This window comes from Periplaneta americana, chromosome 17, assembly GCF_040183065.1.
Source record: "Periplaneta americana isolate PAMFEO1 chromosome 17, P.americana_PAMFEO1_priV1, whole genome shotgun sequence".
Taxonomy (NCBI): domain Eukaryota; kingdom Metazoa; phylum Arthropoda; class Insecta; order Blattodea; family Blattidae; genus Periplaneta; species Periplaneta americana.
In genome coordinates this window covers 95,684,444-95,828,622 of record NC_091133.1, presented here as the reverse complement: position 1 = coordinate 95,828,622, position 144,179 = coordinate 95,684,444, and the positions used below count along the sequence as shown (strand labels likewise).

At 36.2% G+C, this 144,179-nt stretch overlaps 4 protein-coding genes and 1 long non-coding RNA gene across 6 annotated transcripts in view; 1 reads left to right on the top strand and 4 right to left on the bottom strand.

Moving 5' to 3' along the window:
- Window positions 1-15,297, bottom strand: part of LOC138692805 (uncharacterized) — an 839,199-nt gene extending 823,902 nt beyond the window's left edge. The window contains exon 1 of the long non-coding RNA XR_011330136.1: window positions 15,197-15,297. This is a non-coding gene — a long non-coding RNA (uncharacterized lncRNA). The remainder of the gene's footprint in view (window positions 1-15,196) is intronic.
- A 4,644-nt stretch (window positions 15,298-19,941) lies between these two features.
- Window positions 19,942-22,510, bottom strand: LOC138692552 (uncharacterized). The gene is made up of 2 exons (XM_069815500.1): window positions 22,401-22,510; window positions 19,942-21,824 (listed from the first exon to the last, which is right to left on the bottom strand). The coding sequence occupies exons 1-2, from the start codon at window positions 22,414-22,416 to the stop codon at window positions 20,161-20,163; spliced, it is 1,680 nt and encodes a 559-aa protein (XP_069671601.1). The 5' UTR covers window positions 22,417-22,510; the 3' UTR covers window positions 19,942-20,160.
- Window positions 22,511-29,444: 6,934 nt separating this feature from the next.
- Window positions 29,445-101,619, bottom strand: l(2)k09022 (HEAT repeat containing 1 homolog l(2)k09022). Of its 2 annotated transcripts, none has more exons than XM_069816278.1 (26): window positions 101,531-101,619; window positions 100,733-100,892; window positions 97,887-98,103; window positions 94,025-94,275; window positions 89,482-89,726; window positions 86,438-86,748; window positions 83,204-83,621; window positions 81,124-81,433; window positions 76,489-76,748; window positions 72,903-73,202; window positions 66,786-67,123; window positions 63,886-64,072; window positions 62,060-62,308; window positions 61,749-61,975; window positions 58,436-58,579; window positions 57,097-57,325; window positions 55,298-55,426; window positions 52,939-53,254; window positions 50,835-51,166; window positions 47,846-48,142; window positions 45,217-45,395; window positions 42,834-43,016; window positions 40,743-41,135; window positions 37,592-37,850; window positions 35,441-35,599; window positions 29,445-29,771 (listed from the first exon to the last, which is right to left on the bottom strand). In XM_069816278.1, exons 2-26 carry the CDS (start codon window positions 100,872-100,874, stop codon window positions 29,574-29,576), a joined length of 6,273 nt encoding a protein of 2,090 aa, XP_069672379.1. In that variant the 5' UTR covers window positions 100,875-100,892; window positions 101,531-101,619; the 3' UTR covers window positions 29,445-29,573. The 2 variants fall into 2 exon arrangements, with proteins under 2 accessions (XP_069672379.1, XP_069672380.1); XM_069816279.1 differs by lacking the exon at window positions 101,531-101,619 and adding an exon at window positions 101,226-101,328.
- A 5,638-nt stretch (window positions 101,620-107,257) lies between these two features.
- LOC138693194 (pleckstrin homology domain-containing family A member 3-like) lies at window positions 107,258-130,264 on the bottom strand. Its single transcript, XM_069816932.1, has 7 exons — window positions 130,112-130,264; window positions 129,912-130,028; window positions 126,355-126,507; window positions 114,846-114,967; window positions 111,320-111,484; window positions 110,240-110,286; window positions 107,258-107,796 (listed from the first exon to the last, which is right to left on the bottom strand). Exons 1-7 carry the CDS (start codon window positions 130,149-130,151, stop codon window positions 107,787-107,789), a joined length of 654 nt encoding a protein of 217 aa, XP_069673033.1. The 5' UTR covers window positions 130,152-130,264; the 3' UTR covers window positions 107,258-107,786.
- A 9,925-nt stretch (window positions 130,265-140,189) lies between these two features.
- The window catches only part of cold (coiled), a 5,607-nt gene continuing 1,617 nt past the window's right edge, over window positions 140,190-144,179 (top strand). The window contains exons 1-3 of the mRNA XM_069816018.1: window positions 140,190-140,353; window positions 142,107-142,226; window positions 142,489-142,667. Coding sequence (XP_069672119.1) covers window positions 140,290-140,353; window positions 142,107-142,226; window positions 142,489-142,667 — 363 coding nt within the window. The 5' untranslated portion in view covers window positions 140,190-140,289. The remainder of the gene's footprint in view (window positions 140,354-142,106; window positions 142,227-142,488; window positions 142,668-144,179) is intronic.

Below are 144,179 nucleotides of genomic sequence, written 5' to 3'. Positions count from 1 at the left end.
AATCCATAATGGTTTCCTCTTTCTCTAAGTAACACTCTCAGAGTAACGAAATCTACATCGACAGAAGACATATCCTTCTACCCCTCCTTCAATATAATCCCTGTGCTTGGTGCTGCGACACGTTCGAATAAAATAACAGTGCTATCTTTATTATAGAGGGATCTGCCGTCTAGTACCGACCTTGTAATAAAATGAAGCCGACACAATATGAAATTTAACTTGTTTGTCAAAAATTGGATGACTGTGAAAAAATTATATTTTATGCTCGACCATGCCGAAATGTAGTAATTATACACCTGGTAGCAGTCCTTTAATGCATGTCATTAAAGTACACCTACTCATTAAAGTACAGGTGTTCAGCCAATGACAACTCAGCTTACAGGTATTCAGCCAATGACAAGTCAGCTTTGTACCGTTATAAAACCGCAAGTATCGATTATTCTCGGATATGCAATCGAAAGAGAATTAGCGAAAAGTCATGGAGGCTGGAAATCCAATACTGTCGCAGAAGGTTATGTTCTGTTACCATAATAATTAGCGTTAAATGTAAATAATATTCAAATAAATTCAATTTGTCATCTCGTTTTTCAATGTCGAATTCAATAATCAAGGTTATTTCAAGTTTATCGGCATTACATCAAGGTCATTGACATTATTGTTCCTCGGAAAAAATCAATACTTTCGCGTCTGCGCACATCTCACAATTCACGACCTAAAACAAGGTCACTTCCGATCTTGTCAGATACAAATAAAATGTATAGTCTACATCTGAATAATTTCAAGTTAGAAATATGGTCGACCATAAAAAGTCGTATGAAACTTGCCTATAATGGTAATTAAGACGCTCGTATGAATATTATGAAACTCGCTTGCGCTCGTTTCATAAATATCCATACTTGCGTCTTAATTACTATCATTATAGGCTCGTTGCATAATGTACTATTAAAGATTTTATGAGGATATTAATAAATATACGGTACCGTAACATAATAGTAGTAGTAGTAGTAGTAGTAGTAGTAGTAGTAGTAGTAGTAGTAGTAGTAGTAGTAGTAGTAGTAGTAGTAGTAACAGTAACAATAATAATAATAGTAATAATAATAATAATAATAATAATAATAATAATGCACAAAATTTAAAATACCGCTAATGTAAATTGTAAACAATTTTAATAATAACCCTCCCTTTCCTATAAAGTTGCTAGTTTTGAAGAGCTCCATCAAATGGTACCCTATTTGACCCCGACTCCCATTTGAAATGTTAAAGTTATACGCCACTAACCCTACTTCCTGTTAAGACTGATTGATGAAATCAGGCTCAAGTGAACGTTCACATGTGGTGTACTTACAAATATTTTTGTCTCGAAAATTTTCATGCACTAGTTTCCGAAATAAATGACTTACGGGTGGTCCGAATTACCCATTGTTTTCGTACGTTTTCTCATTCAAAGAGTAGGAATAATTAAAAACTTTTTCCGTGAAAGTTCTTTGTTTTGAAGAGCTCTATCAAATGGTACCCTATTTGACCTCGACTCCCATTTGAAATTTTAAAGTGATACGTCACTGATCCTACTTCCTGTTAGAGCTGATTGATGAAATCAAGCTCAAGTGAAAGTTCACATGTGGTTTAGTTATAAATATTTTTGTCTCGCAAATTTTAATGCACTAGTTTCCTAGTAAACGACAGTTACGGGCGGTCTGAATCACCCTGTTTACTTCATTATAGGGATTTAAGAGTTACAGTTCCACGAAACGAATTAACTCAAATTCGAAAAATATTCTTCTAGATAAATTAAAATAGCCTATGTAGCCGGGTGCAAACAACGTATATACGAACGAAAATCTTTCAAGTTGATTTGACCGATATCATAACACTTCACACTTCATATCATGTAAAATTCAAAGCACCGTAATCAGATTTCTGTATTAATTCTGTCCCTAAAGCGAGTGATATGATTCTGGATGGTATTAAATCGTAGTATGATGTTATAATTTGAAGAGTCCAACTGCAAGAATGATGGATGTCATTTGGAATACATTTTGCAGGAGAAGCGATTGAAAGTTTGAAATGCTTAGCGCTCAAAGCTTAACTGTGATTTTCCGATCATTACTGGACAATGACTATCAGTGTTAATGCCATGTAACTCTATGTACATTCTATATGTCTTAAGCTATGCATTGACAGTCTTGGTTCATTTCCGACAAGAAAGTGACATCCATCATTTGTGGACTCTTCATTTTGTGCCGTTTTAGTTTCGGCACACTGTGTTTCTTCCTTTCCTTTTCTTTTTTCTTCTTTATTCTTGTTATATTCTTTTTATTATTAGTTACCCTTACTTTTCATAGGTGGCTTCCTTCTCCTCCATTTTTAGTCTTTCTTTCTCCTATAGATAGCTTGTTTTATTTCCGCCATTCTTGGTCTCATTTTTCTCACGTATAAGGAGCGAATTAAAGTTATCACGTGGCAGGGGCTTTGATTTTCATTGGCCATTTTTGCTTTTATTATTTCTTTAGCGTCGGTTTTCCTGGGGGAGAATTTCGACACGTTCAGTTTGGGGGAGACTCTTGTGGAGTAAGGCTGGACGACAGCTGTGGAGAGCTGTGGGTTGGTGTAACGGGTATCCGTGATTGAATCACGGATAACCCAGTTCGGGAGGGACGTGGACTGCTGTAGTCTGGGATCGAACGGGGTTTGTGACTTACTACAGGCAGAAACGTAGCCGAGCTGCGGTGAAGTATGCTGTGTGATTATGGAGGCGTGAGTGTTGAAGAGAGACCATTGTTGAGTGGGTTTCAAGACTGGCCTACCAGGAATCATAACAGGTTTTTATAAGTCAGTAAGGTTAAGTTTATTATGATTAGTAGAAAGATTTTGATTTCATATGGAGTATGAGATTATTTATGAATAAGCTGGCATTCGTCAAGGGATTTTACATTGGTTGTATTTGGTTGTGTATTAGTGCCTTTCGGCCATATCAGACAAGTTGGAACTTGTCTAGCAAGCTACTTATAATTACAATCTGTGAGTACAGATGGTGTTACTAGTTTGTGTAATGGTGAATGCCAGTTCAGTGACCTTTAGTGGCAAGCCAGTGTCGATGAGTTGGTGAATTATCAGTGATTGTATTTTTACTGGAGACCTTGGTTCATTTCCATTTTTCTATAGTGTTATTAATACATGTGAACAGAGAGAGTTGATTATTTATATGGAGTCTTTTCTTTGTACCACCTCACCAAAGAGACAGTCGACCCTATCATACCTTTCGACGGCAGGGTAATACTTAATTGTTTAAGTATTGTTTACTTATCATTTTTACCAACTATACAAAGTAGAAAGAGGCCTACCGTTCCAATTTATTAAAGGACCACCTCTGTGATATAGGGGTCAGCATGCTGGTCTCTTACGCACAGGGCTCGGGTTCGATTCCCGGTCGGGTTGCATTTCCTGGTTGAGGTTTCACAGGGTTTTCCCTAAACCGTAAGGTAAATGTCAGGAAATTCGGGCCACAACATCCCTGAATATCACCGGCCTCATTCATCACCGAAATCATATTCATAAAAAAAATCACTAACACATATACAGTCGCCATCTTATTCACAACAGTAGAACCAGTGTTCAATAATAGTACACATTACACAAGCCTTCGGAGATTAACTCGCGATATAACCAAAGATGTTAAACCGAGTATAAATAACAGCGAGAAAAAAAATTATTAAAGGTACGAAGATTCGAATTGGCAACGCATTAATCTGCAGGGAATTGTTGGAGCAAGCTTATAATTATGATTCCTATGACAACGTGAGGTAACCCACAATGAAAGATCAGAAAATAGTCGCATGCATTCTTTATCTGTAATCCTTGTAAACCCAGCACAAACTCGATGCGTACCTACCTCACCTAACTATAAAAAAGCAATAAGCAGATTAAATAGCGGCGTGCGATAATTCTACAACACTGTATTATAGTTTTCGAACGTTATCATCTAGGGAGATTTTACCAATGATGCACGTGTAATCCTTAATTTAGAAAATAATATGGAGAAAAGGACACAACTCTGATATTCCTCTGCTGAAATTTTAATCATTTTCATATTTCAATTTTTTTAATCATCAATTTTAGACGATTTCTAAACTCTAGCTTCACACAAACTATAATTTTAAAATCTCTCCATTTTTACTTTATCTTTAATGTCGTTACAATTTCGATTTTTATAGCTTTATTTTGCGGTCTCGTAATTTTGCAGTGATTATTTTCTACACTGTGATTCATCCGCAATACTCGTACGATTCATTTTTATGCTCGTAAATTCCTTCCAGCTACTTTCGTGGATGCGTTTGAAGGAAAGAACAACAACACAGTCACTGTCTCTTCTGTTTTGAAAATCATGCATATTTCTACTCAGAATTATAAATGCATCTAATATTGCGCTTTCAACTTCTTGGAAACCGGCATCAAGCACTTCTTTCTACCTCTCATCACAGAACTTCTTTATACTCATCTCCTACACTATATAAATACCTCATCCCTGGGATTCTAACCTAATGACGTCAAGAATTGCCGGATATTATCACAATTCAAATTTGATCAGAAATACCATCACGGCGCCGAACCCGGGCCGCCTGGATTGAGGATCAGCGCGTCAGCACAGACGCCGCTACTATTAAGTTACCCTCAGCATCAGTCTTGCCAGAAATAATAATTGAATGTCTGAGAACAGTGGGTCGCGCATCATGCTTTGAAAACAGAAGACCGCAATGCGTTGGTAATGTGGGCTAAATGTCATGTGCCGTACTAAAAGGGACGCACAAAGGAATTCTATAGTTTTAGCTACCGCTAGCATATTGTTACATCCACAATATAACAGCCACCACCATTATCTCTACGTGGTACATTCTTTATGAATGCAGAATTGTAGGTAATACGTTGATAAAAGAGTAATTAAAGTTGCTAAAACGATTCTCATGTCCGCAGAACTGCGTGTTCTTCCTTCTATTTTTCCATGCATCTACTTACTCCGTGCTTCAGTACGTGTCACCTCACATCAGATCGTCGTACTCGTAATTACTTCAAGCGGGTTGTCCTCTGCGATCTTGATGTTACCATGCTGGTGATGGGGGTTCAAACCAGGCACAAAACGATTGAAGTAAAGTATGGAAGCCCGTGTACGGCATGTAAAGGAATCGTGAAAGTGTTTCAGGAAAAAAATATCTGGAGTTGACAGAGAGGTAAAATAAAATGCTACTACCACTCCATTACTAGAGTAGTAGTAGTAGTAGTAGTAGTAGTAGTAGTAGTAGTAGTAGTAGTAGTAGTAGTAGTAGCAGCAGCAGTAGCACTAGCAGTATTAGCAGTATCGTAGTAGTAGTGGTGGTAGTAATAGTAGTAGTAGCAGTAGTAGTAGCAGTATAGTAGTAGTGATAGTAGTACTAGCAGTAATAGCAGTAGCAGCAGTATGGTAGCAGTAGTAGTAGTAGTAGTAGTAGTAGTAGTAGTAGTAGTAGCAGCAGCAGCAGTAGCACTAGCAGTATTAGCAGTATCGTAGTAGTAGTGGTGGTAGTAATAGTAGTAGTAGCAGTAGTAGTAGCAGTATAGTAGTAGTGATAGTAGTACTAGCAGTAATAGCAGTAGCAGCAGTATGGTAGTAGTAGTAGTAGTAGTAGTAGTAGTAGTAGTAGTAGTAGCAGCAGCAGTAGCACTAGCAGTATTAGCAGTATCGTAGTAGTAGTAGTGGTGGTAGTAATAGTAGTAGTAGCAGTAGTAGTAGCAGTATAGTAGTAGTGATAGTAGTAATAGCAGTAGCAGCAGTATGGTAGCAGTAGTAGTAGTAGTAGTAGTAGTAGTAGCAGCAGCAGCAATAGCAGTGGTAGCAGTAGTAGTAGTAACAGTAGTAGTAGTAGTAGTAGTAGTAGTAGTAGTAGTGCCAGTATAGTAGTATTGGTAGTAGTAGTACTAGCAGTATAGCAGTAGTGGTGGTAGTATGGTGGTAGTAGTAGTAGTAGCACTAGCAGTAGTAGTGGTAGTAGTAGTAATAGCAGTAGCAGCAGTATGGTAGCAGTAGCAGTAGTAGTAGTAGTAATAGCAGCAGTATAGTAGTAGTGGTAGTAGTACTAGCAATTATAGAAGTAGCAGCAGTATGGTACCAGTAGTAGTAGCAGTAGTAGTAGTAGTAGTAGTAGTAGTAGTAATAGTAGTAGTAGTAATAGTAGTGATAACAATAATAGTAACAGTAGTAGCAGTACTAGTAAAAGTAGCAGTAGTAATAGCGGTAGTAGTAATAATATTAGCAGCAGTAGTGATCGCAGTAGTAGTAACAGTAGTGATAATAATAGTAACAGTAGTAGCAGTACTAGTAGTAAAAGTAGCAGTAGTAATAGCGGTAGTAGTAGTAGTAGTAGTAGTAGAAGTATTAGTAGTAGTAATCTAATATGGTCTTCTCTTCGCAGACGACCAGAGAGTTGTAGCTAGATCAGAAGATAACTAGAGAAATCAATAAAATGGCTAAATTAAACAATAGGCCTATCTATCACCATAAAATTAAAATACCTAAAAGCAAAACAAATGTCATGGCATTTAAAGGGGAAGAGCTGGTTAGAAGCAAACAGTAATCGATAATGAAACTTTAGAACAAGTAAATACTTTTAAATATTTGGAATGTAATAAGCCTATCAATTGAATATGAGAAAGATGCAACAGAAAAACATCAACATTTGTAAGGGTAACAGGTTTTATTAACAACAGTTTTAAACCATCGTCAGTATAAAAAGTACAAGAAATAGATTATGTAATATTTTGGCTGAAGCGAAATATACGATTTATGCCGAAAATTGTTGGTTGTGGGTTAATGTACGGGATAGAAATGAAAACAATTGTGGAAAAATTAAAAATGATCTCGATTTTATAACATATTACAGAAAATTGCAGATCAACGTGAATTAGTTATATTGAAACAATGCCCAATTTTGGGCTACCAAAACTCAAAACATTATTATATTACAGGAAAGGGCAAGTCTGGCAGACCAAATAAGAGATGGCACGAGATTAGACGCAAACAGGACGCATTTGACAGTATACTGAGCAAAAAATCACTTTCGTACGTTACTCTCACTCTTCGTCAATAATCTATAGTAGGCTACAGTTTCTACTTCGCATCAAACAGCTCCTGTTGTAGTTACAGTATGTGTCGCACTTTTTATTCCCTAGAGATTTGGTGACGCACGCAGAATGCATTTCACAGTATAATACGCAAAAAAAAAAAAAAAAAAAAAAAAAAAAATCACTTTCATATGAATTTATTTTATCCCAATTCGCTTTTGTTGACACTATAGGTCATAAACGGAAGTGGACGATAATTGAATTCTTACCCACTAGAGCGCATTGCTAACCATCGCAGTCAAATCAATTTATACTTAGGTCTACATACAAATTATACTGTATATGACTTCCAATTCTTCCTTTAAGGTAGGTTTAGTGTAATTTATTATTGGTTTCTTAAAGTTGCTTTTGTTTGTTAGTTTCAGTTCCTTTAAGCTACTTATTTTTAGTTTTTTTATGCTAGTTTTGATTAGATTATCTCTTTAGGATATCAACAAGCCTAAGAAACTGAAACTGAATTAAGCTAATCAAAACTACCCTAGAGAAACTAAACAAAGTTGAGCAGATCAAAGTTAAATTAATAAAAAATTTAACAAATTAAAATTAACTGATAAAAATTGATAGTCAAAATTGAGGCGACAGAAATAAAAATTTAGTCGTAAAGAAAAATATATTTAAATGAAAAAATCAAAACTTAACGGTAAAAATAAAAAATAGTCAAATAAATCGAGATCATACCGATGAAATCGAGACCAGGCTGAGAAATTCAAGACCAGATCGAACATATCGAATCCAGGCCGAACGAATCAAAACTAAGTTGAAAAAATCATATCTACGCTGAATAAATGTGAAATATGCTGAATAAATCTGAAATATGTTGGAAAAGTCAAAGCTATACTGAACAACTCAAAGCTGTACTCAACAAGCCAAAGCTATGCTAAACAAATCAGGACTGAATGGAACAAGTCAGGAGTAAACTGAACAGTCAGAACTAAAAGAGATAAGTCAGGACTAAACGAAACAAAGTCAGGACTAAACGAAACAAAGTCAGGACTAAACTGAACAAGTCAGGACTAAAGTGAACTATGCACGTCTCTGGTACGTTCAACCAGAGGTCTCGGGATCGATACCCGGCCCAGGAAAAATTTTTCCCTTGAAATTATTAAGCTGAACAAGTCAGGGCTATACTGAACAAATCAGAGTTATACTGAACAAATCAGAACTATACTGAACAAATCACAACTGTACTGAACAGATCAGAACTATACTAAACAGATCAGAACTATACTGAACAGATCAGAACTATACTGAACAGATCAGAACTGTACTGAACAGATCAGAACTATACTGAACAAATCAGAACTATACTGAACAAATCAGAACTATAATAAGAAATTCGGAACTATACTCAACAAACCAGAACTTACACGAACAAATCCGATTTTACTAACTTAAGGAAACCGAAATTAATGTAAGAAGTCCAAAACTAGTCTAAAGAAAGTGAAACTGGATAAAATCAAATCTAATCCAAACAGACCAAAACCAACCATAACTGTGAAACTAACCAAGACTAACCTAAAACGTAGAATGTGTTATGGACACAGTCTACGTATATTATTTGCAAATTAAATAAATCTTATTTTGCACGCAGTGGTTTCACAACATTGGCAGTACACTATGAATGAATGAATCCTCAAAGTTTTGCCCTTTGTCTGTCGCATAAAATTTTTTCACATTAAAAACGAATTAAAAATTATAACTAAAAATGGTTGAAAAGTACGTACTTAAAAAAAGATCACTCTTCCGTCCGTTGGGAAGCTGGTGACAATTCATTACCGTATGAAGTGCTACTTGGGCTTTGTATGACGCACATATTTATTGGCATCAACAAAATGTCGAAACACGTACGTTACTAATGCAGGAGTAGTAAAATAATTTGGGGATCAAAAACAAAAACGTGACCTAACAATGAATACCAGTTCACTATATCGACAGTTAATACAGCAAATAGGGATTATAAAGAATGGACACTTCGCGTCGGTACCTTTGATGTAGCTGGACTGATTTCAATGACCTTCAAGCCAGCTAGAGCGTGAGATTCTGCTTTCTCCCTAGAGTTGGCGCTGACATCACACCAGCTAGCAGTCGACACAGCGGAAATATAACACATATAATTAATACATCTAGGTACATTATGTACTCTAATAAAATTAATTTGATCCATAAAATAATAAATCCGTCATTAACTGTAATGTCTAGACTCTAGAGTTCCTTTATAATGAGAGTTGAGACGTTGACCCCAACAACAATTAAAATATGCAATGATTTGATAGCACTGAAAATGGAAAAGCAAAACTCTTATGAGAAGTAAAACCATATACCTATAGTATATTATATACAAATATTAAACGAATTTGATACTTAATTTTATAATGTATTATATTATTTTATAATATAATTTATTATATCTGAAATATAAAAAATTATTATTGCAACTAGTTCGTCACTGAGAAATAAGGAAAAGCTGTTAACTTGAATTTATTTGAAGCAAAGCGTTACTGGATTATGGAATAAGGTAGGCGATATTTGAATCCTGTGTCTCAACTCTATTCTCAATTATTATCTTAGCCTATGCTCGATTACACTAACCTCTAGCGCTTGAAAGTAGAACTAAACGCTGGCGCACAGAGAAACAAAACACAGGAAAATTCGCTCAGTGTCCATTCTTTATAATCCCTATTCGCTGGTTAATAGTTATTTATGTAACTAGAACGTGAAACGATCTTTAGCGGGCGATTACTGATGTTCATGGACGAAGCATAAGCCAAGTCCGTAATACATACGAGGCAGCTGAAGATTTCGAGTAGGCCTACTTGTTATATCCAATATTTTTGGTCTCAGTCCGTCAAGTGGTTTCTAAAACTAGTATATTAAACCAAGCTCCTCCATCTAAGACAACGAGCCGAAGTTGTAACTTTTTTGTTTCCGTAGGCGTAGCCCTAATGCGCCATGGAAGGCCAACTACATAGCACCGCAGGATGATGATGATGATGATGATGATGATGATGATGATGATGATGATGATGATGATGATGATGATGATGATGATGATGGTATGCAATTCCGGTATGGAAAATTGGAGTACTCCGCGAAAACCTATAACCAAGTACCATCTTTCTCCACTACAAATTCTACTTGGACCCCTCGGAATTCGAACTCAACTTACTAGCGTGGAAAGCTGACGGTTTAGCCATTCAGCTAACAGTGCTATTACAGCTAAATACTCATATTGCGGCGACAGACTAAAATGAAACATGCTTCTAATGTTATAGCTACCATGTTGTTTTAATAAAATACCTCGAGAGGCTTTTACTGTGAACTTTTTAAGGTTTAAAACTGCAGTGTTTCGTTGGTTAATTAATAATCAATTTTGTAATATGATTGACTTTCTAGATTCTAATGTTGATACTAGTTTTTAATTTGTGCATTTTGTTTTTACTCTGTCCATATGCATTATACTTACTGCTCTTGGCAATAAATAATCATTTAATCGATAGTTCTAGAGATTTCTGTTTTGTGTGTGTGTATGCGCGCGCATATGGTGGGTTTATTTTTTAATGACGGTATTGTACAGTTCAGAAAAATAACCCGCAAAATGTAGGCGGAGAGGAGAGAAAAGCACGCCTATTATTATGTAAAGCACTTTATTGTTCATTTTAGAAAAAATCACCCACATAATATGAGGGGAGGAGAAGCTTTATGTCAAAAGGGCAGGCAATTTTAGATGCAATAAAATTTGCATATGTTACTCCATCATAAAAATACAAGGTTTAGGTCATTTTATGCCTATATCCTACAAAATACCCATATTTTGCTACACTGTGTGCTAAATGGAGAAGAAAAAAAAAAGCTTTAAGATATTAAATTCTAATAACAAGGAATAAAATAGGTCAAACATGAGAATCTGGGATTAGCTTACAAATCACAGGTTAAATAGCTCAATGTCACTACGAAGTGTTTGTTATACTACCTTTTAACCTGGAAGAAATCCCCATCCTCTTTGCCAACATAAATCCGTATGACACAGATCAAAAAAGATTGTTTATAACATTTCGTCCATGGGTTACACTTCGGTGACTAACAGTAACCAAAGAAGCGAACTAATATAATACATTTAAGTTCCATTTTTTATTATTTTGGTCCACAGTAAATACTAATCTTTACTCCATTTCACTGTATTTTGGTCCAGGGAAAATAGCAGTCTTTTAGGAAAACAGTGGACATTCATTCATTGATTAATAATACCATTTTTGGTCCAGGGAAAATACTCGTCTTTAACGCAAAAATGGCCCATCAATCACCTCCGAATGTACACATTGAAAATCGCATGATTAAAGTAAACCAAGTTTTAAGGATCTAGGACATAGCTAAAAAGAAAAAGTGAATTTCAATAATCTGACAAAGATAGTACCATATACAGACTTCGTGATATTTTTTTAATATGTTCATGTGTCTCAATGTTTAATTTAGTAGATTTTATTCGTTTTTTTAACTAAATTTACTTCTGTAAAACTTTCCAATTATGGGTTTTAAACTTTCAATTTTGATAGCTTCCTTTGCAAGAATATTTTTAACGCAAAACGAAAACGGTATCTTGCTTTTGAAACAATTTCGTACATGGGTACTACAGCTTTATATTTATTACTAATTTACCACATTATCACAGCGTAATAACCTCACCTAGCAACTTACACACTTTCGGTTGATACTATGTCCCATTTGACTAGTTTACGTTGATCAAATCATTCCGGAAAGTAGAACTTTACGATACTACTTTACTCTAAAGGACTCTTAATTCCCAAAGCCTTCAAATTCAAATTTCATAAGCCAACAAAAATCCACATTGAAAAAATCTCGATATTATTTTTCGTTTTCCATGCACAGAGTCTTCCATACTCTTTTCCATACCTCCCACTTGATTTCTTTGGGATTAGCTTAATTTCCCCAGAGCTTCATTACACTTATTTATAATTTCTCTTATATTCAATAAACAATTTCAACTGTCTCCCAAACAGTGTCAACCGTCTCCCAAATAGTGTCAACCCTCTCCCAAACAGTGTCAAACGCCTCCCAAGTAGTGTCAACCATCTCCCAAATAGTGTCAACAGTCTCCCAAATAGTGTCAACCGTCTCCCAAACAGTGTCAACCGTCTCCCAAATAGTGTCAACCCTCTCCCAAACAGTGTCAACTCTCTCCCAAACAGTGTCAACCGTCTCCCAAACAGTATCAACCGTCTCCAAAACAATGTCAACTCACTCCCAAACGGTGTCAACTGTCTCCCAAACAGTGTCAACTGTCTTCCAAAAGATGTCAATCCTCTCCCAAACAGTGTCAACCCTCTCCCAAACAGTGTCAACCCTCTCCCAAACAGTGTCAACCATCTCCCAAACAGTGTCAACCCTCTCCCAAACAGTGTCAACCCTCTCCCAAACAGTGTCAACCCTCTCCTAAACAGTGTCAACCCTCTCCCAAACAGTGTCAACCCTCTCTCAAACAGTGTCAACCGTCTTCTAAACGGTGTCAACCATCTCCCAAACGGTGTCAACCGTCTCCCAAACAGTATCAACCGTCTCCCAATGTCAACCGTCTCCAAAACAGTGTCAACCGTCTCCCAAACAGTGTCAACCGTCTCCCAAACAGTGTCAACCGTCTCCCAAACAGTATCAACAGTCTCCCAAACAGTGTAAACCGTTTCTCAAACAGTATCAACCGTCTCCCAAACAGTGTAAACCGTTTCTGAAACAGTATCAACCGTCTCCCAGTGTCAACTAACTCCCAAACAGTTTTAACAGTCTCCCAAAAAGTGGTAACCGTCTCCTGAACAGTATCAACCGTCTCCCAGTGTCAACTGTCTCCAAAACAGTGCCAACCGTCTCCCAAAGAGTGTCAACCCTCTCCCAAACAGTTTTAACCGTCTCCTAAACAGTATCAACCGTCTCCCAGTGTCAACTGTCTCCCAAACAGTGTAAACTGTCTCCAAAACAGTGGCAACCGTCTCTCAAAGAGTGTCAACCCTCTCCCAAATAGTGTCAACCGTCTCCCAAACAGTGTCAACCGTCTCCCAGTGTCAACCATCTCCCAAACAGTGTCAACCGTCTCTCAAACGGTGTCAACCGTCTCCCAAACAATGTCAACAGTCTCGCAAACAGTGTCAACCCTCTCCAAAACAGTGTAAACTGTCTCGAAAACAGTGCAACCGTCTCCCAAAGAGTGTCAACCCTCTCCCAAACAGTGCAACCGTCTCCCAAAGAGTGTCAACCCTCTCCCAAATAGTGTCAACCCTCTCCCAAACAGTGTCAAACGCCTCCCAAGTAGTGTCAACCATCTCCCAAATAGTGTCAACAGTCTCCCAAATAGTGTCAACCGTCTCCCAAACAGTGTCAACCGTCTCCCAAATAGTGTCAACCCTCTCCCAAACAGTGTCAACTCTCTCCCAAACAGTGTCAACCGTCTCCCAAACAGTATCAACCGTCTCCAAAACAATGTCAACTCACTCCCAAACGGTGTCAACAGTCTCCCAAACAGTGTCAACCGTCTCCCAAACAGTGTCAACCGTCTCCCAAACAGTGTCAACCGTCTCCCAAACAGTGTCAACCGTCTCCCAAACAGTGTCAACCATCTTCCAAACGGTGTCAACCATCTTCCAAACGGTGTCAACCATCTCCCAAACAGTGTCAACCGTCTCCCAAACGGTGTCAACAGTCCTTCAAACACTGTCAACCGTCTCCCAAACAGTGTCAACAGTCTCCCAAACAGTGTCAACAGTCTCCCAAACAGTGTCAACCGTCTCCCAAACAGTGTCAACAGTCTCCCAAACAGTGTCAACAGTCTCCCAAACAGTGTCAACCGTCTCTCAAACAGTGTCAACCGTCTCCCAAACTGTCAACCGTCCCCCAGTGTCAACCGTCTCTCAGTATCAACCCTCTCCAAACCAACGCCAACTGTCTCCCAAACGTCAACTGTCTCCCAAATAGTGCCAACTGTCTCGCAAACGAAGTAAACCGTCTTCCAGACTCAATTCTCCGAGTCAACTGTCTCTCAAACACTGCCAACTATCTCCCAAACAACGTCAAATGTCTCCCAAACAACGTCAACTCTCCCAAATTACGTCAACTGCCTCATAAACAACGTCAACTCTCTCTCAACGTCAAATGTGTCATGTCAAATGTCTTCAGTGCAAAGTCAACAACTGTCTCTAAAACAACACTCACAACCTTCTAGACAATTAACAGAACCAATGTTTTCCATCCAACCACAGTTCCAGTCACTATCTTATGTTTAAATATGTTCTTAGATCCATGTCTTCAAAATTAATTAGATAATTGTTTTAATAAGGAATAGGTAAGTGCAGCATATTATGAAACAAAATATTGTACATAACAAACTATTATATCGCTTTTACTGCACTTTCACAGGTCACTCGTACGGTAAAGTATAATTTTCTGTTGTAGTTACGTAAATAAATATTATGAATGAAAATGTTGATCGCAAGATTCGATTGTTTTCGAAATCGGTTGTACTCTAAGACTTCAATTGAAGACATGCAATATAAAACAATATATTTGTCAGCGTAATCAACTGTAAGACAATGAAATGCTTCTAAAGGGAAAGGTTTATAACACAAAATTTGAGACACATTGACATGTGAATTTTTTTTTATATATGTAGGTTTTGTTTGGTAAATCTCCCTCGTCATTGTTTTAACATGTCTGTTATGTAATTTCAGAAAAATGAGCGTAGACAATATGAAGTACTCGATAGCATTTTTTGAACTCCATGAGAAGAACGCCATAAAACTTAAAATTTGAGAGCGTAAAAAAAAAATCTAAAAAATTGTCTTCAGTAGGCCTACATAATTTCAACACAAAGTTAAACCCATGTGATTTTGTATAGATGGCTCACATATTTTCAGTATTTTCTGGTAAGGTGCACTCGCAACTGTCACAAGTCTGGGAAAAGTAGCATAATGGGAGGGTCTCTGAAAGCATATTTTTGTTGTCAGCTGATCTTTAACTTCTATGTAAATAAAAGTGTGTAGAATAATACCTGAGAAGTCGACTACTTTACGGAGCCATGCACATAGCACTGATCACGTAACGCGGCGATGTCTACAGCTAACACCACCCGTCGCACACGCGGTTAAGGGCGCGGGACAACTGGCTCAGCTCTGATTCAGAACTCCGCGACTCTGTGCCGCGCGCATGCGCTTGGACGGACACTTGTCAGATCCCGTAACCTGCCGATCTTGTTTCACGGTCCATCGTGTCATCTTCGGGTTTACAACCTTCCACAATTCCCTCTCTATTACATTGTTTCATGCCTGTCATACCAAGGACTGATACAGAAATTTCTCATTACAAGTTTTATGAGTTTCAAAACTTACTATGGACCGTATTCTGTCCCAGGATGTATGGAGATAAAGTTAGTTGTGCATAGATTATATTGGCGTCATGTTGGCACGTGGCACAGATACTATACCTGATTTGGTTTATCTTGTCTCAGTAGCAATAAAACCAAGCCCCTTCAAATGAGGGTGAAGATTATATGAGGGTTGTAAATTTTCAGAATTCCTTTCAAAACCTTGTTATTGTACAGGCTACGGGAACTCAGTTTCTTGAAAGACAAACTCAGTGATGGAACTACACAGTACGAAGATAGATATTTTGTTATTTTATTTTGTGCTACAGAATGTATCAACTAGTCCCTTCCGTCACTGGATGGATGGACGGCATCGCTCCACTCCCCCCCCATCGCCATAACAACACAGACGAAGTAAGACATAATATGTCCTTTCTCTCTCTTTTCACAGTGAGACAAGATATACATTATTTTATTTCAAGGAATGCAGTTCGGTGGCTCCTTTGAACACCCACTTACAGATTTATGACTTTCTACACAAACAACTCTGTCAATTCCATCCTGTCCCCTCGTCCCAACATTACACAGTTGCCACAATCCTGGTGACCCTCGAAATTATGCAGTGAAACTGACGGGATTCTTGGAATTCGGAAAAGATGCGACAACTCTGCCTCCTCGTGGATTTGACGGGAACCTGTCAATCCTTCTGAACGAAGGTTGTGATTGGTTACTAACAGGAGAAGACAAGATTTCCGTCACAGTAAGGAAGACATTTATTTATGACAACCAATTAGTAGGCGACAGTACAAGGTCTGTCGGCAAAGTCTTTTCTATGAAACTGCACTCCATAAAATAAAATAAGGTATACATCACACAGGCTTTACCCAAAGAGTTTAGTTTGTATTACAAACTCTTTGGCTTTACCAGGGACCATTTGCATCTTGTTTGCGCTACAGTTTAGTAATGGTCAATATTCGAAAGTACTATCGATAGTCACGACTTCAACTATCGATAATCAAATTGTTTCCAGATCTATCAATAGTATCGAAAAATGGGAAGATTATTCATAATGTATAAGGGTTTCAAACTGATCTGGGCAACACGATTTTTTTTTCAGCGATTCAATCAGACATTACAAATCTATGCAACGATTCATTCACGGTTTGTTCAGAACTCATCCCAGTCTATGTTCCAAGTATTCTTTTGAATCATAAACGAACTACTTACACTATTCTTCATTTTGCAATCATGGGTAGAATAAAGGCGTTCTACATATCTCGCATACAGGTAGATGGCAGATTAGGCCCGGGAAGGATACAGTCTCTCTATAATGAGAGTCGAGACATTGGATAGTCTCTTTCTGATTGGCAAGAACCAGTTTTCATGACCTCCATTAATCTAAAAAAATTATGGAAGATACAGGTGCTCAACTTAATATTCGGTCAGGCTTTATATTGAATATTTAAAAACTTTAATAAACTATATGAAGCGAAATAAATACATTAATGCGTATAAAACAAAAATATTTGTACTTCATACAAAGTAAACAATATAATACATTTTTCCAAATTGACCCTGACATTACAAAAATCAAACTATTTATTCTGTTATCAACATAAACAAAAATATCACAGTCAATTTAATATTCGGTCAAAAGTTAGGATATCAAAAATATACTTCTTCATAACAACAGCAACAGAAAATTAATCATTTGTTGGGTACCCGTTCTGCTGGATAACATACTGCAATCGTCTGGGCATACTGGCAACGATCCTGCTTGTATATGTTCCATCAATACGACTCCATTCCTCTTCCAGTCGTCTTTTTAACTCTTCTTTTTAAGAAACTGGCATTTTCCTCAGTCTTCTGTTCAGTTCATTCTATAGATTTTCTATGGAGTTGCTGCCGGGAGATTGCAGAAACGTAATGATAACTTTTGTACAGTTATACAGTAACCAATTGCGCACAATATGCGACTTATTTTTGGGGTCGTTGTCTTGGTAAAATTTGAATGTATTAAATATTCCCAACTTTTCAGCACTCTTGTGTAAATTTTCTTTCAGAATTTGGAGATGCTATTTCTTGTTCATGTTACCGTCAATGAAGACGAGCTCCCCTACTCCAAACCATAACCTTTCCACCACTATGCTTCACAGCTGGTTGCAAGTTGTCGATTTTCATGTCTTCTTTCACCTTACGCCACACCATCACCCGACCAGCCTGACTAAAAACGCTAAATGGACTTTCGTCTACGAAAATAACGTCATTCCACCATGCTTCATCCTTGTCAATATTGTTGTTTGCAAACTCAAGTCTTTTCTTTGTGTTAACTTCAGATACCAGAGTTTTTTTCTTAGTCATTCTTCCATGGTAACCTCTCTTCCTTAACATTTTTCTAATTGTTTTATGGTGCACAGTCTTTGAAGGTTCTTTTGCAGGTCTTTTGCTGGTTCTGGATCACTTATTCGAGGGATCTTATTAACTTTCCTGATGATCGAACGTACATCTCTGTCTGTTAACGTCCTTGGTTGCCCTCTCTGCAGCACATATTCAATCCTGTCTTCATTGTCATATTTCTAATTATGTTCCCGACTGTACTCCTTCTCATATTCAACATTTCGGCGATCTCTCTACGTGTACGTCCCTTCGCATGGTGGAAAATAACAAGCTGTCGTTTTTCAAAACTAATATTCTTGCCTTTGCGGCCCATTATTACAATGATCTTGCAAAATCGGACTACAGGTCTGCAAGTGTTAACAGTATGAAGACAACTGAGACATACCACTCCCACCCTTCACCGTGCAGTGCATGCAGACGACATAGTAAACACAGTGAAAAAGGGACCGTACCACACTGACCGAATATTAAAGTGTATACAATTTTTTGCTTTTTATATTCAAAAGTACAAATTATATGATATATATTAATTCTGAATCAATAAATGTTTGCTCAATATTCTTCTATCGTTTGCTTGAATTTATTAATTATACTTTTTTAAGTTTTTTGCACTTACTACCTGACTCAAGTTCGAAAATAATGAAATTTAAAGTCTGGCCGAATATTAAGGTGAGTACCTGTAGTTATTCTCAATTATAATTTATAAACTCAACTTTACTACAAAGTATATTTGTTACATTAAATCCCTATTTAACCACTACGCAAATTTCAGGTACGCATTCGTTATTTTTCATATTTAGCTAAGCAAATTCAGTATTTTGTTTCCACTTATCGGTTCCTTTTATCATACACCATTCACCCACAACTAAGTAATTTGGTATCTGTATTCGGATCTTCAGTTCCCTCGGAAAGAATGTTATCCAAAACTGGAAACTTAGTCAATGAAAGGCGAAACCGTCTACTCTACATTCCAACAAAGTGGAAATGCTTATTTTAATGGGAAACTTATCCTTGGAGCAATGGCTACATGTTTTAAAAAACATATAATGATGGCTAATATTGGAAATTTAAGGACAGATTATGATATTGTGTGTTTAATATGTAATTCAGATTAAATTCAATATAATTATATTATTAAATTAATAGTTTAGTACGTGTTTCGATATCAATTCAGAAATAAATTCAGTTTATAACAATTAACAAATATGTTTGTAATGACCGTCGGTAATACGAGTATCTATAGTTTTGTTTATAATTATCGATAGTACTACCAATACTATCCCATGTTCTTCTTGTCTTCTCCTTGTACTCATGGTCTTTCCTCTGTCCTTGTCTTCCCCATTTTCTCCTTATCTTCCCCTTGTTTCCTTTGTCATTGCACTGTTCTCCTTATATTCCCCTTGTTCTCCTATTGCATTGCCCTTGTTCTCCCCTTACATTTCCTTGTTCTCCTTACCTTCCCCTTGTTCTCGTCTTTCCCATCTTCTGCTTGTCTTTCTCTTCGTTTTTTGTTCTCCTTCCCTTATTCGCCTTGCATTCCCCTTGTACTCCTGGGCTTCCCCTTGTTCTCGCATCTTCCACACGCAGTTCTACGTATAGTAAAGCTAAGCAACTGTCTACTTGTTTACTCATCAAGCTGTCACTGTCACAACCAGTTGTTAAAAAAAAACAATCCAGTATAATAAATATTCTTAGATTAAATCTGTAATGCTTGGGAAAAGTGGCATAAGTCAGTTTCCACAAACATTTTTTGATAATTTATTAACAACTTACGGAACATCTGCTCGCTTGAGAAAAGAGACGTAAGTATTTCTCCCATTACAATAATTCATACAGAAGAAAATCAAATCGACATAAACCAGTGTGAAGACAGTTTTTTTTTTCCTTCTCCTGTAAAATTAACATTTTTTACTTGTGCCACTTTTCCCGAGCACTACAGAAATGTAGGCTATACTGTACAATTTGAGGTTTGAAGTCCATGAAAATTACCTTTTTTTGGTTAGAACTAAATTGAATGTCCATAAATAAAAGTAAAATTAAAACTCAAATACTTCAAAATTTATTAAGTCACTGATATGCTAACAATACTCTCAGCAGTCACAGTCCAACTGGAGTGTTCCTTCGCGCGTGAATGCAGGACTTTTGTGTTCTTACAGCGATGTTATAACGCTTTCGATCCGGATGAAGTGAAAGCCCCCTCTGTCTTTTTTTCCCCCCCATCAGATTTTCGATCTCTTCGAAAGCTTCCTCTCTAGTTACTTCTGATCGTCAACTCCACTCGGCGTCTCTTTCTTCTTCTTGGCACAGCACGGGAACATCCTGGCAAAGAGTCCAGGCTTTTTCTCGACGGACTTCGTGCAAACCTCGTCCTGGTGACTTTCTTCTACTACCATTTCTTCTTCAGAACTCGAGAGGTAAGCTTCTGGAGGCGCCTCTTCTATCACTGTATGAAATGCGTCCATATTATGTACACACAATTCTCCCAAATCTGACATAATATCATCTCCAGTCTTGATTTCTCTGCAATCGCTAGTGTCTATATATAGCATCGACAACGGCTTCAAGGTGCTGCTAACAGAGGAAGTCTTGTCTTGATCAGTCTTCCGCGGTTCTGCCTCCGCTGAGGCTGACATTGGCGTTTTTTGCTTGTGAATCAGTGCCCCCATAACAACAGGTGCCGGTTGATTAAAATGAAACCGTCCTGTAGGATTCCGATTGAGTATACAAGGATCGCCTATATAATGTTTCCTCTTCGTTAGAGGACATGTTGGCATCTCCGCACTGGTAATACTTCCCGGTGAATACGTACTTCGTCGCGAGATATTTTCCTTCACAGGGACGTCTTTTAAAGATAATTTTTCACTACTTGTAGTGATGAAGCTTGGACCCGATGCAGTAGCTTCAGAAACTGTTCTATCAATCTCATCTATAGAAGCGGAAGGTTTCATATCTGGTTTTAAATCTGAGAAACTCACCCGCGAAGTGCGTCTTGTTGACGAGGACTCTTTAATGAACGACTTTTCCGTTTTGGATGCGGCACTGGTAAATGGAGACTGAGTATTGCTAGTAGATGTATAGACCAGCTGTACCTTTGAGGGTTCATATGTCATTAAGTTTACAATACTTTCCTTTTCTTCATCTTGTTCAGGAAATGATAGTGTAATCTTGGAGCTTCGTGAAGGTGGAGGAGCTGAAGGGAAAGACGGCAAGCTCGAAATAGTGGAGGACTTCATAAAGGATTTAATTTTGGGTACTGTAGAAGGAATTTTTAAAGGAGCAGTTTGCAGCATCCTGCAGACAAAGCTACCCTGAGAACAGCCGATCATTTGTAAGAGGGGAATTCTTTCGATTTTGCTGCGAACTTCAGGCAAAGGCGCATAAAATTGTTCTGGTTCGTTAAGTCTCATTCCTCGACGACTGCGACGAAGCAAAGGGTGAATATCGTCTTCAGATGTATATTCAGGTTTTAGAGATTTCATCGAGCTTTTCTTGGGAGAAATGGAAGCATCAGGTGTCGTTTCGTCACGCATTGTAACCTCTTCCTCGCCTTCTGGTTCCTTTGATGACTTCAATGGCAAACACATTTTCAGTGAGGGTTCCTCCGTGGGCTTCGGACAGATGTCATATCCTACACGATCGATGACCAGGAAGCTACCCTGAACGTCTTCCTCTTGCAGCTGGTGTTTATCCTGTCGTATCTGGATTTCTTTCATCTGCTTCTGCCTCTTACGACACTCCTTCGCATGCTTCTCCAGCACTTCCACCTCCAGGTGACAGCCGTTGTGTATCCGGGGCTGTGGAACCGCAATATTCTCTCCCTCCACCATGCCTAACTGAGTCTCTGAGGAACTCTGCGTCACCTCCTCGTCGCAAGAGGTCCGCTCCCGTCCAGAAAGAGACACAGTTTCCACTGCCACATCTGCCGAACAAATTTATGTTTACACAACAAGTCATATAATTAATTCAAGCAGAATTGCTGGTTAACTTCTGGCGTTGGACCTCGGACTCATTTCGCCATCATTAATTCACATATCATCATCATTCATACCATAGTCCGGGTTAATTTTACGGTGCGGCGTGCTGTATTTGTACAAGAGCGCGGCTATCATTCATAGAGTGAGAGTGGTAATCACAATAAGCCTCAGGCTGCAGGGCAAGCCTTCGGGTCCTTCCTCCATACAAGAGAATAAAAAACAAATCTTAACATAGACCTACGTGCATTGAAACAAATACACATCTCGCTATCTATGAACACCTAATAAAAAGATAAAAGAACGAGCCTGGACTACGATTCTTATTTATGTTATAGTACTAGATACATAAATTGTTATTTCGGTAAATAAAAAAACACAGTTTTCACAAAAATGTCACGTACACCCATATTTACTACAAATCTTCAATTTGTTTTGAACGTTGCGGTCTATGAACATAATGCAAGCATAAAAAATAAATGTATATTTAATAGATTAAAAATTAGATAAAAAGAATATGTTACCATTATCTCTATCCATTGCAATGTTGACTGCCTCATATAGAATAGTTGTTTAAAAGAGTCCAAGAGAAAGACATGACAGGAGGGCCGAGGGCGCGCCTCCCTCCGGTTGAATAGAGCAAAATCCTCGCATCATCCTTCTCCCGTTGCTGTGCAAACGATGAGATTGTTGTTTTATTGTAATAAAATGCATCCATGGAAACACAATGAACATTCGATCAGAATTACAATCGTTTTCGTCTCTTAGAGGTGAAATTCGAGACTTCAACAATGATTTTGATTTAGGCTACGGTATTATTGAAAGTTATGGGCTAGGACAGTGGCGTCAACTTTTGAAAATGGATGGGCTCGAACATTTGAGTTAAAAGTTAAAATCAATAAATCTCATAAATAATAGTGATAACACTAGGTACTTACTTACTTACTTACAAATGGCTTTTAAGGAACCCGAAGGTTCATTGCCGCCCTCACATAAGCCCGCCATCGGTCCCTATCCTGTGCAAGATTAATCCAATCTCTATCATCATATCCCACCTCCCTCAAATCCATCTTAATATTATCCTCCCATCTACGTCTCGGCCTCCCTAAAGGTCTTTTTCCCTCCGGTCTCCCAACTAACACTCTATATGCATTTCTGGATTCGCCCATACGTGCTACATGCCCTGCCCATCTCAAACGTCTGGATTTAATGTTCCTAATTATGTCAGGTGAAGAATACAATGCGTGCAGTTCTGCGTTGTGTAACTTTCTCCATTCTCCTGTAATTTCATCCCGCTTAGCCCCAAATATTTTCCTAAGCACCTTATTCTCAAACACCCTTAACCTATGTTCCTCTCTCAGAGTGAGAGTCCAAGTTTCACAATAATAATAATAATAATAATAATAATAATAATAATAATAATAATAATAATAATAATAATAACACAATAATAATAACAACACAATAATTTGAGTGGATTCTGGCCCCACGGGCCCATATAAGTCGGCGCCACTGGACTTGGAGATAACAGGTAAACTTGAATCTGTGATCTCTATGTTCAGTACATTGCAGTGTTCGCTTCTAATTGGATACGCTCAGGCCCCAATTTACGCATGGACCAAATGGACCCGGGACGATGGCAAATTCGTAGGGGCGGTAAAATTTTATGATAAACAAATCGAGCTGAAAATAAATCGTCTTGATTATAAATCTTGATTAGGATACTTAAACATTTTGTTTCACTTAAGGACATAAGTTAGTTATTATTATATTCTTAAGTTCGATATTTTACTTCGCAGATACCTGCTTTAGATAGTTATATATTGTATTAAATTGTCGTTACATGCCATTCTTTTGTTAAATATCTAAGATTTGCGTAAGTTGGTTGGGGGCGCAACATTTTTTTTCGGTCCCATGGGATTGCAATACAATATGGTGCTGGATACACTAACAGACGGCTCCTTCGTGTGTCGCAGCTTTCATAGCCGCACGGTATAAGAAAACGAAGAATAACGGTATAACTATTGGTGCAAAGATAATTCGTTTAACATGTTTCAAGATTTATTAGTCTTGAACAAATACCTTAATGAATCACGGTAAAACTAACGCACAGTTAGTTTTGATTATTTCGGAAGTGAAAATCCGCCATTACACTATTATAATAAGATCAATACTAACATCATCACAAAACAAAAAATCATCAGCCTTTGTCCAGCGTATATGCAAGGCATAACAAAAGTCTAAACTAACCTAACCTGTCACAGATTCATATATGCAAAGCATAGCGTGAGTGTACACTAGCGTGAAACTTTCGTAATGTCACAATAGTTATGTTGGTATGACAGAGCTCTAAACATCGGATAGTACGAAGAACTAACTCAGCACTAGTTTAGCCAACTACATACCGGTCAGCGTATAATAAAAAGAACATGTTGTAAATAATAAAAAAAAAATGTTTGCCTTACGGAATAATTTAACCATTTTTTTTTTATTTTCAAATTCTCCCAACATTTTCAGTAAAACTATAATAATCAAGTAGCCTATTGCATCATAAGTGATTTCTGCCGTCCAACATGAGTATTAATAATAGCACCATTAACAACCATAAATAAACAAACAACAAACTCTGTAACAGAGTCAGTTTACGGTATTACCACAGTCTAGTATATGCAGTCACGAAGCTTGAGTTGTGAGGGTGTTAGGAACAAAAGACTGTGCCGGTACTATTTCGAACTGTCTGTAATGAGGCGATATTAGCGATCCTAGTGGATAGCAACTATCTATGAATGTATATTTACTGCGTATTGAGCTTCGTGACTGTATATACTAGACTGTGGTATTACAAAGTTACACTCAAATAGGCATACCTTTCACAAGTGACGACTCCATATTATAACCTCTGCACTTTACACAATACGGAACATAAGATTCCCGGATTTCTGTAGCCAATGAACTGTTCTCACATCACACGAACCACTCACTATTCTTTGCAGGCAATAAACCGTTAATAACGCACCACACTCTTGGTCGCTTACCGCCCGAAGTAACTTAACAAAGTTCATTGATTAATAATACAATACCGTATATTTATCTCTGGCGTCTATGTTATATACTACCCATCCCCCTGCGAGTTTAACATGACGGGTACCGGTACCGCCACCATATGATTCGACAGAACAGGTACTGCCACCATATGACTAGACAGGACAGGTACTGCCACCATATGACTCATACTTCAAAACACATGTTCCGTCTACCGCCACCATATGACTCATACTTAAAACACGTGTTCCGTCTACCGCCACCATAATGACTCATACTTAAAACACATGTTCCGTCACAAATTACGCAACAACGTTTGTGAATTATTCTTTTAAATTGAACTAAATATGATAAGGCAGAAAACATATTTGTTTTGATACTTTGTCAATAAATTGCTCAAAAAAGCAACATATTATAACGTTACTCAAGTGCAATCAAGAAGTTAGAAGACGGAACAACACATTCCGGAAAACTACCCACCTTTTATTTGATACCTAATAGCCCACAAACCAATGAACTACAGAAACTACAATAAACCTGGGCAATAACAGTACTGTAGGTGCTTTTCACAAAATTGCCTTTCTGCATCCGAATTGTTCGCAATTTAATATTGGCTCAAAAAATGACAAACAAAACAACGCAGTCTGAAGAATTACATAGTGTAGGCCTATATTCCTTTCTGTTCGGTTATTTAACGATTGTATATTGTAAGATGAAAAAAAAAATGTTATGTTTTATTTAACGACGCTCGCAACTGCAGAGGTTATATCAGCGTCGCCAGTGTGCCGGAATTTTGTCTCACAGGAGTTCTTTTACATCCCAATAAATCTACTGACATGAGCCAGTCGCATTTAAGCACACTTAAATGCCATCGACCTGGCCCAGGATCGAACCCGCAATCTCGGGCATAGAAGGCTAGCACTATACCAACTGCACCAATGTAAGATGAATGTTAGTATTTTGTTGCAGGGAAAACCTCAGAGGATCATTCTCGATTAATAAACATAAAAAATAAAATCAACTATTCTGTTTTCTAGCGTTGGTATAATTGGTAATAATGAAATGGCATTCAGCGTGATATTTAACGAATTGCCTGACATTCCGCATAAATTTGGGCAAAACTTCGAAAAAGAACCCAACAAAGCCATCAGCCCATGCAAAATTCGAACCCACACTCAAGCGTAGCCTTGAAACAAGGGTCAAGAACCACTAATCCTTACTGGTAGTGTTGTTCCTTGAAAGAGTATGTTAAACATATTAAAGTATTTAAGTACGAATTCTAATAGCAGTAGGCTATATCTGCGTCAATCAGCAGTCAGTTATGTAAATGTGACACAGCATACTCAACGGACTAACCAGTGACGAAACAGTTTTAGTCTTGTATTTGTCATTATAAATTTTACTGGAAGGAACATATACGTAGATAGTATGGAGGCAGCTCGGATGGTGAGAAAACCCAAAGAAAACAAACTCTCTAGGTGGGAAGACGAAGACCTCCTAAAATATGGGCAGACTGGATGCACAACTTCTGAGAAAGGCACTTGATAGGGAAAACAAACAGGAGTAAAGCCTACATTAGAAGATGAAAAAATAAATATTTGAATTTTAATTTGTTTTATTTTGTCAGAGATGATGTTTTATTCGTGTTATAAATTCTTCTAACTATTCGAATATTAAGCAAAATGCTGAATATTTCAGTTTTCAGTAAAAAGAAAAGTGAAAATATTTCGCACAAAAGAAACAAAATTTCCTTCAATTCACCGTCATTCATCATGGGCAAATGTTATTCATTTAACTAAGGGACCTGTTATCACACAAAAAAGTTGTTATTTTCTAATGCCAGGCGTTTGACAATAAAGTCATTTGACCTCTTGCACTCCAATACTTTTCAAAGATATTATCATGGCCAGCCACTGAAGCACAGATTTTGAGGTGTTCCGAATCCATCTCTTGGTCTGAGTCACACAATGGGCAGATAGGGGACTATATTCCAAACCACACAAAAAAGTAACGTGATTACTTTTTTTTGTGTGGTTTGGAATATATCAGTCCCACACAAAAAAGTAACGTGATTAATAGAAAGAACAGCAATCAAGATGGATCATGTCTTATTTCTTGGAAACGAAGTTCTGAAGAATAGTGCATTATTATTTCAAATTTCAGAACTAGAATGAACAAAATAATTAAAGGCAATTAAAGTCATTTATAATAATATTCATCCCATGCCGTAGCACTGTGGTTTAAGGCAACATGCCTGGACTTACACTACAGAATTAGTACTGGCTCATACTTAGTACTCAATAAATGATATATTAACTGCTTATATATATATATATATAGTCGCGATACTGTTATTCCCGGCGTGACTCCTCCTCTTTGCTTACGTCTTAGGAAGTCAAGGCTCTATAAAGTCTAGGTAGGTAGTATCGTTCGCAATTTTTGTTCTTTCGTTGCCGAGCTACCATACGAGGAATCTATTTGCCACACCGTTAAACATTATCATGTCGTAGCTCCTATGATAATAAATCAAACGCACTGTAATTCAGCAAATAATTGAGTGGCAAATAACGTCTTTGTGTGCTTTCTGCGAATGCCAACGAAAGAGCCAAAATGGCGGGCAATTAGATTAAGTATTTATCGAGCCTTAAGAAATGAATAACGTCTTCATAAGCGAATCACAAGACGCACACGTTTAAATGTAGCCGACCTGCAACGCGATTGGCTGCCGGAAATTAGAGCGATGGGACTATAATATCACAGTCTACTATATACAGTCGCGAAGCTTGAGGTGATTTTTTGCAAATCTCGTGATAAAGCGCTCCAAGCGGTTAGCAACTAGAAACAATAGACTGTCCACGGTCGACTTTGGACTGTGTCATATTTCCATCGAGTGCTAGCTCGTTGCGTATTTCACATTGATGCTTGTGAAATGTTTGTTATTGGTTGTAATGAAAATGTTAATGGCTAAATTACAATAATTGGAATAATAATATTTTACTAGAGACGTAGAAAAATTAAGTTTGTTTTAATGAAATTTATTGATCACGTTTTATTTTCAATTCTGGTGGGATTATTATTGCTTAGGCCTACTTTTTTTTTTCAAAGGATATGTTTTTAATTATAGCTGTTAATTTTGTTGTTATTTTTATTTGTTACTTTACTAGAGACGTAGAAAAAATCTATTACAATAAAATTTATTGATCACGTTTTATTTCCAATTCTGGTGTGATTATTATTGCTTAACCTCATCCCACTGTTAACTACGTAAGCCTACACTACAAGTACCGGTACACGTAAGTTACTCCATTAATTCATATTCCCATTATTATTGTTGTAAAGGGGAATGCAAATTAATATTTATTGGTTTCATAGTTAATTATCGCTATAATCTTGAGTGAGTGAAGCGATTATAGTAAATTTCAGTTCGTTTTGCACAAACAAAAATAATATTAACCTATTTCTTGCAGGTATCTTCGAGTTTATGGTGGAATTTAATATACTTCATTAAAATAATAAATTAACTTTATGCATTTAATATTTCAATAATGGAAGGAAGGTGTTAATTTTTCCAAAAGAAGACAACGAAAGTGTAACATATTTTGTCCTCTACTAGGAGAGAGATCTGCGATGATGAGGCGATAATAGCGATCCTAGTGGTGGGCAACTACCCATGTTTGCATTTTTTGTACATATTGAGCTTCGCGACTGTATATAGTAGGCTGTGATAATATCCTGTTATTCTTCCATGATCTAATTTGGTTTTGACTAATGTAGTTGCATGAAGACTCTCTACTGCATTTAATAAATTATTTTAGACTTGGTTTAAGGACTTCCTATAATCTGCATCTTTTTATAGTCATATACTTTTCCAAATTCCAAAAATAAAATGAGCGGACAATTAAATTTCTTTCTCTATTCATAAATTGTTTAACTATAAATATAGCACTAAAGAGCTGTTAAGTTACTTAAATAAACAAATGTGTACTCCACTGTATTACTATTAAACTATGGTGGTATTTTACTTAATTGACTAGATTCAACGTGATGTGCATCATCTTCTGAATTCTGGTATGTCCCGTGTTAATTTCCAGTTTCCTGTTGTCGTCTTGGTGGGGTATGTTCATGATTAGTAATGTTATATCAAGTAGAATGTGTATTCTGAAATTCAGTTGAGTATTGCGGATGTTTTGTGCTTATGTTTTTATGTGATTATAAATTTTGTATTGTAATGTGTCCAGTTTCTTGCTTTTTGGTGTAGGATTTACAGGTCAGTTTCTATTTTAATGTATAAAACATCTATACACAAGTAACCTTTCAGAATGCACATATGTCTTCTCTAGTTTCTTCTCTTGTTACTTTCCTTAATTTTTCTCTCGAAACTGCAGCACATGATTCACACAAATGTAACACATTCACTTTATCCATTGCTGCATGTATAAAATAAAACTCAAACTGGTAAAGGAAAATATGATTGAGGGAAAATGGTAATAACAACATTAGGAAAAAAATATTCATCTGAAAACTACTTCAGTCATTATGAACTTCCATTTCAAGAAGTGCTTCCCAATGAGGACATTTTATTAAAATTAATTTAATATTTAAAAGTCTTAAATAAGGATTTTACTATACATATTAAAATATTCATACAGCAGCATTCAGAAATACTTCTTTAGAGGTTCACCCAAAACCTCCTCCAACTCCCGGACAGCCTTCTGGCAGGCCATTTCCACTGCCTCTTCTTCGTCCTCAAGCAACTCCGCCAAAAATGGGACAGTTTCTGGCAGCAGAGGAAGGAAGTCTTCTCCAAGTGTGGTTGCCAATGTACAAAGCACATTAAGGGCAGCTAACCGAACCTTATCAAACAGAAAACATTTAGTCAATCAATATAAATTCATGTATGTTACACGTGGTAAAACAGAGAGGCCCAAAAAAATATATACACACTTCAAGGTGCAAAAATCTTAATAAAAACATTATTTTGCATTTTTTTTTTTTTTCAGAGAAGTCTATATTGTATCGTAAAAGTATTTATTTCAGTCACTGACTTCACAGCATATGTTTAAGGTGCTACACCTTTACATTACATATTTAAAAGACGTATGAACGTTTTCGTTGGTCTAGGCCAACATCATCAGATACGAAGTACATTTCAGCAATATCAGTGCTCTCTACATAATATCTACAAATACAAAACATATTGAGTGGCATGCAAAATGAGACATATTAAAAACCAACATTGCTGTGATACACATTGACATTCTATATGACTGCCTTGATTGTCACTTACTTAAAATACACGTATAGATTACAAAAAATATTGATTTACATATATATATATATATATATATATATATATATATATGCAAGTCTTCACATATGAGATAGTAAAATGACATGATTTAAAAGTGACAAAAATAATAAAATAAAAAACTAGGATAAAAATTATGAATGTGAAGAGTTGCAAAATTACAGTAATTACATTTATTATATTTTTATTTCTGTTTCACAATAATATATATATTTCCAACATTCAGAAACGTACGTATCATGATTTGTGTCACGTAATTATTTGAATATTTTTCAAGTTTATATGGTTTTATAAATGCCAATATATTATATGTTTGGTTGTTTGATGTTGATTAATGATGTATATTTGATTTTGTCGGTAATGCTGTTCCTCAAATATGGCGATGTATTGTCGATGTCCAATACTATAATTGTAATGAACGTGTGGTATGGCGCAAGTCAATCATCAGAATTAATCAGTGTAGACGTGCCTTCTTAGATGTTGATTATATGGTGGTTGTGTGAGGATAAAAACATTATTACTAAATTTAAATTGATACACACATCAAGGGATGGCTGTGAGACTTGTTTAACAACTACTATCGCAACAAGTGCTCGAAGTGCTTCCCATTAGCACCCAGACATTTCTGGTCGTCATTCCTCACCCCTGTATTCACCAGATTTGACCCTCTGCGAATTTTTTTTTGTTTCCGAAGATGATATTGAAGCTAAAGAATCATTGTTTTGGCACGGTTTAGGAGATCCAATCTGAAATGCGTGTGTGTGTGTGTATCTAATGCTCTGGATTTAACAATGAAGTCATCATCCTTCTTGCTTCCCAATATTTTGATGGAAGGTCCACAAATGTCCTAAGAGTTTCACAATTAGTTTCCCTCGGGGGAACCTGTAACCCCTAGAGGGCGCGTCCCCAGGTGGCGGATCGGGGAAAGCCTCTCAGAAATGAGTGGTAGGAGAGAAATGAAATATCTCCCGCGGACCAACAGGTAATTATCTATGCTAGCCTGTCATGGCATAGAGATGCGTCCCACAGGAGGCAGATGTGGGAACGGTCGATAGACTCAAGTAAGCCCTCCCAGCTAGGTCCGAAGGACCCGCTGACCAAAGACAGGTGTGGTCCTCCTTTCATATAGGGGGTTGAGAAAGGACAATACAACTGCCAACTCTTAAAAACATGGTGTCCTTCAAGAAAATGGTTCAAATCAGCTCATTAAAATGTTGCATCCCAATCTGAAATGCAGAAGGTGCTTGACAGGCTTCAAGAACACGACTTCCAGGAGGCATTCCAAAAGTGGCAGACACGCTGGGATCAGTGTATAGCTGCATAAGGAGACTACTTTGAAGGGGATGGGCAGCCATATTTAAACAGGTAATTTTATTTTCATTTATGGGATAAGTCTCGGAATTTAATGATCACACTTCGTACAACAAATCTTTCCTGATGAACATTCCATACAAATTACAAAACATAAAAGGATTCCTGTTATTCCGTATTTTCCTTTGTTATTGTTAATGGTCTTTAATCCTCCTAACTGCCACTTACAAATCAGCACATGATTTACAAGATGCAGTGTCTAGTCCTTATCGCTAAGTTCTTTATTTTTGTTACATTTCAGAGTCTTATGAACCAGGCTTGAAAATCCTCCTAACCAATACCACATCCATTCAATTAACTATACTCGTGTTATTCTTAACTTTTAGTACATATACAGTATATCCCAGCTCTAGTTATCGTTATATAGTGAAACCTGTCTAAAGCGGCCATCTGAAGTTACCTTGTAAAATGGCCGTTTTATCAGGTGGCTGCTTGATTAAGGTTGTGTTTTTTTATGAATCAGCATGAAAATACTGAATTTCACTGACTTTTTAGGACTGTGTGCGTACAATAATCATGCATATTAATGTCAGCCTGTTCCATTCCTGCAACTAGCCTTTTCAAAACTTGCTTGCGGTACCTCTGTTTAAATGACTGGATAATACCTTGATCAAGGGGCTGGAGGTGTGATGTATTTGGGGGAATAATCAACAATTTCACGGACCACATTGCGATTTTGTCGTTTAATCTTGGAATTGAAATCGCATAGCTAATTCTCAAACAATGATGATGTCATCCAAGCTTTATTATTGGTAGTCCACTTCACCTCCAATAAGCCCACGTCAACATTTTTAAAACATCTCGGTTTCAATGATTTCCCTATCATTAAGAGTGCTTCTTTTTCTCCTGCAGCATTAAAACAAAAGAGCAGGGTTATTCTGTCTTTTGCCAACTTCCCCCCTTTACACTCTTTTTTCTTAAAACTTAAGTTTTGTTAGGAAGGGCCCTGAAAAAAAACCTGTTTCGTCAACACTGTAAATGTCCCTGAATTCATATTCCACAAGAATTGAAGGCAGTCTATTTTTTCCATTCTTCAATAACATTGGTTGCAATGTCACCTTCTTCACCAGACACAGAACGAAATGCAATGTTATGCTGTTTTCTAAAGCACTGTAACCACTGTTACTAGCAACACAATTTCTTACATTGAGTTCTTTGGCAATTTCAAGAGCTTTCTCTTGAATCATAAGCCCACTTATTGGCAATTTCTTCGCCCTCGCACACTTGAAATCTTTCACATTACTAAACACAGATTCTCTCTTCCTCCCATTCTTTTAATATTTCATCTTTATTCTTATTATACCGTTTATTTGTGCCCTTCCACATTTGAATATTTCTGCCATTTTTCTCGCAGATGTTCCCTTCTCATTTTCTTCAATCATTTTTCGTCTCACCTCTAAATTTAACACCACTATAAATTTATTGTTAGACATGATTTCTCTCTCAAACTAACTTCACAATTCCTCTGAATCAAGTGAATGAAAAGAAGAAAAATTCGTAAAAGCTGGTCCATATAGAGAAAGATAGAAAGAGAGAAAAAAAATTCGAATGGTTAACTACCTAAAACATACTGTGACATTTTCGATAGAAGAAGTCCGTGTTTCAATCCTTAAAAAACGAGTAAGAATTTATAGCTGTGCAGGGTCGGAATGGAAAGTGACAAAAGAGTCATAAAACAGTAACCAACTAACCCCAAGATATGGAGGGTGTACTGTTGTACACTTAGCTATTGCTTCATGTCCTCTAACCATCGAAAAAATAGGTCAGACAGTATCAGTGAAAAGATTTTTTGTTGGACAGTGACCATTATAGTCAGGTTCCAATCCAAATAGAACCTGGCCGCTGGCCGGCGCATGAGGTGGCCGCTAAATAAAGAGAGAATTTGTATTGATCTTATGAAAAATCCAATTGGTTCCAGAGAAAATTGGCCTTTTGGCCAGGTGGCCGTCTAAATGAAGTGACCGCAAAGGCAGGTTTCACTGTATATGAAATCAGAGCATTCATGAATATGCCTTAAAAACAGAGTAGCCAAAATTGCAGTACAGGAAATAGCAGTTAATAACACCCAGATCTGTCAGCCACCATACAGATCAGATTTGGCTCTCTGCAACTTTCTGACTTTTCCCTAAGCTTTTTGCTGTTGAAAGGAAGAAGATTGCATACCACTGAAAGATAACTTTACAGACTGTTTTGGAAAGTGGAAGGAATGCTGACATAGTAAAGTCTCAAAGGATTACGTTGAATTTTTAATATATTAAATGACAATACTTTACAGACAGACCTGGTATAATTATTTTATCCATGACCATAACGAAAAACATGCCTTTACTAAATACTTTTGCGTTTGTAAAGTAGGCTTTTATTCAACATTACTTTATTTCACTAGTGAGATAAAGACTTTACCTCACAGTTTGAACTTTATCTCACAGTTCATTAGTATTTTCCTAGTACCCGGGCACACACGTATACTTTTCCATTGAACTATTACTCAAGAAGTTAATATATTAGTTACTAGATGTCACTACCTCTACTTCTTTATTATCATTTCTTAAATATGCATATACTCAATCTCCTTCTCCTTTCTCTATCTGCTATGTCGTAATTTGTACATTACATCCATATCTAATATACATCTTTTTAAAATTTTGTAATAATTTACTTTTTGGGATGCGAGGAGACTTGAACCTACGAAGTTGGGTTTATAGGATTTTAAAACAACACGCGTTAGCCAACTGAGCTAAAGAGACACGATGATTAATTAAGTTTTAATATTCCTCTTAAGTTTACAGAAGTAAAATGTGAAATTATTTTAATCACATTAGTTCCGTGAACACATCTAAATAATCCCTGAAACTTCAAAAAGACGAAAATACACGTTTAAAGTGAAAAAAAATTTATAAATTGAAATTATATAATTAATTATAATTTGTTATTTACCCAACGCCTTAGATACCATTCTTTACTAATCATGGCCTCCTACATCATGACCTACCTAGTAACGTATTGATTCTAAAATCCATGCCATGGTATGTGATTACATGAGGACTTATTTTCAACATATTTTCTTTTATAAAACATAATTTTTCGTTATGGTCATGGATAAAATTACGTATGGTACTTGTGAGCGTGATCTTTATTGCACTCGTGTAATTTAAGCACTCGGCTGACGCCTTGTGCTTAAATCTTTCCACTCGTGCAATAAAGATGCACTTACCTCACAAGTACCATAAATAACTATTATTCCAACAAAACAACGGATATATACAGAGAATGTATGACAGCAGATTGCCAAAAGTGCATTGAAGTGTCGTCTAATGGAAGAAGGAAAGAGAAACTAAGAAAATTTAAGAATATAATGTGCAGAAAGAGAAAGGTCTACAAGAACATCAGTAATAGATAGAACTGCTTGGCATTTAGAAACTTGACAATGTCAATGGCATTAAAAATCTATATTGCGGATATTCGAGGTGAACTCGCAATTGAGATTCTTCGTCAACTATACCCCTATTATCTCCAGATATTAGGAATGAATTCATACTCGAGATTCTTTGTCAAGTTAGCCCCTAATATCTGCAGCACCTCATATACATACACTGCAATTATAATAATGTAGTGGCAATAATTGTGATGAATTTTGTAAATGCTTTAGAAGTATTAAATTTCTCTGTAAAAGTAAATTAACGCATATAAAATGCATGTCCACTTTATTTACATCCTATGATGTGTGTCAGTTTATTTAGTATGTCAGGACTTGATCTTGTATTTTTGTGTGTTCTGCTAAAATGAACAGATGTTCATTAATCTCATCACTGATATTTCCATCTATTGTAATGAATAACTTACCTTTGGCAGGTTGTGGCGGGTCTTGAGCAGGATCTGGTAGTTGAGCTGCTTCCACAAGGCATCGTCTGCCACAGCGACTGCAAATTGCACTATGCAAGGCGTGAGCAGGGATGACGACCGCACCTCCAAAGCCTCAACACCTCCCAGTGTGTTCTCCAGCTAAACAAATATGTGAACAAATATGTTGTTGTTGTTTTCTAATGCCAGGCGTTTGACAATAAAGCCATTTGACCTCTTGCACTCCAATATTCTTCAAAGATATTATCATGGTCAGCCACTGAAGCACAGATTTTGAGGTGTTCCGAATCCATTTCTTGGTTTGAGTTGCACAATGGGCAGTTAGGGGACTGATATATTCCAAAAGAAAATGGCAAGATGTAGCCGATTTAAGTGAACACCATATTTTAACGTTTTGGTGGCTACTTCATTCACACACAATCCCCAGAATGTCTGGAGGACCACACCTGCTGTTGTTCGACGGATCCATTGGACCTAGCTGGGAGATCTTGTTGATCACCAGCTTTTCCTCCTTAAGCCACTGGAGGACGATTTTAGTGCCATAGCAGGTCAGCACTAGGAACAGAAAAGTAGAAAGAGGAGGAAGGAAAGTGAAATGAACCCCTAGGCCTCGAATGCTCTAATGCCGTCGGGGTCGAAGAAAGTAGTAAGAGTTCAGTCAAAAGACTGGATAGGAAAGGGTTAAAGAGGGAATTAGGTATTGAATAGAGGAAAATTATATCAAATTCAGTCATTAACTCATCAAGCTGACCAATGCTAATTGATGAGTAGCCTCTCCCTTTAGCTCGTAAAATTATGCTTACTAACAGCTGCACCACGGGAAGGTAGGGATGGGACATTAGGTATTTGTCCAGATTGGTTCCTTAAAGCCATCAATGGGAAGGATTAATGGCTCTTCCCCCTGTATTCGACAGATACCCTTTTGCAGCCTCAACACATCATATTATGATAGCAATATGTTAGTGTTATCGTTTTCTAATGGCAGACTGCTGGATTATGGGCCATCAGTCTTCTGGCTTCCCAATATAGCTTGGTCAAATTTCATGGAGCTGCAAATGGGTGTTTCCTGCATTTCATAAGGTGATCCCTGTTCATAACTACTTCCTCTTGAACATGGTGCAGATATTGGAATTATAAATTCCTATTTTGTGCAAGTGGGCCGCAAGACAAAAATGACTGGTGCTCAGGCAAAAAGTAGCTGTGATGGCAATATTTGCAACAGTAATTATTATATTTTCTCATTGTAACAGTTTGTTGTAACAGTTTTCCATTGCCATAACTGAGACACAGCATTTCAGTGACTTTAATTTTGAAATTTTAAAGACCTACTGTGAACAAATATGTACTCGTAATTATGTGTTTAATAAACTCCTCTATGTAAATGAAGTTCAGTATTCTCTCAATCTCTGTCCCCAGAAGTCTAAGATAGTTTAGCACCATCATTTCTCGAGTATAATGTTCGAAACAGAGAACATGAGCTCATGAAATATGCAGTTTGTGTACTGGATCAGGAATATAAACTGACAGTCCAGTTCAAAAGGGAAAAACTCAGTATTTAAAGTTTTGATAAACCTGCATTTTAAAGCTTTATTCTGCTGTGAAAAATCAAAGGATCGTTGAAATTACTCCAAATTCTGTTAATGATGTCCTATGTATACTACAAGTTTCAAATTAGAGTTTGTTAATTGGATTTCTCACAGGAACATGTCTTCACATCTTACAGACAACTAGTGGGGGCACACATAGATGCACAATAAAGTGATAAAGAAAACTCTGAGAATTGATCTTTCATATGAAGACAACAGAAATGTTATACCTCGCATCATTTTTTTGTTATTCAGAATTGAAGTTTTGAAGATAACTTGTAGATTTATGGCATGTAAATGAACCTTGTCTCATCATTATATCGGAATATTTTTAAATTTTGTGTATATCTTTAACATTCTTTAAATGTGAGAGTCTATGTTCACATTACTGTCATCGGTGTGGATCCTTGTGTATCTTAGGAGATTATCTGCCACAATAATATTGATGATGGATAAATACTGATCTAAATAGAGAGCTTAACACAGGTTTTAAAAGTTCAGCTGACAATTTAAGGTTAACTGCATCACAGACACACACTAACATTACCTGGTCAACAAGTGGTTGCATGAGAACATCAAAGCGCTCCTTGGTGATGAACTTTTGGCCACAGTCATGCTGGAACACATTCAGCAGGGTCTGCAGCACATGTTTCAGCAGCAACTGGGCCCCCTCCTCATTGTCAATTTCACCATCACTGGACTTCAGAACATTGGTTTGTTCCAACAGTGTGGCTGCATTGGGCACCAGACGACCAGCAAACAGCAAAAACAGACCCTTCAAATTCTCTGCTATACTGCTGGACAGTCTGTATATGAAAGAAAATAGGTTCAAATAATTTACATCCAAAATAATAAGGTATCTACCAGTAAATCTAGTTTAAAATTAAAGATTTCATAACTTCAAATAAAATTATAATAAAAGATTAAAATTTCACCTAAAATAACATAATAACCTCAAAATAAAAATTCTAAATACCTTAACCAAAAATATTCACTTATATTCATTGTATAACCGCGGATGATAGCACAAATGTTACCAGTATTGAGTCAAAATACCTTAAATCTCTACTTGTTTATATACCGTTTTTAATCATGTAATTTTTCCCCTCCACTTTTTCTTTTCTAAAAATTCGGAGGCGAAAAATCGAGGTGGGAAATTACTCAACGAGTACAAAAATATCGTGGAAAAACTAGTCATAAATAAAATCTAACATTCACATACTATATATTATTTTAATGTACCGAAGTACATATGATATTTCCATGCAGATATTCTGCATCATCATACGATGAAAGAGTAATGGAACGGAGAAAAACTAGTTGGCCGGGATCTGACGGATCCCGGCCAACTAGTCACCTCAACACATGTGTGGACTTCAGTCCTACGTTCATAGACATCTATGACATAGTGCAGAGGGCGGCCACTAGAGGGAACCCAAGAGTTGGAACTTAATCTGAGACGATTCTGTCCGACGCCGGGGTTGGTATCCGGTGTGGCTTAGTGGATAAAGCATCAGCACGTAGAGCTGAAAACCCGGGTTCAAATCCCGGCGCCGGAGAGAGTTTTTCTCCGTTCCATTACTCTTTCATCGTATTCATATACTAATCAAATTAATGTTTAATATTAATAAATATAAATATTTAAATGCAATTCGAGTAATTTCTGACAGTCTCGCGACTTTTCTTTGGACTGGTATGTGTCAGATCTAATACCAGTAGCCTGATTCTGACTAACCTCGAAACATGGTGTTAAACTTCACCATAAAATATTTGTATGAAAATTAACTTATTAATTACATAAAGATAATAAAGACACACATCTTTTATCCAGATTATCTTGAGTGCTGGCAAAGAAATCATTGCCACTTTTCACTATAGAAGAATTTAATAATGACTTTGGGTTTTCCATGCGTATTTTCACAATACTTTGAATCTTCACGAAAGTTGCTCTTGAATGGTAAAGGTGTGACCATTTTTTTAATGTAAGGCGGGAATTATTAGGCGAGGAAAATAAGATTTCTGAAAAATAGGTCCTAAAATTTTTTTGGGCAAGGGAAGGCTGGAATACACGAACATATTGTGAACAGAGACTCTGTACATTAGGTATTCGAATATTCTGCTATAAGGATAAATGAAAAATGTCAATTGAGTCTCTCTTAAGTGTTTCTAGCTCAAGGGATTAGCCAGATATCGAAGGTCGAGGATATGTTATAAGATCACCCTGTATAAAATACAAGAGTTCTAATTCCCACTTTCCTTCTGAAGAGAGTCATATTACGGAAGCTTTGAAACTGCAAACTTATGGTAAACATATAGCTACCAAGAACTTACGGGCTATTCCATATGAAATCGATCAGTAAACAATCTCGCATTTTTTTTATAGGTACTCTAATTTTTTCCCTACTTATACAAGGTGCTGAGAGGAGTGCATTTTCAAAAATATACTATCGAAAGTCAAACAGTTTTCGTACTATTGAGCGACAAATTTAGCATATTTTATAAAAACAAGCCTCTTTCAGCGCTCAGAACTCTGGAACCATTTACTGCAGAACATTGAACGAGAGCCTATTTTGAAGCTGACATTTGGTAGGTTATGTTAAGAAGTAATTCTTATTTTTATTGTACACAGAGAGATAGATAATCTGATTTTACTTGCTTTTAGGCTTTTTGGCCATTTGTAAAAATGTAAAAAAATATTGAGAAAAAACTTTGCATTATTAAGAGGGATTCGGCATTGTTTGCTTAGTGACTCGGCAATAAGTTTCGAGGGTATTAAATAGACTATTTTCACACGCCTAGACTTGAACGGAGCAGTACCCCACACACTGGCCGAGAGCTGAAGATAAGCGAGCGTTGGGCGTCATTTTACTCCTGTGTTTATGAAAACCTGTGATAAAGCTAGCACAGCCATGACTGCTGGACGACACATCACGTGTTTGTCTCCTGGCCTTGCTTGTCTTGGCTAAGTTCCCGTCTCACAGTCAGCTGGTTAGTTCACGCGCGTACTATTTATTTTCTTTATTTGATATTTTCAATACTTTCTTATCAACATACCATCAGTAAAAAATATGTGTTTATTTGTACTTTCAATGCAGAATCTAACTATATATTTTTAAAATATTTTTTCCTAGCCAAAGGTATCTTAATGAGGAAAAATCTAAATTTCTCCATTTCCATAAAAAGTAAGAAAATCTGTTTATATGTCAATATAAACTTTAATTTGTCAGCATCAAAATAAACCATGATTTTGATCATTGGGTGAAAGGGTTTCGGAGCTACAACAGTTTAAATTTTCTAATTTTATGAAAATACGATAAATTTAGGGGAGAGTCGGGTAGTATCGGACATCGGGTAATATCGGACAGTGAGTTTCTTTCATCTACCACACGATGATAGTACCTGATTGACATGGTTACGTTTCTGTGATGTCGCATAGAGAAACGTATCCATGTCATTCAGGTACTACCATATGGTGGTAGACGAAAGAAACGCACTGTCCGATACTACCCGATGTCTGATACTACCTGACTCTCCCCTAAATATTTTAAATTTAAACACTATGAAGTTCTGATGCCTCAAACTTTGCGCAAAGCATTGTATCACAGTTCTCTACGTACAAAAAAAGTTTCATTGTATTTAGAAATTGTAAGGTCAATTTTCTCTATATTTCGGTCGATTTGAGATGGAATAGCTCTTACCTGTAGAAAGTTACAACGCGATCTTTATGTGCATCAGAGCTGGTCGCCCAATGAAACAAGGTGTAGTACAATGGGCGGAAAGTGGCTTCAGAGAGCTTCATCACCAGTGTCACAAGTGCTTGAACCACGTGTTCCTCAACTTCAGTTATGTCATCCTGTGATACTGAACCATCGCAACAATCTGCTCTGAACTGCAAGGCCGACAGGAAGAATGGAGTGAGCTGGGGCATTAGATGTGTGAACTCCGAGCTCGTCAGAGTGGAGAAACTCTCACTCAAAACAGAGAACAAAGGTCCCAGTGGTGAATACTGCTCCACTTTAAGAAGCTGAGTGTAGCACTGGCTGACAGCTGGCAGCAGCACACGTACTGGTAAAGCACTCGACAGCTTCTGCCTGCAACATGCAAGTTCACCGTGATTGTGGCTTGCCTGCAACATGCAAGTTCACCGTGATTGTGGCTTGTCTGCAACATATCATAACAGTACAACCAGAAAAATACAGCAGCCTATATGCATACGGTTACAACTGATAAATATGACTACCAGAATTAGGTAAGCCACTTTTTAAAAGTAACTAGGTTACAGTTACTTACAAGAAAAAGTAATATAGTTACAGTTACTGTACACAAAAAATTACTGATAATGTGAGTTACAGTTACAGCTATCAACGCATGGGGTTACTGTAAAGTACGAGGCGCATCCAGAACGTAAGTTTCCCTATTTTTTAAAAAAAAAAGAACACACACTTTCAGGAAAACATTTATTGGCAACAGGTACAGCAATGTTTCAGCTATTTTTCAACATAGCCACCATCAGAATTGAGACACTTGTCGTATCGTGGGATCAACTTTTGTATCCCTCTGTCGTAGAACTCTGCCGCCTGTGAATGGAACCAGCGTGTGACAGATGTCTTCAGCTCTTCGTCGTTGCCAAAACGCTCACCAGAGGACAGGAATTTCTTGAGGTGCAAGAAAACGTGAAAATCACTGGGAGCAAAATCAGGACTGTAGGGTGGATGATCAAACATCTCCCAGCCAAATTCCATCAAAACAGCTGCTGTGCGCCGAGCCGTATGTGGACGAGCATTGTCATGGAGGACCACAACACCTGCAGTAAGCATTCCACGCCTCTTGTTTTGAATGGTACGTCGCAATTTTCGCAGTGTTTCACAGTAACGGTCAGTATTCACTGTTTCACCTCTTGGAAGGAAGTCAATGAGCAGAATGCCCTTCCTGTCCTACAACACCGTGCACATCACTTTCCATACCGACAGCGTCTGTTTGAATTTCGTCCTGACCGGAGATCCACTATGCCGCCAATGCATTGACTGCTGCTTGGCTTCCGGGGTGAAGTGCGAAATCCAAGTCTCATCGCCCGTGACGATCCTGTCGAGAAACTCGTCGCCGTCATCATGATACTGTTGCAGAAATGTCAGTGCTGCTCCTAAACATTGCATTTTGTGTTCGGGTGTCAGGTTTTTCAGCACCCACCTGGCACACACTTTTTTGAACAGCAGGTGCTTAGTGACAATCTCATGCAACAAGGATCGCAATATCTGCGGAAAATGGCTGCTCAGCTCCGTAATCGTGAAGCGACGGTTCTCCATGATGCACTGCCGCACCAGCTCAACACGATCATCATTGATGAGGGACAGTCGCTCACTGCGCTCTTCATCATGGACACTTTGACGATCTTCGGAAAACTGCGTACACCAGCAACACACCATCTGCTTACTCATGATGTTCGGCCCATAGACCTGACAGAGCTGCTGATGAATTTCAATTGGTGCAATGCTTTGTGCATTAAAGAACTTTATCACCGACCGAACCTCGCAGGCAGCGGGAGAAGGAATAAGAGCTTCCATTTCGGACTACTGCTGCCACGCTACTGGCACCAGGTGGGACCTGTCCAGCTGGCATATGATTGATACTTCATAGATCTGTTACGCATGCGCAATTGACACGGCTAATTATGTTTACTTTCAAGGGGAAAAAAATCGGGAAACTTACCTCCTGGATGCGCCTCGTAGTAAAGTATTAGAGATAAAACTATTTTCGTTTTTATTTTAATGCCCTTTTTAATGTAGTGTTACCTGATGGTTTTCAACTTGTGCAACACTGGTGACACTTTAGAGTCCTCAGCACGATGCTGCCACCTGGTAGAAAGGTAGCATACCTCGAGTAGCAGCTTATGCAAGTATGGGCTGAGGAAATGTGGCAAACTCTCCACAATCTTTAGCACGGCTGTGACAGCACTCAGCGATAACAGGTTCGGACTGCAAACAGATCACAAGCAGATCAATTGTTGAATTATCATTCAGGACAAACGCAATTGTGGTTAAAATATAATTTCTGTGCACCATTTATAATCATCAGTCACTTAAACAAGGTTAGCTGACACCTCATTTAACCATGGTAAAGTCTGTGATGGTACACTATTTCTACAAAATGACTAAAGGAAAACTTCAGCACCTCATGCAGAAAATGCAGACGAAATACGGAATTTCAAAATGTGGGCATATCTGCATAAATGCATAAGGGTTACTACTCTAAATTAAAGTCAGTTGGAATTGATAAAAATTCCGTTTTTACAAAGATTTCTTTTATGTTGACATAGGATTTCTTTGGCACTGATAACATAAAGCAATTTAGCGAATGATTAATATATACCGGCTAATGAGAGGTCAGTACAAAAGGTAACGGCTACTCAAATCCATGCGGAGTCTTGTAACTAATGTTGACAAGTTCCTACTCATACTTCATAGGATTGCATGTCTCATTCCTCATATGATTCAATTTATTTTAGTCAGCAAAATGTGACAACTCCTCAGTCCAGCCGCACCATGCCATGCTTTGTTTAAAAACAATATCTCTATCAAAGTCTTGCCACATATTAACTATGAGCATACAGCTCAGCTGATAGCAATAAGGCAAAACTACGTAGAAGACAATACTTCACAGAGTTCTATCGCAGTGTTGGTTAATCTGTTTCAATATCTAGTTGCTATTCTCCCAGTTAGTAAACAATGTGTATTTTAAGTGTGTTCAGTGGAAAAAATGATAGTGTTTTTGACACTATGTATTACTTATGTTTAATGAACTATTTTTAAACATGGATTCCATTGTCAGATAGTGCTGGTTCCAAAAAAACAAACAAAAGTTGCAAAGTAAATTTAATAGTGAATGAAAAGTGAAGAGGCTGGAGAAGAGGTTCAGAAGTACCAATAAGGTTAGTCAGGCATCTTCGTTTCATCTCTACAAGTTTCTTCTTTCAAAAATTATAATGACATTGTGATTATGATTTTACTTTTTGTCATCTTAAGGTACCTAAGTTTATTACTGTGCAAGTGGACACTACTTTTTTTTTATATTTGCTCGGAAAAAAAAACCCTGCTCATATGATGAATGTTTTGTGTAAAATCTTCCTAATTATGTTCCAATTTAAATACCAGTAATATCATGTTATTGCTCAGTCAACTGTGTACATACAGGGTGTAACGAAAATAGTGAGCAAGATTTCAGGTATGGATTCCTCATATGTAGAGAATGAAAAAAGGTTATATGAACATGGATCCAGAAATGCCTGGTTGCCACGCTATAGGGGTTACAAGGTGGATCATTGTGCAGTATAAAACTTAGGTTGCTCAATTCGCAGGTGGAGAGTTTCCACATCGTTCACAGGAGTCAAATACACAAGCAACTTCAAGTGTCCCCACAAGTAGAACCCCACAAGTAGAAGTCCAGTGGGTTGAGATCTGGTGAGCGTGGAGGCCAAGCAGTCGTTCCACCTTGCCCTATCCGTCGGCTAGGGAATGTTTAATTAAGATGTCTACGTAAATCGTCTGTAGCTGCATTTAGATTGGCAACAGGCCATGATTGTTTGGCCAAACACCTGCATAGAATTGGAATATATCAGTCCCCTAACTGTCCATTGTGCAACTCAAACCAAGAAATGGATTCGGAAAACCTCAAAATCTGTGCTTCAGTGGCTGGTCATGATAATATCTTTGAAAAATATTGGAGTGCAAGAGGTCAAATGACTTTACTGTCAAACGCCTGGCATTAAAAAACAACAATAACATCCAGACTGAAATGTGTGTGAATTGAGTAACACTGTCAGACAAGAAGTGCTATGCCAGGAATTTGGGAGCAGATCCGGACGTCAATCTGACGAATTGCGGCCTGTATTCAGGCAGGAGGTGGGCATTTTGTACAGTTCCTGTTAAACAAATGTACACAGACTGAAACATTAATCAACTAATACCTAAGTTTTGTAGTGCACAATGATACTCCTTGTAACCCCTATAGTGTGGCAACCAGGCATTTCTAGACCCATGTTCATATAATCTTTTTATCTTTTCTATACATATGAGGAATCCATACCTGAAGTTTTGCCCACTATTTTCGTTACATTCTGTATATTTTTCATATTCATTCCAGGGGTTTGTTTATTTCACTAACACAAAAATTTCTAACCTGTCTATATCTCTCTGGGTGCGAAGAATTTTAATAACAGTTGGCACAAATTGGTTGAGATTAGCAATGGCGTGAGCTCTTAATGTTGATACAAGCTCTGCTAGACACAATACCACTGAAGCAAGCAGGTTCCCTTGCACTGCAGGTGACTGAGCAAGTTGAGTCACGCGTTCCAAGATCTGCAAGCAACAAAATTAATTATGAGAAACATAACAAGACTAATAGAAACACACATTGCAAGAAGAACTAGATGCGATATAAAACGATCGACAACAAACAGTTTGAATTTCTGAGTACAAATTATGTGTGAGTTAATCATTTTATAAAATAACTGTTGATATTTTATAAGTGAAAAATTTACCAACATTTCAATGATTTTCGATGTAGTTTTTATATTTCGATAAGTTTTTGTACTACAAATATCTTTACAATATTTCACCCTATACTTATATTAGGTGAAAGCATTAGTTTTACACCTTACTATACATAATCTGTAATTGAAATAGGGAGAGGAGTACGTCAAGGATGCCCTTTAACACCTACCCTGCTCAACATCTACTTGGAGGATTTAGAGAAGAACTGTTTTCAGAACATGGGAGGCGTGACAGGAGGAAGAAGAATAAAGTGCGTAAGATTTGCTGATGATATAGCATTGTTAGCAGAAGAGGAGATGATACTAAGGGATATGTTACTGGAACTAAATGACAGCTGTGAGCGGTATGGGATGAAGATAAATGCAAATAAGACGAAGACCATGGTCATAGGAAGAAAAATCAATCTTTTTAATGTATCCAGCTGTTTGCTGACAACATAAAGGAAGAAAAAATAAAGAAGGTAAACTTGCGAATTCTAAATGAGGCGAAAGAGGAAGTGAACAGCTTCAAATACTTGGGGTGTACTGCATCAAAATCCACAGTTAATTCCCGATTTACCACGAAAATCGTCTGTAGCTGCATTTAGATTGGCAACAGGCCATGATTGTTTGGCCAAACACCTGCATAGAATTGGAATATATCAGTCCCCTAACTGCCCATTATGCAACTCAAACAAAGAAATGGATTCGGAACACCTCAAAATCTGTGCTTCAGTGGCTGGTCATGATAATATCTTTGAAAAATATTGGAGTGCAAGAGGTCAAATGACTTTATTGTCAAATGCCTGGCACTAGAAAACAACAACAACTTGGGGTGTACTATAAGCAGTAACATGAGCTGCAGCCAGGAAGTCAAAAGAAGGATAGCAATGGCCAAGGAAGTTTTTAATAGAAAAAACATTATCTTCTGCGGACCTCTGGAAATAGAACTAAGGAAGATACCAATGAAGTGTTTTGTATGGAGTGTAGCATCATATGGGGCAGAAAGATGGACATTACGACGACGTGAGGAGAAGCATTTCACATGTGGATATGGAGAAGAATGGAACATGTGAAGTGAACAGACAGAATAAGAAATGAAGCTGTGTTAACAAGAGTGGGTGAAGAAAGAATGATGCTGTAACTGATAAGGAAGAGGAAAACGGATTGGTTGGGTCACTGGCTGAGAAGAAACTGCCTACTGAGGAATGCACTGGAAGGAATGGTGAATGGGAGAAGAGTTTGGGGTAGAAGAAAATATCAGCTGATATACGACATTAAGATATATGAATCATATGAAGACCTCCATCAAAGAAAGTTGTATATCATATACTTTTTCACATGATATACAACCTTCTTTGAGGGAGGTCTTCATATGAGGAGACAAAGAGGAAGGCAGAAAATAGAAAAGACTGGAGAAAGTTGAGTTTGCAGGGAAAGACCTGCCCCTACACTGAACACTATGAATGAATGAACTGGATTAATGTGTCACTTTTACATAAAGCATCTTCAGGTCCTATTATTATTATTTATATTCAATATTGTATTGGCTATTTGATCTGATTATAGAGTTTTGTAGTGTTGGGTTAAAAGACATAGTACATTATTACATTATCTAATTTTTGAGAACATAATAAGTTAAAATGAAAATGATTAAAATGACATAAGTTGTGAAGCCTATAGACATCGGTTTTATGACATAGTTGTTTTCATTTAACCAATATATAATGTGCAGTTTATGCAGTCACTCTGTATAAAAATATTTTGTTAAAATTGTTTTTGTTTTGCTTTTTTTTTTTTTAACATATACAGTACGTGTTCTCAAATTCTTTTTCAGGTTGTAGCCTCTGGTTGTGCTTCGTATATTGATGATTTTGTAGCTAATATTGCATTGCTGTTATTTTATAGTATTCTTAGTTGGTGTGGTGTCATTATTGCATTCGTAGCAAGTATAATGTTAGAAGATGCTTATGTAAAAGCAAAAACGTTAGTTCAATTATAGATATGTATAGTAAGGTGTAAAACTAATGTTTTCACCTAATATGATAAGTATAGACTGAAATAGTGTAAACAAATTTGTAACATTTCAATAGCTACCATGACGCATGCAATGAAACTGGAAGTCTCCTTGTTTAGAAAGTTAGCTAATAGTTAACAAGAACATAATGCATAACATCACCAAATAAGAAACTGACGTGTAACAATCATATACAGACAGGAGATAATATATGAGCATACGATCACCCAAAGAATAAAAAAAGAAAAATATTCTGATACCTGCTTGAATCTCACTGGATCCTCAGCAGCCAGCTGGCGTGCTAGAAGCTTAAGTGTCAACATTGCTGCTTGCTGGATGGTCTCCACTTCAGGTCTTGCTGGAGTGTCACCAATGTCATCCATCACTTCCACGAACAATGGCAGAAGAGAGGTCAGGGCCTCGTGGTTCCATGAAGTTTGCAATTGTAATCTGGTGTTCAGCAACTCCAGAGCCTTGCGTCGCAATGTTATCAATTTGTGTTTCAAAAGATTCCGCATAACTGCTATGAACATGTCTGCTGGTAGCAAAGCATTCACCTGACAAACAACAAAAGAAATACAATGCAAATCTGGGCTTCAGTTATAGCTTCTTGTAAAGCTGACTTGCATAATTTCAAGGGAAAAATTGTTCCAGGGCTGGGTATCGAACCCAGGATCTTTGGCTAAGCTCTACCAACTAAGCTACCCAGGAACTGTACCAGACCCCAGGTCAATATTAAACTATGTTCACAAGATTTAGTTTATGTTTAAAAGGAAATCCATTAATTAGACATTTACCTGTTTGTGTGTGAATGTGTGTTCATGAGAGAGAGGAAGTGGATAAAGTGATTGAGTAAGTGAGTAAGTAAGCATGCCTGCATGGTGTAGAGTGGGGTTTGTGGTGTATATGTATGTGTATGCATGGATGTGAAAGTCACACACAGGAAAGAGAGAGAGACAGACAAGATAGACAGCAGACTAATGTGCACGAACCAGGAGAAAACCCAATACAAGAATCTAATGAGCATTGCATCATCTACTGGAGAGAAAGATAAGAATAATTCATGGGTACTGGTGTAAAAAGGGTTAAGTATGAATTTACTAAAATGGGATAAGTACAGATTTGAACTCTCCACAGTTACTTCTTCATGTGTTAAAGGAGTTAAGTCATTTTTCCATCCATGATGCAATTATAGTGCTCTGTATTTTGTGACAAAGGGAGTATGTTCAGTACCAAAAGAGAGAAGTTAACATATCTTACTCGTACTAGACTTAACCCTCTTTACATGAGCACCCGCCCTTCTGCATAGAGATATTTAAAGATATAATATCAATCCAATGTTATTCTATGAGAGCATATTTATGATCTGAAGAGTTCGCGGGAAAAACGATGAATGTCACATTTCTGTTAAGGATTAGATAATGATCTAATTGAGTCTATAACTGCAAGATGTAGTGCTGTTTCTAGTAGGAAATAAAGGAAAGGATTACTTTATTCGTGGTGATAATTCTCCTTTTTACCATTTTTCATAAGAACAACATTAAATTTCGTAGTGATCCATTGAATTAGATAATGACATCAACCTTAACAAAACTGTGACATTCATCGTTTTTCCTGAAAAACTCTTCATATGTCAGATAAGATGTGCATGGACCTGCGTATGAAGTTTAATAACATCAATGTTACCCCTGCATGCCTCAGACTGCTAAGACTAGACTTTCTCCTACGTGGCACACAATACCAGACAAACAAAGACATTGTTTGCGTGAAATTCCTTCATGAAATTATCGTCAAATAAATCACGAAAAATTTTAAGTTTTCAACTCCTTTAGATGATACTTCTCAAATATTGTACGGCTGTCAGAGATTAAATTAATGGAAATTTCAGTAATTACTGGTACCCAAAATTATTATAATTCTTGAAACAGACCAAAAAATCAATGAAAAACCATGAACGAAGATATCTTTCGAATATAGAATGGCTCTTAAAAGATCAGTATGATTGCCATCTATACCACAATTCCTTCTAACTGCAGTAATCATTGTAATGTACACAATAAATGTTCTTGATTAAGAAGGTAGCAAGAGAATTTGAAGGACTTCTTTCATCTACAGTTTCTAGTTGCAAATGTAGAAAAGAAATTTTGTTGAAAATAATAAGAAACATAAAGCAATTTACTCTACTGTTTAAGTAAAGAATAGCACTGAAATCTCAAAAAATAAATACATGAACATTTAAATAACAGTAATAAAAATTAATAATGCTGAATGGAGAAATTATTTCTAATTCAGGCTTATTCATCCTCCCATTCTTTATACAGAGTGATCCATATAAACCTTTACAATTTTAATGAGTTACAATTTTCCTCTGGAAGCTAGTATAAACTTGAAATTGGGTTTAATGATCTCAGTGGCTATGGGAAAATCTATATTGGTACCCCTGACTATTATGACTAATGTTGGCTATTAGTAATTAGTTTGCAGTTTCTAGTTTTTAAGTCATAACACGAACATGCAGTTCTCAATGCGGCATAGTGAAAACGTATTGAAAGACAAATTCCTTGATTCAAACACAACGGGCATTTCGAAGAGAATTTGGTGTGCGCAATGTTCCAACCAGGCTAACAATTTTATAGATGACAAGAAAGCTGGAGACAACTGGCTCGCTCCCCAGCGAGAGTGGAAAACACAGACCTAAAATAAGTCAAGATTGTGTAGATGATGTTCGAGATGTCTAGTGAGCTCACCAAAGAAATCATTGCGCTGATTGAGCCAAGAGACAGACTACTCATGTCATATATCTAACAATTCCATGAAACTCATAGACAGCTTCCTTGGTGATTGTCTAATTTCAAAAAAATCTGTGGCCCCCCAGATCACCTGACCTAACCTCTCCAGACTTCTTCTTATGGAGTTACATTAAGGACAAAGTATATAAGAACAGACTGCAGTCACTTGCTGAATTCCGTGAGGCCATTAGAAATGAAATCAGTAACACTGACGAGGATACACTTCGGAGAACATCACAGAATATGGTTGAGTATAGTTGCAGGTGGAAGACATATTCAACATTTACTCTGACAACCTGGTGGCACTGGTTCAGAAGTTATAATTCATTGAAATTGTAGAGGTTTATATGTATCGTTCTGTACATATTTTGTTGTACATTAAAAACAAATGCATATGTATGAGCTCAATAAGTGTATTTTTACTGCATAAAAATCGTAGGCTTGCTCATTAGTAAGGTACCTTGTCCAGAATATCATAATTGAGGCTCAGCATAGCATTCCAGTACTTCGCTGCATTCTGCTCAGACGTGTCCTGCTTCCGGGAGATTGCTTGAATGTATGTGAGGGTGTGTTCAATCAGCTGCCGATACAATGGCTCCAGTTCCAGAGTATCCTGATCATTCAGTGCTGCTACTCGATTCACGAACGTAGATGACAAGAGTGAAGACAAGAAGGTACAGATGGAGAACTTGTAGTGTCGCAGCTGCTTGGGGGTATGCAGTGACACGTCGAACAAGCCTGGCAACAAATCTGGTGAGGGCTTGGATGCTCTGCGTTGCTTAGCAGTTTCCTCTGTAAAACATGAGACAATATCACACAATTTCTGTATTACATGTCCACTTCATCAATCAATTACACTGCTTAAACTTCCTGCAATTAGGTTTTTGTGAACGTACTGTACACAATGTCCCTAAATTTCCATTACAAGCACCGTCAATCATAATTCTGAAACCATATGACATACAGCAGTGCGGTTTTTCGCGTTATGTTCTACAACTCTCAGAGTTTGTTTACATTTAGTGCATCTCAAAGTGTGTCCCTCTGGTTGCACTCAGGGTGTCAAGGCCATAGGCATGAAAATGTCAAAATTGCGATAAACACAATAAAAATAATAAGTGTGCTTTTGCTCTTTTTTTTCAGTTTTCTTTATATTTCATCACAATTTCAACACTTTGAAGCCAGTTTCATTATTGCAAATTAATGCTACAAATGGATATTACTGCAATAGTATTTTTAGCAAAACACAAGTGATTACGAAGAATGCCTAATATTTTTTTAATTTCAATTTCAAAAAATTTTTCAGAAGGAGACCTCAAGACCGATTGGAGTGGATGAACATCATTAAGGAGGGAGGCTAAGTCAAACTTCAAGAACTGTAAAGCCGAAGAAGAATAATAATAAGAAGAAAATGATGGCTAGACTGCAGTGAACAAATCGCCTGGCCCCAAGCTCTCCTGATTTCACCCACTTGTTTTTCTTTCTTCTCCCCCCTCTGTTCAAGATATTGTTATTAGTAAGGTGACGATTATGTGATGAAATACGATATAAGTAATGTGCAACTACAGACAGAAAACACCTCGAACAATTCCTATATATTAGAAGCTAGAACTCATTTACTTACTTACAAATGGCTTTTAAGGAACCCGGAGGTTCATTGCCGCCCTCACATAAGCCCGCCATTGGTCCCTATCCTGAGCAAGATTAAACCAGTCCCTACCATCATAGCTCACCTCCCTCAAATCCATTTTAATATTATCCTCCCATCTACGTCTCGGCCTCCCCAAAGGTCTTTTTCCCTCCAGTCTCCCAACTAACACTCTATATGCATTTCTGGATTCGCCCATATGTGCTACATGCCCTGCCCATCTCAAACGTCTGGATTTAATGTTCCTAATTATGTCAGGTGAAGAATGCAATGCGTGCAGTTCTGCATTGTGTAACTTACTCCATTCTCCTGTAACTTCATCCCTCTTAGGCCCTTATTCTCAAACACCTTTAATCTCTGTTCCTCTCTCAAAGTGAGAGTCCAAGTTTCACAATCATACAGAACAACAGGTAATATAACTGTTTTATAAATTCTAACTTTCAGATTTTTTGACAGCAGACTAGATGACAAAAGCTTCTCAACCGAATAATAACACACATTTCCCATATTTATTCTGCGTTCAATTTCCTCCCGAGTATCATTTATATTTGTTACTGTTGCTCCAAGATATTTGAATTTTTCCACCTCTTCGAAGGATAAATCTCCAACTTTTAGATTTCCATTTCGTACATTATTTCGGTCACGAGACATAATCATATACTTTGTCTTTTCGGGATTTACTTCCAAACTGATCACTTTACTTGCATCAAGTAAAATTTCCGTGTTTTCCCTAATCGTTTGAGATTTTCTAGAACTCATTATGAAATATAAATGAAATCGCATGCATGCTACTACTGATCAAAGTTGTACCAGTAGAAATGCACAGATGGGGGATTATTGATCAATAACAGTCACGGCCACAAATAGAAAAAAATGTACTGTACATGTAGTCTTCATGATCTTGAAAATATGAACTCACCTTTCTGCATGGGAAGGGTCTGCACATATTTCATCATGTTTATGCAGGTAGCAATAACAGTGCGTGGGGGGAAGCACAGAGTGAGGTTCAGTGCAAACTCCTGTCTGTGAGGGGCCCGGTCCTCTCGACTATGTGCCACATGTGCCTCCACAACGAGACACAGGAGTAGCCACAGAGAGTTTTCCGTGCCAAGTGTGGCCACCACCTTCTGGAACAGTGGCAGACGTCTGTGCTCTGGGACATGCAGTGCAGAGTCCGCAAACACACGCAACACCGAGCACACTGCAGAATCTCGCTCCGTTGCACTGCCTCCTGCCTGAGAAATACATTGTTGATTACAGCTTTGAAGCAAACATTGTTGAAACCATATTATTGTCTACTTTATTCAAAAAGAAAATATCTTACAGTCATTAGAAGAGAGGAACACATACAATACATACAGGGTGTCTGGATTAAAGGTATCAAAAATATCAAATTTACACTATGCTATTGGAGATGTTAAATTTGACTATTTTGGATATTCAAGAATCGAATTCAATGACCCAATTATTTTTTATTGTACAGTGAAACTTGTTCAAAGCAGAATCAAAGGACCGAATGGCAGAATTCAAGATCAATAGAAACAGTAGTAGTTCATAGGACACTGAAGATGACGCAGCACCGGCGTTGAAAAGGGGCCATCTGTCTAAGGTATATAACCTTTTTTAAAAAATTTTAACACTTTTAACGTGTCAACTAAACAATTTTAAGTTTTTAAACAAAGTGTTAACGTGAACTAGAATCAATGAACGAAATTTTTTTTCCAAATTGGACAAGTTTCTGCAATATAGAAAATAAAGGCTGGTTCACAATAAAACGGGAACGACAACGAGAACGAGAACGGAAATGCTGTTAAAATAAATGTATTTAAATATGAGCATTCACAATTAACTATTGTGAATCCTCACATTTAAATACATATATTTTAACATTATTTCCATTCTCGTTCTCGTTGACATTTCCGTTTCCTGTTTATTGTGAACCAGCCTTTACTCTTAATAAATTATATTAAGAACCTGCACAATAAAATTATTGCTATGGAACTGGCCATCCTACTCCATTATCTCCTGGCCTATTATTTTAATACGAGACTAAATTTTAAAAACTTAAATTGTGCAGAGTGTCATGATTTTATTTCAAAGAAGTCTGTTGTTTTGCGTAATATTAGTTTTTGAGATAAGTATAACTGATGAGGTTCATTCATAGTTGTTATTCTTTGTGTGTAAAGTATAAAAATAAATGTAATTATGAGATATACCTCTCAGTCGCATTTTAGGTTTTGATGTTCAATTTTCCTACGTTATCCTACAATGTCCTACATTTTGGTGTAATGTCCTTACTTACAAATGGCTTTTAAGGAATCTGGAGGTTCATTGCCAAAGCCTGCCATCGGTCCCTATCCTGAGTAAGATAAATCCAGTTTCTACCATCATATTCCATCTTCCTCAAATCCATTTTTACATTATCCTCCCATCCACGTCTCGGCCTCCCCACAGGTCTTTTTCCCTCCAGTCTCTCAACTAATACTCTATATGCATTTCTGGGTTTGCCCATACGTACTACATGCCCTGCCCATCTCAAATATCTGGATTTAATATTCCTAATTATGTCAGATGAAGAATACAATGCGTGTAGTTCTGTGTTGTGTAACTTTTTCCATTCTCCTGTAACTTCATCCCTCTTAGCTCCAAATATTTTCCTAACACCTTATTCTTGAACACACTTAACCTCTCTTCCTCTCTGAAAGTGAAAGTTCAAGTTTCACAACCATATAGAACAACCGTTCATATAACTGTTTTATAAATTCTAACCTTTCGGTTTTTTGAGAGCAGACTGGATGACAAAAGCTTCTCAACCGAATAATAACAGGCATTTCCCATATTTATTTTGTATTTAACTTCCTCCCAAGTGTCATTTATATTTGTTACTGTTGCTACAAGATATTTGAACTTTTTCACCTTTTCGAAGGATAAATTTCTAACTTTTTTTTTTTTCATTTCGTACTATGTTCTGGTCACGAGACATGATCATATACTTTGTCTTTTCAGGATTTATATATCATTAAAATAATCTTGTAAACCTATATATACTTCTTCTACAGCACAACACGTGGACATCAGAAAACAATCTGAATATGTCTCATATAATCACCATTAAGATACTTCAGGTCCAACAGAAAATAGTAACTAAATACTTGAAGTTAAATTCTTCTGCATACCAGCAGAACTTCAATGACGATTTAAATACCCAGCATTCTAATATCACTGGCATTCTTATACAAATGGTTTAAAACTGCATACTACATAATATACATACATACCTTGACAAGTATTGGTATTATGGTGTCAACTATCTTTGAAATCACTTGCAAACTATATGCATCATCTTGCCTTAAAATGGATGACCCCATAAACGTAAAAATAGCCATGATATTGTGCAGTACTTGATCCTGCAACAAAGAAAAGACAGTTGATTGATAACGTCAATATTTAACACTACAGCTACAAACCATGTAAAGTAGAATTATTGTAATGAAACATATCATATGAAAAGCGTCAAATGCACCCTAATAGAAAAATGGCTGTCTTCCTCAGATCTGTTGTTGTTGTTTTCTAATGCCAGGCATTTGACAATAAAGTCATTTGATCTCTTGCACTCCAATATTTTTCAAAGATATTATCATGACCAGCCACTGAAGCACAGATTTTGAGGTGTTCCGAATCCATTTCTTGGTTTGAGTTGCACAATGGACAGTTAGGGGACTGATATATTCCAATTCCATGCAGGTGTTTGGCCAAACAATCATGGCCTGTTGCCAATCTAAATGCAGCTACAGACGATTTTCGTGGTAAATCGGGAATTAACTGTGGATTTTGATGCAGAGAGTTCCATTGTTTCCCTTGGGATTGTGTTATCAAATTTTGTTTGTTGAAGTCTAAGTATGTAGATTTAATAGATCTTTTCACAGAGTAATACGTAGATTTAGTAACAGGTCAGATCTACGGATTACTATGAGTCTATGCTTGTTACTGAATCTGAGATTTGCGGTTTAAAATATGGACAAGAAGGAGATGAAGCACTGGCACACCTTTTTTCAGAAGAGAATTATCACATATTTGAGACACACAAAATAATTCTATCCCTGAATAAGAATGTAAGAAAAGTTATAAGTAATTTGCCTGCCAAGCATCCTACTTTACATACATGTTTCAGCAGGCCTGTGAAACTGCAACAATCTCTGATGCTGGAATCAACGAAATTTAAATCAGATCGTAGCATGTTTTGAATAATTCTAGACAATCATTATATCTTGAGTGAAGCAAAGAACTGGATTAATAATGTCAGGTATCTAGGGATTAGAGCTGAATCCTCGATACTTTCGATATCTCGATACTTGGAACTACAGTAATACCCCATTATACGACTGAGTAATCTGCAGCATTAGGTACACCATAGCTGCAATCAAGTTGCCCAATATTCAAGTAATTTATGTACATTGTGATATACAGTATCTACATCTGTCTTCCAACCTCTATTATTCTTTACATTTTACATGTGCTAAATGCAATGCGAATCCAGATTAATGTATGTAAAGTCAGCATCACTGTTTTTGGCGTGTGAAATAAGTAATGGAAACGTTAAGTGCGAGTGTTTTACATTTTCCGCAGTCAGTCTGACAACTGTGTTTGGCAAATGGCTGATGTGACGTGTATAGGAAGTGGTACCATTCTCAGCTGCACTAGCAATATGCTCAAAAATTGGGCACTATATATCTAGCACACAGGCCAAAAACACTGGCGCCACATATACTTTATTGTGTATAGGCTTGAAACTTGGTGTCTTTGTGTGTTCTTAACCTCTTCATTGGGTCTGACACCATGATGAGTTTCGAGAGAGAGAGAGAGGGGGGGGGAGAGGGGAGGGGAGGGAGGGAGGGAGAGGAGAGAGGAAGGAAGGGAGGGAAGAGGGCGGAGGGGAGGGAGGAAGAGAGTGAGTGAGTGTGAGTGTGAGTGTGTGTGTGGTGTGTGTGTGTGTGTGTGTGTGTGTGTGTGTGTGTGTGTGTGTGTGTGTGTGTGTGCGCGCGCGCGCGCGCTTGCATGCGTCATGAAATACACTAACCGGCATCATGCCTGCAACATGTGACAACAACAAAAGGGCATGATGGTGTGTGTGAGGATTCTGGGAAGCACGAATGCACTGAACAATTGCTTCCATGTTGAAGGTCTGATGCATCACAGCATCTACAGGAACACCATCAGGAGACAGCTTCTGACAGCAATGCAGCAGGCAAGACAGCAACAACTGCTTCGAGTACTCTACTGGAGGCTGCTCTTCTAACTCCAAACATCTGCATTAGTAAAACAATAATAAAGATTGACAATCTACTGTCAAAGATTTTAATTATAAGTTTCTGTAATGAATATTTATTATGGTAAGGTGACCAGGTGTGTCATTTTGAATGGGATTGTTCCTTCTTCCAGTTTCCTGTTCAGTGTTCCAAGAAAAATGTGAACGAAATGCTAAATGTTCTCTTTTTTACATATAGTTCCTTTTTCTAATTTTCTTCTTATAAATGCTTTAAATTTTCGTAAATCCCGTGATTTATTCTAAAAATTCCTTGGATCAGATGACACCATAACTAACTAAAAGTTCCAGTTTCCAATATTCAATATTTCGTTCAGATTCATCCATGTAGTTCCTACCAGGTGGCAGTGATATATTTGTCCAGTTTTAAACTCTTTTTTTTCCTTCCAGTCTCACTTGATCCATCCTGTTTCTACACATGGTTTACGCAGGTGCAGTCTGCTGTTCATATATTCCTGGTACTTATTATATGGTTTTCTATAATTATTTACACAAAGTTTGTAACGGACTTCACAAGTGAAACAAATCAAAGCTACAAACATGCCGAAGACCAAATGTAATTTCCCAAATACATTAAAAAAAAGAATATCCATTTCTCTCTAAAAGTGACTGTAGTAGTGAAGTACTATGCACAGTTTATAGAGTTGTGAGTTTTGTACCAATGCATCTACAGGAAGGGTGATTTTGTTAATGAACTCTCTTTGGATTGATAAGAGAAATCAGCTTTCTATTGTACTATAAAGGCAATAATTACTGAGTGCGAAATGTCATTTTATGAATATTACTTGCATGAAGTTCTACTACAGTTTCCTAAAGGAAAGACAACAACTATTAGAGGAAATCCAGTCATCACTAAAGTGTAACACTCATGGTGCAGATAACTGTCCTGGATCTGGAGTATGTTAAAAAGTATGTAAGTCTGACGGTTAATTACTATAATAAATTGTTGGCTGGCATGGAAAAGTGTCATGCAATAAACGCATGTAGATTAAATGTTGAATCACGCCAGTTTGCAAGTGAGTGTTCGGTTTTTTTTATTTTGGAAATCTGGTCACCCTATGTTATGGGCAGCATAATTTGTGACCATACTTACATCTCAAGAATAGCAAATAGTGGTGAGAGCAGCAACTCAGCTGACTGAAGTTTCTTCTTAGACTGCACCCACTCAAGTAAAGTGATACCATAGCGCCATGCATCAGTTGTCAGCAGCTCAGGAGATGGGGATTCTTTCAATGTTCTGTATAGAAATTTTAAAATAACAGTAAGATCATTTGTCTAGAAATACCAACTAAGCTAAGAAGACACTAAAATATCATAGTGTGGCCAAGATATAATTACTAACAGAAGTTATATAGGATACTATAATCCTTTACTTCCCCTTCACTTTGCTTGGCTTGGCTTTTTGAGGGTTGGACTCTGGACAGGGCCTTACACTTAAGCATGCTTTGGCCCATTTTGTGCCCTATACTTGCGAAAAAAATTATGGTTTATTTAACGACGCTCGCAACAGCAGAGGTTATATCAACGTCACCAGTGTGCCGGAATTTTGTCCCGCAGGAGTTCTTTTACATGCTAGTAAATCTACTGACATGAGCCTGTCGCATTTAAACACACTTAAATGCCATCGTCCTCGGCCAGGATCAAACCAGCAACCTCGAGCATAGAAGGCCAGCGCTATACCAACTACGCTACCGAGGGCGACTATACTTGCGATGACTGTCCAAACTCGACAGGTGGCCTAGGTGGCATTAGTGAATCCAACATTGACAGGCGAGCAGCCTGCCTCAGCCCCTTATAGAACCAGGTCCCAATCACAGACAAGTAACCTGATAAGTCCCAAGGCCTCCTAGATCAGCACTATCCCTAAGACTTCTCTCCAACCTATTTTTACTATGGCAGAAATAGAAGAAATAGGGGGAAGTGGAGAGTATTGGTGGAATGATGAGGGAAATGAGAATATCAGAAGAAGAACCCCCTGCAACATCTGCTTTTTCCACAACAAATTTCCTCCTTCTTCACCCTCTCTGTCTCTTTGTTTCTATTTGTATTAATCTTATTTTATTACTGGAGCTTCTGCTCTGTTGTAGTACATCTGATTGTTGGTTTCCAATGGCCTCGTTTGGGATCATTTAGCCCATTCTGTTTCATGCTTCCCAGTAGACATTACTCATATTTTTGGTTTGTTGCATCTCTTTGTTGAGTTTAATTTTAAACATATTGTAGCAGATATTTCAAATAAATAAAAATAAACATTCAAGAGAATAAATGTACACAACTTGATGAAATATTATTGGCTAGTTATTAAATTTCTTGGGAACTCGTCTAAGATCTAAAAAAAACAGTTCAATGACAGAGAAACAATAAAGAGATGTGTGACATAAGCTGTTGAATTAATCTGTCCAAGTGAAATAAATTTCGAGAGTATTAAATTATTCAGACGCATCCTAACAATCCGCCACTGATTATTGCTAGTGATTACGATAAGGGAATACAGGTCACAGTCTATATAGCCTTTTCTACTTTACATATTCTATGCCTCACGTAACAGAAAATGATGTCCATGCCTGTGTAAAGACAACAAAGATATTTGCATGTTTCTGAAGTGAAATAACTGTGAACTTTTGCTATTACACACACTCATTACTGAAAGTTATATTTAATACTAGCCGTACCCGTGCGCTCTGCTGCACCTGGTAGAAATAAATATAAAGTAATTACATAATTAAAATAGGACGTTTGATCCAGGGAACATTCGTGTTTGTTAGAAGGATAAATCGTGTGTATTTTAACATGATTCAATTGAGCATAGTTAAAATTTGAATTATAAAATAATGGATTGCTAAGCTAACGTACTATTACTGCATACTAAATCAATACACTCTCGTTGTTCGTTAATTCTCTGAGATTAAAATGAGTGTGTACATAAATATTATTTTAAGTAACACAGAAAACGAATGTACAAAATAGCCTATCAAATTTTCTGTGCATAAGAAGCTATTTTAATCTTACCTGTCCTCAATTCACTCAGAAGTTACTGTAATTACATTATAGCATTATGTCCATCTAGAGAAACTACACTTTCCAATGGTGAAATAATAATTAATTATACAAATCAGTTAATTTAGATTTCGATATTACTTCCTACAAACACAGAAACATCCTCTGTAAGCTATGTTTAATAGCTTTCGATTGTTGTTGTCCAAGGCCTCTTATAGACGAAGTCATTTGTTCTTATTTCATTGCACCATCTTAGATGGCGTTATTTTAATTTTAAAACTCATTTATCTCATTAAATATCAGTCCTATCAAAATTTTGTAAAGCATAAAACTTATCGGAAATCATTTTTAAAGAAACTTTTGTTATGTAACATTTTTTACAAAAATCAATAATAAGCGAGACATTTCGATTTATTTAATTCAGGCCCCCTTATAACCCCCCTTTTAAATAACGTATTTTGAATGCCATATAGCCTAAAATCTAAGTTACAACGAACTTAATTTATATTCCAATTTTCATATAAATCGGTTCAGCCATTATAGCGTGAAAAGGTAACAAACATCCAGACAGACATACAAACAAAAATTTCAAAAAAGCGATTTTCGGTTTCAGGGTGGTTAATTATATATGTTAGGACCAATTATTTTTGGAAAATCGAAAATTACCAGAAAAATTTCGGCTACAGATTTATTATTAGTATCAATTCGTAAAAGGGGAATTTATAATAATTTTATTTATCATCTACATTTGTCAATGTTTTACTAAAATAATCCGTTACTTCACTCTATTGTCGGACCATCGGATCTATGCCCCTTCAGCGCTGTCGTCGTTCTTAGAAAAGTTAACGCCTCTACTCACCCCATTCCACCCGTTTCTCTCCCACTACGTCAAACAGCAGGCCACAAAACTTGCCGAATAGGGATGTTGCCAAATTTCCGTCGAAGAGTGTCATGTCTCTTGAATATTGCTTATAATAATGTAAAGTTAATTATTACTTATTCATAATTTAATTTAAGTAGGTCTAATGACGCTGATTGACTTATGCAAAATGCTATTACTTGCTTAATAATATTTCTTTCACCACTCCGTGCTGCAGTATTCATGTTGAGTTGACAACACTGGACTGCAAGTGCAAATAAACTGTCCCGCAAGAAGGCTCAAAATTGTGAGTAGTGGGGGAGAGAAAGAGAGAGGGATAGAAAAGAGAGAAACAGGAATACAGGGAGAGAAATGAACTGCCGAGGTTGAAAAGGAATTAAGGTTCAGTTCGCATATCTTACGGGGGCACAGATCCGATGGTCAGACTATACTGACATTATTTTATTTTGTTGGTTTTTCTGTCATTTTATTGCCAGTTTAAATCTATTGTAAAATAAATTTCTATTTAATTAAATCGTTGCATACTCACTTTCTGGAACGCCTGGTCCTTCCTGTTGATACCTTAGGAATGTTTGCTTTCTTCATATCCTCCAGCAAAACTGCCACAAGTTTAGAGTTCAGATTTATTTTTTTCACAGCTCGCCCAGTTGCAGAAGCCACTTCAGGAAGTTCAGAGTCACTAGCAGCGATCACAAGTAGCTTCAGTAACTGTTGCTGTAGTGGTTCGTCCAGCGCTTCATACAGTTCGCGAGAGACCTGACAAACAAGGCAGAACTGCTTGCACACTTCTTAAAGAACACTTTAGCTTCAACAGTCAACTGATAACACACTCAAACATACCTGCTGCATCATCAAAACTGAAGGACAAGTTTTCCCCTCGGCACCTTGAAGCTCTGTTTCCCAATCCTTTATGGCTGCTTCAAAAAATGACCAACATTCTGGGTTCTTCAAACATTCAGCAGTGTCACTAGTTACTCGCTGAACAATGTTGCTAAGAATGGCTGTTGAATTGCAATCCAGACATCCTCCTGATTCTTTACTCTTTGAAAAGCAATTTTTACCAAGAGGGAAAAGCTTATTAAAAATGTCCTGCAAAAGAAATTTACCTTTTCTCATTATATGTCTTAAACAACAGATTAGTTCCCTGTCATGTTACCAGTGATATCCCTGTCTAAAACTACATAAATAAATCATTACGCAACATAATGAAACATTTCGTTTTCTGTAATTCACACAAAAAGGTATTTTTCCATAATCCAAAAAAAAAATAGGTATCTAACTTAATTTACATTAATTACCGTATTTACTCGAGTAATTCCCCAAAAGATTTTTGGACATGTTTTTCAGAATTTCATTTTAATCACGTAATTTCTCCCACTTCACACAAAACTGGACACTCCTTTTCTCTGCAAAAGCATTTTTTCGTGAAAATTCAAAGCATCGAAAAAATAAGTATGAGAAACCCAAGGCCTTTATTCATCTCTTCTATGATTCCTTTGACAAAGATGATGATTTGGATTTGTTGTCTGTTCAAAGTAGTGCAATTTAAAAAATACATATACGTTTATTTTGTTCACGTAATTAAATTAATTTTGATACGAATATTTTACGCGCAAAGTTTAACACCATGATCTGAAATTAGTCAAGGTCAGGTTACAGGCATTAGAACTGACATACAGCAGTATAAAGAAAAGTCACGAAGTTGTCCATAAAAAACTGAAATTGTTGTTGCTTTCTAATGCCAGGCGTTTGACAATAAAGTCATTTGACCTCTTGCACTCCAATATTTTTCAAAGATATTATCATGGTCAGCCACTGAAGCACAGATTTTGAGGTGTACCGAATCCATTTCTTGGTTTGAGTTGCACAATGGGCAGTTAGGGGACTGATATATTCCAATTGTATGCAGGCGTTTGGCCAAACAGTCATGGCCTGTTGCCAATCTAAATGCAGCTACAGACGGTAAATCGGGAATTAAATGTGGATTATGATTCTGAGAGTTTCATTTTTTTCCCTTGAGATTGTATTATCAAATTTTGTTTGTTGAAGTCTAAGTATGTACATTTAATAAATCTAAAACTGAAATTGTATATACATCCATAACTACTTTGTATTACACATTGATTTGAATAGTACATGAATTGTTTAATTATTAATGATAGTTTGTAATTTTCGCGTAATTTCTCCATCCTCGATTTTTCGCCTCTGAATTTTGAAAAAAAAAAAAAAAATGGGGTGGGGGGACAATTTTTTAATTTTTTTTTTAAGGTCATGCATAAAAATTATACTGGCTCTATTTTTCAAGTGACACAAAAAAAAAAATAATTCACACTCTCATAGAACACAGATCACAGACCCAATGAATTTTGGTGGAAAAACTGAGAAATGGTAAAAACTGAAATGTTTCACCAGAACTCAGTAGCACATACCCTTGTGCTATGCATATTAGATTTGATTGTATAATTTGTGTTACATGTATTTTATATTTTTGTTTTAGTATTAATTTAGATTAAAGAACTTTCTTATTTACCACCATGATAAAAAATTATTATTTCTAACCCACTATGACTGTATTTTCATGAATCTATTCACCATTTTTCAGAATCCCTATGTAAAAACATTTCTTATACAGTATTTTTAACCCAAGCAAATGCTTGCACACGGACCTTCGAATTTACAGATGTCAGCATGTTTAAAAGTGCCACTACGACATAAGGTGGCGTCTCTGTAGATAAAATGCAGTCGAGTAATGCATTCAAAGCAGCAGACAATTGCGGCCGTTGCGATTGTTTCAAGAGGCTCTGCACCACAGGATCTGGAGACAGTAGTGTGTACAGCACCAATGGCAGCTGTCTGCAACAAAAATTAAACCGATAACAATGAGTATGTTAACCAAGCCACAAAGTCACAATAATATGTTTAACATATCTGCAGTAGCATTATTTTCCCTTTTTCTTTTCTCAAAATTCGAAGGTGAAAAATCCAGAAAGGAGAAATTATATGGAAACTACAAAGTAGTGAGAATAATCTGGTCATTAATAATTAAACAATTCATGTATTAAATAAATGTGTAATACAAAGTAGTTACAGATGTACCAATACAAATTCAGTTATTATTAGGGCTAGGATTTTGATGAAATTGCATCTTTTTTCTAGTAAGTCAGAAACATAGCTGCTTTAGTATTTATATGTTATCTGATAAACTGAGTGTTTTAAGACATATTTGTTAGGGCATTTTTTTTTTTTTTTTTTGCATTTTTTGCCTGTTTCAACTCATTTAATTTTGGCCATAAATCCCCATTATTAATATAAAATAATGTTTATTTCCTTTGATATTTGTCTACAAATTTTGTCCATTAATATCCATTATTTTTTTTACTTGGTTATTTAACGACGCTATATCAACTACGAGGTAATTTAGTGTCGATGGAATTGGTGATAGCGATATATTTGGCGAGATGAGGCCAGAGATTTGCCATAGATTACCTGACATTTGTCTTACAGTTGGGAAAAACCTCGAAAAAACCCAACCAGATAATAAACCCAAGCCGGAGTCGAACCTGCGACCAAGTGCAACTCCGAATCGGCAGGCAAGCGCCTTAACCATGGATAATACCCTTATTTTGTATAATATTTGAATCGTTTTTCTACACAAAGATTGCAATTATAACGTAGTACACTCCAATCACTCCTTCAATATAGACTCCTCTATACCTGCTAATTCCGGATAAGAGTGGCCTTGTGGTGGACTACATGGAAAGTACATCAGGTAAACTAATTAAAGTGTACCACTTAGAAAAAATTATGTAAGATTAAATAAACTTAAATGTTGGTACTACTCGTAGAATTTAATTTAATTACTAGTCTAAATATTAAGTATTTAAAAACCTCTTTTCCTACTAAGCCAATTATGTAAGAACAATTTTTAGGGCATTTTTGAAACATTTTTAGGTCATAAATGCATTGTTTTTAGGACATTTTTTCATGATTTATAGGTCATCAAAATCCTAGCCCTATTTATTATGGACAACTTTGTGACTTTCCTTTGTACTGCTGTATGTCAGTTCAAATGCCTTTACTCTGACCTTAACTAATTTCAGATCATGGTGTTAAACTTAGCGCGTAAAATATTAATATCAAAATAAATTTGTTAATTATGTAAAGAATATAAACATACATGTATTTTACACTGTACTACTTTAAACAAACGGGTGCTTAAAAATTTTGGTGTAAAAATTGCACAAGTAAACACAGTACCTGAGTCAAAAGGCAAGCAGGTAACCAATAGACCACCACCAAAGAAAACGTGATTTCTTAACCAAGCTACAATAAAAATTAGTTGGCTAGTTTCCTAAATGAAAATAACTCATCCTGCCTATAGTTTTCCATGGATTTCCTAAGGCGCTAAGACAAATGCCGGCATGAGCCTCACAACTTCAGGAAATCAGCATCAATCTCTTCTATTTCTCGTCACAGAACTTCTCTATACTCATCCTCCTACACTGTAGCACTGCCTCACCTCTGAAATTCGTTACCTACTGATGTCTGGGATTGCCGGACACTGTCACAGTTTAAAAGTAAACTAGGAAAGTATGTTTTATCTCACAAAATCCATTTCTGAAAAGTTGTTAGATTTTTGTCAAAGTTTTTATCTTTAGTATTTTGGCAATAATTTCCTTTTGTTAGATTATCCTTTCTCTTGTGTTTGTACCAGGATACTGGAATAGCTTATATTCCTTTGGTTAATAATAATGACACTCAATGTCACTGTTATTTTGTGTCTGCATTTATTGTACATGTTTTATTTCTTTTCTTTTTCTTTTTTTGCGTCATTGCTTAATATGTTAGACTAATTTTTATTATTTTCAATTTCTACTTGTATGTTCAGTTCTTTATGTCATATTCATTTTGTCACACATTATTAGATGAACTGCATTGTGATGTACTGTATAATTTTTCTTGTAGTTGTATTGCATTTCTGGTGGTGTGGAAGAGAAGGTCTGATGGTTTTAATTCCATCAGAGTAAATAAACAAATAAATAAAAGATATGGCCCACAAACATAAATCTCCCTCACCATACAAATTTAAGACTTTTAAAATTTGATATTACACTTTCACATATTCCCTTCAGTACTCACATCATCATTTGTACAAAGGCTCTGATACTTTCTCTCATGAAGACTGCAGTGCCCATGGTTGATGTGCAGGCTTTAACATCTTCAGCAATTCTGACCTGTCACCGTTCTGTTGTGCTTTTTTGACCCACTCCTCATGTGGTAGCTATTAGTTTACGTCCATTTTCTGCTTTTGCTTCAAAATTATCCAATGTTTCTTTGATGAAACGGCGAAAATCGGAGTGAGACAAGTGGCAAGCAGGTTTGGAGCTTACACAGACACTTTTTCGCAACCCCAATTTCCCTAGCTAAGAATGTGTTTTCGTGTAACTTTAAAATGTTTTTCCTTCCATTTCCCAACAAAAAGTAGTAAAACCAAACCTCAATCACAGACCAGTAATCTGTTGATATCTTCATACAGTACACTAACATAAACTAAAGTATTACTTACTCTGCGTCTAACATAATCTCTTCGCGCCTGTCCTGCAAGGACTCCAGAAGCTGTATGAAGGTGTTGCGGTCCAAACCAGCTCCAATAAAAGTAGTCAGCACTTGGATGCAGTCCAGGGCAGCAGCACGAATAGCAGACAAAGGGCTAGAAACTGCAGTGAGCAAGGCAGGCACGACTGGCTCTTGCAGGCTTAGTGTCCAGCTAACAGAGTTAGAGGACTGCCTGAGCAGTGCAGCCACAAGACGCACGCAGCGCAGCCGCAGCTCTGCACGAGACGTGGGACATGCCAGTATATTGCACAGCAATCTCACCTGTGCACTCACAGCAAGACTGTTCATCTGTAGCAACAAGCAGACAAGTCATAATCAGTGACACACAAATTTCTTGGATATTAGAAATAAAAGATTCTTCAGTTACAAAATCTTGGGTAGTATATTGTTTAGTTAGTGAAACAGTATTGCTTATATGTAATATTGTTTATTATTTACATTATTTACTGATATATGAGTAACATAAACACAATCAGTTACATGAACTACAAGAAAACTTCAATAAGGATATCCTGAACTAGCATCAACAGATAGCACACATGTACTATGAGGGATACGCTTTGCATGTGCATTTGTTTTTCAGTATATAAACATTGAGGATATACGTAGTGTATTAGTATATTAAATACTCTCAAAAACAACTAAAAATGGCAAATTTTTGTTATGTTCCTATATGTAAAAACCAGGGAAAGCTTTTTGTCTTCAATCAGGTCCCGAAATATTCTGAATACATGCTTTAAATCTTACAAAATATAAGTAATAAAATTGGGCCTCGAAAGTGCTAGCTATTAAATAAAAGTAACTACTTCAAGTAAGGAATTGTTGACTATAGTTTCATTTTGGAAGAGGAAAAGAAAAATTAATAAAAACATATGCAACCTCGACAGCGAGCTATGTTAGCTTAGATTATATGCAGTAGTTGTAGGAGTCTCCGAATTTTACGCCTGCAGTAAACTCTCGATAAACTGGAATGTTTATTATCCAGGACGATCGCTAGTGAAATTCATTTCGTGAATAATGTTTTTAATGTACTGTACCCTAATTATTAAAGCCATGTTTTAAGTTCAAATTTTCAAAATCATCCCACACAGTATTCAAAACTGCATGTCTTTAACCTACAAAACACACTACTAATTGTGATACTATTGCGATCATATTATATCATGCTATTAAAAATTGCATTTGATCTTTCTGCAACTACAGAAAAAATACAAGGAATTCAATCTTGATAGTCTCTTCCCTAAAAAAAAAAAAACACATTGGTGGCTGCATATCCTGTTTTTAGCACACGGTTCTTAAATACTAATTATTAAAGAGGGCAATATTCACTTTCGACATATTTCCTATTTTTTTATTCGTGCATATTGTTCTCAAAGTTCTCGTTTAGGTTCATGAACATTCAATTTACTCGTATTTATATTCTGCATACCGTCAAACCGTCTAGAGTCGACCACTTTTTTTCGTATTTTTAACGCTATTTCACAGACAATGCGATCTACTATTTCACTGAAAATGTTATCTTATAGCACACAACTCAGGGATTGTTTTCTGTTATTTTCATTTTATGAACTTCCACGGTCACTGACGAAAACAAATTTTAAACGCCAGTCTACTCAACCCTGTACTTGGTGTTAAGTCGACCACCATATTAAAAATACATGCAAAGAACGTTTGCTCTCATTCCAGTCGATATCGACCTCCTTTTGAATCCTTTTATTATTATTTACTTTTCTATTTTTTATTTTTTATTTATTTGGGATAGAAAAATGCGAACTTCAATACAGTTATTTTAATGTGCATACATTAAATAGGTTAAGGCTCATAAATTTAATAGGAAATATTTAATTAATTAGCAGACAAAATTACGTCAAACGACACACAACATTATCACATTATTAATGTACTAGTTAATAAAATAGCCCTGAAAAATACAGAAAATACAGTTTCCATCTCCTAATTAATATCATAACCCTGAAAATCAACACCAAATTTTACGAATTCCTTTTCCTCTATAGAAACAGAAGCATTTAGTTTTCTTTCTACCTGAACATAGTCAATAAGACTCACATCCTCCACCTCAGGATATTTGAACTGGAATCCATCACAATTTCTAACAAAACGAAGTTCAAGTCCTTCTTCTGGAACCAGTTCCTCAATGCAACCGACATTATCTTTCTAGTTGGAAACTTCACTAAAAGCTGATCTCCTGATTTAGGGTCATCGAAATTGTCATTAGCATTGTTATCTTCCACTTCAACCCACTCATCTGACGAATCTTTAGTGGAATGTTGTCCGTCTTCATCACTATCACTGGACTCCTGGTATCCTCTCTGTTTTCTTTTCTTGGCAGTTTTCTTGGCTTCTCTTTTTCTGGTCTCCTCAGTTGAGACAGGATGAGAGATTTCTTCATTTGACTGAGATGTTCCGCCTTCACTAGGCCTACTGATAACAATATTTTTTCCTGGTTCAATTTCAATTTTCCTTTTCTTTTTCTTGGCAGCTAATTATTTTTCATAGCTCATGCCCTGGAGCACTTTGAATGACAGCTTCTCCCACCAGTGCCGGTGTGGGCTGAGATTCTGTAGACTCTGTCAAACCAGATTGTGGTAGTTTATTAAGAATTCTTTGTGGCTGGAATGGATTAATTCCACAGGCCTACATGGTCGACTCTGTACTGGAATACAACTTCAACTTCTGACATCTCTCAATAATATGGAAAAATATTTTTTTGTTGTAATATGTTGTTAAGCTTAAAATTCTGATTACAGAAATACAGTTATTTTGTATTGCATTACAGTTAAACAAGGCTAAATTGTTAAAAGTTAGACAGAGTACTTTTTTGTTACTATTTTTGCTATTGGAAACAATGAATTTTACGTAATCAAGAACGCAAAATACGTTTGGCACTACCTTGCGAGATTGAAAGGGGAAGTGTTATCAGTCAGCTGGAAACAAGCAGTGGCGGCTAGTAGGCAATTCTATTGGAATAAACACGTGAAATTAGAAAGTGTACACAATGGTCGAATCTAGACCCCCAGGTCGACTCTAGACGGTTCCACAGTACTGCAGATTTCCCCACCCATCTCGGGGAATCGCTCAATATTATACAGGTTTATGTTATTATTTATTGTAAATTAAATTATGAGGTAAGAAAATATTGAATTATATTAAATTATACTAGGTTATACAAAATAACTGTAAATATAATTTTGACACGCACAGAAAACCAACAAGCGGGAAAACGTAATCAACTGTAGCATATGACAAAACATAGCCTTACAACATGTTGCGCCGCATGGAACGCTCCTGCCATCTGACAGTAAAACTTCGCATAAGATATCCCTATTGAAGGGATGAGAATGGTTTTATAATCTCCTACTGAGATATAGTGGGTGAATCGAAAGCAATATGCTCCAGCTCCTGCACCTTCTTTATCAATGTATTAACCATCTGTATAAACATGCAACCATTGTTCCTGTGGATATCTCTGGTGGATTGTTTCTACAGGTTGGAAGTGAAATAACCCTGCAGATCGAAAGGGATGATAGGGTACACTTAAATGAATAGAAAACCTATATTACATTTTGTGATTAAATGCATAGTTAATTAGAAAATTAAGTTGGACGTTTCAGCAGTCTGGTAACATCGCCGCTATAACACATCCCTCTTCCTTCTTTCCATAATACAGATGTAAGAGATCAACGAACTCAGGTCTGTCTTCCTAGGTCAGGCATGTCAAAGTGAGCCATAGACGGCATTTGCCATAGCCGTGGTTAGTCTTTTCTACAGTGGCCAGATAATTGACACCTTGGCTGAGAGTTCGATTGCTCGAAGTTAAGTTGCTAGTCTCTTGTCATAGTAAACATACTAAAAGCATAGGTTGAATTTTTTTTGTTTTTGTTTTACCATTGATTGAGTTTTCTTTTTTTAAGGTGTAGCATTATTGTAATGTTATAATAGTTTTCTAGTGAAAGCAGAAAATTCAACCTTGATAATTTGTAAATACTGAAAGATTTTTTTAAGTACAATTACGTGCCTTACAATACTTACAAAAGAAATAGACATTTTCTTGTGCAATATTTGAAGTGAGAGATAATAAAATTTCAGTGATTTCAAAAATTGAATTTTTATAAACCTGTTTTCCATATTTCAGAATATTATAAATAGCAATAGTTTAGAATGTGTTATCCATTATGTGAGAGGGAAAATAATATACTATGTTGTTGTTTTCTAATGCCAGGCGTTTGACAATAAAGTCATTTGACCTCTTGCACTCCAATATTTTTCAAAGATATTATCATGGCCAGCCACTGAAGCACAGATTTTGAGGTGTTCCGAATCCATGAAAATGGCAAGTTGTAGCCGATTTAAGTGAACACCATATTTTAACGTTTTGGTGGCTACTTCATTCACACACAATCCCCAGAATGTCTGGAGGACCACACCTGCTGTTGGTCGACGGGTACACTGGACCTAGCTGGGAGATGATGTTGATCACCAGCTTTCCCTCCTTAAGCCACTGAAGGACGATTTTAGTGCCATAGCAGATCAGCACTAGGAACAGAAAAGTAGAAAGAGGAGGAAGGAAAGGGAAATGAACCCCTAGGCCTCGAATGCTCTAAAGCCATCGGGGTCGAAGAAAGTATGAGTTCAGTCAGAGGACTGGATAGGAAAGGGTAAAGAGAGAATTAGGTATGGAATAGCGGAAAATTATACCAAATTCAGTCATTAACTCATCAAGCTGACCAGTGCTAATTGATGAGTAGCCCCTCCCTTTAGTTCACCTCGTAAAATTATCTTATTAACAGCTGCACCACAGGAAGGTAGGGATGGGACATTGGGAATTTGTCCAGGTTGGTTCCTTAAAACCTTCAATGGGAAGGATTACTGGCTCTCCCCCTGTATCCAACAGATACCCTTTTGCAGCCAAAATATATTATGAAATTAAATGTTTTTCAATAAGCATGTTTAATATTACAGGTTCTACCTGATGGATCCACCACAGAGAAATATTGGAGAGTAAAAGTGCTAATGGCTTCGTTGCCAAAGCCCAGCATTAGATAACAACAAACAACAACATATTACAGTTTCAGAGTACACTGCTTGTATGAATCTATTTCAATACTAACATATTGAACACAGAGTTCTGGATTTTACGTGTAGTATCATAAATTTAACATTTAACATAAGAACGTTGTAACATTTGTAAGTATCCCAAGGTTGTAGTTCGTAGTAGATTATTTTATAGCTGCCACAATTGTCATATGAGTCACAACCCTCTCGAAATGGCGAGTGACCTTGAGAAGACTGCCCTAGGTGACCCTCTCCCTCTCTGGCAATGTTGCAATCTGTTCGCATTGTTCAGTGGTTTAAAATTAGTGGTTTTTAAATTAAATTTACACGAAAACCGTTCATGCTATGGAAATACGCCAGAGGAATAAATGATTCTTTATTACATTTTATATCGATATGGACAAAAATTACGATCCTACTCACAATAGTTACCAAATAAGAGGGTGTTAAACATTTGGGAAAAAATATGTTCTTTTGAGAAAACTATGAACTTTCCACCAATATGGTATTACACTTTTTTGTTACATACAACATGAGCTATTCGCTCTGGTAATCTGCAAAGTTATTTCAGTTCTACCCTATATACTTACTTATTGGCTTTAAGGAACCCGAGGTTCATTGCCACCCTCACATAAGCCCGCCATTGGTCCCTATCCTGAGCAGGATTAATCCAATCTCTACCATCATATCCCTCAAATCCATTTTAATATTATCTTCCCACCTACGTCTCGGCCTCTCCAAAGGTCTTTTTCCCTCCGGCCTCTATATGCATTTCTGGATTTGCTTATACGTGCTACATGCCCTGCCCATCCACCCTATATACCAATTTATTTTAAAATTGCAGGGAGTGTTTTTGCTTTATTTATATTTTTTATCAGGTCTAAGTTAAAACTGTAGCTATAATAGTCAAACGGATCTTGTGGTATTAAGTGTTCTACTTGCAGAATGATTTGTTTGGAAATAACTGCTAACCAAATGTAGTTAAATCACTTACCTGAAAGAACTTCCTGAGGGCCAAAGCGCACTGTGTACGTGTCACCCTGTCCGTGGCACCACAGCCTGTTATCAGGATTTCCAATGCTCTCACAATGAATGTGAGTGTTTGTCCACTGTCCTTGTGGTGGTCCAGATTCCACCACTTTCGATCTTCTGAAGGGAATGGCGTACTTTCAAGCAATTGCAAAATGCAATGGAGAAAGATGGCAAGTGGAAATACACCTTTACGAGCTGTTGTCATGCATGTAGACAGCAATCGTCCATCTAGTTCCTCTGCACCATCCTGCTGTGATGCCATCTGAAATGCACACAAACGGAAACATTGTCAGCATTCTAGATTAGTGATGTGACAAGAAAAATTATTTGCAAACAATTTTCCCCTTTATTTTTCCGGAAAATTTTTCGTCTGACCAAATTGTTACTTTCCCTTGCCTTATGCCTCAAAATCAGCACATGTAATGTTCATTCAATATTTTCACTAGTCATCAACTTCATTGGCTTATCAAATGGAAGTCGTAAGCATCTAATCTTTGATGGCTGTATCAATACTAATTCCAAAACAACGCCACTGCCACATTTGTTTTGCCACAATATTAATGCTGATTAAGAATGAAGCTCTGATGCATATCATTTTCTGATAACTTTATTGATCTAATCTAAACTGTTACAACATTATTTGCTTCATGTGGGGCTGATGTATACCTATCATTTTAAAATAATAAATTTATGCCAGCTGAGAAAAACATTAATATGGTGTGTGGTTCGTTATTCCCCATCTTCATTATATCTGCAGACTCCACACTTTATTTTTTATAATGCATTCACAATTCAGCCAGTTACTCATTTCTATAGTGCGAAGTTCTACGTTCTGTATGGTCTATGATTGTCTGAGAAAGCTGTATCATGTAATTCGAAATTTTCTCGGGCTTCCAGCCAGGTCATAAGTTGGTGATCCACCAACGTTTCGAGGATGTTCATCTTCCTCATCTTCAGGGTTAAATGATATCTGAGAAGCATCAGATTAATGCAGCCCGAAAAATCCGGATTGGCTGAACATTGCATTGAAAAAAGCCATAGGGCTAATTTCAATAACACCGAGGTCCTGGCGAAGGGTTCGGGCTATTGGGATAGAAGAATAAAAGAAACCCTGGCCATAGCGGCGGAACGCGGCAACCTGAACGGGACTCGGGTCTCCAACTAAGCGCGGCATGGGCATCGGCTATTAAATTTCTCACCGCCCGGACGACGGGCCGTCATCAGCAGAGGACACATGAGAACTCGTCCGCCGAGCCCACCGTGAGACCCAAGGTCATTCAGCCGGAAAGCACAAAGCAAGACAAATAACAGCCAATTGGCGTACAGCTCCTCAGCTGACTCCTCCCTCTGGCACTATAAATTAAGGAGCTGGGTACCCTCAGATATCATTTAACCCTGAAGATGAGGAAGATGAACATCCTCGAAATGTCGGTGGATCACCAACTTATGACCTGGCTGGAAGCCCGAGAAAATTTCGAATTATCACATCGCCAGGAAAGCTTCAGTAGTTGTATCATGTAGTTAATTTATAGATAAAATTTATTTTTAAATACTGATGTTTTGAATTGTGAATGTACACTTTTCATGTAACTGAAGACATACCTGGAAAAACGAGTTAACTCTCAAAATTAACATTGTCGAGTTAATGCAGTAATTTGTTTTCGATTAAGTCATCTAACTTTTTTGACATTAGGCTATCCTTCAGCGATCATATTAGATACGAGTCAGGATGTGTATTTCAACTTTACAAGAATGGAATAATTACAGCAGAATCCCGATATGACCTCCATTTAACATTTTTCTGCATTTATAGTTACATTTTCAAGGTCCTAATAATTACTACATATGATTTTTATATTCGATTTAATGTTATTCTCTTTCCTGCATTTTATGTCAAAAATTGTTCTTAAATTATTTTTTTTAATCTCGACTAATGCAAAAATAAACGCATTTCGATCCAACATATGAAATACAAATTTTTTCAAGACAGCAATGCTATTGCCTCACTGCCATGTGTTGGAGTGATCCCCACTTTCTTCTCACCACACGAAACTGCATGCCTGTTGGCCTGCTATTCCCACCCTTTGCAAGAACCAAATATGAGCAGAACAGGAGACAAATCACCTGCTAATTTCCGCCCTTTACAAGAACCAATCACGTTCAATAATGGACACAGCAACCATCCATCACAATTCACAACTTACAGCATCAGTCACATCTTATCTTTGTTGTGCTTGCTGAAGTACACGGTACCAGTGTTACTACAGTGAGGAGATGGAATTGTTTTCATCGTTACAACAGACATCACTAGAAAGCAATGGCCGCAAAAAGGAAAAAGTTAATTTAATTCATGAAACGGGAAAAAAAATCCAAATGCGAAGATATTTGAGATGCCGAGAAGAAGACTTGGGTGGTATACAGCTTCCCTTTAATTTATTTATTATAGCCTTTTTTGCAAATAAAATGCATTTTTTCAAAAGCATTAAACATTTTTTAAACAAAAATAACAAACCTCTATTTAGTGCCAACCCCCAGTTAAGGTTATTATTATGTGTCTCCAGAAAAACGTAAAATAGGGGTTCTAATGTACTGGAGTACATTACTTTTTTTTTAAGTTACTGAGTATGCCTCAACAAGTATAACTCATATGTAGGGCTATACAAGAACACATACATACATTATACAATGTAATTGAAAAAGTCATGAAACTACAGTCTGTGAAAAACAAACAATAATACAAGAATTTATTGAAGAAAGAAAGCAAAATAACGAGAAATAGTAAGATAACAAAGTTTTGGGTAGAAAGAAGAAAAAGTTTGAAACCATGAAATAAATAAATCAACTGAGAATTAAAATAAATAATCTTCCCAAAAACGTATTTTTAAACAATTCTTAAAACACCAGCAATTTGGTAAAATTCTATATTCTAAAGGAAGTTTGGTTAAAAGTTGTTGTTAAAAAATGGTTAAGTCCTTTCATTCCGTAAGTTACTGAGCTATGCTGAAAAAAAATATATTGTCTTTTTGTCTTGTTAAATAAGTATGTATATCTTTATTAAACTAAAATATAATATTACTATGTATTAAATTGTTAATAACTTTGTACATTAAAAGTGAGTTGCTCAAATGTGCTGGATTGCTGCAGAATCTTGAAAATATACCATTTATTTAGCATGGACTTCCATTTTCTTTTTCTGACAATTGAAGAGTCCACTGCAAGAATGATGGATGTCACTTTCTTGATGAAAATGAACCAAGACTGTCAATGCATAGCTTAAGACATATAGAATGTACATAGAGATTTATATAGCATTAACACTGATAGTCATTGTCCAGTAATGATCGGAAAATCACAGTTAATCTTTGAGTGCTAAGCATTTCAAGCTTTCAATTGCTTCTCCTACAAAATGTATTCCAAATGACATCCATCATTGTTGCAGTGGACTCTTCAATTGTTCTTGTCAATTCTTCACACCACCACTTTTCTAGTCTTCATCTTTCCCAGTTGTTCAAAACACAAAGAATTTGAAACATGCTGTGTTTGCTCACCTGGTAACACTCAACATAAGACACCGCCACATTCAAAACACGCTGACTGCAAGCCTGGTCAGGTTCCTTCACAGCAGCTGCAGCGAGCATCAGAATTAACATCACCACATCAATCGGCTTTCGTTTCTCTTGAGGAACCTTCTCAGCAGCTCCCAATAAGAGTTGTACGTCTGGAATATGCTCTTTACTATCCTCTAAACATCTGATAAATGCAGAACATATACCTGCAACTACATCTTCTGGGTCCGCAGCTCTAAGTTCTGTGCCAAAAAAAAAAAAAAAAAAAAAAAAAAAAAATAGGATTATTTAAAATGTAAGTTGACAGTGTTTGGGTACAATACATATATATTTCCTCTGGATCGAGCATGGGAAGGTTCTGCGTTGCATGGATAGGTAACACAGGCTGAAAGGACTTAAAAGGATAGAGCATTAGTATACAGCTGACTTCTATTAACAGCAGTCCAGTTTAGTTCTGTACAACAAAAACAGATGTAACGATAAACCATGTTGCAACAATAAATTTGATCAGTCCCAGTGTATTTCCTATATTTTCAATATGTTTTATCGATAATTAAACAACTGTCAAATTTTGGAGGGACTCTGATGTAATGATAAAAACTTTATAATAATTTTTTTAATCAACTTGGTTTTCATGTTAAGTACTTCACGTTTCATTTGGTATCGCTCTCTTAAATATGTTTTCCATTATTTCTTCTACTCTTTTTCATACTTGATCAATCTTAGTATTCTATGCAAGAAGTGCATTACAATAGAACTCTACCTGTTCAAGGGTGCGTGACCCTTAATAGGATTTGTCTTTATGATTTCTGCCACTGTCTTACTGACCACCTGGCACTTTTCACATTTGAATATAAGCTGTTAACAATGACAGATGTAACAAGAAAACAAGTCAGTTTGGAGATTAAATTAGCTGTATTTAGAGATTTAGATAGGGTACTAAAACAAACTGAAGTGGTTAAAAGGTATGGATTTGCATAGTCAACACTCGTAACATTCATAAAGAAACACAAGGGAGTAGAGGACAGTGCCGCAAGTTGTAAAATTAATCCTGAACATAAGCATTTAAATACGGTACTGTGGAAGCAGAAGACGTTGACATTGTTAACTTGAAGTGGTTTAATGTCTCTCAGACCATCTAATTGTGCTCGAAGCAATAAGAAACACTGAAAATCTTAAAATTAAAAGTACAATTACAGATTTTTTTTAAATATGCCGAATATGTCATGCAGGATAATGAAATGGTGAGTAAATGTTATTTCATAGTATGTAATGTTGTTTTATATTTATTTCTATTACTGTATTGGTCCGAATATAAGCCGCACTTTTTATTCAAATTTCAAACTCGAAAAGTTGGGGTGCGGCTTATTTGCACGGCCGATAAATTTAAACTTGAAATGTGGCACATGTTGCTACCGGTAATTTTATCATTTTGAAATGGAGCAACAATGCCACGCACTCGTGTTTGAAATTGTCAGCAGTCGTATGGTATATGACGCAACAATGTACCAGTCTTCATATTACAGTGATCGTACTCTTTTGTATGATAGGACAGATTAAAACAGTTTGTACGTAGCTACGGGTTCAGCCATGAGCGGAAACGTAGAAAGAAAAGCTTCAACAAGCTTGGAAATTCGGCGCAGTTATGACGCTAGTTTCAAACTTGCAGTTATTCGTCATGCTAGGAGTACGTCTAATAGAGAAGCTGGCAAAAAGTTTAGTGTGGATGAGTCTAATGTGCGGCACTGGATCGCCTCGGAGGATAAACTGAAAAATGCCAATACAACCAGAAAATCTTTCAGAGGACCCAAGGCTGGGAAATACCCTGAACTAGAACGTAGGGTCCTTTCTTTTGTACAAGACAAAAGGAAAGAAGGGATGCCTATCTCTCGACAAGTAATCCAGGTAAAATCGTTGGAAATAGCGAAGACCCTAAACATTCCACAGACAGAATTCCATGGGAGTATAGGTTGGTGCCGCAGGTTTATGCGTAGAAGTGGCCTTGTTCTCCGACGAAGCACTTCATTAGCACAGAGACTGCCAGAGGATTTTACTGAGAAACTCATCAACTTCCAGAGGCACGTCATTGAATTGCGTCAGCGCCACTCTTACCCATTACACCAGATCGGCAATGTCGACAAGACGCCCGTATTTTGGGACATGCCAAGCAATATGACAGTTGACAATAAAGGGGCGAAAAGCATATCATTGAGAACAACTGGAAATGAAAAACAAAGAATCACTGTGATGCTGGCGGTTACGGCAGATGGAGGAAAACTGCCTCCGTACATTATTCTGAAGCGTAAAACTATGCCCAAGGAGAATTTACCTAAGGGATTAGTGATTCATTGCCAAGAGAAAGGATGGATGACAACCGAACTAATGGTGGACTGGCTAGCTACGGTTTGGAATCGCAGACCAGGTGCGCTGCTCTGTAAGAGGGCTATGTTAGTATTGGATGCCTTTAAAGGTCACCTCACACCCGAAGTAAAGAAGAAAATTACTGCATTGAAGACAGACCTAGTCATCATACCTGGAGGTATGACATCAAAATTGCAGGTGCTTGATGTCGTCGTGAACAAGCCTTTTAAAGACCATCTCCGAAAACAGTATTCGGAATGGCTTCTAGAAGGGGGTCATGCATTCACTCCATCTGGGAAGATCAAGAAGCCATCTGTCAGCCTTATGTGTGAGTGGATTCTCTCTTCATGGCACAAGATATCACCAGATTCAATCATCAAAGGCTTCAAGAAATGCTGCGTGTCTAATGCTCTGGATGGCAGTGAGGACGACGTACTTTGGGCGGAGAGTGATGAACAAAGTGACAGTGATGAAACAAATGCCGGTACCTGTAGTAGTGAAGTCAGCAGTGACATTGGAGAAGACGGTGATTAGTTGTACCGGTATTTTTGGTGATTTACCCACGTAATACCGTAATTGAAGAAAAAGTGTTTAAATAGTGTAAACAGTTTTGTAACTGGATAATGTGACAGGTAAATTTCACTGCACTCAATTTTCCTTTTTTTCTCATTCTGCACTCAATTTTTTTTTTTTTTTTCTCCTTTCCCCCTAAAATTAAGGGTGTGGCTTATACTCGGGTGCGGCTTACACTCGGGCCAATACGGTATATTGCCTTTCAGAACCTACGTATGGGTAAAATTTCATAAACCCACAATACAACAATAGCCCTGATATAACGATGCAATTTTCTTAGTCACCAGATTTTTGTATTGAGGTTCGACAGTATTAATTTGTACATACCCAGAAACAAAATTTGGGCTCAGTGCATGCGCAGTATGTTATAGCTGGAACTTGAAAAATTTAGGTGGTCCAAATGTTGTTTCTGGGTCTGTAGATTACAAAGAAATCGTACAAAAAGTGTTGTGGTGTCCAGCGTGAACAGTTCTGACATTTTTTATAAGGTACATCTGTAATGCAAAGGATAAGTCGCGAGATTTTATTCCCGATATCTGATGCAATGTATCAACATTACTTGGACTGTTACATGCCCATATCACTTCTTGGATGGTGCCATTCTAAGCAAAATCTGTTCCCAAGTATACACCCACTGCCTTTTATACTAAAGGTACGGTCACATGTCGCCACTTTTGCTGTGCAAATTTTATACTGCAGCTGCAAAAGTTGCATGTCATGTTCACATGCAAGCCAAAAGTAATGCACTATCTCCATGTTGATTCTCCGATACATTTTGTGGTTATGTTGGCATTAGAGTTTCAGATTGTGATAGCTTGCTTATCACCTCTTTTAATTATGAAATGGAGAACAAAACGTTAAACTACAAAAAGCAGACAATGCTGGGACAAAGAAAGAGTAGAAATACAGAACAATTTGAAGTCAGGCCTACAATCTCCTTTGAGAACTATGATGAGGATGTTATGGACGGTATAAGAACTTTTTGCGAGTACAGTATTAGCAACATTATTATTTTTAACCTTTCTTTATTGTATTGGTCCCTAAGAGAGTGGATTTTTTTAACATTATCTTCTGAAATTCGCATTTCTGCTAAAGTCTTTTACTTTTTGTTGTGGGAATCAGTATTTGTAAATTTCGCAAGTACTCTCTCAGTTCAAGTAGGTCTATTATTTCTTTTTCTGTCCTAACTAGTATTCATAAATTGGCATCGTTTTTATTATAAAGCTATTATAAAAACGCCTATATATTTCAATGATAACCAACAGCATAATCTCGTAAGCAATGTTGGCAACCTTCCTGTTTGAATCTATGCTACGAAAAATTAAAAAAATGAATTATATCATCACCAAATATACTCTGTGTTGTACAGTCAGTAACTGTTACAGATAATTTATTTTCACCACTTCAAACATTAAAACATATCCAAGCAATATAAAGTGTCATTGGCACATTTGGGTGGCAACACTGGTAACAAACGTTGCAAAAGTTTCAACAAAACCGATAACAAAAATGCTGCAGCTGCAACCCTGATAATCCTGTTACGTCTGCTGGATAGGCAGCCGCTACTTTTCGGGTTGTACCATTGTTCACACATCGCAGTACGAGAGTTGTGCAGTATTTTGTACCGCAGCACTACAAACGTAGCAATGTGTGACCGTACCTTAATGTATAGAAAGGACTTACCTTGCATGAATGCAGACATGAATTCACATTGTTTGAAAAAGGAGTGCTGCTTCAGCAAAACTCCCATTACGTCTACATCCTCATCACAAACTGGCATCAAGTATGGCAGCAGTGCCAGCAGAACACGGGTCTCGGTAACAGCTGAGTTAGTTCTCAGCAAATCAGAACATAAATGCGTCACCACAAGACAAGCAACTTTCTTCCTGTCCAAAGATTCCATTGCCAGCAAGAGTAGTTCCTCCACAAGTCGTTCCACTCCTACTATCTCTACTAGGACTTCCGTAGAAACCTCTAGAGTAGTTCTCACCACCTACGACCAAACAACGAAAATAAAGAGAAGCGTGCTACTAAATAGCCATATTAATTTATATGATAATGATAATAATAATAATAATAATAATAATAATAATAATAACAATAATAATAATAACAATAATAATAACAATTTATTTAACCTGGCAGAGTTAAGGCCATACGGCCTTCTCTAACACTCAACCAGAAGTAAAACTGAGATACAAAAACACATACACAAAACTGAAGTAGAAAATCATAATATAATGTAACCTACAAGTCAGTAGAAATCAGACATAGCATATAACATACGGAAAGAAAGGAAAATGCATAATAAAATGTGAACAGTTAAGTCAAAATAAATGAGACATACAAAGTATAAAAATATGAGACAATAATAATAATAATAATAATAATAATAATAATAATAATACTTATTTACTTACAAATGGCTTTTAAGGAACCCGGAGGTTCATTGCCACCCTCACATAAGCCCGCCATCGGTCCCTATCCTGTACAAGATTAATCCAGTCTCTAACATCATATTCCGCCTCCCTCAAATCCATTTTAATATTATCCTCCCATCTACGTCTCGGCCTTCCCAAAGGTCTTTTTCCCTCTGGCCTCCTAACTAACACTCCATACGCATTTCTGGATTCGCCCATACGTGCTACATGCCCTGCCCATCTCAAACGTCTGGATTTAATGTCGTTTAGCCTGTCGTTTATCCATGGCTCAGTAACATTCAACGAAGCAGTAGAAGTGTTATGGCCATTTCTGAATCCTAATTGTAAAGGGTCTAAAAGATTATTCGATTAGATAGTCTGACAACTGCTCATGAATGATGTGTTCCAGGGCCTTAAATAAAATAGGAGGAATGGAGATTGGCCTATAGTCTTTGGAAGAAGTAGGTGAATTTGCTTTAGGACGTGGATGTACCAAAGCTATTTTCCAGAGTTGCGTATAAGCAGATGTGATAATTGAAGAATTGAAAATATGGGTTATTACTGAAAGCACATTTTGACTAACTTATTGATAAAAACTATGTTTATGTTATCAGTGCCTTGTACTTTAGATTTAATGCTTTTAAGTGCCCTCCTTATTTCAAAATCAGTGATGTGTGAGAAGAAAAATGTTCTGCGAGGAGGAGGAGGAATAGCTAGGAGAGTATTAATTGTATTTAATTTTGACTGTTTTTCAGGTCGTATAGTGGGAGGTGAGGTAAAGTATTTTTTGAGTTTATCGTATGTTTATAACTTCAGCTTCCGATGCTTTCTTCCCTAGTACCATATCACGTAAGTTATTCCAGAGACACTCCAAAGGAATGGACAATTTGATGAGACTCAGGGCGCGACAGCATATAGCATTCCTAATGCTTTATGTGGTTCTGTTTCTAAGTTTTTTAAGTTTTCGACAGATTTGTTGTGTCTGTACTTCCGGAAAGCAGCATTACGTGACGTCACAAGGTTACAAATACTGTCATTCAGCCATGGAGCATGTCGGTGGGTGGCACGTCTCTTCTTTAAAGGTGCATGTTGGTCGAATAATTGTATTACCATGTCATTAAAGATGGCAACTTTTTCGTCAACTGTGATTAAGTTAAAAATAGTTTGCCATGGCATTTGTAGGGCGTCAGAAGTTAGTTACATCTAATTTGAAGTCCATTACCAGAGCAAAGACGAACAGAAATCTCATGCCATATAGAGGATTATATTTTTAGAGAGTTTGAAACAATGGAAACTTAATACTACTACAGTACACTCTTACTGTATTGCTCCAGTTGACTCACCTTTGAACTATCATCAGCAAGTCTGGCAATCACTGCAGAGCGTACCATTTCTTTGTCTCGTTCCTGTAGTGAACTGAAGATCCTCATCAAATGACTCACAGCTTCTGCCCGAACTGATGCACTGGGATGAAACACTTTCACCAGCAAGTCTGTACTACTCACAGGCATGCTGCCTTCATTTTTGACACCTAGTAAGATTCGGACAGCCTCTGCCTCCCTTGGTGAACCATACAAGCTTGAATGAATCACTCTGTCATAAGCTTCTGCATATCGTCGTTCTAATGACTTCAAGAAGTTAGAATACCAGGAAATCACTTCCTCTGAATCTTCAATTCTATTAACTGTATGTTCTTCATCAACTGAAGACTTTATATTTGATGCAGTAAGCCCATCTGCATCAAAGCTCTTAATGGCAGTTCTGAAAATCAGGTGTAAACAATTATTACTAAAATATTCCTTTATTATAACAAGAGACAATGATGAAGAACAAATTAAATAGATTTTAGTCAGACGTCCAGAAAAGCATGAAAAGACACGCACATTAAGTTTAATAAGACTATGACAGTGCCAATGCTGACTTAAGGGTCAGAGAATTGGGCATTAAATAGATCAGGAAAGAGAAAGATAAGAGTTGACAGAAATGAGATTTGTGATAGTAGTAGCTGGATACACACAAGATGAAGTTAGTAACCTTATGATACGATACATGATACGATATATGAGATATATGATACAATATGTGATACGATATATGAGATATATGATACAATATGTGATACGATATATGATATACAATATAATACGATATATATTATATATGATACACGATATGATATATGATACGATACAATATGATATATATGATACAATACAATATATGGTGCGGCGGCCGGGTAGCTCAGTTGGTAGAGCAGCTGGCTACGGACTGGAAGGTCCGGGGTTCGATCCCAGGTGGTGACAGGATTTTTTCTCGTTGCCAAACTTCCAGAACGGCCCCAAGGTTCACTCAGCCTTCTATAAAATTGAGTACCGGGTCCTTCCCGGGGGTAAAAGGCGGTCAGAGCGTGGTGCCGACCACACCACCTCATTCTAGTGCCGAGGTCATGGAAAGCATGGGGCTCTACCTCCATGCCCCCCAAGTGCCTTCATGGCATGTTACGGGGATACCTTTACCTTTTTACAATATATGATGCAATACAATATATGATATATGATATGCTGAAGGATGCACTAGAAGAGTTCGGGACAGAAGAAGATATCAGATAATAGACTACATTAAGATATATGGATCATATGAGGAGACAAAGAGGAAGGCAGAAAATAGGAAAGACTGGAGAATGCTGGGTTTGCAGTGAAAAACCTATCCTGGGAAGAACACTATGAATGAAAGAACGATATGGTATATGATATACGATATATGGTTTGTTCTCACACTAATCTCTCTGGTCCTGCTGGCCCTTCACAATAAGGTGAAGAATTAAACATTTTCAATTTAGAAGAAATTCATATCTTCCAAATAATATGAGTACTTGTTCATCAACATCATAGGAGATGATTTCCATAATAAAAAAAAAAATTCAATATCCCGAAATGTGGTAATATTCATCAAAAGGAGAAAAAAGTCTAATAAATATGGGTCCTAAAATTAAATGTTGTACGAAACAATACCTATGAAATTGGTATTATTAAATTAGTAATTGTTAGAACAACAAATCTTCTAATATGAGCTCTTTCCATATTTCTCTTTGGGTATACAGTATCATATCGGAAATGCAGTAAACAAAAGGTTAACAAGATGTTATTCCCTAAAATATATGGCAGAAGGTTGCGTTAAAATGAATGGAAATCACATTGAGCATCACTTATGATGTTGATGAACAAGAATTCATATCTCGGAAGAGATTAATTTTAGAACCCATGTTTATTATACTTTTTGCCTTTCTTAATGAATACTACCATCTTTATGAATATTAAATCTTCTTAAATTTAAAAGTCATGTTGAGTTCAGATAAGTCTGATTGATACCGGCCATGAATTCAATAATATCCACAAAACCCTAAAAATACTGAAAATAGTGAATAATCAACATCTCATTAGCACTGCTGAGGAGTACTTCATAGTAAAAAATCATAACCACAATATGCAGCTACTTAACGAACAAATACCAAATTTACACAACCCCCTATACCGTATTGCAGAATAACTGGTTATCGACTAGTTCAGCCTGTCACTTCCTTCCGTACTCCATTCACAGAAAACTCAACTGCTCAGTCTACCATGCAATGCCAAGATGAGAAGGCCACATCATCTGAAAACCTCTACTGTACATCTTTCGTGAGTATTAACCTTTAAAGCCCCTTTAAGGCTTTAATCACTTAACTTCTCTTCAAAATTTTAAGACATCTTTGATTAATTTTTTCAGACATAATGCCTCTCATCACGGCGAATTGACTGAGATTTTCTTTTACATCCACTTCATACAGTCTTCCAATACACTGAACGTCATAAAGAACAAGCCTAGTCTTCGTTTTATATATAATAATTTTAAATGTTTTTAATTTCATAATTCAGGCACACTGCATGCCTCTCAATATATTGCATTATAATTATGTTCATTGGAAGGCTTTATATCTGTATGCCAATTTAATTTTAAGACTATGTACGCCATTCAACCATTTTATGTAAAGTATGCATGGTCAGACTATTTACTAGTGTTTTTATAAATGTGTTTAAATAATATTTTCACCTAGTTCAAATGTATGTTTGTTAGAAAACTATCACCTGAAGATGACTTGAAAATAAGTCGAAAATATTCGTGACATATATTAACATTGTATCTTGATGTAACAGAATTCATTCTGCCATCATAACATGATAAGTGATTGACTGAAAAATAAAAACTAATTTATATGATATTAAATCTTCTTTCTTAATGAAAATCACATTGAGTTCTCCTATAATGTTGATGAACAAGTAGTCATCTCGGAAGATATTAATTTTAGGACCCATGTTTATTAGATTGTTTTGTCTTGTTTTAATGAATACTAACATCTCTCAAAATACTGAATGCTTTTTTCTAAAGCCTTGTATTTATAATTAAATTAACTGAGATTGTGGAACAAACTGTCGTCATAAAATGGGTTTAAATGATATGATTATCATCGTTTCCACACGACTGGAAATTTAGGAAATTAAATAATGATAATAACTAAAGACCTACTGTTCTGTACTTACTGTATGAGCACCTGGGCAGTACTTTCGTCTGCAGCTGTTTCGACAAGCCTCTCTAAAAATTCACAAAGCTCTCCTCTGTCATCTATGCTGGACTGAATCATGGCCAGAGTGCTCTCAACAAGGGGAATGAAGAATGGTGAGATATGCACACCAGCTCTTTGCAGTTGTCCCAGAGCTGGAACGAACCAGATCTGACGCATCAACAAGTTCACAGTCTTGGCAGGGACAGATTCATCTCGTACAGAATTCTGAGTCTGATACAATAGTACCAGGAGAAGCGCACACTGTGATGACAGTGAAGGGTGTTTGCACTGTAAGAAATATTATGATGTCATTAGAGGCAAATCTTCACACATTCGTATTTCTCTTTGCAACAATAATTAATTTTAGGACAGTAGAAACTACAGCAACCATCTTGTGATATTGAAGCCCGTGATAATGAAGCCCGAAATAATGAATCAACTTTCAATAATCAATAGTACTGGCATATTCGAGAGTGCATCTCAATTGATAGTAATGCAGCGCCAAGTGGTAGCATTATTCTTTATAGTTCTTTAAGTCTTGCTTTCAGAGTGGTTCCTTTGCTTGCTTTGTTCTCGCAAGTTGTGTGAATCCTGTTTCCAAGTATTTTTTGTTAGTTTATACTGTTTATGCATCATTAAGGTACGGTCACACATCACTACTTTTGCAGCGCTGCAGTACAAAAAACTGCGCAACTCTTGTACTGCGACGTGTGAACAACGGTGCAACCCGAAAAGTAGCAGCTGCCGAACCTGCTGCCCGCTACTTTTCCATGCTGCGCACAGCTTAAAAGTAGCGATGTGTGAACAGGGTTCTCAGGGTTGCAGCCACAGCATTTTTGATATCGGTTTTGTTGAAACTTTTGCTGCAGTTGCAACCAGTGTTACCACCCAAATATGCCAATGATACTTTTATTGTTTGGATATATTTTAATGTTAAATGTGATGAAAATAAATTATTTGTAACAGTTATTAAATACACAACACAGTCTGAGCATAATTGCTGACGATATAATTCATTTTTTAAATTTTCCGTAGCGTAGTTCCAAACAGGAGGGTTGCCAACATTGATTACGTGAATATACTGTTGGTTATCATTTAAGTATATAGGCGTTTTTAAAAGCTTTATAGTAAAAATAATGTCAATTTCTGAATACTAGATACAACAGAAAAGCAAATAATAGATAAGGAAGCTTTCGCATGAGTTTCTTAATAATGCGAACATAACCACAAAATGTATATTGAGAAGTCAACACGAAGATGGAAACCTGCAGCATGACTGCGGCTGCAAAAGTAGCGCCCTGTGTGTGAACAGACTCGCAACCTCCAGTTGCAACTTTTGCAGCACTCGGGTTGTGCAGCACGAAAAATAGCGTGCAGCGCGCTACTTTTGGCTTAGGTGTGAACACGACACGCAACTTTTGCAGCTGCAGTACAAAAGTTGCACTGCAAAAGTAGTGATGTGTGACCGTACCTTTATAATGGCAAATAAATGGAAGAAATTAAATTAGGATTGTTATTATCCAGCCTAGAGGGCCATAGTCTGCAATCAAATGTTTCGTCCACTACTCCGGTGGACATCATCAATAGTGTGGTACACAGGAGTGGAGAGATCTGCTGAGTGTACCAAAGATGACTGTACTGTCAATATTTCAGGTGTGGGAAGGTTGTGGCTTGTCGTTGTCGCTGCAGTCCACACCAGTGCTTTGGTATTCTGATTAGCTATCATAGTGTTCAATTGTAGGAGAAATGGTTTGGTGTGTGAAGAAATTAATTCCTGGATGGGAAGTGAAAATAATAAGGGATGTCGAGGTTAATTCTCAAATAACACTATCACATATGGCAAAAAAGGCATCGTTTGCCAACTACTTCACTATGAGGAATAATGAAGAAGGAAGAAGAAATTTTCAATACCAAGTTTCAGTGTGGTTCAGGTTCAATCAAACAAAACATTCGTGTCTCACCATTTGAAGAATTAGAAAATATCATAACGAAATGTATTGTAAATAATAATTGTAAGCCTAATTAAATAATTATAATGTTTGGTATATAACTTACAACAAATGCCTTTTAAGGAACCCCCAGGTTCATTGCCACCCTCATATAAGCCCGCCATCTGTCCTTATCCTGTGCAAGATTAATCCAGTCTCTATCATCTTATCCCACCTCCCTCAAATCCATTTTAATATTATCCTCCCATCTACATCTCGGCCTCCCCAAAGGTCTTTTTCCCTCCGGCTTCCCAACTAACACTCTATATGCATTTCTGGATTCGCCCATATGTGCTACATGCCCTGCCCATCTCAAATGTCTGGATTTAATGTTCCTAATTATGTCAGGTGAAGAATACAATGCATGTAGTTCTGCGTTGTGTAACTTTCTCCATTCTCCTGTAACTTCATTCCTCTTAGGCCCAAATATTTTCCTAAGAACCTTATTCTCAAACACCCTTAACCTCTGTTCCTCTTTCAAAGTGAGAGTCCAAGTTTCACAACCATAAAGAACAACCAACCGGTAATATAACTGTTTTATAAATTCTAACATTCAGATGTTTTGACAGCAGACTAGATGACAAAAGCTTCTCAACTGAATAATAACACGCATTTCCCACATTTATTCTGTGTTTAATTTCCTCCAGAGCGTCATTTATATTTGTTACTGTTGCTCCAAGATATTTGAATTTATATAACACACATTAATAGTTATTTTAGCCTTTCCTTCCCATTTTATTAAACCCATTTTAAGGAAAATCTCTATTTAAAGAAAAAAAAATTTACCAATGTAAAAATAGGGTAAAAATGCATTATGAAGATAAGAACACAACAGGGATCGAAAAAATGGTGTAAATAATGGATAAGTATAAACTGTGGAAATGTAAAAATTTTAGTCAATCACAATATGGACAGTTTACCAAGACTTAATATGTGGTTTTATGTCAGAGTTTCTCCTCCCTCACTTAGACATACTATGTCTATATTTTCATCTTCTTTATTCTCTATGCATTCTGTAACATTTAATACATACCTTGGCAATCTTTCGCACCAAACCATGGAGAATATTTGATGACATCTGTGTGCGACCTGAGAGTTGTGCAACAATCATGTAACAGCCTGCTGTATAGTCCAGCACAGGTGAGGTAACACCTCCCAGTAGTGATTTGAGGATATATGTTACCTGCAGCTCACCAACTCGTTTCACATGCTGCAGAGCACCCACTACAGTCGTGCAGTGGAATGCCAACAAGGTAGACAGAACACCAGCCTTGTCGCCTACACGAAAACAACAAAATAACATAGCAATGACTAGAGTCCACATGTTTGAAAAAATGCCTTTTATTACAGAAGTACATGGTAACAGGAGTGAATAGTAAAGTGTCCAGGAACCCACATACTGACGCACGAGGAAGTGCAAAGATGATGACACAACAAGGAGAAGAAAATAGTAACATGATCATGCAGCGTAAGCGGATTCCTAGTCTCCATACGATGGCGGTAAGGTTAGCGCACTCCAGAAGGAATGCTGACAATAACGGAACAAGAAACACGGGCACTAGAAAAACGGCGAGGGGCGATAAAAAGAGAAACCAAGAATCAGGAAGTGATAGGGAAGAAAGTAGTGTGAAGAATAAGGGTGCGAGTGTAAGTGGAAATCTAGTATGTGAAAGTGAAAGCGTGGGTGGGAAAAATAAAAGAGGAATAAAAGAAGAAATAAATAGAAAGAAAGACAAAGACAAAGACAGAAGTAATGCAGAGACGAACAGTAAAGAAAGGTCAGAACCTGCGACAGTTGAGGATATAGCAGAGGTATTAGATATGATTAAAAAATGTGGGGATGTGATCAAAAAGTGCAAGTAAAGTGAAACTGGAAAAGATCGAGAAGTATAGGGGAGAGAGAAAGTGTATAAGCAGATGTGTAGAATAAAATATATTTATAGGAGAATGGTGACAATGGATAAAGTGTAAGCAGAATAGTGAGAAAGTGAAAGTGAGCGCAAATAGGAATGAGTGAAAATAGTGAGAAAGTGTTATGAGAAGTGAACAAGTGACAGCATAAAATTAGTACTAACATTTGAACGTTGGAACAGTAAATGAATATAAGAGAAAGATAGGGGAAAAGGTCAAACGACAAATAGGACAAATAATTCAATATGATAATTTATAGAGAAAAATTGAAATTGAGATTTTAGTGAATAGTAGTTAGAGGATAAAGTGGGGGTGAAAGGAGTATATAATATTAGATATATTAGGATTAATGAACAAATAGAGAATAGCAAATGAAATGTAGGAGAAATAATGAAGGGGAGATTGACCAAATAACAAAAATGGTACATAGTGTAATTGGGAGTATTTGTGTAGACGTATACTGCAAATAATGTGTTATTGTAATAATATGTTAATGGTGGCACCGGATACAGAAATGTGAGATACACCATTACATGTAAAGAAGTGCTGTGAAGAAATATAACATAACATATCATATCATATTACAGAAGTAACATATATCAAAATTATATAGATTTAAATGCATTTCGAAGTAGTTAGATAGTTAATGATGTTTAAAAAGGGCACATCAGTTACTATGTTTATTTGCGCCCTTATCTAAAATTCTTAAAAAAGAAAAACACACAAACAATATAGTAACCTGAAAATTAACACGAACTAAAAAACGTTGTCACGTTAAAAACGAAGTACACAAATGCATTATCAACAAGGTGATTCGTAAAAAATCATAAAAATGAGTAGTTCTCAAACCCTGGGTAGCGTTTAAAAAGAAACAACAAAATAATAAAACAAATACATGAAACAAATTATCTAGCAGATTTCAAAAGTATAAAATTCTATAAAATATTCGGATGTAGAAGGTCCAAAGTGTCAAGTATAAATAAAAACAAATATATAACAACAAATGTAATCTCCAGATGTAAAGGATCCAGAGGATAAGCAACAACATTTAGAAGTATTTTCTTTAATTGGTTACTTTATGACACTTTATCAACTGGTTATCTAGCATTTGAGTGAAATGGTGATAATGCTGGCGAAATGAGTCCAGGGTCCAGCGCCGAAAGTTACCCAGTATTTGCTCTTGATGTGCTGAGAGAAAACCCCATCAAAAATCTCAACAAGATAACTTGTCCCAACCAGGATTTTAATCCGGGTCCGTTTGCTTCAAGGTCAGGCATGCTAACCATCACTCCACAGCAGTGGACTTTCGAAGTATTTAGGAGTGATACGGCCAATATGTATTTTCCTACTTGGGTTGGATAAAAAGTAATGGCAATAGTTCGATATTTCTGACATGGCTTTATTCACAGGGGTACAACATTTACGTACCTTCTATATAGTCGCCCACCCCCCTTATTTATTACCTTTTGCCAAATGTTTGGAAGGCGTCATACACCATCAGCGCGTCCATCTTTGTTGATGTTCCATATTGACCGCCCTAAAGCATGGATAAGTTCATCTCTGGTATTGTACCGGGTCCCTCGGCAATGGTTCTTTCACTTAGGTGAAAAGATCGTAATCGCATGGATCATATCAGGTGAGTACGGTGGATGTTCCAGTAGTCCGCGTTTTCCGTCTGCCTTGGAGGTACAGCATGGTGCAGTATTACCCCATCAATGTCATTACGCCACAATGAACATCTCCTTCACAGCACTTTGTGTAGGGCACACTTTCTTTGGACGAGGAGAACCGGGATGCTTCCATTCATTTGATTGGCGTTTCTAGTTTGGTTCATACGAGCGAGTCCAGGTTTCGTCCATAGCGACAATTCGTCCAAGAAAGTCGTCACCTTCCCTTTGGTACTGGTGCAACAAGGCCTTCCCAGAACGCTTTAACCCATCGTGCAACTGTGCGATATGGCAATGCTACATCGCCACATGCTTCACGCAGTCCCTGAAAACATTCTTGTGCACTATGACCTCGTGCCATTTCAATTTTGATCCAGGAATGTTGCTCTAGTTTTGTAAGGATGGTCTCAGGGTGCTCGCACTATCCCTATGAAAGTGAACGTTCTACACACTGCAGTAGATTGATGGAGTACTGTCGCCGCTGGCTGCACTAACTCATCTAACAGTCCTTGTTCATGTCCACACAGCTGGCAGCTCTCGAATGCACCATCGTCACATGACAGCAGTGTTGCCATTACTTTTTATCCAACCTATGTATTTCGCCTATTTGAGTTCTTGCTGCCTAATTTAAGAATACAGTAAGTGTTTGTTTGTTTTGTTTTTTTTTTTTTTTTTTTTTTTTGCATTTCAAAAAGAAATTGAAAGTGTATATATTTGCTAATTTTAAGTTATTTTAAAACTACAATTTACTGCCTTCAATTTACCCTACTTATGTGCGAGTTTAACGTTGACTATGCCATGGTTATAACCCTTTATAGATCTTACTTTATTATATAAACTCTGTCGATAAATTAGTTTACACAACTAGCTTCATATGGAAGAATGACGAATAGTGAAGTACCCACCTTACTTACTTACTGCTTTTAAAGGACCTGGAGATTCAGTGTCGCCCTCACATAAGCCTGCCATCGAGCCGTCTTGAGCAAGATTAATCCAGTCTCCCTCAAATCCATTTTTATGTTATTCCCCCCATCTACATCTCAGGCTTCCCAAAGGTCTTTTCCCACCGGCCTCCTAATTAACACTGTAAATGCATTTCTGGATTTGCCCATACATGTTACATGCTTTGCCCAGCTCAAAGGTCTGGATTTAATGTTCCTAATTATGTCAGGTGAAGAACAGAATATGTTTAGTTCTACAATGTATAACTTTCTCCATTCTCCTGTAACTTCATTTCTCTTAGCCCCAAATATTTTCCCAAGCATCTTATTCTCATACTCTTAACCTCTCTCAAAGTGAGACTCCAAGTTTCACAACCATACAGAACAATCAGTAACATAAATTCCAACTTTCAGCTCTTCTGAAAGCAGACTGGATGACAAAAGCTTCTCAACCGAATAATAACACGCATTTCTCATATTTATTCTGTGTTTAATTTCCTCCCGAGTGTCATTTATATTTGTTACTGCTGCTACAAGATATTTGAATTTTTCCACCTGTTCAAAGAATAAATTTCCAACTTTATATTTACATTTCGTACTATCTTCTGGTCACGAGACATAATCATATACTTTGTCTTTTCGAGATTTACTTCCAAATCTATCTCTTTACTTGCTTCAAGTAAAATTCCCGTGTTTTCCCTAATAGTTTGTATATTTTCTCCTAACATATTCACGTCAAGTACTCACCATTAGTATAAAAAAAAAAGTCCTAAAAGCGTGGAATTTGTACACAGTTCTGAAACGCATACAGTGGAATATCCAAAATGCTGCTTCTACAAATTAGAAGCATTGAAAAATGCCAAAAGATTAAATTTATCAACAAGGAAAGGAAGAAATAAGATTGGCTCTTTGTAACTACACGTTTTACAACCAATGTGCTGAGCAAAGGCCAGGAGATCAATTCACTCTGAAAACTCTCGTCCTTATTAATATATTTGTAACAATTTAATTTCCAAATGTTTATATTTTGTTGAACAATCACGATTACAGCACATACCATATTCTTTGACAGCATCTGCAGCCAACTTGCAAATGAAATGCAGGAAAGCTTGGTCACTTGCACAGCGGTTGAGTAGTGCAGTCTTCGAAAGTGGAACACCAGGACCTTGTATAGGATGCAGCCAGTGCCACCGTCCACTAGTGTCTGACAGCTCGATCATCTGCACAACACGCACAAACATGCGTGTGTCGTGGTATGGAAGAATCAGCCCCATCACATCATCCACATTGAATGACTCTATGTGATACCTAAAACAACCCATTCTTATATGACACAGTACTCAGACAATTCATGGCAACTTGTGCAAGTGAAAGAAAAACAAAGTTGTTTTCTACTGTTTGCACATAATCAAACTATTTCTTTCATTAATCTGCATCTACAAGACACAGTAGAATATTTCCACAACATTATAATTATAGTCCTGACGCTGTTATTTCCGGTGTGACTCCGCCTCTTTGCTTACGTCTTAGAAAGTGAAGGCTCTATAAAGTCTAGGTAGGTAGTACCGTTCGCCATTTTTGTTCTTACGTTGCCGAGCTACCATACGAGGAATCTATTTGCCACACTGTTAAACATTATCATGTCGTAGCTCCTATGATAATAAATCAAACGCAATCAGCAAATAACTGAGCGGCAAATAACGTCTTCGTGTGCTTTCTGCGAACGCCAACGAAAGAGCTAAAATGGCGGGCGATTATATTAAGTATTTATCGAGCCTTAAGAAATGAATCAGCGAATCACAAGACGCACACGTTTAAATGTAGCCGACCTGCAACGTGATTGGCTGCCGGAAATTAGAGCGACAGGACTATAACTTACTTAATCCTTCTTAACAATTTCTTACTTCAAAATTGAATATCCCTCTTGAACAACATTGTAGGCCTATCTCATGTACAAGTGTGTTACACATTGGAATTACAAATGGGAGTTACAGTATTATTCGAGGGAAGTATTCAATTACTTGACAATATTTCTAGGTTAATTTTAATTTTATTGAACTTACTACAATAGTGGCATGAAAGAAGTTCAAAGCATATCAAATTCAATAAAAGTGACCGAAATACAAAGATTGGATATATGACTAACAATATACAAATTACAATAACTAAGAAAATTGACATATTATGAAAGATACACAAATGTGAATATAAATAACATATAAATACAAAATACGAAAACATATAATAAGTATAGTCGAAAATAGTAATATGCGTTACAAGAGCGGTATGTTGAAGTTTTCATGTTCGAGGAAAAGTTTGAAAAAGCGAAACGTAGTTGAGCTTTTTAATTTCCGAGAATTGAAAGAAAACATACCGCTCGTGTATCGTACATTATTTTGTGCGAAGATCGTTTATTACATACTTGAAAGAGGAATTTCTAATTACTTGCAATGAAATCTCCATCTTGGTTTCTGTTCAATGACGGCAAATTTGCAAAACAAAAATATCTATCTTCAACATTGTTGCTTTAAAATGTTTTCTGTGTTTACTGTACTCCAGCAGGCCGAGATATACGTCTGTCTTTTTTTTCCCCCAGTCTATGACGAGTCTGGAATCTTGTTGATTTTTTCATGGCTTCCTTACTATTACTTGCATCACGAATGCAGTAACTTTAGTAGAGTTGTAGAATTTACTTAGTTTTTGCAAATATTTAAAAACAATAATTAACAGTGCAATTTAGGTGAAATTGCAGTGGTAAGTTTCCAATTTATAATTATTACTATATTGAATGTCTCTAAAAATAATATGTTAAAAGTCTAAAGCAGTAAAATCAATATGTTACTTAAGCAGTAAGAAGAGGGAAATTGTTATGTGTGTTAGGTTGGGAATACTGAATGTGGAATTTTAGACTTTCTGCAGATTGGTTTTGTGCAGAAACCAAGCAAATATGCACGATCTCGCACAAAATTATTATAATAAAGGATTGTGATATAAATGGTATCTTAAAATTTGTATAGACGATTTCAGGGTCAAAACTTTACAAATTGTTCTACTTAATTTGAATTTTGCACAAAAATTTAAAAAATGTTTCGTTATTATACCCCGGCTGCCAATGACAAGTCCCATTACTAAAATTGTTTCCAAATTGTATATGAAGGGTCCAGGGGAAAAGCCTGTTAAGTCCAAAATTATCGATTTTCTGTTTTGGATGCCGTGTAATAGTAAATATTTCTGTGGTTTAATTGTACAGAGAAAATACCTGATTAAGCCAGATATGAAGAATGAGAACTCAGAGACAAGAGAATGTAATGGATCTTGAAACTTTTAACCTGCTCTCCTGTAAAAACAGTAAAATGTGACTTAGCAAGTTTTTTTCCCCTGGACTCTTCATATGTTTTTAAAATAAGTCGAAATAGATAAGAAATTCTTTTTTTTTTCCTGCTCACACCCTCAGGTTATCCCAAAGAGGTCTCAAAACGTACTGTAGGATCTAAAATGTAGCCTGCTTTATTTTTCTTGTCAGTCATAATATCACCTCTTCTAGTACTCCCATTAGCAGCAACACTCACTGTTCAAGAAACACATTATTGACCACTAGATACAGATGGTTTTTTGAAGTATTTATATAACGTCATATGAATAGATCAATATATAGTGTATTACAAAACAACCTCCTGAATTTACAGCTTGCCAAAAAAGACAAGGTAAACAAAAATACAATAACAACTGGGATAATAACTTAGGATTTAGGTGTATATACAAAAAAGGTTGAAAGAAAAAATACTAAATTAATATAAGGTTCGTTCCAACAACAGTCAGGAACCGTCCGTAACCATCGTGAGTATGCGCAGTACAGAAAAAGCGTTCCAACACAATCTGAACCAGTCCTGAACCAGAAACATGTACTGCAGTCGGGTGTTCCAACAAACTTTTGACACGGGTTCGGAACGGTCAGAAATAGTCCGCGGATTGAGGCAAGTACGGAAGAGTACGCAAGACGTGCATGCGCATAAGTTCACCAACATCTCCTGGATACTGAAGAAAGACATGATCGACTGTTCACATCAATGAAGTTAAAGATGAAAAGTGACAGTACAGACGAATAATAAAACTAGAGATTTAATTTAAATTTTCGCCAAAAAGAAAGGGAATGGAAATTATTTGGGTATTGAAATAGTTAATTACAATTTCAACATGCAGCTTTGATTAAAAGTATAATAAATAACGTACATACATTAATAATTAAAAAAAGAACTATTTTTAAATGAGAATCCCCCAGTACACGACATTGAATTAGCGGAATTCTTGCCTTCCATATTTATTGTCATCTTTTTATAGAAAATGATCGAAATTCTATTTTCTGCAATTAGAATTAGCTGCAAAACGATAATAATAATAATAAGCATCCTGTTCTAAGCAAAGATGATCACAGTTATAGCATCTCTGGATTTAGTACATAACAATCCGCAAAAGCATTCCAACAGCGTCCAGTCAAGTTTCAATCCCATAGCAGATGCTCAACTAGTGCATGTGCATAAGATGTCACAGGAACCGTACATGAACTGATCCATGAACCACTTGTTGGAACGAACCTATAAACTCAGAGATCAAGATAACATTTAAGTGTTACCTCTAAAAAAATTATTACATAAATGATTTTTTAATATAACCAAGGACCCCTAACTACAATGATAACAATGCTTTTAATTTTGTTAATGGGTAGTCCGAGTCTTTTCCAAATTTCATAAAACATGCTATCTCTGTGTATGCTCCACCAACAATCTGAAAACGTGTATCTTGCTTAGCTTTTATTTGGCTTTATAGTAATCCAACACAGGCTCATAAATGCTCCTCTTCTCGAACTAGACACGAATTAATGAGCACAGATTTGCCAGTAGGCCTATTGAGGAGAAAATTACCTGTTAACTAGCCATTCCAAAGCCTTGTGTGATGCTTTCAGAAGGAAATAGGGCGACAGTAATAGTAGAAATCTTCGGATCAGTTTATTTAAAACCTTATTCGCTTTCTTGTCTTCCACTGATCTCTCAAAGGACTGTGAAGCCAGATCAAACAGATTCCTTTGAAACTCTTCAAAACGTGGATTTAATTTTATCAACTCCTCAAGACCACTAACACCTATGACAGAAAGTACCAAACACTTTAATAAAAATCCAAAAGCTAAAAGTCAAAACTTTAATTTTGAAAGGTGACATTTGTTAAACTGTGGTCAGTGCAAAAGTGATCCCTGATAGGCCACAATAAAAAATTATTTATAAAAAATTACGGTAATTTCCTAGAAGACGGGCAAATTCCAACATGGCTGACGAAAACTACAAAAAACGTTCTGCTAACTATGAAGTCCAAATGTCATCAAACATCGCAAAATCAAATATATATTCATATTTTTAAAGAAGAACAAGCCCTCCAAAAAAAAAAAAAAATGAAAATATATTTAATTTTTCGCCTTTGATTTTTTTGGCGTTTGGTGGCATTCGAACTTCATAGTTGGTAGTACTTTTCTGGCAGTCCGCACTTTACCACCAAAAAATCACTAAAACACGAAACAAAACATAATAATTTATCATCTTATCAAATAAAATTCAATTCTCATCGACGTCTTCAACGACAACCACTTCACTTCCAGTAAATGACACAGACTTTAAGGCAATCTAAACTTAAACCATGCAGGCAACAAAGAACTAAACCAACACTTTGTCGTACAGTAAACTTTGCATAAATAAACCACGTGTTTACACTAAATGAAATTCTCTTCGGACACTTATTACATCTTAACTTCTACAGAAAATTCAGTAAATAATTTCTTTAAACCACAGAAAACCAGTTTTCTTCTCAACATTCAACACAATCCTTCTTCACCAGCGAAAGAACTAAACCAAAATCGACACAAAATTTTATAGATAAATTTCAGAACACGGTTTCCTTCCTTTCCCTCTTACTTCAAAATTCCAACCTTGTGCACACAAAACAAATTATTGGCCCTGAAAAGTGGCTTTTCGTAAGCATGATGATGCGCATTCGACAAATGCAGACAAATCTACAATGTAACATCACTCACGTCAAACAACCAAGAACAACAGGACGTCATTATCCATGAAAAAATAATGAAAATTCTAGAATAAATGATAACTATAACCAATCAAATCGAAAGAAAATCACAAAAAACATAAAATGAGAAACTTTCAATAGCTTTAGCCATCAGACACAACATAACACCACTCACGTCAAACAACCAAGAACAACTGATAACGTCATTATCCATTCAAAATTAACGAAAATTCTAGAACAAATGATAACTATAACCAATAAAATTAAAAGAAAATCACGGCAACACCTAGTACAAAAACCTAGAACTAACATGTAAAAGTCACTAAAAGATCACTAACATTTAACTCTGAAATAAAGAAGTTGGTAATACTTACTACATTCAACCAAGTGCCCGTCTTCTATAAAATTACCAAAATTACCATTTATTTCAATAACACTTCGAAGAAACACAGCTCATAATTTGATAAATTATCAAAATTAATACTAACATGCATAGTTCAACTTCTAAGCTTTCTGTCTTAAATTTAAATTTTGTAACACTGTCTACTGCTTTCAGTTAGTCCTCTGACAGCCAGAAATTTGGATTTGTACGCCCTGGAAGTTTATATTTTCAAAGCCAGAAATTTGGATTTATATCCCCTAGAAGTTTATATTTTCAATCAGTATAATTTATAAATATGAAGAGTCCACTGCAAGAATGATGGATATCACTTACTTGTCGAAAATGAATCAAGACTGTCAATGCATAGCTTAAGACATATAGAATGTACATAGAGAATTACATGGCATTAACACTGATAGCCATTGTCCAGTAATGATCAGAAAATCACAGTTAAGCTTAGAGCGCCAAGCATTTCAAACTTTCAATTGCTTCTACTGAAAAATGTATTCCAAATGACATCCATCATTCTTGCAGTGGCCTCTTCATATATAATCCATGCCTTCCTCCTTTTAGATGCCGTGCTGTAGTTATTCAGTATTTTCCCATGATTCTTTCTTTTTTTCTTTCTTAGTCAGTTTAATCTCCTTTCCACTCTTACACGCCACTACAGGTAGGGGAGGAAGAAATTTTTTCCATGATACTGTTACAAATTACAAATCAGTGAACAGTTTACTCAATGCATAGGCCTACTCTATACCACAAACTGAACATTATTCACTTCCTCCACAGTCCACAAACAACAACATTGCTTCTTACACAGAAATGAATGTACTGCTATTTCAGAGTCATATTAATAAGTGAAAATATGTAGCCACCTCAATCCCTAAACGTAGCCTTTATAATACTCACTTAGGAGAAGTATTAATGACAAAGTGTACAGGACAAATCACCATATTCTAGAACAGCTGCAAAAAAACATATGCTGAGAAATTCACTCCATAACAAGAATTACACCAGGCAACACAGAATTTCCTTCACAAATGTAAAAAAATCTGTGTATGTTGAAAAAGTTCCCAACATACACAGAAAGTGAGAAGAGACTGGAAAAAAAAAAAAAAAAGAGAGAAAAAGGATAGATAAGAGAAGAGTTTGCACAATGGCGGAACCATCAGCTTTTTACATTGTGCATTTGTTCCTTTTCTTTAATTAATTGTGCTTGTTGGTAGCTCTACTGGAAAAAACAGGCGCAACATACTATCTTTACCTATTAATAGTAGGGTCAGTTAAAGAATAAAATGTAGGCCAACATTAACTTACCTATGTCATAAAACGTTTCTCTATCAAATTTCGCAGCTTCTCTCGGGTCAAATAATAATGAAGGTCTTGTTTTACCCTGGACTAAGAGAGAAGTTTGCGGTAATGCCAGCCTCTTCAGCTGCTGAGCTAAAGAAGTACTCATTCTGAACTATCTCTGAAACTGCAATCATAACAAATGCTTTCAAAATTGTACTCAAGACACCTAGATAATAGGACAGACATTCACATGTATCATTCTTGCATTCAAGGCATTATCTCTTTCTCTACTCTCTAGCCTCCAAATTATTAAATTACGGCACACGTTAGGTTACGTCCGGTTGTATTGGTATAGGCCTAGGTGAATGAATGCGCAGTGACCTATTAAAATTTAGGTCAATGTTACTTATGTCCCGCTCACTATAGAGGCATAGGCCAATTTTACACATATTTAGTATAACTTGTTGCTTCTTTGACAGGTTAGGTTTGGTTAGTTTAGGTTTTTGTTATAGCCTACCTTGCATATACGATTATAGCGCAACATTGGCAGTGATAAAAGTGAAATATTCGTTCAGTGGGCGTTGGATACATTCACCAAAATTTAACGCTACAAATACGTTTCAATTTACTATATTTATTATATATTTCTCCTAGAAACGTACACAGACTGACGTTCATTAACCTTGAAATTCTGAAGCTCATTATGTATTTAGCCTATCGTACAAAGGTTAGATGAACAGTTTACAATCTCAATATCACACTAAATACATTAACAGGACATGAAAGTTAACAATGATTATTGCAGGTTTATACTTTTTTTACCTAAAATAGTAAATTAAAGGAACCCGCTGATACATCCAATACACTGCTGACAACACGTGTTCGATACTCCCTCGTCGTCAGACTCGTCAGTACAGTGTTGCCAACAAATAAATTGTATCCCCGTCAGTATAACACCACAGTCTAATATATACAGTCGCGCAGCTTCAACACTTTTTTTGCCAACATTCACGACACTATCGCTCAAGCGGCAGACAAGGCACTGGTCATAGGGTTGTTGATACAGCACGTGCTTTAAAGGATGCGATATGTTATAATAACGTTTTAATCATGCGTCGGAATAAAGGCAATGTGTGCAGTGACGAAAATTGCAGTAACAACAAGTTTAAATCTCCGAATTTGTCGTTCTTCAGATTCCCTAATAACCAAGAGAAAATCATAACTCAGTCATAACCTATAATCCACGCTGTAGGTAGCCTACGTTTTGTGTTCTATAAAACATTTATTAGTTATCAGTTACCTATTTGTATGTCAGGAAGGAGAGTTTAAATAAAAACAAAGTAAATACCCGTTACAGTATATTATTGTTTTGCAGAGATCATGTGTAAATGTGTAACCATTCCGATTTTGGATAATGTATCTACAATTTTTAATGCAAGTAATTCCATAATTTTTGTATTCGTGTTTTTTTTTCTTTATATTTTTCAAAAGTTGAATGTTATATTGCATTCAAGTAGGGATTATGGTGTTAAGTTTTTCAAGAATTCATGGCGTATTATAATCCTTTTGCAAAATATTCACTTCTTGAATAAATCCAGACTGTGTCGATAAATTTCTGATGTGTTGGTGTAGATTCATGTGGCAGACGTATTAAGTTCTCAAGAAATAAAAGAGCCTTTTTAAATTTAATATAAAAAGCAATCTTTTCTGTAATAATTTGCATGACTTATTGGTGTTGATTTTACATTACCAGTGATTATTTGAGCCGTTCAGAGCAGAAGTGGTATAAGTCAAAATTAGGTAATCAGGTTTAAAGTAAAAATTCTGTAAAATACAGCGCAAAGTAGCAATTAATATATCCTTCGTGCTATTCACTGACTACTAATAGTTTAAATAAATTCAATATTAACTGCTACTTTGCGCTGTATTTTACAGAATGTTTACTTTAACTCTCATTACCCATTTTTGACTTACACCACTTCTGATCTGAAAATAAAATTAGGCCTACATTTTCAGAGTTAATTGAAGTTACAATTTTTTCAACAAAGTTGTGTATTCATTTGTTCTTACCTACGTCATAATAACAGTAAGTGCATGTAAATTACGTATTATATAGGTAGGATAAGTTAAAATTAAGCTTATGTGTGAAAACTGGAAATGTGATGTAAAATGTGGTAAACTTTCCATAAAAATTTAAACCATAATATCAGCACTATTAGCGACTCAAAATAATAATAAAAAAATTTGAAAAATAATAAACTTCATAAATCAATGTCTGTCAAATTAAGGTTTAAATCTTCCCCTTTTTTATTTTTAAGTTTACCTCAGCGGCCGAGTTTACCCCAATTTGCGGTATGGAAAATACAGTAATTAATTTCTCAGGAAATAGGGAGAGGAGTTCACCACGCGATGTACCCTACGAGATATGCCCTACAATTTTGACTCTTCTCACAGGAAATATAGACTTCCAATGGTTTATAAATATATTTAGGAATGAATTGAATTAACCGTCTACGTACAAACAATTATATTATTTCAAACCATGATACGTGAACAGGGCCATGATTCAGTTGTAAGGAACAGAAAGAATTACGTTTATTCCCAGCTTCTGAAACTTGTAGATTAACTGCGTGTGAAATTCTTCCATGATTCTAAAGTAGAATTAATAAGAATCATATATACTTATTGTATAGCATAAAAATATAAAATAAATTACGCAAAACCAGTTTTCTGATGTGTTATCATATGTAGTGTGCACACTTTTAACTTGCCTGCCGCTAGAGGGCTACTGTCGCGCCAGCTGTCAAATGTTGGCATATTTTATACGTATGAGTTGCGTGACTGTATCTATTAGACTGTGATAACACCACAGTCTAGCATATACAGTCGCGAAGCTCAATACGTAGTAAATATGCAAACATTAAATAGTTGCTCACTACTAGGATCGCTAATATCGCCTCATTACAGGCAATGCAAAATAGTACCGTCACAGGCTATTGTTTCTAGCACCCTCAAAACTCAAGCTTCGTGACTGTATATAGTAGACTGTGATAACACCTGGAAATCCGTCAAAATTAAACATAATAATAATAATACCCAATATATATATATATATATATATATATATATATATATATATACACAAGCAATTTTAACACAACTTACTTACTAATTCTGATTAAAATAATTATTCGTCAACATTGACTTGATTACGAGCAAATTTGAAACAGGACATTTTTAAACATAGTACGGAAGACACAGGGCTGTTCAAATAAAAAGTAAAATCTCCCAAAAATGAAACAATTAAAAAATGACAGCAGCTAAAAATGTCAAAAGACGATGTAAATCGTAATTCCCGCCAGAAAATCCGTCACCCGTCAAAGCCATTTTTTTCCCGTCCGCTACGTTGAAATACCGTCAATTTCGACGGAATTTCTGTCCCGGTTGTCGATACTGACGCAGTGTCGCCAACTGGACCTTGTCACCTTTAAAATGGAACAAATTTCCCTACATTTTTCCTACAAATAAATATTACATGTAAATTGTCTCATTTTGACTTGATATGGTGCAATATTCACAATATAGTCGACATTTACTACATGAAGTAATCGGGCCTATAAATATCTTTAAAACTAGCCTAAGTAACACAAGAATATGAAACAAAATGGTAAAGACGTCTTAAAAATGCAAGAGAATCTTTTACAAGCCGATGTATATGTGCGCAACCTACTGAGTGAAACAAATTAAAACCTAACGATGAGAGAAATGCTACTATCTTTACCTATCTAAATTAAAATTATTAATAGTAGGGTCGGTTAAGGAATAAAAGGTAGGTCAACATTAACTTACCTATTTCATAGTTGAAAAGTTAATAAGTTGTAATATGAAATCGTGGGCGTGTATTATAGTTTATACCAACGAGTTAGAAAGAGAAAGATCTGGTTTATAGAGTCGCATTGTTACGATGCTCCGGATACTGGTACAGCAAACAGACATTATTACTAGAGTTAGAGCACCAAAAAATTGTAATTCTTTAGAACAAGTATCAGTATGAAAGAATTGGAAGGAAAACTTTGTAGCGCGACATGTCTCCGAACCCATCCGCCCAAACCGGCAACGTGCCACTGCCAAGCGAACCGAAACAAAGCGAACTTTGCGACGCGCCATACCTAAGAATTCGAACTCATTGCTCGGAACCCAACCGCCCAACTTGACATCGTGCCAGTGCCAAACGAAAACCCAGCTCACATAATTATATATATTGCTCATCCCTATGTTAAAATCGGTAGTACTTTGAAGCGAACAACCGCCAGGATCGCCACCCGTCCGCCGTAAACGAACACGAGATGGCAGAACAGTCGCTTACCTTACGATTTACAATACCCTTTAATTTGCCTTGCCTATTACATTTTACCTTACACTTTACACCTTAGCTTTTAGCTCACACTTTTCACCTTACATTTTACCTCACACCTTAACTTCTTCCTTACACCTTACCTTACCTTACCTTACAATTTATATTGCTTTTTAACTTACACCTTATTCTACCTTACCTTTTATTTTACAACTTACCATACTCTTCACCTTATCTTAAGTTTTACTTAATACCTTACCTTACCTTTTAACTTATACATCACATTACCTTTAACCTTACCTTTTACTTTACATCTCACCTCATAACTTACCCCTTACCATACACCTTATCTTACCTCTAACTTTACAACTTACCTTAACTCTTGCCTTACAGCTTACCACTTACCTTGCCTTTTACCTTACACATTACTTACCTTACCTTTTACCTCACACCTTACCTTACACGTTACCTTTCCTTTTATCTTAAACCTTACCTTACTTTTTACAATGAAAGAGTAATGGAACGGAGAAAAATTCTCTCCGGTGCCGGGACTTGAACCCGGGTTTTCAGCTCTACGTGCTGATGCTTTATCCACTAAGCCACACCGGATACAACCCCGACGCCGGTTAGAATCGTCTCCGTTCCATTACTCTTTCATCGTATGATGACGCAGAATATCTGCATGGAAATATCATATGTATTTCGGTACATTAAAATAACATATATGATATGCGTAAATCACTTGTGATTTAAGACGGCGCTTTCCGTCGGATCCCGGCCAACTAGTCACTCACATCAAGTGCACCTCAGCACATGTATGGACTTCGATCCTGCGTTCATAGACATCTATGACGTAGTGCAGAGGGCGGCCACTAGAGGGAACCCAAGAGATGGAGCTTAATCTGAGACGATTCTAACCGGCGTCGGGGTTGTATCCGGTGTGGCTTAGTGGATAAAGCATCAGCACGTAGAGCTGAAAACCCGGGTTCAAGTCCCGGCGACGGAGAGAATTTTTCTCTGTTCCATTACTCTTTCATCGTATGATGACGCAGAATATCTGCATGGAAATATCATATGTACTTCGGTACATTAAAATAACACACATACATATATTACTTTTTACATCTTAGCTTTCAGCTCACATTTTTCACCTTACATTTTATCTCATACCTTAACTCCTTCCTTACATCTTAACTTTAAATTACACTTTACCTTACCTTTTACTTTACTTCTTATTTTAAATTAGACCTTACCTTACCTAACCTTTAATATTTGAGGAGAAAAATTCGCTCCGGCACTGGGGATCGAACCTGGGTCCTTGGTTCTATGTATACGCTATGCCGAATTCAATCCACAGCGCCGGATCGAAACTTCCTCCTTCAATGTTTCCCTTTGTGGCCTGACTCCAGGTTAGGCATGTATGTTGACGTATATGTCCAATGTCAACTGCCATTATATTAGGAGCGCACTCAGCTGAGTGACTTGTTTGGCCTGGATTCCGCATTTAAGTGCACAGTAATCTGTACAGACGTATGCACTGCAGCTATGAGATTATAGATTTATTAATTTGTCCTACAGAATAATATCTGTATAATTGACAATTAATAGCTCAGTGGTCAGAGCGCTTGGTACGTAGAACCAAGGACCCGGGTTCGATCCCCGGTGCCGGAGCGAATTTTTCTCCTCAAATAATAATTGTCAATTATATAGATATTATTCTGTAGGACAAATTAATAAATCTATAATATTACCTAACCTTACCTAATCCTACCTTCCCTGTCAAATGAACACTAATAATGGCAAAACATTTAAGTTGAATAATTTCAAGGGAAAAATTGTTCCGGGGCTTGGTATCGAACCCGGGACCTTTGGCTGAGTGTGCCAACGCTCTTGTCGGGTACAGTTCCTGGGTAGTTCAGTCGGTAGAGCATTGGCACGCGCAGCCAAAGGTCCCAGGTTCGATACCAGATCCCAGAACAATTTTTCCCTTGAAATTATTCAAGTCAGCTTCACAGGGAGCTATACCTGAAAGCCAGATTTGAACATTTAAGTTAATGGACATCTGTAAAGGAATTAAAAGCATATTTATAGGAAATGTTTACTTATGACATCTAGTTACAATACAGTAACTCTGCAGACATCTTGTATTAAACTAGTAGGAATAAGGAATTGTTTGATGAACAATCACCAGGGAATAAAGATACAATCCTATAATAACCAATATATTGTACAAAATACTGAACTAAGAAACTATCAATCTGTGGTGATGATATGAAACAATTAAAAATAAAACAATACGTTCCACATGAATACATTTCTTTTTAAATATATAATATCCATGCATCACCAGTAACACATCTTTCTCGTTATCTTTTTTCCAATACTTCAATAAAACTATCAACTTAATGACTAATGACAACAAATATGGATTCTGACACATTCAATATTTACATTTCAAGGGAGCATGTGTCTGGATATAACTCCAAACACCACTTCACATATCGTATTCCACATCTGCATCACAGAAGACGTTCAAAGTGCAACTAGATACTAATTAAACTATGGAACAATTCTCCAGGACTGTGCTGTGTAGTGTTTGAGCATGTTTGACAAGTATCTAGGTTCTACATTCCAATGAACCGTATCAAATTCTGCTCTCACTTCTCACAGAATATCGTAGTTTTAAAAAATTCTTCTCAATATATTTTGTGACGCAGTAATACTTCAGGTTTTCCTGTAACAGAAAATACGAATTAACTCCTTAACTAAAACTGAAGAATTTTACAGCTGTGTCAGAGATGAAGTGACAATTTAGAGTTCGGATTTTTCCCTTTTTTTTTTTTATCTATTTTTATTCCCATATGTGAATGGTTGTGAAACTTGAACTCTCACTTTGAGAGAGGAGCAGAGATTAATAGTGTTTGAGAATAAGGTTCTTAGGAAAATATTTGGGGCTAAGAGGGATGAAGTTACAGGAGAATGGAGAAAGTTACACAACGCAGAACTGCATACGGGCTATTCCATCTCAAATCGACCGAAATATACAGAAAATTGACCTTGCAATTTTTAAATACAATGAAACTTTTTCTGTCCGTAGACAACTGTGGTATAATGCTTTGTGCAAAGTTTGAGGCATCAGAACTTAATAGTGTTTAAATTAATAATATTTAAATTTATCGTATTTTCATAACATTAGCAACTTTAAACTGTTGTGGCTCCGAAACCCTTTCACCCAATCATCAAAATCATGGTTTATTTTGATGCTGAGAAGTTAAAGTTTATATTGACATGTAAACAGTTTTTCTTACTTTTTATGGAAATGGAGAAATTGAGATTTTTCTTCATTACGACGCCTTTGGCAACGAAAAAAGATTTTTAAAATATATGGTCAGATTCCGCATTGAAAGTACAAATAAACACATTTTTTTACTGGTGGTACGTTGATAAGAAAGTATTGAAAATATCAAATAAAGAAAATAAATAGCGTGAACTAACCAGCTGACTGTGAGACGGGAGGTAGTCAAGACAAGCAAGGCCAGGAGACAAACACGTGATATTTCCTCTAGCAGTCGTGGCTGGGCTAGCTTTATCACAAGTTTTCATAAACACAGGAGAAAAATGACGCCCAATGCTCGCTTATCTACAGCTCTCGGCCATTGCGCCGTTCAAGTCTAGGCGTGTGAAAATAATCTATTTAATACCCTCGAAAAACTTATTGCCGTACCACTAAGCAAACAATGCCGAATCCCTCTTAATAATGCAAGGTTTTTTCTCAATATTTTTTTACATTTTTACAAATGATCAAAAAGCATAAAAACAAGTAAAATCAGATTATCTGTCTCTCTGTGTACAATAAAAATAAGGCTTATTTCTTAACATAACCTACCAAATGTCAGCTTCAAAATAAGCTCTCGTTAAATGTTCTGCAGTAAATGGTTCCAGAGTTCTGAGCGCTGAAAGAGTCTTGTTTTTATAAAATACGCTAAATTTGTCGCTCAATAATACGAAAACCGTTTGACTTTCGATAGTATATTTTTGAAAATACACTCCCCTCAGCACCTTGTATAAGTAGGGAAAAAATTAGAGTATAAAAAAAAATGTGAGGTTTTTTACTGATCGATTTCATATGGAATAGCCCATACATTGTATTCTTCACCTGACATAATTAGGAACATTAAATCCAGACGTTTGAGATAGGCAGGGCATGTAGCACGTATGGGTGAATCCAGAAATGCATATAGAGTGTTAGTTGGGAGACCGGAGGGAAAAAGACCTTTGGGGAGGCCGAGACTTAGAGGGAGGATAATATTAAAATGGATTTGAGGGAGGTGGGATATGATGATAGAGACTGCAGGTTCATTGCCACCCTTACAAAAGCCTGACATTGGTTCCTATCCTGTGCAAGATTAATCCAGTCTCTATCATCATATCCCACCTCTCTCAAATCTATTTTACATTTCTCCTGGGACACCCAGCATAGATTCTGTCTTTGAGACATAAAATTATGCAAGAAATTGATATTAGCAAACAATATCATATGATCTGTAAACACCTCAGTAACTACAAATAAATGAATGAAGTTGCACTATATAGTGCCAAGAAACAGGATAGAATACAAATCAAGTACTGTTGATAGATAACATTTATCTGCAGATAAAAAGAAGTAAGACTGGTCATGGTTTACAATTTATCTTTCCGCAATGTAAATACATTAACGAAATGTTTTGGAGAGATGGAAGAAACAAGTGAAAAGGAAACAACCGACACTGTAGTACAAGTTCTGGATTCTGCATCATGACAAAAAAAAATGCGCTAACAAATTGCTTCCTTACTGTTATGTAGTTTCTAGCGAAATTCAACATTCCTGTACTCCTCCATCTAACCTAGCGTTCCGATTTCACCTTATCAGACTTTTATCCGCTTTCCAACTTAAATTACCTTTAAAAGAAAAATGATTTCGTTTTTAAAAACTGCAAATTAAAAGAAATTTCTGCGTGCACTCAAGAAAGAGAACTTTTGAAGAGAGCTTCCATATATAGAAAGTTTGCTGAATTAGTTTTTATCATTTCCTTATTCTGAAATATTTTTTCACTATCTAAGAACAAAAAGTGTAGATTCAAAGAACTCGTGATCTCACTTATCTCAAAGAATACCGGTATCGTAGAAGTGAAACTTACTTGTCTACAGAATTTGTTCTCATGATGGGCATCGTTGGCTTCGTGCCCTGAAAGAGAAAAGAACACATTTTTGTAATATCTCATACTGGTAATTTCTTATCCTTAAAAATTGTACACAAATTAGGCTTTAACTTTTCAATAGTTCATAATTTTTAATTGTTTGTAATTCTGAATAATTATGTTCTGTTTGGATATAACAATATTTTAAAACCACACAAATAAATCCAGACAGCTTGAAATAACTGAAAAATAACATCAATCGTCGTATGTCTGAAATGTAAATAAAACAAGTGATTGGTAATTTCGTAATAAGGTACCAAAACTGTTTGCAAAACGAAAGTAGACAGTTTCAGGATATGAGTAAATATGACATTTTAAATACTTATATTTAACAAATTTTTGTATGAAAAATATGTATTCTGTGTTAATTACCGATGCTGAGAATATTTTCATCCTACAGATAGAAGCAATATAAATACTGTATGATGTAAGAGATAATGATGAGTCTCAATACCTTAAAAAAATGTTTAATCCACGACTATCACTGATAATCCCATGTACAGCCGATACAAAAAAAAAGATGCAACTTTTTCACATAGGCTATATTGTTCTAATGTTCCGAATTCAAATTCTCTCTGATTCTTAAGAATTAAACCAGTCCCCATACACAAGTACGTACTGCTTATAGGCTAACTGCCTCTAATTTATCTTTGTAATTCATATGACTTTGTGTATGTGTTCAGTTTAATAATAATAATAATAATAATAATAATAATAATAATAATAATAATAATAATAATATCATCGTCATACTACCAAGAGTCGTGTTTTAAAATAAGTTAAAAAGTGTCAAGCGATAATGGCGAAAATTTAAAAATATCACATAGCAGATAATACAAAGTTTAATTAATAAATCACTATTACCTAGTTATATCTCGCCAAAAAATTGTAATCTTGTAAAATCTTGACTTATTCCACATCTTAAAGCTTCAATGCCAATGTAAAATCTATGGAATAAAATAAATACAATACAAAACAATGTAATACAGCATGTCAAGTATAGAGCAACATGAAACTCACTTTTCCTTTGTTTTGGTTGGAGACTGGTGGAAGAGCTGTGTCAGTCACATGTTGGTGAGGAAGTTCATAAGTGAAATTGGCGTTAGATATCTTCATACAATCCTCCAAAGTTCTAATGAAGGTATCACAGGTAGCACCTAGCAAACTTGTTGCTTCATCCAGTTTCTGAAATGAAATACATTTTCTACTGAAAACATAACCTGCTGTTAAAAACAATGTTCCAATTAAAATACGTTTTATAGAGGACTGCTGCTAAAAAGAGAAAGAAGAATGCTCTGAAGCACGGGATTTTTAAAGCGAAATTTAAAATTCATTAAATTTATTAGATATGTACTCAATCTTTCTTGGGGTCTGTTAAATTTCGTCTTCATTATTTTGGTGAATATAAATCAATTTAGTCAATAAAGAAGAGCAGGAGCTGAAACAACATACACTATCGTCTCCTTTTATCATTCAGTGTGCCAGAACGCAACAAATTTTGATGGAGAAATTTCATGCTATATTGATTTCCGTAAAATATATTATACAGGATAATAGATTTTCAAAATACTGGGGATAGTAGTTGTACCACAATCCTCAGAAAGTTAAAATTCTAGATTGCAGGAAAATGATACACCACTTAAACAGACTGCATAAAAACATTACCTTAAAGTGGATCCTCTCCCATCATAATGAAACATAAGATTTCTTGGCAAAAAGGGTACCAAACCCCACAGTCTATACAATTATAACCAGTTTCATTGATTCTATGATGTAAAACAATGAATTAAAAGTAAACTTCGATTCATCCAGAAGTGACGTAATGAAGATATTGCTAATTTTTTTATGCTCGACCATGCCAAAATATAGTAATTATACACCTGGTAGCAGCCCTTTAATTGACCTCATTAAAGTACACCTATTCATTAAAGTTCAGGTGTTCCACCAATCAGAAAACACCATTGTAGCAATATGAAAGCGCAAGTATCGATTATTCTCGGATATGCAATCGAAAGACAACTAGCGAAACGTCACAGACGCTGGAAATCCAATACTGTCGCAGAAGGTTATGTTCTGTTACTATAATAATTAGCGTTAATTGTAAATAATATTCAAATAAATTCAATTTGTCATCTCGTTTTTCAATGTTTAAATCAATTTCAAGGTTATATCAAGATTAATGTTTATTTTACTCTCTAGATTATATCAAGATAAATGACATTTGTTTCTGGGAAAAAATCAATACTTTCGCGTCTGCGCACATCTCACAATTTATGAGATATTGCACAAGGTCAGTTCCGCTCCCCAGTCAGATGAGAATAACATGAATACTTATGAATATTATTAAGTTAGAAATATGGTCGAGCATAAAAGGTCGTATGAAACTTGCCTAAAATGGTAATTAAGAAGCTCGTATGAAAATTATGAAACTCGCTTGCGCTCGTTTCATAAACATACTCGCGCCTTAATTATTACCATTATAGACTCGTTGCATAATGTACTATTAATTAATTTGGAGTAATACCCTAAGATTCTCTGATTGAGGTTCTGGCTGATAGGTACATCTATTATCAGGCACTATATCTCACTTGACCATATGTGTCAGAGGAAGAGCTTATTGTCTGTATACATCTGAAGTCTGATTAGTGTAATATGGCAATGTAAGCAATGCAGAGGGAAAGGAACTAGTCACCCTACCCCATTATCTCCTGGCCTAGTTGCCTCATAAATGGTGCCTTCTTAGTATCACTTGTGAGCTTCAGATCTGTCTTCGAACAGGTGACTAAACAACAACAATGCCCTAAGAATCATGAAAATCTACAGTTGCAATGTTTAGACCAGGCGTTCTCAACCTGGTGCTCTTTCAATGTCATTTGGTGTTCTCGTTATGCAATTAAAAAAGTGCTTGCGAGCACGAATACTACTGAGGTCCATTTTTCAATTCAAACTTTGTTGTATGAGCCAGGACAAATAGTGTTCCTATCCATCCATTATACTATCCTAGAGACCTGATAGGCTTTCCGGTACATCACGGTGTGTAACGATTTTATTTCAGTATGGACTAAATAAAAAAAAATCAATATTATTAAGAGAATAATGTGGTTCCTCATGCAGAGCTTGAATTGATAGATCTCCAGTCCTTAACTCTGAAATATTTGTTTAAAAGGAGAAATTCATAGCTTTTGGAGAGCAGAAAATACGAGACTGAAGAGCATTTCTTTTAAATGTCTGGCTATATTCGGGACAACCTACCTATGCAAAAACACTTTCTCACTTATGAAATACCTCAAGAACAAAGCAAGACATGATTAACTAATTCACATCTGCAGGACGTATACGTGTAGCTACAAGCGACTTCTCCTTGGATATCACTGAAATTCTGAATAACACTCAAGTTCAAGGATATCATTATCCTGATAAGTGTTTTAAAAATTCATATATTTTTTTATTTATTTTATTTATGTGTTCATATAGGCCTTGTAAACCTATTCGATTTCATGGTGCTCGCTCACTTACTATTACATGTGATTCAAAAGGTTTAGGCTATGTTGACAGTGAACGTGTTTTATCACAGTATGGTGCTGTTGTTTCATGCAGACGATGTTATTTGGAGGAGGAAAATACTGAACTGTTCATAATGTTATCTTTTGAAAAATGAAAGGCAGAATGCACAAAGTTTCCTTTGGAAAAAAGTAGGTGCTAATCTGGAAAAAATAAGAGGCTAAAAATTCAGGTTCCTAGCCATAGATTTCATTCCCAATATACTCGGTCAATTTAAGAGAGCAGTATATTAAGATAATAAATGATTGAAAGAATTTTAGTTTTGTCCTTCAAATGTGCATAAATTTGATCCGAACAAATGTAATATTGTAAGATTCCTTTGCAGAACGAAAAGTTTGGGAATATAAGTAGTTAGATATGAACTTAAGTAAAGAGAGTCATATGAATGAAAATGAATACTATATAATGAATGTAATTGTGGCACCGTACACAAAATTGTGAGATCCACATTACATGAATGTAATTGTTGGCACGAAATATATCATATCATATACCTTTTAGAAGAATTATTGATCTTCTTTCGTCTCCAAATTAAAGGAGACTGACCAAAGCTAGAAGCCAATCTTTGAAATTTGGTATTTTTAAGCAATGGAAAATGTTTAATCTGAACCTCTTGTTAGAAGATAAATTAACTTATTAACTAGAAACATTTTAATAAAGGAACTTAAATACAGAAAAGAGTATTAACTTCATGGAATAACTATTTAACAATACTTTTAATGTAAAGGTTATCCAGGCTTGAAATTTAACGTGGGTGAATGACCAACGTATTTTCCGTGGAATCCTCATTAAGGAGAAAATTCTTTTATGTGCCATACATCTATGATGCCCACAGCTTTATCTCTCAGACGATTTTATGGTCTTTTAAATCGAGTTCCTTGGGCTGGGTTTGAATTTGCTAACACTAGACCACTAGATCTAACTTGTATCATAAGAGAATTCTATATTCAGGAAAATACTGTAAAGGAAGGACTCGGAAACTCACCTGCACTTCAGGTCCACCCTCTTGAGTGACAGCAGTCTTGACCATGTGGACTTGCTGCATTAGGAGATCGCAATAGAGTCTCAGTTCTGACTTCTTTGCTTTAAGCGTGTCAGGATTTGAATCTAAAAGTATATGTACCAAGTTATAGCACAGGAATAAATTGATTAAGTATTAGTATTTCTATAGTATGCAGAAATAGAAAATTGACCAATAATTGAAGACCTTCCCGAAAAAAGACTGTAATATAAACTATTGAAATTTGTAACTTAGGTGGAAAAAGTAATTTTGAAGCATTCATTTATAAAAATAAATTATTGCATTCAATACCAGAATAAACTTGTATCCTTGATTAGTCAAATGATTCTGCTAGTAAATAAATATGCCACTTAAATTATTTTCCTTTCTCCTGAAACATGAAATATAGTTTTGTTGGTTACATCCTTATTCCAGGGAAGTCTTCAATTATGTTACTATTTCATCTCGGGAGTACTTATGTACCAATACACATGGCTGACAATACTAAACAGGAATCATGCTCATGATTAATGGCTGTTCTTCAAAATAAAATACTTTCATCTATATACCTATAGAATAAGGTTACCAGATTTTTTTTTCACCATTTCCAGGGACAGAAATACCACTTTTAACGTTCCTGTTAGTTTGCTATTCATTTATATTGTTCTCACACACTTTAAAGAATTAAAATACTCATTTTATTTACACATTAAAATATTCACTCTATAGTGAGTGATCAGGTAAGAACAGTTCCTAAACAGCAAATATTGCCGTCTTGTCAGTGTTGCCAAGTGTTACCAGATATCACACGATCCTACGTATTGAATGACTTATTTACGGACCGTACTTTACCTTAATGTTGAAAGGTTATTCTAAATAATTCAATAATTAGTAACATATTTTCGTAGGCAAACTATACGAGAAAGGGATCAACATGTTAGGTATTTTGTCTGGCAATATGAAATTCATTGGTTTGACTAAACAATTGACTCACGAGACCTAATCTAAAAATGTATTTTGTTTGACCACATGAAATTGTTAGTACTAACTCCGAAAACTTACCTGACTATAGTCTTGAATTATAACCACAACCCAACACAAATAACTATTATGTATTAATATTAATTAATTAGTATGTTCAAATTTCACTAGCTTCAAGTAACCGGCTCAGAAATCTAGTACAATTTTAATTTCATGGAACTCCAGTACTGACAACATTTGTCTCATCTGCCAACATAACAGTTACAAAATCACTACCATTTGTAGTATTTATCAGCATCGAATCTAAACGAAGTTGGTAAAAGAAAATTCAACCTGCAAACAAGAAAATCACCAAAATCCACTAACATATGTAGTAATAGGGGGAAAATGGTTAGGTTTCACCCTTAGGATATGAGGTAAGCTGATCCGGACTATACTTAACTACTACTTAAGGGGAGTGGGTAGCAGTGCCTATGTAATTAAAGAATTTCAGTACAAAAGTTTAGTTCAATATTTCTAGACTTTTAGCATTCAGAGTGGAATAAAAATTTTCAACGGTTACCTATACAATAATTCATTCTGAATTCAATGGTATAAAAGACAACTAATTAGTTCCGTATCCAAGTGTAAAAGAAAGTCTTAACTGATAATCTGTTTTCCCACTCTGCTGAATGTACTTCATTCTTCAAGTGCACATTACTTACTACAATCTTCACTCATATGCCTTCTATTTTTTTTTAAGTTATCAAGTAATGTATATTCTAAATTCTAAAGCAAAATTTAGTTAAATACTTCAGCCTTAGTGAAACAGAAAAAATACTGAACTCTGATTAACAATTTTCGCAATTTTTTCAATGCATATATATTTTTTTTCCTTCGGTTATGTGTGTGATATTCTTAAACTCGTAGGTCTACTTTGTAGAATATAGGCTGCAGAAAACGCTATAACAATTTCATTTAAATTGATTCAGTAGTTTCAGAGAAAAATGCACTTAAGTTTGAAAAATATCAACTTATGGAAAACTGCATTACAAAAAAGGGATGTATGAATTACATGTGCCGCCAAATTTAAATAGACCATTTAAAGTGCTTCCTACATACAGAGATACTCTCTCAATATATTATCACAGTCTAGTATATACAGTCACGAAGCTCAATACGTAGTAAATATGCAAACATTAGATAGTTGCTCACCACTAGGATCGCTAATATCACCTCATTACAGACAATGCAAAATAATACCGGCGCAGTCTATTGTTTCTAGCACCCTCAAAACTCAAGCTTCGTGACTGTATATAGTGACTGTGATATTATATTGCTTAAAAGAGCAAGTTTTGTACTTTGTTTTTAAAAACAAAGTACAGAACCGGATTTTTGACCTCTAATCACTACCAGGTCCCCAAACTACTAATATTTTTCAGAAGAGTGTATTTTTAAGCAGATCTTCTCTGGATCCCAAATTTTTTAGCAAATTCTTGACAGGTCATGTTGAAATTGGTTAAGATAGCATGCTGACTCGAACAGTTTCTTAAGTCATTCTGGATTTTTGTGATGTCCACATCATGTTCACTGAAGAAAAAAAATTAACTTATTTCCATTACATTACTTCCAGGAAGACAAAGATGTCCACACTTGTGGAGTAACAGTTAGTGCATCTGGCCACGAAACCAGGTGGCCAAGGTTCGAATCCCAGTTGGAGCAAGTTACCTGGTTGAGGTTTTTTTTTTTTTTCGGGGTTTTCTCCCAACCCAATACGAACAAATACTGGGCAACTTTCGGTGCTGGACTCCAGACTCATTTCACCAGCATTATCATCTTTATTTCACTCAGATGCTAAATAATCTGAGATGTTGATACAATGTCGTAAAATAATCCCCCTCCCAAAAAAAGACACAGATAGTTTAATCAACTTCTGGAGTTGTATAAAAGGAATCATTTTCTCAGGGAAAAATTAAAAAATTTCAATCCATTTTGAGCAAAGAGTGGCATTTCTTCCTTCTTTTCTCTGAAGTCATATTTCTTCAAGCGAGAAATTTCATCAAATAAATCATCAATCAATCTATATTTGAACGGGAGTAATGGACTATCTCTTCAAATTGTTGTCTTTCTGGAGGAAATCTTAGATACAGATATCTTATCTTGTGAATAAATTCACCTGTCACTGAGATATTCAACAGCATTTTCATAAAATTATAAAAATCAACATTGAAAATCGGGAATATTCGAGAGTAAATTATTAAATACGGGGACAAATTTTGTCCGGGGACAAATTTTGTCCGGGGACAAAAAGCAAAATTCGGGGACTGTCCCCAGGAAATGGGGACATCTGGTAACCTTATTATAAAACTTCGCATTGGCATACATCTCATCAAATTACCTTTACTACCACACTGACAGCTGTAACTATCACTTCTTATTATTTCTTTAATAATAAGACGAACTTGTTTACAGTGAAGTGCCATTCATTATTATTAAATTATTGCATAATATTTTTCACTTATGACGTTTATGTAACTGGTAATTAACTACTTTATTTAAGTTTAAAATTCAACTATAATAGTACATTATGCAACGAGCCTATAATGATAGTAATTAAGAAGCGAGTATGGATGTTTATGAAACGAGTGCAAGCGAGTTTCATAATTTTCATACGAGCTTCTTAATTACCATTATAGGCGAGTTTCATACGACTTTTTATGCTCGACCATATTTCTAACTTGAAATTATTCAGATGTATACATTTTATTTGTATCTGACAAGATCGGAAGTGACCTTGTTCTAGGTCGTGAATTGTGAGATGTGCGCAGACGCAAAAGTATTGATTTTTTCCGAGGAACAATAATGTCATTAACCTTGATGTAATCCCGTTAAACTTGATATAATCTTGATTACTGAATTCGACATTGAAAAACGAGATGACAAATTGAATTTATTTGAATATTATTTACAATTAACGCTAATTATTATAGTAACAGAACATAACCATCTGCGACAGTATTGGATTTCCAGCCTCCGTGACTTTTCGCTAATTCTCTTTCGATTGCATATCCGAGAATAATCGATACTTGCGGTTTTATAACGGTACAAAGCTGACTTGTCATTGGCTGAACACCTGTAAGCTGAGTTGTCATTGGCTGAACACCTGTACTTTAATGAGTAGGTGTACTTTAATGACATGCATTAAAGGACTGCTACCAGGTGTATAATTACTACATTTCGGCATGGTCTAGCATAAAAGCTATTAAGAGAGGAGATGATATGAAGCAATAGTGGAATGAGAGTGGCAGTGAAAATCGAAGTACTGCGAGAAAACTTGTTTCATAGTTCTTTTGTCAACAACAAATATCACAGGCTTTGCCTAAGATCGAACCCAGTCCCGTCAGGGAAAGGTAATCTGATGAAGAATAGCTGAATCTTACACAACATTAAAAAGCGTTCAGTTCTTTATCATTATGGACCATTTAAATTTATTTTCTTATTCTTCTTCCTCCTCTTCCTACTATCATTGTTATTTTTTTTATTTCTATTCCATTTTGTAGTACTAAGAATAATGCGGTTACTTTTCTTTCACGACAAAAATATTCCAAATAAATATATTTCATTATTTTATTTCTATTTTTTATTCACTTTAAGTGAAAACATAAGACGTTTATACAGAAGTCATATTATAGGCTAATATATGTATATCACATATATGAGCCTATTAAAATACATGCATCTGAAATTAAATTGAAAATTTGAGACCCCGGATATGAAGCAGCTGCTCACAACTATAAGTACCCTAATGACAATTACATTTTAATTGCTCCTGATGATAAATATATCCTTGTATTGTAATGCTGCAATTTATCATTGCAGACGTAAAGCTTTAATGAAATTTTCGACCTCTAAAATATCCAGCCATAGTAGAAGAGAGTGGCTGCTTTACCTTGGTAGCGGCACTATTTAGTTTCCCTTACATTCCTCATGGTGTATATACTGGCTAAGATCTCTGGCCATGGGATAGCAATGTAATAATACACAATAAATATAAGACAATTACTGAACTCATATAGTCCCTATGGAATAGTTAAATTTCCGTTGCATCTGTCAGCCAATACGAGAAATTGCAGTGATTGTATCATTGAAATGAATCTTTCTCGGTATATTACGCAACAGCAAGTGTTTATGTACTTACTAATTGCCTGATAATTGCTAATGGCTTGCAGGTGTCAAAGTTGTGCATAATCTTGTTAGAAAATTTAAAGTGACTAGAAGTGTACAGCAGAGTGCGTATAGGTCAGTTTCTGTCAGATGCGTTTCCAATTCACTGTGGGCTAAAACAAGGAGATGCACTATCACCTTTACTTTTTAACTTTGCTCTAGAGTATGCCATTAGGAAAGTCCACGATAACAGAGAGGGTTTGGAATTGAACGGGTTACATCAGCTGCTTGTCTATGCGGATGATGTGAATATGTTAGGAGAAAATCCACAAACAATTAGGGAAAACACGGGAATTTTACTGGAAGCAAGTAAAGAGATAGGTTTGGAAGTAAATCCCGAAAGGACAAAGTATATGATTATGTCTCGTGACGAGAATATTGTACGAAATGGAAATATAAAAATTGAAAATTTATCTTTTGAAGAGGTGGAGAAGTTCAAATTTTTTGGATCAACAGTAACAAATATAAATGATACTCGGGAGGAAATTAAACACAGAATAAATATGGGAAATGCCTGTTATTATTCGGTTCAGAAACTTTTATCATCCAGTCTGCTGTCGAAAAATCTGAAAGTTATAATTTATAAAACAGTTATATTACCGGTTGTTCTGTATGGTTGTGAAACTTGGACTCTCACTTTGAGAGAGGAACAGAGCTTAAGGGTGTTTGAGAATAAGGTGCTTAGGAAAATATTTGGAGCTAAGAGGGATGAAGTTACAGGAGAATGGAGAAAGTTACACAACAAAGAACTGCACGCATTGTATTCTTCATCTGACATAATTAGGAACATTAAATCCAGACGTTTGAGATGGGCAGGGCATGTAGCACGTATGGGCGAATCCAGAAATGCATATAGAGTGTTAGTTGGGAGGCCGGAGGGGAAAAGACCTTTGGGGAGGCCGAGACGTAGATGGATTTGAGGGAGGTGGCATATGATGATAGAGAATGGATTAATCTTGCTTGGGATAGGGACCAATGGCAGGCTTATGTGAAGGCGGCAATGAACCTCCGGGTTCCTTAAAAGCCAATAAGTAAGTAAGTGGTGTACAAGAAAAAAAAAAAAAACATATGAGGAACAACATGTTTTGATCCAGAAAACTCTAAATTGTATAAAACTTAGTATGGAACATTTTTAAATAAAACTATTTATTTCATGTTTATTTTTTATGTAAAACAATAGGTAGTAAACAGCAACAGTGGCTCAGTCGATTCACCCTGAATTTATAACTCGTATTGGGAAGCCTGTGGTCCAGGCAACACCAGGTGTTTTCTCTAGGTACTCCTGTTCCCCTGTGACATCCAAACAATTCTCTATTATCATTAATTACGATTGTAATGTAGACCCACTTCCTATGGCGCACTCTAGTCTCTGACGAACTAAGTAGTCTACACTTCTCTGCACTAGTGATACCTAGAGTGAATAAGAGCAAGTTAAGGTCCCTGCCATTATAAAAAATGACAGTAATGATAAATGACTGTCCAACAGATTCATTTGCAACTATCTTGCAGGACGCATGACAGAAGAAGTAAGCAAAGCTGCAAATAGTTACAGTACTTCTTAAAAGTAGGGAAAAAACAGGCACAATATATTAGCATATAGCATTAAAAGTGGCAAGAGAAGGTACATTACTATTCTGCAGAAATCGAAATTCCTAACCTATTTCACATACTTCAACAGAATACAGTTAATTTTCTAACTGCTTATGAAACAATCACTCGAGTTAAGAAAAATGAAGACAGAAATAAAGGGAAAAGAAGAAACTGAGAAAAAACTGTACTACACACAAAATTCACTTAGCTATTCACTTAATTCCATTGTCTAGAGGAAAATCTTTAATTTGGGACTCCACTTGCGTTGACACTCTAGCTCCATCTCACTTGCCGAATACTTCCAGACGCGCAGCATCTGCTGCTGAATTAGCCGTGAAGAACAAAGTCAATAAATATGCTCATCTTTTAGACAATTATATCTTTGTCCCATTTGCTGTGGAAACCTTCGGTCCTTGGAGTCATGACGCTAAAGTTTTGGTATCTCAAATCGGCCAAATTTTGATCTCCATTACTGGTGATCGCCGTTGCACTACTTATTTGCGTCAACGCTTAAGTATTGCTATTCAACGCGGAAATGCAATGAGCGTTTTGGGTACTCTTCCAGAGTCCAGCTCTTTGGACGAACTTTTTCTCCTGTAAAATTTTTTATCTCTATGTAAATGTTTATATTTAGTGTTTAATATATGTGTAATTGTAACGGTGAAAATATTGTTAATCCAATAATTTTTTTATTTATTTATTTTTTTTTTCATAAGTGTATATTATTTTTGGGAGTGTTTTTGTAAGTAATTTTATGAGGTTATTGATATGCTGATAAATTATTTGTAATGATATTTCAATCGACAAATTGAAGAAATTTATAAATATATTATTTTACATAATTTATTACAAAGGTAATTAAAGTGCTTTCAAAATATATTTAAAAATATTGACGTTGTGAATTGTCCGATTTCTGGTTTGCATTCTGTTTATTTTAACTAGCTTCTGCTTCTTTCACCATCAACACATGCAATTTTATTATTTTTATGCATTGGGGTACCCAATAGCACAACAGACATGTAAGAAGAGAAAATGCAGGATCCATGAGGACAACAATGACAAAGGCTCTACTCTGGATCTGACAATCTAATAAGCAGCCTGTTAGATGCCTCTCGACTCCAAAGCCTTGTAAACAACTGTCCGAAGACAGGTCTGCCACTTATGAGGAACTAGGCCAGTTCCTTTCCCCCTCCATTGTATACATCGCCGATTAGCTACATATTCCACTAATCTGACTTCAGAAGTGTACAGTTATTCTTCCTCTGACACATACTGTCAAGTGAGATGTACTGCCTGCCTTATCGGTGCCACTTACGAGGTTCAAACCTGTCTTTGAACAGTTCACTAAACAACATCAACTAAGTCAGTGTAGAGTAGCCTAATTAATTTTTGTACAGTATTATCCTAACTCAAGCATCACATTCATAAAAGCTCTTAAAAAGTAGTCTACTTTAATTAGTTTTAACTCTTTGGTACTAGACCACTCTCTTAAAATTTGTTCAAAATGACTATTTCAGTAATATGTGATTTAACTGTATTCTTCTTTCATGTAAAAAAAGTTTTGTGAATATTCTGTGTCACCTTCTCCTTAAAAATATCTAAAATCGGTTCAGCTCTTCCCCACTTGAGTAGTACCCCCATCCCTCTATGAGTGCCACTGCATGGAACTACCATCCAATGCTAGGAACCTAGTGTCGCAATTCTTAAGTGTATAATCAAACAGGCTCTAAAGGCCAACCTGATGAGTTTATTGGGAGCTTGGAGATACGCAACAGCTATGAGATGGGTCAAGCTCCTTATTGCGGAATCATGACCTGACTAACTTCAAACAACTCTTATGCCCACGTGGATCAATGTCGGTTAGTGTAACCATCGGTTAAAATTGTCACCTAATCCCTGATTAAGCATTTTTATGGTGTATCGACCTCGGTTACAACTTAAATAGGAGGTTAACCACAGTAATCTCTAACCGGCCAAATACGAGAGGTTAAAGGAGATAACCAGCGATTAATAGAGCAAGTAAAGCAAAATGGCGACCAGAGCCACAGTTGAATATTTCGAAGACGATTATTATTGTACAGTACTTGAATCACTTGGATAGAGCGTGAGCGTGAAGATTCTTTAGTGGAAAGAGAGAATTCTTACAAGGAATTAGGTGACAGAAAATTTCATGAGGGATTTCGTTTACCAAAATATACAAATGGATCACTTGAAATAACACAAGAACAGTCATATTTCTCCTACGGATCGGCTGCTTATATTACGATTCTATGTAACTGTTATTTTCTGTATTTTAAGAGGGAATACTCGAATACCGGTATCTCTTTCTCTATGTCACTGGCTGAACAGAGAGGTTATGGATGGATCTTAGGATAATGCACAATTCCCTGGTGTAAATGGGGTCCAAGATCGTACACACATTCCTACTAATCTACTGCATCCTTTTCCTTTATGGATATTCCATTTCTTTTATATAATACATTTAAATCTAGTAATTAAGTCTATCGATACTTCAACCTCACATTGGGATATAATCATTTTTGCATTCAGTTTTCCATTTTGTACGATTTTAACCTAACAGTACTGAAAAACAAAGAAATGGAACTCGCAAATATAACAGCGCCCAAAGGCAAACAAATGGAACGCGAAAATGTAGGATACGTTCATTTCGATGTAGAACATATTGAGCACAGTCGTTTTTAGACGTTAACTATTATCTTTGCAGCGGTATGGTGCTTTCCTTTAGTCATTTTGTAGAAACAATGTACCATTATAGACTTTACTCCAGTTAAATGAGGTGCCAGCTAGCCATGTTTTAGTAATCGGTGATTATGAATGGAGCACAGAAATTACATTTTAACCACGGCTGTTTAACCGTCGTTTCGTAATCTATGATTACTGCGTTTTTAACCGATGTTGATGCACTTCTCCACTAGCCCAAGCAAGGAGAAGCTTAAGATAAGTAACCAGACTTCCGACCAGACACTGCCATCTGAATAAGCAGCTACATATATTTAGGTCTCATAGAGGACTCAATTTGTACGAAATGTGGGATGGATGTTGAGTCATCATCTCACACTCTGCTGAATTGTCCAGGCTTAAGCCATGTCTGGCATCGATACCTCAGGAGAAGGAGAATCAGGAAATCAAACCCAGCAGCATCGGGAAGCTGGTCACCCACTGCACTCTCGTGGGATGATTTCTAGTCTATGGGGCGCACAATGGGCCATTCGTGCCCAAATGCTTCAGTAGTTGTCAACACCCTTAGATAGGAAGAAGAAGAAAAAGAAGAAGAGGAAGAAAAAACTTCATAGTTATACTTATAACCTACACCAAAGTAAAGGGTCGTTCAAAAAGCGAGCCAGTTTTGATATATCAAATTATGAACTTTATTTTTTCAAAATATTTTAAATTAGGACATAAACATGTCCAATTCACCTTCCCATTTCAGGTATGGAAAATGATGTCGGGCATATGACCCACTCTACTGCGCTGGCATACAAGAATTCTGTCCGTGAAATTCGCTATGACTGCCTGACAAATTTCCACTTGAATTTCACCAACAACTCGTCGAATTTCCTCTTTTAACTCGTGGATGTTTCGGGGTTTATTGACATACACCAGTGATTTAAGATTACCCCGTAGGAAAAAATCGCATGGTGTTAAATCACATGACCTTGGTGGCCATTGGTAGTCACCATTACGCGAGATGAGACGATCAGGGAACTGCTCATGGAGCAACTCAATTGTTTCACGGGCAGAGTGACTGGTGGCACCATGGTGGTAATGGAAGAACATTATATGTCTAATTCTTGGGAACAGCGAAGAACCGATTTCATTGGACTAACTGTCACGAACCACACGTTGTACAATAAAACTGCTCCATGGCTAGACACACAATGACGAAATGCGAGAAATTCAAACTGAAGCAACAATTGGAATGTTTTATGGATATCGAAATGAAATAAAACAATCTCGACAACCGACAAACAAAAATTGGTGCCCTTTTTGAACGACGCTTTATATCATCTCAAATTATTATGGTTGACAAAATATCGTATTTACTCGCGTAACAGACGCCATTGTATAATGTAAGCATTCCAATTTTTGACAGTGATATGTAAAAGGGAAAAAACCCCCGCATAATGTATGCATTATATTTTCAATTGTCACCTAACTTATGGTAATATACAATCATAATGTTGTATGCACTTCTCAAGTTTAAATTTTTAAAACAGAGTTAATTAATTACGATTGGTTCTTTTTAAAACGCGAAAATAGATTGTGACTGTTTTTTTAATAGTTTAGAAACTTTCAACGTGCTATGAGCAGCATTAATGTTCACTGTTGTCTCTAGTAGTGTTGCTTGCTTCAGCTGTGTTGTGGTTATTATTATGCTAGAATTTTTATACATTTCATACATTATGCACTTTACATTATTACTGCTCATAAGCATTTGATTAGACCTACTGATGCTCTCGAATACGAACAATCGATCATTTTCAATATTACTTGAATGTCCGATATCGAAACCGGCTGTGATTATCACGTGGAATGTCAGGTAACTTAGTTATAATTTTCTCCTCTAAAATTGTTCCCTCACATATAATATGCACCCTGGATTTTTAATGCAAAAATTATGGAAAAAAAGTGCATCTATTACGTGAATAAATATGGTATAGCAGTTATAAAATTGTCTCACATTTACAAGTTACAGTACCTGAATCTTTTCTGTTCCTTGTAGTAACACAAGCTTTTGCGCTGCCAAGTGCCACAAGCCATTGCTGTCTTTCTTGCGATGTTGCAGCTCTTAAATATATATGTTGTTCCCCAGGAATTACAAGATCCATCCGAGTATTATCAACAGGATTTACTGAAACGAAGTAACTTAGTTTAGGAGCGATTTATACCTGTTTGTAAGTGAACATAACTCGTGTTCATATTCGTCAGTTATCACAAAACTTGCCCTCCAACAATGTTCAAAGCTCGATTTAACTAAGAAGTAACGATTAACACATAAATGTTTAATAAACAGGGAAGCTAAGATTTTCTTAAAGGATCAATAACGTACAGTATCGGCAAAAAAAAACCGGACTGATGGAGTAATCAAAATCCCCGAAATGAGCCACTGCGCATGCCACTCCCGCATTCATAAGATAGCGAGTAATCTATTGAAATTGTTGTAGTTTCGACTGGTGACGTAGTCCATTTCGAAAGCCATTAGAAAATAAGCTGGTAAAATTCATGTTCTGGGAATAATAAGTTAATTTCGTAAAATATCGCTGCAGTCGAAAAGTATTATGAATAAATTTGAATAAGGAACAAAAAATGTTTCCTTCCCAGGCAGGATTCGAACCACGAAGGTCTTAGTTAGCAGTCTATCGTGCTGTCACTGTGGACAAGGCTCTGAAATCTGCTACAAGAATCGGTCTGGTTTTTTTTGCCACTACTGTACTTCATATCCATGTCATACCATGTTAAAATTATCCAGTCACAAGCAACCTATTACAATACCAGAACCAGTCTCAATGCACTGTAGGCTACAAACCCATGTGCTGCCAATCATGGCGGAATTCAACTAAATGTAGATTAATTTTTAGTCACATGGCTTGTAGCAGAATGGTCATAGCCAAATGTCAAAATGTAGCTGAACTAAGACTCGATCAAATGACAGTCTGTGAATAACACTTTCTTGTACGAAATTTATGTTCACAAATTCTAATATTTGTAAGATGACCTCAATAAAATTATGACAATATATAAAATATAGGTTACGAGCTGAATTCCGAATGCTGCTACCCTCATTTATAGCAAGAAAAGCATTTCTATTTTCAGTTTTATTTCCCTGCTATGTTAATAGGCATAGTACCTATTATTCAACTGGCAATTCTTGTATGCCTATTTGTGAATTCGCCAACACTTGACAGGGTCTTTATAAGGGAACGCCTACGCAACAAAAATAAACCGGCCTTACTCCAATAAATAACACCTCCAACACAGCCAACTTTACACTTTAAAACTATAGCATTGGTCTATGGTTCCCTTTCTTATTCAAGAATAAGGCCTCTCTCAAACCATCTCCAGATGTGCAGCTCTTCATGAATGGACTTCTGTTGACACAATGATTACAATATTTTGCAACAAATCGACAATGAGCTAGATATGCGTGGGGAAAGCTAGTTTTTAAAATGGAGGGCTTGTGTTTTATTGTTATTTATTTGCTTTTATGATATCTTCTGATTTTGAACGTAACTTAATTCTGGCACAGTGAAACCTGTTCAAATCGGAACCTGAATAATCCGGAATCCTGTCTATTATTGGTGCCGGCGAAATTTTTATGTATTATGTGTAATTTTTCCTGAATAAAACGGAAACTGTCCAATGCGGAAACGGAAACTGTCTGTTACTGTTCAAAACGGAAACGATATTTTGGACATACTATATTTTGTAATTATATTTTGACACAGCGTGTAATTTCAAGGAATATACGAAATATGTAGGTCACTAAGATAAAAACAAGTTTTCTTTGCAAAATTCTAGAGGGTACGAGGGTGTGTTGGCCTGTCAGTCATAAATTTTATTACCCTGTTGACGAGTCCCTTTAAAGATTTTCAATGCTTCACACCCGTATACTGTCGTAGCTAAACAGAGCCCAAGTGTAGTGATTTCCAGGTAAAAAAGAAAAGTTGCATAAAATGTGGCATTAACATTAAGTGATGAAGTAAAAGTTATCGAGATAAAGTAAAATTAGAAACAAAGTCTATGTGAAATAATATTGAAGTACAGTTGTGGAAAAGTCAGGTGTGACACTTTAAAAAATAAAGGTCATAATGAGTGAGTGGCATGCGGCCAATATTGGTGACACAAAAGGAACCAGAAAGCAACTGTTTATGTGAAAATAAATGAACTGTTGTGAGAGTGGGTTCTTCATGACCTTTCAAAGAACAAGCCAATTTCTGGATCTGTTCTGCAAAGCAAGCTATTGAACTGGGAAAGAAATGAAATAAACCAGAATTCAAGGCTTCTAATAGATGGCTCCCAGTCTAATTAATTAATAATGTGCAGTGATATGCAGTACAGTATGAGAGTATAGTGTTAGATATTAAATATAATGAGATTAGTAAACTTTAGTAATGTTTAATGACTAATGAGTGAGTTACGATAATATTTATACAGAAAATGAGATTTTAATCAAGATGATTCACCAACGTAATAAGCAACAGAAAGCTGATTTAATGTGATGAGTGTTAAATGGAATATTTTGTACTTCTTGCAGTTTGGGACATGCCATTTTGTTTTTCGTGTATATGAATGACAAAATATTCAATTTTAATGTCATACCTGAATAATACGGAAACCTGTCCACAACGGAAAAAAAATTAGGACCGTGTCACTTCCGTCTTGAACAGGTTTCACTGTATTTGTAGCTGCATTTCGGGACACTTGTAGCAGACTCGCTTGTATTGAGTTGGCAACGCCAACAGACGTTGATTTCGCGCCATCCTTCCTGAGAATAGCCTACGTTAATATCTTTTTAAGAAAATTTCATATTTTGGGGATTTGGATTTCATATTTTGCCAAAATTTTCTTCATAGGCTTATTTTCTCGCTCTTCAGTAATAACAATGAAATGTGTCTGCGTATAAAAATTGGCTAGAGAATATGTCATATTTCCCTGTGATCAGAACAAGGCTCAAATCCAGAAATCTCTTGAACGTATTATTTCAGCGTGTTTAATGTCCCAGTATCTAGCCTGCAACTTGAATGTAATTTAAATATATTTTGGCTAAAGTGCAGAATACAAAACGTTACATATATGTCATGTTTGATATGAAGTAACTATGGACACAATAAAAAAAATCGGGGAATAAATAGTATTTTCCCTGGACAAAAAAAGATTTACGTTCCCTTGCATCATAAATAAATCAGTCAATTAAAAACGAGTACTTTTAATTCGCATAGCCTAGGATTTTGCTCATTTAACATATTTTAAAATTACTATCACTGTCAATGAATTAACTTGTGCCAGGGCCTATGAGTTCGTTAGTTGGAAACTGCATTGTCTTTGCCTTGGACCCATAAAGTTACCATACTTTATAGGATTATGTGATAAATTTCAATGTTGTAAGTTCAGAAATAATAACATACACCAATATTGACAAACTGGTACTGACAAGTGAATTTTTCGAACACAAATTTGTACATTAAGCTAATTATGAACAAACGAACGATTTACTTGAATCTCAAAACATGTATGAGTTTATGAACTTATATTTACCTATAATTTCACAGGCTGTTACTTTCATGGAACCTTTGCAACCCTGGTTCACTTCTTCTTGAGATTTGTAATATGCCAACACACCATTGTCAAGAATAAACCATCTTGTTTGCCATCCTGAAATAATCAACGTGTAACTTTCATTAAATTCGGCTATTATGCTCATATATTACATTGCTGCACAAAATTATGGTGCTTACCGCTCCAGTAATTAGTCCATTTCCATAAAACTCCTTCCATTACATTAAAAATACACTGTCAAATTGACAACACACATCCATCGGCGAGATGTTATATTCACAGCCTCCTTGAACACCATATGACTCTGCAGCACGCTCAACACTCGAAGTCGAATGGAATGATAATTATCAAGGAAGCTTATACTAATTTTGTGTTTTTACTGGTTTTTACTATGGTAATGACAAAAAGTTCATTTGGTAATGACCATAGTTTTTGACTCTGAAAAGGACCTACTTGATATTTTTTGTAATCGGCAAGTTGAGGGAACAATTTTAGAACACACATGCACGGAACTCATTTCTACGATGGGAAACTCAACGTGCATGCTACAGTATTTGAGCTATCAAATGCCCCATATGATCCCAGATTAGTGATGGGTAGTTCGCGAACGATTAGTTCGAATTGAACTAATCGTTCAAGTGAACTAGATGAACTAGTTCGAAATTTTTGTGGAAGTCGTTCGCGAACTAGATGAGTCGTATCTGCGGAAGTTGTTCGCGAACTAGATGAGAAGTATCTGTAGAAGTCGTTCGCGAACTAGAGAGAATCAGAGAAGAAGCAATGCATTGTGGGAAGCCGTTCCCATAACGAGAGGAGTGTTGGGCCATGTTTCACAACACGCTAATAATGTTACTTCTTTAGACCCATAAAGATACTAAATTCGGTGTTTCATAAACATTCTGCACAACTTATAAAATGCGGGACAATAACTGTATTATAGTTCATAACCCAGCCGATTCTATTTGAGGTTAAGAGCACATGAGCATGAGTGGTTCAGTCTGGTTACGTTGTGTTTGTATCCCTCGTAGCCAATATTAAGAAATGGTTTGAGGTTAAATCTGGCAAACATTAAGCGATACTGGTCCTTAATAAAATTTTATTACAATATATTATCCGTTATCGTTTCTTGGAAATACATTACAAAATCACAATTTCACGTCGACTATAATGCTCTCCGATATTACATCCGCAAGTACATTATTTACTTGTCTTTAATTTATTGAAGTAAATAGTAGGATTCAGGATGTAGTCTAAGCATTCCAACACACATTCCTAATTTCTACACTCAGAATCGCTACGTTAGTGACCAGTTACGTACATTTTCCTTTAAATGTTAGTTGAAATTCTCTTTAAAAGTAATATAACTGTAATAGTTTACAGTTTTTTTAGATCGATACTGTGTACGAATAATTAGCATGTTCGAACTCTACCATTGCACTGGGGTCCCGAATTCGCAACTCGAAACTTCATGTTGAAAACAGTTAATGAATGGATTTTCATGTCCTAAATTTCATTCGATCTATTTTTCGAATGTAATATGTCATATAGAGTATTCCTCGCTTCATCGGCGCCGTTAGCTATTGGGGGGGGGGGGGAGATATTAGAAACTAAAGAAAATTGAAATCTTTAAGACTACATAAAGTTTAAGGGCGCTATTTATTTAAATCTGTACTGCTGATTGCATAATACAACTATGTTGTTAAACACATGTAAACAGATTAATAATAAAAAATTATAATAATAATAATAATAAACAATTATACCAAATATTGTGGGACACGCCCTCTTGTGTCCCTATTGCTAATGGCGCCCCTGCTCCCTCCACATTATAGATGTGATAAATGAGCATATTTTTAAGATGCTTTTAATGAGAGACTCAATCTGTTCCTCTGCTGACAATACAATTTTGTTCAACTATATGTTATTTTTGTGCGGTCCCCCAAATGTGTATGTCTGAAGAGAGATTATTATTTTATTTTCTGCTTTTATATTATTATTATTATTATTATTATTATTATTATTATTATTATTATTATTATTAAGAAATTTGAGGATTGGATTTAGATTATACAGTTTACAGTTCAATAATATGTCTTTTCTTTCAAGCTTTCACTTTACCGTAGTTTTAATCATAATAATCAATGTTTGCAACGCTGAAATATTTTGATACTGCATTGCTGTTATTTTCTCTCATAAAATAAAAGTTGTGATAAATAAACACTGGCCTACATTAAGTAATGTAACATATTTCTCAAAATCAGCTATTCTTTAAGAGGAAACAATTATCGCATAAGTATATATTCCTCAAAGTTAAAATAATACTGATTTTATGATTATATCTTTGCGTCAGCTTTCCTCTCCATCTCAAGCGGTCTAAATGAACTAATCGAACTAAATGATTATATACGTCAGTTTTTCTCAGATGAACTAAATGAACTAAACGAACTAGATTATTGAACTAATCTCACTATCGAACTAGTTCGCCGCGAACGAATCTGTAAATTGAACTGAATCTCCCATCACTATCCCAGATCACATATTAACACATTGGTCAACATGAACCTTATGACATGGAATGAATATATAATAGGATGCGAAACTTCTTGAGTTTCCCGTAACACATACTAGAGGCGCGGTTGTAGAAATTGATCTTGCTGCCACCTGTTGGGAGGAGGGGCGTTATTACATCTAGCAGCGCACCAAGTAACTCATTACTCCATGCATTTAGCAGCCCACCAGGTGACGAAAATGTTAAACAGTGCAGAAAGTATTCCCTCCCACCCTCATTGACATTCAAAACTAACCCAATTTAAAATAAAACATTTACATTTTTATTCCTTACAGTATATTCTACTGAAAATTCTTACCGGAGCAACAAGAAGATAAAAGAGACGATCTACTTTACACTACCCAAATTAAAATATAACAACAGAGAGACAAAAAATAAAGCAAAAGGTTAAACAATTGGGATTGTATTATTTGGGTATTTATTGTACAGCGCAATGGAAAAGTCTGCAAGAACTACTTAGATAGTTCAATTTATTATATTACTATTACTTTACAATACATTCAACAACACTATTTTTACAACGTCCATAAACATCACTGTTTAACATACACTGCTTATACACACACACGTAGTATTTTTTTTATTATTGGGTTATTTTACGACGCTGTATCAACATCTAGGTTATTTAGCGTCTGAATAATATGAAGGTGATAATGAGTCCGGGGTCCAGCACCGAAACTTACCCAGCATTTGCTCGTATTGGGTTGAGGGAAAACCCCGGAAGAAACCTCAACCAGGTAACTTGTCTCGACCGGGATTCGAACCTGGGCCACCTGGTTTCGCGGCCAGACGCGCTGACCACACGTAGTATCACTTTATATTCACTTATTAGCAAGTTTCTGTCTGCCATCTTGTCTTCTCGAGCAATATCTCTAACGGATAAATAGAAAACTCTGGGTAATGTACCCAACACGTAGTTGTAATGTTCACCACCTATGACGTTGGGCGCTGATCATCTTATTTGAGCCCCCTGCCACCAGATGGTGCTAACCGCAGTTTTGCATCCTATTATATATTTATCAATGCTTATGAGCTTTGAAGGCAACAAATTTTTATCAATTTGACTATGCTGCCATCTAGTTACTGTAAAAGAAGTCACGTTATAACTCTCATTTTAATCAGCATTTTTTGCACAGGCACATTCCCACCAAAATGTGTATGTATCAAAACTAGGAACTTATAACCCTCAGTATTACACAAGACATCGTACACCTTTGTTCCTCTTCTCATAGTTATCTGTCAAATTTGTTTTCACGCTGTTCATCCTGGTTATGACGGGAGTGCAGCATCATAAATGAACTACCTCTCAGCAATAAGTAAAAAGTAATTAGGAACAGTCGGGAGATCACCCAATATTTCGATACTGTATCCAAAAGTTGACGAATTAAAAAAAATCAGCATTTTGTGCACTACCTTCGTCTTTGACGCTCTTATTAATGAATTTTCTTTAATATAACCTATTTATATTTCAATTTGTATAATCATATTTTTGTAAAAGGCAAGGGTCCAGGAGACCTGCTACTTTGAATAAAAACATCTTAAAACTAAAAAAAAATAAAATACAATAAATAAAATAATAATAATAATAATAATAAAATAATAATAATAATAATAATAATAATAATAATAATAATAATAATAATAATAATAATTTACATGGAGCAACTGTACTTCCATCTAGCCACAGTCTAGTATATACAGTCACGAAGCTCAATATGTAATAAATATTCATCCAAAGATAGTTGCTAACCACTAGGGTCGCTACTATCGCCTCATTACAGTCAATGCGAAATAGTACCTGCACAGTCTATTGTTCCTAGCAACCTCACAACTCAAGCTTCGTGACTGTATATACTAGACTGTGATCTAGCCATCATTACCAAACGACAGTGGCGATCCTGGTGGTTGTTCTCTTCCACATGTTAGCGTTTTTAACATGGGGTTGGTCAATCTGTTGTATGCGATCAGGGATATGAGAAAGGTTCATTAATTCTCAGAACATGCAAATTGTTTGGTATTAACTAGATTAAAGAACATCACTTCCAATTTTTTTTATTAGGTTTTTCTAGCAGTTTGCTCAACAGAATCCATTTTGATGTCAAAGAGGTGGGCAAGATCCAATTGGAGATGAAATTTTCGAGGCTAACCTTTAGCTTTATTTTCATCTCTCATCCTCTTATCAATGTATCCTATATTGTCTTTGGTAGCAGCACAGCACTTTGTCAATACTGTTTCGATAGTTTCATTATGCACATTAATATTAGCCTAAGAAGCTCGAAAACGATATAAATCCACTATGGATGGATAGATAAATGGGCAGGTTGTTGGAAGGAATATGCAAATGAATACTATAAAGACTCAATTCCCACTTTATATATTGTATATATTTTATTACATCAAAGCAATTGTCAGTATTAATCAAACATATGAAAGCAAACATTGTAAGCTCATAAGAAAACCAGAGCTATATTTGAAAAGTAATTGCACAAATGTTCCTTCAAATGAAATTTTGAAAGAATTTGAATGCACACTCAGAAATGATCAGAATTGTAGACTAGGCCTATAGAACAAAATAATCATAACGTTAACATAATACTGGTGCAAGAGTCAAGTTCATTTGTTTTATTTTATAGGTATTATGTTGCAAATTGACTTTCGAAGCTCACAATCAATGTGCAATGTAGTCTCGTGATACCTTTGCAACTTTATATGATTTGTACTTACAATCTCACGGTTGAGGTTTTTTCCGGAGTTTTCCCTCAACCCAAGATGAGCAAATGCTGGGTAACTTTCGGTGCTGGACCCCGGACTCATTTCACCGACATTATCACCTTCATCTTATTCAGACGCTAAATAACCTAAGCTGTTGATAAAGCGTCGTAAAATAACCTACAAAAATAAAAATAAACAATCTCACGTGTGATACTACAAATCAATGCGAGCTATGTTTAGTCAGCGGGCAGTGGTGTGTCTGTATCTGTTATCTGCCAAAAAAGTAAAAGATTAAAACATTAACCCCTTACCGCATTCTGGGACAGATATGGCACATACAGGTTTTATATTCATATAATTTATAATATAAGTATATACTATTTCAAACTACATTCTGGGACAGATATGGCACATGGTCAAGAATTGGATTTGACCTTATGTGACATCAGTTGAGAAAGAAAGAACTGCTTAAGTTATTTGAATATTAAACCGGTGTGTGCAAGACTGTCCCATGCGGTAAGTAGGTTATTTTACGACGCTTTATCAACATCTCAGGTTATTTAGCATCTGAATGAGATGAAGGATTGGATTGAGGGAAAACCCCGGAAAAAACCTCAACCAAGTAACTTGCCCCGACCGGAATCGAACCCGGGCCACATGGTTTCGCGGCTAGACGCGCTAACCGTTACTCCACAGGTGTGGAACCCATGCGGTAAGGGGTTAATGAAACAATAAATGCTGTAACTATGATGCTGTATATAATTATTATATATTGTAGATTAGTTTCAACATAGAGATTGTATTGATAACAATATAGGTCACTCGTCATCTCGTGAAACCTATGTGCTCGTCAGGAAGAAATGGACTGGGAAGCTTCTCCCCCTCGCTACACTGCCACTAACTCACTTACCCCCACTATAAGCTACGGCGCACGCATGCATTTGATTTCACGAGATAACGAATGGCCTATGACATTATAATATGAGATAACCACTATCAATCGTCTACGAATACACTTACAAATCTTTATAAAAAATTACCATTCAATATCCCTCAATATTTCCAAAAATCTGTTAAATACATCATCGCCATTAACATCACATCTTTTATGGAAGACATGTTCCGCAAATTCACAACAAAGAAGTGTCTTTCTTCGAACATTTTTGGGTATACATATTTTCTTGCCGTGCAATGTGCCTTTAGTATCCGTTTGGGACTTCGTTTCGTCGGTGAGGAATGTGATCGAATGATTTTCGGAGAGGTGCTTGTAGCGTTCCTGTCCCAGTTTTGACTCTGCCTCCCAGCAGTTGCAGATCAGCGTGAATACGGGCTTAACCCATTGACGGATGAACACTACAAGTTCGTCGGAATCTCTCTTTTGCACAGGCACAAAGAATGACTTCCCGGATTGATGTTCTATTCCGGTGAACACACACTGACCGTCAGTATATAGGCCGCGATAATATTTAGTCTTGTCAAACACACTTTCATCGATTTCTACAATCTTCCCTGCTCCTCCAATCACTTCTGAGGTCTTCTCAATGTAAGAAATTAAAGCTTCACGATAAAAGCTTGTCCAATCACAAATTGTTTGTCTTGCAATGCCGTTCTCCCTTTCGATATAAGCCATATTCGTTTTGTGTACAATTTCGTAAGTTAAATATACAATCTCATGAAGCGCCAAAGTACTCCTTGAAAACCATGAATCAACGCGAAGAGATTTCCTACTTTTGCATTTTCTTCTAACGTCCTTGTTGCCTTCTTTTGCGGTGTAGCGTCTGTTACATGACCAACGGAGTCCGTCATTCGCCGAGCTAGTCGATTCTAGCACCATTGTGTTCTCACATTTAACACACTTACTATTACTTTTTAAGAGACCAGCGTCCTGCAAAAACTCTATGAGACGTTTCTTGTCCAAACTTAAGCAAGCCAAAAAGGCACCATTTGGACACCCTTCAACGCCCAATAGAGGCTTACCATATGCAGGACGCGGCATACTTGAATGAGCAAATGCAATTTCACGTTGATACTTCGTCACTAAGTCTTAAACAGACGCCATCTTATTTGAATTATCACTTTATTTTTCTTCAAAACGTCACTCACTAACACAATTCGTCCTTCACTGGATACCCACTTTTTACTAATAGCAGAATTATAATATCACAAATGTTTTGCACAATTATTTCCATGTCCGAGAGGTAGTAGTTCTACTTCCGCCAGTAACTGTTAAAAAAAAAATCACACCATTGAATGAAGTGCCAATTTAAAACAGATTATTTATGATAATATAAATTCGTTTATTTTCAAATGACAGGTTAAGTTCAGCAGACCTACTCGTCTGGGATACGCGTTTTGCAGCGACTAGGGATTATAAAGAATGGACACTTCGCGTCGGTACCTTTGATGTAGCCTGGATTGATTTCAATGACCTTCAAGCCAGCTAAAGTGTGAGATTCTGCTTTCTCTCTAGAGTTGGCGCTGACATCACACCAGCTAGCAGTCGACACAGCGGAAATTTAACACATACAATTAATACATCTAGGTACATTATGTACTCAAATAAAATAAATTGGATCCATAAAAATAATAAATCCGTCATTAACTGTAATGTCTAGGCTCTAGAGTTCCTTTATAATGAGAGTTGAGACGTTGATCCCAACAATTAAAATATGTAATGATGTGATAGCACTGAAAATGGAAAAACAAAACTCTTATGAGAAGTAAAACCATATACCTATATTATATTTGATACAAATATTAAACGAATTCGATACTTAATTTTATAATATAGGATATTATATTATTTTATAATATAATTTATTATATCTGAGATATAAAAAAAATATTATTACAACTAGTTTGTCACTGAGAAATATGGAAAAGCCTTAACTTGAATTTATTTGTAGAGATGGGTCGGAGTCGTTCATTGATGCGAGCTAGCTCTTTGACTCCCGCTCCTTTTGAGGAGTCGTTCAAAAGAGCGGAGCGGTACAGTGCCCTCCCTCTTTCTCAACCAGCTCGCTCCTAGTGATCACTCACCCCACGCTTCACCACCGCACCCGCTCCGACTCTTCTACGATAACTGCAGAACGGGTGTTAACTGTAGTATACATGCTTCTCAATAGATGCATTGCAATACACATTCGAATCGGTCTGTGAATGCGGAGAAAAGCTTTATGTACAGAGCCTATTTACATTACTTACGCTATTTTACGAACCAGTAACAATAGTGAAGTATCAGTATGTAGGATAAACAGATCAATTAAAAACAGTTCTGAAAGTGTTGGTAAAGTAGTACAAATAGCAATTATGAAAGTGTACAATGCTACATAAAAACGGCTAATGTGCAAACATGATCTATTTAGCAATACGAACAGAAACATGACAGTATGCAACGTTTAAACGTGTCTGTATTGAAGTGTAATTTAAACATCGCACGTCTCTTTGTCATTGCGTATGACCACACTGACAGACGTGCTGCGCATCGTTGTGATCAGAGATTGTATACAGCTGTAATCGTAAGCAATGGCTGTAATGGAGCTTTGGAGCGCTGTGCTGTTGTGGAGGGAGCGGAGCGTTGGGAATGAGCCATAAGCAAGAGAGCGAGGTGAAGTTGCCTTGCTCTCCCAAGAGTAGGGAGCGAAATGTAATGAACGACTCGCTCTTTTGTAAGGAGCGAGCGGAGAGCCGCTCCAGAGCGGGAGTCGTTCATTCGAAACGACTCGCTCATGAGCGGCCCATCGCTATTTATTTGAAGCAAAGCGTTAGCGTTACTGGGTTATGCAATAAGGTAGGCAATGTTTGGATCCTGTGTCTTAACTCTATTCTCATTTATTATCTTAGTGTATGCTCGATTACACTAACCTCTAGCACTTGAAAGTGGAACTATACGCTGGCGCACAGAGAAACAAAATACAGGAAATTTCGCTCAGTGTCCATTCTTTATAATCCCTATTCGCTGCGTTTTGTCTGTGGCTTGGATGAGAAAGATATGAACTCTACCAACATTAATACGAGATTCAAACCTTTCTATTCCGTATATTCTTCTCCTCTCCCTTGCCACCATCTACTATTAAAAATGTCTTCCACTTTAGTCTGTTTTCACGGTTCATCCTAAATAAACCCACTGCTGCGTTTTGTCTGTGGCTTGGATGAGAAAGATATGAACTCTACCAACATTAATACGAGATTCAAACCTTTCTATTCCGTATATTCTTCTCCTCTCCCTTGCCACCATCTACTATTAAAAATGTCTTCCACTTTAGTCTGTTTTCACGGTTCATCCTAAATAAACCCACTGTCTCCAGATTTAATAGATTCCATTGAAATAAAATTTAATTTAATGCCACCATACTGTATATTAACAAAATAAACGCTTATCTTCACTTAATATGCATCAAAGTAATATATTGTATTGTGAAGATGCACTCGTATATAACTTCTCTTGTCAACAGCCAATCCAAAACTAATGCGAAAAGCAAAACGTACAGTGTTTTCAACTGAAGTGTACCAAAAGTAGCCAAGCAATAGTTCAAAATCGCTAGATTCCTTGTTATCAATAGATTTTTGTCGCTAGAGGATGCTGAAAAGTAATAAAATTCCTATTTAAGCGACAGAAAGGTTAAAAGAAATTGTCGCCGAGAAACAGTTAAAAGTCGCCAAATTTAGCGACAAAGTTACTATATTAGCAACACTGGAAACTGAACAAAGACAATGACAATGTGACCACTATGATTATGATTTCTGTTTATAATTCCCAACTGTCGTCAAGAGATACTTTATCATCGACTGCAGTACTACAGTGCTATTGTTTCTCATAAGAGTAATATATGTATTCGTTCACTATTTTTAATAATAAATATAGTAATATATCGAATAATAATGGCATGATAAAGGTTTTATATTTAAATTCTGAAGTGGAAAAATTTTTAGCGTTGTTGGTGACACTGGTTCATGGTTACAAACGGTTACAAATTCCGACTTGTGTGTAATGTAAACGTTGGGATAGGTGTGGAAGGTATAGAAGTCAGCTGAAACGGAATTGGGGCGTGGTTTTATGCTTTAATTTAAGCATTAATGATGGAGCTTCAGTATGTTTTTATGTATCTAATGTTAATCATTTTCGCCTTGATTGATAAAGGTAGGGGTGAGGTCCTGAAAAATGGAACTCCGAAACTTATGACTATTGTTTACATAGTTTTATGACTAATAAGAGGTTATGTACGTAATTACACTGTCACACAATAACATTTCGCGTAGCAAATAACGTTAGTAACTGATGTATTCAGAACAATGTCTTTTTTTATATACTGTGATATAATAATTTGAGTGCTTTTGGTGTATCTGAGGAAAATAATGATCCATAAAGATACTGTAGCTGGAAACCAAGTCTTACAAAGAATTGAAATTTGGGGCATTAATGCCTTGAAATTGTGTATGTAAAATAATATGTAATTGGTCAAAAGTTAAGTCTTCTGTGTAGTGGAATTTGTGGCGTGGTTTTATGTCTTAGATAAGTTATCTAATTTCTTTGGAAACGGTTTAAGTAATTTTTTGTCACCAATGGTTTCCTATTTTACTTTATTTGACGAAACTAGCATAGAGGTATATATTTTCCTTCGTACTTTGCTAATGCTCATTCAATTGAGGACCTAACATTCTAAATGTGCTAAGTGCCAAAAACAACTTTCTGAGATATTGATGAAAAACACACAAATGCATGTTGAGATACCTAAAACACAGTCTTTTGGCGCACGAATAAGTCACTTACAGTTGAACTACTACAAAGACAATTTATTAGTATGATGTTCTCATATGAATGTTCCTCCCTTCGATTGAATGAAATGAAATTTGAAAAATTGACTTTTAGCACATTTAGAATGTTAGGTCTTCAATTGTTTTCAGCAGTTTCTTCAGCATTATTAACATAACGTTAAATTACGAAAGTTTCGCGCTAATTGGCTTAGGATATTTCTTTACTATTGCATTACCACGTTAAGGTACAATGTATTTACATCCTTGGCTCCTGTTCGAGTTATACGTAAAGAAATAAGGGTAATTCGGTAGGAAACGTTACCGAAATAAGGATCGAAAGTTGCTGTGAAAGTGGAAGACCGGGAAAGAGGTGAGGGAATCTGTTGTTTTTTTATGCATTTCGTATGCCTTGCATAAGTTATACGAATCTATGAAAAGTTAGGTTAGTTTAGACTTTTTGGTATGTCTTGCATATATTCAAAATTGTCTAAGAATGTGCCTTTTTTTGCTGTCTGCCTTTCTTTAGCGACGCTATTGTAAAGATTTACCAAAAACTTATGTTATGTTTGGTTAGCTTGGCTTAGAAGACGTCAGAACTCTATCCAGCAGTCTACGAGAAGATTCGAGTGATAGCGATTATATTTGGGGATTTTCAAGCGCTGGGAAAGGCTGGTGATTTTTTTTAGTGACGTCAATACTGGTCTCTGACATGCTATTGTAATGGTGGATATACAAACTACGTCATGTTACGAAAATTGTGTGTTTGTTTCATTATTATTTGTTCTGTTTTACCATTTTCAGTGCTTATACCATTATAATACAAATTATGCGTATTTTATATAACATCATATCTTATGTTTTATATTCCTACATTTCCCTTTTTCCTAGAAACCACCACATATTCACCTGCATTATGACGCATCTCTCATTTCAAACGTAATTTACTACATCTTCGAACAATTATCTTCTCAAATATATATCGCTATAAAGTACTTAAATATTCAACTCCATCGCCACAAAAAATTCCTTACAAATTCCACGATTTTCACTTCCAGAATCACCAGAACTACCTGTGCGCTAGTTTATCCCTTTATTTTGTGTACACAATTTTAGTTAATCCTGTTCTAATTCATTTGTAGGTAACGGACTGGAATGTTACGTTTGTACTGACCAAGAAGAAAATGCGGGAAAATGTACAACTACTATAAAGACTTGTGAACAAGGTGAAGATGTGTGTCTGTCAGAGATCAAATGGGGAAGTAAGTGGTATTCTTTAGTTATTATCCTCTCACTTAATTTAACTTTTTGTTTTCCACTAACAATTGTAATTAAAGATACTGAACCTAGCTCACGCGCGCGTGCACACACACACACACACACGTGCACGCACGCACACTCCCCCCTCCCCCTCCATTTAAAGAGAGAGATTATTTTCAATATTCACAAGATGTTGCTGTGTGAGTACAGTTTTCTATGACATTTCAAATACTTTCCCTGTACTTGTAATTTTTCTGGTAACAGGTACACCATACTGGTCTCAAGGTGCACAAAAACAGTATTACATATCAAAACGTTGTTCAGCAAAGGAAGCATGTATAAAGACACGAAGTAGATATATGCCATTTTGCACCCATATTTGGTATGAAGATTGGAAGTGCTCAGAATGCTGCCAGGGTGACCGGTGCAACTATTACGTTATTGTAAGTTACTGGCATCATATTATTATTATTATTATTATTATTATTATTATTATTATTTAATAATTTTTCCTTTGAAATTATTCAAGTTTGCTTCACAGGGAGCTATACGTGAAAGCCAGATTTGCATTATTATTATTATTATTATTATTAGTATTACTACTACTACTACTACTACTACTACTACTACTACTACTACTACTACTACTACTTTCATTTTTATTAAATCAGGTTGCACAACACATTTGGTGACAAACTTATCATTATGCAAAGTAGCTATGTATCTTCGGAATAGTCCACACCTGTGGAGTAACAGTCAGCGCATCTGGCCGCGAAACCAGGTGGCCTGGGTTCGAATCCTGGTCGGGACAAGTTATTTGGTTGAGGTTTTTTCCGGGGTTTTCCCTCAACCCAATACGAGCAAATGCTGGGTAAGTTTCGGTGCTGGACCCCGGACTCATTTCACCGGCATTATCACCTTCATATTATTCAGACGCTAAATAACCTAGATGTTGTACAGCGTCGTAAAATAACCCAATAAAAAAAATCTTCTGAATAAATAGGGAAAATTTCTCAGGTTTGCTTTTTTTTTCTTTTTTAAATGTACAGGATAATTTCTAGTATTTCTATAACGAAATATGTGAAACAATTTGCATATATTCTAAATTTGATAAGACGTAATATTAGTAGTATGAAGAAAATCTTCGTCCATAAGCAAAGTGCACTAACAAAAATATTAGTTTTAACAGATTTCTATGCCACTGGGAGAAAGGGGGAGGGCAACAACAGGGAATTGATCCGATCCCTATAATTGCATGAAACGTTTATGCTGTTCGTGTTTGTTATTGTGAGCATGGTTGGAATTTGTAAGGACGTTTGGGATTTGAAATAAAATTTGATAATTCTTTTCACACTGTTTTTGTATTCCTCAAATTTAAATTTAACAAGGCGGAGTCTTCTCGTTAAATACTTCATAATTGCTTTCTCATTCGATGAGGTGTTTAGTCTCAAGGTGGCAATGCAATTGATAGTCGAAATGATTCACAAACCAGTATGTTTAATATTGTAATGAATAATATGTCATTCCAGAGAATTGAATTCAGTTGGAAATTAATACCACAGTTAAGTACTTCAGAATTAGACGATATTAAATTAACTGTCTCTGTATTTATATTCCCTGCATTTATTAATCACCCCCATTTGTGTACGAATAATAATGAATTCAATATGTCACATTCATTTTCTTTCCCCTTCATGTTTTAACACTGATGGCTGGATTCGAAACTGCTTTGTTTTAAACCCGTCATAATTTCAGTCATCCAAGGCTTACTGTAATTAATGACGTCACCATATTAATAGAAAGTGTGACTGGACTTCTCGTATGTCAGGCACATAAACATTTCACGTTAAAAACAGCGGTTATTGACAAATTTATAAGTATAAAACACATTTATGTAGAAAATTCATATTACTTTTAAAAATGTCTGCAATAGATGTTACCTTTTGTGAAATTTG

Bases quoted from the DNA above. Each gene is read 5' to 3' on its own strand.
- LOC138693194 (XM_069816932.1), bottom strand. From the start codon at position 130,151: ATGGAAGGAGTTTTATGGAAATGGACTAATTACTGGAGCG. The intron at 114,968-126,354 runs GTACTGTAACTT...ATATACTTTTAG, and splicing joins AAGGAACAGAAAAGATTCAG to ATTCAAATCCTGACACGCTT. The intron at 111,485-114,845 runs GTGAGTTTCCGA...ATTTCATTTCAG, and splicing joins AGGGTGGACCTGAAGTGCAG to AAACTGGATGAAGCAACAAG.